This window comes from Thamnophis sirtalis, unplaced genomic scaffold (genome assembly GCF_051295495.1).
Source record: "Thamnophis sirtalis isolate CommonGarterSnake01/CBP01778 unplaced genomic scaffold, rThaSir2_p1.2 scaffold_7, whole genome shotgun sequence".
NCBI classification, from domain to species: Eukaryota; Metazoa; Chordata; class Lepidosauria; order Squamata; family Natricidae; genus Thamnophis; species Thamnophis sirtalis.
In genome coordinates, this window is record NW_028261387.1 from 83,680,908 (window position 1) to 83,802,803 (window position 121,896).

Consider the following 121,896-nt stretch of genomic DNA (forward strand, 5'->3'; position numbering starts at 1 on the left):
ATTGTTCGAACCTACTCTGTGGGTGTGGCCTCCTTTGTGGGAGTGGCTTGCCGCCCATGTGACCGGATATGAAGATGCCGACGACACTTGTCAGAACCACCTTAAATTACCTCACACACAGCACTGACATGCATCAGAATATTATGTAAACTTGTTTTTTAAAAGGCATCTTTGGTTACATTAAAACAACTTCAACACACGCAATGTTCTGATTGCACCACAAACGCAGTAGTCATCCTTGCCTTTCACAGAGGCACTGAGTTTTATAAATATGAGCATGATAGTGTAGAATAATCATATCCAAGGACCAGTGGTGGGTTTCAAAAAAGTTTGGAAGCTCTTCTGTAGGTGTGGCCTGCTTTCCGGGTCCACTGGTGGAACCTCTTCTAACCGGTTTGGTAGATTTGACGAACCGGTTCTACCGAATAGGTGCGAACTGGTAGGAACCCACCTCTGAACACATAATACAAAAGTTAAAAAAAAAGATTAAATAGAATATCCCAAACCCAATTAAAATTGACAAGTAGCATTCCTAATCAGCAACCACAGTTCCGGGGAAGCCTCTCCCAGTCACAACTCTGCCAAGAAACCCATCACAACATTTCACTTCCCAGGTGCTAAGTAAATAAGGCAAACTGGAGGAATCCAGATGTGTGATCGCACAGCATCCCCTGTGCCTACTGATCAAAAGGAGAGGTGGCTTCTATTTATATTGCACAGAGGCGTCACGTAACAACTGTTGGCTGCAAAAAAGATCGGAAGCTTAGTCTCCAACGTGCAATTAAAAGCTTTAGAGGAGTAAGGCGAGTGCAAACAGTACCACTATTGTTCTCTCACAGGCGTGCTTGACATTGTAATTGTGAGGACATTGTGGTTAAAAAGGTAAAGTGTCTCTTGAGTTCCCCCCAACTCCACTGAGATGTCCAGCCTGTTTCCTCTTTTTAGGAAAAATGCAAAACTGTGTGTGTGTGAGGGGGGGGGGTCTCCTTCTTCTTTCTTTTAGAATTGCCTTTTTCCAGAGTATTTTTTCAGTTCTCCAATCTGGTCATGCAAATGTGTCGTCCCTTGTATGCAGTGGCCCACATCTAAGCACATTTGAAGGTCATCCAAGGTCATTAACCAGAGTTGGCTGTAACATAGGACCTGAATCATTGCTAGGATGTTTTCTGTTTTCCAAAAGCAGTGGCTTTTCATAGGCACATGCCAATGAACGTGTGAGTACCAGCACAATTGCCCGCAATGCATTTCGGACATAAAAACATTAGAGAGGGTCCAGAGGTATTTTAGGCCTGGATAACCTTGAAATATGTTCTACGTTCCAACCTGAGCTTAATGCACAAGATAATCTGCCATAGCATCCTACCAGTTAATGACTATCATATTTTTCGGAGTATAAGACGCATCAAGGTTTTGAAGAGGCAAATTAAAAAAAAAAAGTTTTTGCACACTGCAAACCTCCCAAAAACGGTCCGTTTTTTGCAAAAACGGGATTGGTTGTTTCCCCCCTCCCCCAAGAAAAGGCATGAATAGCTTTTAGGGGGCTTGTAGAGTGCTCCTGGGGGTGCCCCACCCAAAACGAGGAAAACGCAGCCCATTTTTCGCAAAAACAGGCCTGTTTTTTGTTTAAAAAATTCCATACATAGCCTTTAGAAGGCTTATAGAGTGCTCTTGGGGGCTGGGGGGAGCAAAATTGAGCCCGTTTTTCACTCATTTCTGCCTTCCCCAGCCCCTGGAGCTCTCTGAAAGTCTTCTACAGGCTTTGCACAGCCATTTTGGCGAAGGGGGCGGGGTTTCAGGAGGCAAAAAATGCTGTATTCAGTGTATAAGACCCACCCAGATTTTCAGCCTTTTTTTTTAGGGAAAAAGGTATGTCTTATACTCTGACAAATACGGTACTTTACTTCAACTGCAATAACACAAGGGCTATCAATAGATTCAAACTAAATGTAATCCGCTCTAATCTTGATTGCAGGAAAAACAATTTCGGCAATAGAGTAGTAAATGTGTGGAAAATCCTACCTGATTCTGTTGTTAGTTCCTCTAACCCCCATACCTTTTACCTTGAACTGTCTACCGTGGGCCTTACACGTTTCTTAAGAGGTCCCTAAGGGGGCGTGCATAAGCGTACCAGCGTGCCTACCATCCCTGTCCTACTGTCCCCATTTATATGTACTCTTTTTTTGTGTTTATGGCTATATTTGCTTATTTATTTGTGCCATTTTTCCATGTGTTTTCATACTTGTTTCCTAGGACTTGTTGACAAATAAATAAATAAATTAAAATTTTAAAATATATAACGTAACTTAGTGCCACAGAAATCAGTGCATTCCTTTTGTTGATGGCATGAAAATGTTCCATAAGCCTATGGCAGGTAGTCCTCAACTTACAACAGTCCATTTAGTGGCCATTCAAAGGTACAACAGCATTGAAAAAAGGGACTTACAACCATTTTTCACACTTGTGATTGTTGCCGCATCCCCACGGTCAGGTGATTTACATTTGGCTGTTACTGACTCAGTTTATGACGCTTGCTGTGTCCCTGGGTTATGTGATCCCCTGTTGAAACCCTCTGACAACCAAAGTCAAAGGGAAAGACAGATTCACTTAACAACCGGGTTATTAAATTCACCACGGCAATGATTCACTTAATAGCAGTGGCGAGAAAAGTCATCAAATGGGGCAAAACTCACTTAGCGAATTTCTCGCTTAGCAATACAAATTATGGGCTCCATTGTGGTCATACGTTGAGGACTACTTTACTTTCAAAACCAGAGAAATAATGTTCCTCTCACTTTCAGTCTTAAAAAGATGTACCTCCCATGACGTAAGGATTGATGTTGGGAGAGAAAAAGGAGAGAAAAACGCAGAAAATTAACATATGCTTCACTTAGCAACGTAAATTTTGGGCTCAATTGTGATCATAAGTCAAGGACTACCTGTATTATGATGATGGTATAAGATGTTCGTTCAGTATGCGTCAAATGCACAACTGCAGGAATGCAGTTTTAAAATAAATAAAAAGTTGTGTATGGATTCCTAACTGCATAAACACAATGCAAAAAAGAGTACAATAACACAAAACAAAAGGTAAACCGAACAACTTTCATTTGTTTTGCTTGCAAACCTTTCCTCCTTTCTGAGGTTGAAGGAGAAAGGCAATGAAAAATCTTGAAAAACGGGTTCTGTGGCTTTAAAATCACATATTCCTATAAGAGGTAGAAGAGCAAAAGACTGGGAAATGCATCACTCAGTTGCACATAGATAGAAACCACAATTCCTGGATGCCAGCTGGGAGAGTGTGGAGTGAGAGAATAGAATCATAAAAATACCCCAGGAAGAAAAATAATCTCATATTGAAAAAGGAATTTTATAGGGAGATCAGTTTGGAGAGAGAAGTTCTTGGTACACAAGCAAACCATAAATAATAATAAACCGTTATTAAAGTAATCTAGAAATAAGGAATAACTTTCTACAGTGAGAACAATCAACCAATGAAACAGCTTGCCATCTTGAAAAACACGTTCTGTGGCTTTAAAACAGTGTTTCTCAACCTTGGCAACTTGAAGATGTCTGGACTTCAACTCCCAGAATTCCCCAGCCAGAGAATGCTGGCTGGGGAATTCTGGGAGTTGAAGTCCGGACATCTTCAAGTTGCCAAGGTTGAGAAACACTGCTTTAAAATCACATATTCCTATAAGAGGTAGAAGAGCAAAAGACTGGGAAATGCATCACTTAGTTGTTCCTCTCATTTTCAGTGGTAAAATGATGCCCCTCCCAAGACGTAAGCCTGGATTGAGGTTGAGAGAGAGAAAATGCAGAAAAATGCAACATCCCCGAAACAGAAAACACTTTTTCCAAAGTATCTACCTTTCTGGATAGATTTTGCCTGCCCAGTTTAGAGGGCAGAGAATTTGGAGGACCAGAGAGCACCTCCTAAAGATCCCCACCTGTCTTGGTGAGGCCTCCCACTTAACCGTACAACTTTCCAGGAAGCTGACACAAGTCCTGATTTTCCACAAAAATAAAAATCCTCTGAGAAGTACCTATGGACCATTGTGACTTACATTCGTTTTATGCCAATGTTAATTAAGTAAATGCATTCTTATTATGCATTTTTGATGTTTCACGTTTTATTACTCTCTGTAAACTGCCAAGAGTTTGGCTGAATAGAGAAGCTGCATCAACTACATAAATCAGTACTGTTAGATAAATCAATTAATTTTCTGGAAAAATCAACCCTTGCCCGCTTTTTAAAAGCGTGACCAAAAAGAGGGGAAATAGGTTCATTTCTGCTTTGATGGAGGAGTATGCTTCAGTTACTGTTAGTTAAACCAGTTTCTGTGTTTAAGGAACAAAGAAAATATTTTCTTTCTTTCTCTTGTATGCTTCCCACCCTTTAAAATGTAGCTTGGGTAGAAATGTGGCATTCTGTTTTGTGCATTTCTTAATAAATTTAACTTTGAACTCAAACCTATTGAATGTATGCTAGCATTGATTGACAGCTGGAATAGAATATACTCTGCATCCGTGAACGGTTATTTGATGAACATTTTTCTTTTTAATGGGATCTTCTGCTACTTAATTAGTTGGTGTTCTTTTAGCATTCTGCATATGCTCAGGAACCCATCCTTTATAAGAGCTGCTGCTGCTGAATCCAAACCTCCAATAACATTACACAGCTTCTTAATAATTTGAGATAAACTGGGACTTCATTTGCATAGTGGTAACTTGCAAAAAGGGAAGACGTATTCATTAGGAACAAAACAATAGTTTTCACAGCACTGTTTTTAAATAATTTTATTAAAGATAATAATTGTGACAGTAAGCCCTTTAGTTTTGTAAAAAATGCAAAAGGGAAAAATGGAGAGAGAGGAGGGGGTGGGAGGACCCCCAATGTTCATCACAAGTACAAACAATTTTAGTAACTTTCCATCCCTTAATTTACACCAATTATCTCTTCGTCAGATATCCCTTATCTTATCCATAAGCAAAATCCTTAAAACATCATCATTTCAGTCTTGGTGTTAGCAAAAGTCATTTAAGATTCAGAAATAACAATGTATCTATTTTAACCTTGATCAAATAAACCAATTTTATATCCCTCCTTTTACTTCTAACACACTTTGGTCCATTCAAGTAATGTCAATAGAATTGGATTACTTTCCTCTTTTTTTTTTTTTGCCTCTTCTCACAAGATTTATACAAACTTTAACAAACCTCTTTTGCAAATCCAATAAGAATTATCCAAGTCACTCTGTTTTTTATTTTTAATTCCTTTTTAAATTTTTAAACATTGACTGGTTTTTTTCATGTGTCCAATGAGACATATTTTTCTATGTCATTCTTGTAGCTTTCATTTGTAGATTCACTTTCAGTTTCAACTCTGGGTCTATCTTGTCAGTTAAAATGTGTTCCTTTTCTTCCAAAACATATTTTGAACATAGTCTACCCATAGAAGCAAACATCACTATTGACATTGATGATCTTAACTTCTCATTCCGTTTTTTAAAAAGTGTCCTTCAGTATTTCCAATGTTACAATATTTTGTATTATTCTGTAGCTGTTAATTGGGTTTATGTATTTTTCTCCTTTAATTAAAATCTTTAGTTTCCTCTAGTGTCCAATTTTTTTTAAATGGATTAGATTATTATATTTTAGAAAAAAATTCAAACCAAGTCCATTTTCCCGTGGGAAGATTTCTTCATAATTAATTCCAAAATCTTATTTTATATTATCTAGATCCTTAATCCATTTATAACTTTCTAAAATATAAGTCTTAATCAGCTTTCTGCTGTTTATATCAATTTTTTAAAAATTCTTAAGCTTGCACATTTTTCTTTTATTAAGGACTGAAATCAGACCCAACTGTTTTTTCCCAGACTTTTTGCTCCAAAGATCTCTAAAAGCTGAAAAGTAGTTAACAAGCAAATTCCTAATCTGATTAGAAAACAAAGCATGTGAATTTAGTGACCTTTTAAGGTTAGGTTAGGTTAGGTTTATTGCTTTTGTATGCCGCCCACTCCCGAAGGACTCCGGGCGGCTCACAATAAACAGGGGAGGGAATAAATAAGACAATACAAACAATTTTAAAATCCACAACAGTCACAATTAAGACAGGGCTGGGTGCTTTAACAGCCCCCAGCCTGCCGGAACAGCCAGGACTTAGTAGCTTTACGGAAGGCCGGGAGGGTAGTAAGGGTCCGGATCTCCACGGGGAGCTCGTTCCAGAGGGCCGGAGCAGCAACAGAGAAGGCTCTCCCCCGGGAGGAGAGATACCAATCCTTGCTCTTGAGCAAGATAGCAATAGCACTAAGACTTATAAACCGCTTTACAATGCTTTATAGCCCTCTCGGTTCACCTACAAATGCGCAAATGACAAAAGCGCGCCTGACTAAACCACGGTGACAAAACCGCGCCGACAAAAGCGCGCCAACGAATGAGTGCTGAAGCGCGCTGACAACAGCGCGCCGACAGAAGCGCGCTATAACCCTAATCCTAAACCTAACCCTAAACCTAACCCTAACCCTAACTCTAAACCTAACCCTAAACCTTACCTTAACTTAAATCACGCTTCTGTCGGGCGCGCTTTTGTCAGCGCGCTGTTGTCGGCGCACTTTTGACATCGCGGTTTTAGTGCCGCGGTTTTGTCGGCGCGCTTTTGTCGTTCGCGCATTTGTCGGGTCACAGCCCTCTCTAAGCAGTTTATAGAGTAAATATATTGCCCCCCAACCATCTGGGTCCTCATTTTACTGACCTCAGAAGGATGGAAGGCTCAGGCAACCTTGAGTCGATGGGAATCGAACTGCCAAACTGCAGCCTACAATACTGCATTCTAACCACTGCACCACCATGGCTCATCCATTATCTCCCAGTGCTCAAAACCCACCGGAAACTGCTGTCTTTTGGTTTCTTTGTGAGAAGCAACTTTCTGGAGCACTTGTGGGTCATCTCCGGCCCTCTCTGCCTGGAGAAATTTGAAGCACCAGTCTAGTCACCTACTCTTTGTTCTTTTCTATGGTTGTTGGCTCCATTTTTAACTGGAACCATCTTCACACTTCGTCATTTCCCCCCCCCCCTCTGAAAGTCCATAGCATTAAGGTGTTAAAACAACAAGAAGACATTCATGACAATATGGGAAGAATTATATTACTTCTTTCTCTCTCCCTCAGAACACTATAACATAAATATCTGGTAAAAGTGTTTGGCGTTGACTCTACAAAAAGGATTTTATGGCAGCAAACTCTAATGATTCATTATCCAGGCCAAAAAAAAAAAAGAGATTTGGACTGGAACCTGTGAGCATCTTCACACAGCAATCCCAAACTCCTAAATTGTATAAGACAGAATGGAATTTACACCCCCCCCCTCATATTTAATCTTCTTAGCTAACATCTTCCATTCAGTGAAGGAAGTGGTGGTCCAAATAAGCAAATTCCTGTCCATTAAGATACTACAACTGGTTTCCTGCTGGGACTGCAGAGCATTATTCCAGCTGCTTCATACTTTCAGAACGAACCCCTTCGATTCCCACCATGGACGAATGGTGGCAGAAGCTGATGGAGTCGGCTGAAATGACAAAATTGACAATTTTTATTACAAGAAAAGGACATAAGTATTTCTGTTTCCACGTGGAGATCGCTTCTGAACTTCGGGCGTGATGTGGAAAAGAATAAAAATTAGACTTTGGGATTTACCAGTTAGACTGATAGATCTCTATAGAAATGGCTTGTTGATATTACGAGAAAGCAAAAGGTTGTGATTTGATGTTATTAAGTTTCCCTGTAACAGAGAGAATCAAGATCAAGTGAGGTACTGATACCACTCTATAAAGCCCTAGTAAGACCACACCTAGAGTACTTCATCCAGTTTTGGTCACCACACTATAAGAAAGATGTTGAGACTCTAGAAAAAGTGCAGAGAAGAGCAACCAAGGGGATTAGGAGACCGGAGTCTAAAACATATGAAGAACGGTTGCAGGAACTGGGCATGGCTAGTCTAGTGAAGAGAAGGACCAGGGGAGACAGGATAGCAGTGTTCCAATATTTGAGGGGCTGCCACAGAGAGGAAGGGGTCAATCTATTTTCCAAAGCACCCAAAGGTCAGACAAGGAATAATGGATGGAAACTTACCAAGGAGAGATTCAACCTAGAAATAAGGAAGAACTTATTGTGAGAACAATCAACCAATGGAACAGAAGTTGCCTTCAGAGGTTGTGGGGGCTTCATCACTTGAGACTTTCAAGAAGAGATTGGACTGCCATTTGTCAGAAATGGTATAGGATCTCCTGCTTGAGCAGGGGGGGTTGGACTAGATGACCTATAAGGTCCCTTCCAACTCTGTCAATCTGATCTGATGAAGGAAGTCAATGCTTTTTTTTCTTATCTTTCCTCACTTCTCCTTTCCTCCCCCCCAGTGCTTTTCTATTTCTTTTGTATTTAATAATACTTTATAATTCAATAAAAAAATGTTGACCAGAATGAACCCCTGTAAAACTTGCTTTTGAAGCAATGAGCAATGAGCAATAATCAGAGCAGCATCTGCATCCTTGCATTTCTCTTATACAGCAATACAAAACCTTCCTCACTTGCAAAAAGCAACAGGGCTTCGTGGACATAAATATTCCTCATCCGCTATAATGCTGAAGAAAAGCAGGTGGTGCTTTGAAGGCCCCCATCCCTACTGCTGGACTCTTAACTTTGCAATCCTTTCAGAAGCTGAAGCTTTCTTCATTTCCAAAGGCTTTTAACGAGTCCACGTGCCCAAGTATTCAAGGAGTTCATCCAAAGTACAAAATGTACTAAATAAAAGGAAAATGAATCAGACTTGCTCTCGCCATCCTTCTGTTTCACTTTGGGAGCTGAAGTTTGCTCCCGAGTTCTTCAAAATCTCTTTCTCCAAAATGCAAACTGCTTTGAAAGAAAAATTGGGTACTTTGGTATTCTTCAGACGGAATGTCATTCAGGCTTTATTCCGATTTAACAAGGCTCTTAAAAGAAAGGCACACAGAGACAATCTAGTTCCCCTAAAGGCAGAAAATATTTGAGTCCTGTTGTAAGTGTCCTTCTTCTGCCTTAATAGTTTATTATTGTGTAGACTGTCTAGAGTTGCTTCCATGAATGAGGCATCTAATGGATTTGACAAACAAGCAAAAACAAACACAATTTACTTTTGAACTTTCTTTCCTTTCAACTACACGTCTGTGCAAAGCTGCATCCGGACACGTTGAATGCTGGATCTGCAGAGATGGGAATGAGGGATGAATCCAATGCTGCATTCTGCCAATACATGAATCCTCTTCACTTGATCTTCCAGATGTGCAGAGAACACAAAGAAAGATGAACAGAACTGGGAAGATGTGCCTAGTGGTGGAATGGGACAACTTGCCATGGCCAACTCACTGTGGGACAACTGATCGAGGGATAATTCAACAATTCAATGTAATTATTTAAAAAAAAAATTCTCATTCCCACTTCATTTCGTCCCTCTACCATTTCTTCAATGTAAGTGTAACTCTTGTCCCACGCAAGTTGGCCATGGCGAGTTGGCTGCAGTGAGTTGACCATGGTAAATTGGCAGTGTTGAGTTGGCCATGGTGAGTTGGCCATGGTGAGTTGGCTGTGTTGAGTTGGCCATAGTGAGTTGGCTGTGTTGAGTTGGCCATGGCGACTTAGCTGTGCCAAGTTGGCTGCGGCAAGTTGTCCTAGACCCCTTGTTGGACAGTTGCACTCATTGCCCAAGGAAGAACATCTGCACCTCAAGAGCCGAGGTAGCACAGTGGTTAAATGCAGCACTGCAGGCTACTTCAGCTGACTGCAGTTTGGCTGTTCAAATCTCACCGGCTCAGGGTTGACTCAGCCTTCCATCCTTCCGAAAGGTGGGTAAAATGAGGACCCGGATTGTTGTTGGGGGCAATATGCTGACTCTGTAAACCGCTTAGAGAGGGCTGAAAGCGCTATGAAGCGGTATATAAGTCTAACTGCTATTGCTATTGCTAAGTCCTTTAGGAAGCTAAAGAGGTCCTCCATTGTAGTCTTTGTAAGAGGAGAGTTGTGTTAGTTTAAAAATCAGAAGTCTCACAGCAATCTTTCTGACAAAGATTATTAAAAAGGCATAAGCTTTTGTGAGTTTGCATCTCATCAAGAAAGCTGCAGCTTACAAAAGCTTATGCCTTTTAATAATATTTATTAGTTGGAAAAGGAGTTAGCAGATTCCTTTGATTTCTACAAAAGTCCAAATGTTTTCATTTACAAATGGTTAGTTTTTCAGTGAGAATTAGCTATGATGCCTTGGTAAAACCACACTTGGAATATTACATTCCGTTTCTGTTGCCATGATATAAAAAAGATGTTGAGGTTCTAGAAAGAGTGTAAAGAAGAACATAAAGATGATTAAGGGACTGTAGGTTAAAACATATAAAGAACAGTTGCAGAAATTGGGTATGCCTAGTTTAATGAAAAGAAGAACTGGGGGGGGGGCATGATAGAAGTGTTCCAATATTTGGGGGGCTGCCACAAGGAAAAGTAGATCAAGCTATTCTCCAAAGCACCAGAGAGCAGAACAAGAAGCAATGGATGGAAACTAATCAAGGAGAGAAGCAACCTAGAAGTAAGGAGACATCTCCTGACAGTTAGAATAATTAATCGGTGGAACGAATTGCATCTGGAAGCTGCAAATGCTCCAACAGTGGAGATTTCAAAGAAGAGATTGGATAACCATTAGTCCGAAATTGTATAGAGTTTCCTGCTTGAGCAAGTGATTGGACCAGCAGACCTCCAAGGTCCCTTCCAACTCTGTTATTCTGATCCTCAGTGGACAAAGCAGTCTATCTTCAAAGACTGAAAACTGATGGCTATTATTGAACTGGCATGCGTGGAGTGAAACTGGCTGTGGTGGACTTAATAGAGCAATTCTTCTTTTGTTTGCTTTCTGGCCCAATTGATTCTAAAAGTTTTGGTTGTAGTTCCAAGAATGGCAACCTTCTTAAGATATTCCATATTTGTCATCTGGAATGTTGCTTTCTGTGATGTACAGCTGTCTTCTTATTTCTATGGGACACTATTTGGGGCAGGAAAATGTGAAGGCCTTCTGCCTTCAGACATCATCATCATCATCATTTATTAAATGTATAAGCCATTCAACTCCCAGCAACACATATGTGCTTTACTTTCAAGTAAAATATCTTACAGTGTGTGTACATAAGTATAGGCAATCCTTAGCATTCATTTAATAATGGTTCGATGTTACAACAGCCTTGGAAACAGTGACTTACAACCAGTTGCAATGTCCTGTAATCACGTGGTCATGATTTCTGGTCTGTTTTGCTGATTTCCAGCAAAAAAAACCCGACCATTGGGAAACCTGGATTTGCTTAATGACTGCAGGATTCACTTAACATCCATGGTGATTTGCTTAACAACCACCATAAAAATTGTCATAAAATTGGGTCCAATTGATCAACTTGTGATTACAATGATTTACAATGGAATTTTGGTCCCGGAGAGGGTCGTAAATCAAGGATTACAGACATATAGTAGCAGAATAGAACAGAACAGATATAAATAGCTTGTGTCTGAGTATTCTGTGTTTTCACCGTACATTAATATTCTTAGGCAAAGAATTCTAGTTAAAGCATATGGTTTTGCAATAAAACACGCATATTACTCAACATTTTCCCCAATGCTCATTCACTCAACATACTTGATCTTCTCACCTTAGATCAGCCAAGTCATCCAAATCCTAAAACTCTGCAACATCTCAGTTCAGGGGCTGGGTTTTGGGGGGTCTTGTAGCTGTGATATATTTGGAAGTTGCAGAAAGTCTGGATAATCCCAGACATAAATGATTGTCAATTATTGAACTGCATAGACTTCCTTTTTCTTTTAAAAACAATTCATATCTCTACAACTTGTCCACTCTTTAGTGTTAAAATGATCGGTACAAATGAATTCTTACAGAAAATAAAATTTAAATGCAAGGCAGAGGCAGGAAAAATTGTGCTGCACCAGGCAAATGACACAATGGAGTACAGAATATATTACTTAAGGAAGAGTCTAGCCCTCAAACGCCATTCTTGCACGCCTCCTGCTGCTCACAATGGGAAGTACCAATTTTTTTAAATATTATTACTGGAATATTCTTATTAGCACAAGCACTTCTTTATCAATCAACTTGCTCCATTCTCCTAACAATGAGGAACATTCAGATGCAAGAACATTGGGAAAGGAGCTGGGCATTATCATGAAAAAATATTACTGGATCAAAAACTCCAAAGACAAATAGAGAAAATACAGGAATAATCTAAGGTGACGTTTCTTACATGTACCCAGAAATGTGCTATCCACTGGCATAGATATGAAAGATAGAGTACAACTCAGGGGAGGAAGATCACACTTTATTTATTTGTTGTGGAGTTCTAGCCTGCAAAGGAAGAAAAATTGGGATTTTATTTTTTTTAAAGAATGATTATAAGAATTTTGAATTGTGGCAGGAAATTCTAGGGCTCTGATTTGCTATCAGGATCTTGGGATCATTTTGGGAAAACCTAAGGAGTCTGATTATGTACTATAGTGAGAGCTGTTTTGCTGTTAATGGCAAAATGTTTTTTAGATGCAGCACTATGCTGGAAATAACCACTGTCCCTTGTTCATGCTGTAAGCCAGTGGTTCCCAAACTTGGCAACTTTAAGACTTGTGGACTTCAACTCCCAGAATTCTCCAGCCAGCTCTGCTGGCTGGAGAATTCTGGGAGTTGAAGTCCCCAAGTCTTAAAGTTGCCAAGTTTGGGAACCACTGCTGTAAGCAATGGGTGTGGATGGGATTTTGCCCTGTCAGCCAATTAATTTTGTTACAATAACCTTATGAAGTCTGCCATAACTTAAAGTTAACTTAACGTTAAAGGCAAGAAAAACCAAATGCACGGTTAAAGAATAGGTGGCACCTGGCTCAATAGTAGTAACTGTGAGAGGGATCTTGGAGTCCTAATGGACAATCACTTAAATATCAGCCAGCAGTGTGCTACAGCTGCGAAAAAAGCCAACACAGTTCTAGGCTGCATAAAAAGAGGGATCGAATCAAGATCATGTGACTACTTTCTAATGCCTTGGTAAGGCCACAATTGGAATATTGCATCCAGTTTTGGTCGCCATAATATTTTTTTAAAAGTTGAGACTCTAGAAAGAGTGCAGAGAAGAGCAACAAAGATGATTAGGGGACTGGAGACTAAAACATATGAAGAACAATTGCAGGAACTGGGTATGTCTAGTTTCATAAAAAGAAGGACTGGGGTGACAAAATAGCAGTGTTCCTATATATGAGGAGCTGCCACACAGAAGACGGGGGTGGGTGGGGGGGGGGGGTGTCAACGTATTCTCCAAACCACCCGAAGACAGAGCAAAAGAAGTAACTCACCAAGGAGAGAACCAACTAAGAAAGAACCAATAGCTGGCAGTCAGCAGAAGTAGCCTGCAGTATTGCATTTTCACCACTGCACCACCATGGCTCATAATGAATGCAGTTTTATTAAGCAAACCCATTGTAATCATTGAGCGATATTTGCCAGATGCTGGAAATAAATGCCGTTTTCCAGCAACAATGTTGTAAATGGCAGTCACATGGCTGCGGGATTCTGCAAGTGGCTTTGCCTTATGGGGAGATGGGCGGTATAAAAATTTAATAAATAAATAAATGAAATTTTTTTTAAAATGGAAGCTAGCTGCCAAGCACCAAAAAATGCAATCTTGTGAGAGGCAGCAATCAGAACTTCGAAACCAGGTCGTAGGCAGCTCTGGAGATGTCTGCAGTAAATTTAAACAGTTGCTAAGCGACCAGTCGCATGTTGAGAATTACCTCTGTTTTTTGGAACAACTAAGGAAAGGCCAAAACTTTGTCTTAAATGAACTTTGGGGTGGAGGTAGCAAAACATGAAATAAATCCTCTATAAATCCTGTGAGTTTACACAGCCTTCTTCTAATCTAAGGCAGTGTTTCTCAACCTTGGCGACTTTAAGTCCTGTGGACTTCAACTCCCAGAATTCCCCAGCCAGCTGTGCTGGCTGGGGGATTCTGGCAGTTGAAGTCCACAGGACTTAAAGTCGCCAAGGTTGAGAAACACTGTTCTAAGGACATCTAATTTTGGAAAATATTAGAATCAAAGTGGTAAATTCTATATTTTTATTATGCATTAGCTCCATCTACTGTCTTTTCAAGCTGCATATAAAAAGAACAAAACAAAAGTTGTAAGATCTTTCAACAGAAAAATCAGATGTGCAATTTTTGGGGGGGACATTTTTTGTGCTTGAGAAGAACATATACCATATTTTTGGAGTATAAGATGCACCAGATTTTGAAGAGGCAATTTAAAAAAAAAAGGTTTTGCAATCTGCAGACCTCCCAAAAACGGCCCATTTTTCAGCGTACCGGTTGCAACGTGAGCCGGAACGCACCACTGGTACATTCCACCCAGCAGCCGAATCCACACAACACACAAGCCCAGCTTTACAAACTGCAATTGCATACCTAAAGTGCTATGCCAAACAAATTATGGATTAAGACGGTGATCTGGCTCCTACAACATGCTAAGACTACGGCTGTATTCTCACAGTTAAATTACTCGGAATAGAGCTGGAAGGGACCTTGGGAGGTCTTCTAGTCCAACCCCCTGCTCAAGCAGGAGACCTTATGCAGTTTGAGACAAGTAGCTGCCCTGTCTCTTCTTAAAGGGCTCTTTCTTTCCTGCGATTTCTGTTAGGAGGATGGGCAGAATGCATGATTAATATTTACAGGGAGACGCGTCAATTAATTTCATAAATGGGGTACCTTATTTTTCAGGCCATTACTTTTAATCAGTGGTTACTTAGATTTAATTAGTTGCCTACGTAAATTAAAATCGATTCTACTTAGCCTAGTCTAGCGAGCTGCGTGAATTCAGCGAGGCTGGCAAAACAAGGAGTTCTGAACCGGTGGTTAATCTTAACTGAAATCTCCCCATCTCAACATTGCTGAGGTTGAGAAATACCCTCCTTACCACTTTCTTCTCCGCCTTTTAACTCCAGCTTCTTCAGGCCACGCACGCAAGAGCACCGAACCTTATCGCGTCGAACGGGAGCCAGCGATAGAGGGTCAGCCCCCAAAGCGCCGCGCCTCTTTGTCCCGCGGTTCCACCTTCTACCTTCTCCGGAACTTTTAGTTTCACGCCTCTTTCGGGGCCAGCCGGGGAAGGATTTGAGCGCCGGACTAGGCGGAAGTGAGCCGAGCCGGGCCGGGCCGTGATTGCAGTCAGGGTGGGCGGGCGGGCGAGCAAGGCTAGGGCGCACACCGGAGGAAGTCAGGGCTGGTTCCCTTCCGTGCCCTGCCAGCGGCGGGGAGGAGGAGGAGGAAGAAGAGCAGCCGCAGCGCCGCCCGCAGGAAACCTTGCAGGGCTCCCCTTGGAGGGGGGGCGGCGTTTGCTCGCAGGGAGACTAACACGGGGAGGCTCCCGGGGGCGTCTGGGTGGGTGGAGGGGCGCGCTTTCCCTTAGGAGGAGGCGCTTCCTTGGAAGGAGCTTCGGCCTCCGGGCAGGCAGGGACTGAAGAACCGCATGGGGAACCCTTGCAGGGAAAGCCCCCGCGGGAAGCCCTTTGCAGCGGCCGTTCCATCATACCGGGCGCCGTTTTAAGAACCGGGTCCCGCCGGGAAGCTGCCCTGGTGGTGGTGGGGGATCCCTTGGGGTTAAGCCTGAGCGGGGCTCCTGCAGGCTCTCAGCGGGGCAGGGAGGGGGGGGGGGTCCTAGAAGGACCTGTAGGAAACTTTCAGGCATGGCCACCCGGCGTTTAACAGACGCGTACTTGTTGTTGCGGAACAACGCCATCCAAAGCCGGCAGCTGCTGGCCGAGCAAGTGAGTAGTTACAGCTCCTCCAGTCCTCTGACTTCACGTAGCATGGCTGCTGCGGTGAGTCTCCCTTCATCCTACTGTATCCCACATGATACCGCTTGTTTGTGTGTGCCAACCCCCTTAAAAGATAGCCAGCATGTCTTTCTTTCTTTCTTTCTGGGTGTCTCCCTCTGCCCCCCCTCCTGAATCCACTCTGCTTTTCTCCCAATCTATGAGATCTGGTTGGCCTAACAGGTTTCTTTCAGATATATTTGCCCGCCTTTTTGCTAGGCAGCCCTTAGTACCCTGTTTCCCTGAAAATAAGACCTCCCCGAATAACAAGCCCAATCGGGCTTTTGAGCGCATGCGCTAAAATAAACCCTCCCCTGAAAATATAACACAGCAGCAGCCATGAGGTGACCACGCTCACCGCATCTCAAAAATAATAAGGCCTCCCCGAAAATAAGGCCAGGCGCTTAGTTCGGGGGGGGGGTGTCAAAAGAAAATAAGTGTCTTATTTTCGGGAAAACACGGTAGAATGGACTTACTATAAGCGCACCTGGTCAACTGTTGTGTGACACGGAATGCTGGATTTAGATGGGTCTGATCCAACAAATCTCTTATTTTCATAGTGCGGGCTACCAGTTTGGCTCAGTCTGATCAAAGGAGGTTGGACTGATTCATGGATGTTACTGGGATCAATGGCTGTGTTATGCCAGCATATTGAAGGCCGTCTACTGGGAGAACAGAGGGTGTCCTTAAGCAGAAGATTGCCCCCCCCCTCCCTGCCACCCTATCAGAAGACTGCTAAATTTACATGGGACGGGGAGCCAATCCAGCAGAACAGTAGTTCACTTTTTATGGTTTAATATTGTACTCTACGATTCCATAATAAAGCTAATGCTAGGCTTTTTTCTAAAGGTGAATCATTCTATACATTTGTTGTAAAAACATGCTCTGTATAGATGTAATCAGTTTTGGTTTTTAACCAGCTAAGGATAATAACAAAGGGACCAGAAATAGATGTCTTTATTGCTCGGGAATTAAATTCCACAATATTTAATTCATTTTGTTGTGTTGGGTGTTTTTTGCTTGTTGGTTTTTTGGATGAGGGGATATTTATTTCTTCTCCATTTTCTAATCAATAGTGCATGTATAATAATTATTTTATAATGCAAAATGATAGATCCTTATTCATCCCATCAACTGAAAGTGCTTGTGGTCAGATATTGATATAGCTTAGAAACTGTAAGAGTTGAAATAGACTTGCCTGGCTGATTGCTTTTTCTTATGATTTCCCAGTCAACCTGGCAAGGACATCTGATATCAATTTTTCTTTTCGCTTGAACAAACTCAGAAAAACTCAGGTTCCCCCCCCCCAAAAAAAAACCCAAAACAAGCATTTTATGCCATAACCTCAAAGCTGCACTAAAAAATAAAACTAGTGAATACTTGTCACTATGATTGGAAATATTTGGGAGGACCTACCTAGACTGTATTTTGTGATGGTTGAAATGCCTTTTATAATGATACAAGTAGACATAAAGGGGACGTTAAAATGAATGTAGCCCTGTACTTTCTCATGCCATTTTTAACCCATTGAGTGCCCTTGAAAAAGCCTCTTGGTGGTACAAAATGGCCTGTTTCAATATCAAAATAGAAAGTGTTGGAAATCAGGAGATTTCTTTTAAAGTTGGAATACCTTGTTATCAACCCCTAAGGTTGCTGGGCACAACTACGTAGAGTCCATAATGGGGAGTTTCAGAGTAGTATTAACACAATATATTTCGAATACCTTCCCAAAAGCTTTTATCTAGTATTAAACACAGAAAGTTGATGGTGCAAAGTTAGCAATAGTTCATATGGTTCTATTGTTATAGTGCTGATAGAACCACATTTTTCCTGAGAGTGGATGTAGGAAAGTAATTTATAGCAGAGGTACAGGCTACAGATTGTTATTACCTAAAATTACCTAATTTATCTTGATGTTTTTGAATTAGACTAAAAAGGGAGTCCTCAAATTCTTCAGTTCATTGACCCCTCCATGAAGTTTCAGATTTATTGACATTCCCCCCAAACATATTTGAAAATTTAATAAATACTATTTTAACCTTTACCTCTTTTTACCTTTACTATGAATAACATCAGCCCCCATCAGCTTTTGAGGTTGATATTGACCACTTTGGAAAACTCTAGAGGAATGTTTCTTCCTCATCCTTTATATACAACGGATCTGCTAATAGAAGCCGTAGCAGCTGAATACAAATGGTTCTCCATTTATGTCCCTAATGAAGCCCAGAATTTCCATCATAACTCACAACAGTCATAAGTTGAGGCACCCATGGCACCAAGCCTGAGTTTACAACTGCAATTTTAATAAAATAACCCACCATTTTCCTCCCCGGCAGTTAACTGGCAGGATATATATCAATTTTTCAATTGACTGTCTTTTAGCTGGCAGTATGAAAATCTGAGAGCTTTAAGTAGATCCATTATCCAGCCCTCCCTCCTTGGGTGGGTGGGAGGCTGATTCCTGCAGTGTGCAGTCAGAATAGTCGTTGCTATTTTGGTCTTGTAGTATTTCCAGAATTATTCCTCAAAGTGATAGAGTGGAAATGACTGAAAAGGCTGTACAAAAGTCACCATGGAGTTCTCAGCAGTTTTGAAATGCTAGAGAAGAGTATAATCAGTTAAAGAAGACTATAAAATAATAATCAGCTTAATGTGAAAGGCATGCCAGTCTGCCTTTTGAGGTGGACTGTGTTCTGTGGGTGTGATCAAAGGAGGCAGTTGAAGCCACCGAGTTGCTAGAAAAAATAGCTGAATAATCCTGATAGGTTACATTTATAGACCTTTGCAGCACTGAAACAAAAGGACTTTAAGCCAACAGGCATATTGGTGTTAAAGAAAGACAGACAGGTATCTCTGCAGAATAGAGCAGCATTCTTGGTAGCTGAAATTATTGGAAAGATCTAAACTCTTAATAGAAAGAAGGATGGACAACAATATAAACCAGGGCCCCCCAAACTTGGCAACTTTAAGACTTGTGGAGTTGAACTCTCAGAATTCTCCAGCCAGCTTAGCTGGCTGAAGAATTTTGGGAGTTCAGCTCCACAAGTTGCCAAGTTTGGACACCTCTAAAATAAACAGTTGTTCCAGCACTAATGAAGAGCAGATTAAGTCTACATAAGAAGTCCTTAGTATGACATCTATTTCCATCTGCATGAAGAAATCATATCTGTCATGTGCTTTCTTTTTACTTTTTAAACTGTCCTAGTTGCCCCCCTCCCCAGTTACATCACCTCTACATATTGTGCCTTATTTCTTTTTTTCCTCTTTTGACCTGCTAGAAAGGATAACTGGAGCTCCATTTGTTTAAAAGGCAAAAAAAATAAAGACTAAATTAGGGATGGAAGTTATGGCTAGACAGCAAGCGCCCTCAAGAATTCATCCAGTCCTGCTAATTGAGAAATCCATTGGTGCAATTCTCTGTGTAGTGACGCCGCCTTCTTAAAAACAGGAACAGTGTTGACTTGAGAATTCTTTTGGCTTCAACTTGGCCACACTTGATTCTGAAACTAATCCAATTTAGAGATTGGTTAATGAATGTTGCCCATACAGACTTTCTGTAATGAATGATCTGCATGTAATCTTTGACTTTTTTCCTGTTTTATTAAAATGTCATACGTACGTAAGCCAATTGATTCTTTTTAAATATTTTATGGTTATATAGTTTAAATCTTAAATTTAAGATCCCCTATTTATTGTTTTAATGTTTATGGTGCATTTTAATTGAATATTTGTAAGCCACCGTAAAGGGACTCAGTGGCTAAGACGCTGAGCCTGTTGATCAGAAAGGTTGCGGCGGTTCAAATCCCTAGCGCCGCATAAGAGTGAGCTCTTGTTACTTGTCCCAGCTTCTGCCAACCCAGCAGTTCGAAAGCATGTAAAATGCAAGTAGAAAAATAGGAACCACCTTTGGTGGGAAGGTAACAGTGTTCCGTGCCCTTTCAGTGTCTAGTCATACCGGCCACATAACCAAGGAGACATCTTTGGACAACGCTGGCTCTTTGGTTTTGAAACGGAGATTAGCACTGCCCCCTAGAGTTGGGAACGACTAGCACATATGTGCAAGGGGAACCTTTACATTTATCTTTAAGCCACCGTAGAATCGCTTTGACATGATGGGCAGCATATCAATTTGGTAAATATATAGTTGTATTATTTTCAGGTGTCGTGTAACTGAATTAAGTTGGAATCAGATCCTCTAAACTAGGATTTCTTTTAATGGCTAGGTTAAGTAGAAAGTTCTGGATCCACTATCATATTAAGCAATTTATACTGTTTGTGCCTTGGTTTTCTTTTTATTTCCTTAACGAACGTTTTAAAAAGTTTGTAATGTAAAGCTCCTAAAACGTGCATTTCTTTACAGATCAAGAACATGGTTAGAAATATATTGAAAGGAAAAATACAATATGCAGCAGGCCGAATGTGAAATCCACTTGAAAACTGATACTGCTTTAAAAGACTGTTTTGTTTTCTGTGATAATCTGCCAATGTTGATCAATAAAATACTTGCATTCCTTCAACTGACTGTACCCTGTGCTCTGTCCTGTTCTTTTTGTTTCCCTCTCTTAAAATTTTTTGCTGTCTCTATATGGATGGGCTGATGTGATCACCAAACCATCTCAGGAGCTGGATGAGGTATTGTGCTGTTTGTCTAATCTATAAAATATCATTCAAAGTTGCCTTGTTCTGGCAAGGCAACTATTGCATTTAACTTAGGGTTATTCCTCCTAGGGGTTTTCCAAAGAGAAACCAGAAGACTGACTTGCAAATAGTCATCTGGATTTTGTCTCTGGTTTACTTCATTCTCTCGCTTACTGTAATATGCATGGATATTGACCAGGATTTAAAATATTACTGTTTAAACCAGGTGTATCCAATCTATGGCCCACAGATCGCATGCAGCCCTGGCGGCTAGTAATGTGGGCCCCACAAAATTTCCCTTTTACATTTGCTTTTAAAGCTCTGGATGTATAGAAACACATTTTATTAGCTTTAGCTTCAGCATAATTGCCATCTCCTTTTTCTAGAAAGGACTAAAAACCTAAGAATACCAAAATGTCTTAACTGGCATGTTTACTTGGAAATGAAAGAAATGTAGAGTTTGATTGTGCAGGTAGGTTTTTAAGCTTAAATGTAGGAAGACACGAGGGCCAGTTTTAAAAACGGAGCTGGCACTGCAGATGAGCCACCCTGTCTAATATGGTGGGTTGCTTTAAGAATTCCTTTAAGTGTAACATTTTCTCAAACCAGGAGCTAACAAGATCTGAACAAAAGAGGTTGTAAACTATAAATAATTTTAATATATCAAGCCTAGCACTTCCTTTAATTATAAAGCCAACCGTAGATTTTTATATAGCTTCCTGAAGAAACAATACCCTTTCATGGGTCCTATTGTGAAAGACAGCCAGCAGCTACTTGCCTGGATGTTAAGTGGAAGAACAGTGCCAATGTAGACCGGGATCCAAGTTTAGCTAAATTCTCAGATCGATAGATTAATTTGGAATGGATCCCCCAAACCAACTCCCTCTGTCCTGTTTTTTTCCCACTGTGCTCTTTGGGTTTCGGTTTCATTCACTCTCTGTGACTTACTCTGCACATCCAACTAAGTTGTTATTTATTAAACCATGACTTGTTAAATAAATTATATTAGGATGGTTTTGCCCAACGTGCTGAAACATAACGGTTTGCTAATTATACTGGCTGGATTCTTTCAACATGCTTTGCCAAACCACAAATTTGGCTTAGTCCAATGCGTAAACCCAGTCTACTAGAAGTGCGCTTTTTAAAACCCCATCATTCCAAAGGCTAAGAATGTTATATCAAATATGGAGTTTGCTCCAAACTCAATCTTGGTTTAAACCAGGATGGAGGTGTTTATACCTACCTTCAAAGATCTTTTTGATGTGTTGAAAATGGATAGACAGCTTACCTGGGACATAAAATGTTCTTTGGTCTTTGAAAAGAAAATAGTAAAATAAAGTTGTTCTTTTAATAGTTACCAGCTTGGCCCAAAATCATTTATCATGCATTAATTTTACTTCAACTGCATAAAAAGCACATGTATATTTGGAAAGTAATATAGAAAATAACAAAAGCTGAAATAATTTCATACTACCTAATTTCTTTTCTTTATAACTTCTTGAAGGGGTCCAGAACTAAATTTTGCTTTATCAAATTGCAGTGAGAGCCTTCTTTCCATTTGACCTAAATTCTTCAAGCCCTTCTTTTTCATTGTGCATCTGCTTTTCTAGCCTAACTAGATTTACTTTTTTCAAACTTGGCTTCTGTTTTAAATAAAACACTGCATTTATATACAGTGTGTTTGAAATGAAGCTTGTCCTGGGAATTTGTTTGTCGAACGGTATGAATGAGTCATAAATTGAAATATTTTAGGTGTTATGTACAGAGCCACAGCCTTTGCCTTAAGCCAATGGCTTAAACCTGAGAGAACTTTGGACATCAGCTTGTATGTGATTTTCTGCCATAAAACCCCTGTATTTTGCAGAGTTCTGAAGAGATAACCCTAGATGTGTGTTTGTTTGCAAGCATGTTGGCCAAGTTTGTGGGTTCTTATAATGGTCTTACATGTTTATCTCAAGAAATACATTCAGCTCTCCTTTGCAAATTTAAATTAAAATGGAGTAATGTAACAATGGTCTCTCATTTGTCTCTCATTACAGTTACAGTGTCAGTTTGGTCTAGTGCAGTGCTGGCGAATCTATGGCACACGGGCAACAGGTGGCATACAGAGCCCTTTCTGTGAGCACGTGCATTGTTGCCCCAGCTCAGCTTCGCTGCGCATGTGTGCGCACCCCCCACCGGCCAGCTGGTCTTCGGGTCTCTCCCGCTCATGGACAGGAGGGATGGGGGCAGTATATGTGTGTTGCATTTTGGGTATGCACGTGCGCACATGCGCTTTGGGCACTCGGTGCCAAAAAGGTTCTCCATCACTGGTCTAGTGGTAAAAGCACCAGACTAGAAACTGGGAGGCTGTGAATTCTAGTCTTTCCTTAGCCCCCTAAGCCAGTTGGGTGACCTTGGGCCAGTCACTCTCTCTCTCTCAGCCACACCCACCACACGGAGTTGTTGGGGGAGAAAATAGGTGGAGGAAGCTGCATTGGATATGTTTGTTTGCCTTGAGTTATGTGTCAAAATAAAAAAGGTGGGATATAAATAAATAAATAACCAGCTGTCACACCAGAGAACCTTGTTTAGTGTCCAAGAAATCTCAAAGAGTTGCAAAGAATCAGAAGACCATGAGCTTTGAGTCCTAAATGTTCAAGTTATTTTCTTCTGAATCTGGAAGCTGTGTCATTTTGATTCACAACAGACAAAACACCTTTCTTCTATTTTTCTCCAGCTTGCAGATGATCGCATGGCACTGGTATCGGGTATCAGTTTAGATCCTGAAGCAGCAATCTGTGTATCTAAGAGGTTGTCTCCCAAGTGGATTGATGGTATAGAAGAAGTAAGTATATAAAGAATGTAACCACATATGCATAAATTCTGGGAAAGCAGTAGTAAAAACTGGCAATATTTTGTTTACTTAATTTTTAATCTTCCGATGTTCAGGGAAGAATGTAAAATTAAAAAGTGGTGTTTAGAGTTACAGGTCTAAAAACATTTAATAGGAATACCTACCTAACCAACTCCATGAAATAGACAAATGTAAATTTGCTTTTTGCAATTTGTACAATTCTTTACAATCTATTTCAATATTTTAAGTTTTAAGAGAGAGGGGGATGGGGGCCTAATATGGGAATATATGGTATTCTCCAATTTGTAAAGGAGGAGAGTTTTGACAGGGGAAACTATTTGATTTGCAAAGGTTCAAGTTACTAGCATTAGCTGGAAGGGGAAATTCATAAGGTTGAAGGAAATAAGATGCCTAAGGAAATAGCTGGATTATATCTTGTTGACGTTATATTCCCCCCCCCCCTTATATGACCTTTCTTGGTAGAGTTGTTAAGTGAATCCCTGCAGTTGTTAAGTTAGTAACATGGTTATTAAATGAATCTGGTTTGCTCATGGATTTTGCCTGTGTCAGATGGTCACAAAAGGTGATCAAATGCTCCTGGGACACTGCAGCCATCATAAATAAATGCCAGTTGCCAGGCGTCCGAATTTTGATCGTGTGACCGTGGGGATGCTGCAATGATAATTAAGTGTGCAAAATGGTGATAAGTAACTTTTTTTAGTGCCAATGTCAGGGTTCCAAGTAACATACCCATAGCAAACAAAATTCTGAGGCAGGCATGTTCCTCAAAGACTAGATTTATTGGATATGTCATATTGGCGCCAGCTGGTGAAAACCGATTCGGAATATATCCCGTGGTTTTCACCTGATTAAAAGTGAAAGTTTGTCACTTTCTCAAAACAATGAGTCACATGGTCCAATCAGGATGCTGTCCAGTTGCTAGGTGTCTCCAATTCCCTCCTTCCGAGCACCTGCAGGAATATCCTTGGTTCCCATGAGAAAGCATTTTGTTGGCTACAACACCCCAACTATCTCTATTTCCTCCTCCCCCTCCCTCTTCCCTGGTGTGACAGCTCTGAAGTCTCAAAATGGCCTTAGTCAGGCCAACTTCAGGGTTGACAACCATTGTAACTTCAAATAGTCACTAAATGAATAGATTCAGATTCAGAAGTTTATTTGTATGCCGCCCTTTTCCCTGGGGGGACTCAGGGCGGCTCACATCCGAAAGGGAAAAGGGGAAACAGACTTTTGCATAAACAACAACATATAATTAAAAGAAAACACAACATTCATACCATTCGGGAGGGTGCAATCTTAGCCCCAGGCCTGGCGGGATAGCCAGATTCTTTTTTTTTTTTTTTTTTTTATGTATATTTTATTATGTTTTCATTCTATACAATCACATATTCACTGTGCTTGATCAGGGCATATAACATTGAATAATAAACACGGCCCTCACTTATATAGAAAATGCCCTCTACAATACAAACCCAGTATACCACCTTGGCCTGCCATACACCCTCTTTCAACCCCCTCCAACTTTCATTCTTCCTTCTCACACACCCCTCTACGCCTACTTCCCCTCCCCTTCTTTCTAACCCTATCACTCCCTCTCCATTCCCTCCCTCCCTTCTCCTCCTCCTCTCTCTCACCCTCTCCACCCTCCTTCTTCTTTCACTCGACTCTTTCCTTCGGTATCTATTACCTTCCAGTATATTCGGTTTGTACTATTTTCGCACTAACATTGAAAAGCCACAGTATACAAATACAATCATGGAATTTAACACATATTGTATTTCCCCCCTCCCCCCTCCCCCTAAATCCCCACCTCCCTTCCCTCCCCCCGACTTCCCAAAGACCATACTTGGTATAATTTTTGAACAATCACAGTCTGAAATATCTCTACATTGAACTCAGCTTCTTACTGTTACCCAAATTTTAAACAATTTAAATTATTACTGATACTAAGCATAAGCTATCTGGAGTTTTTTAGTCCCATATTTACTTTTTATGTAATCAATCCACTTTTTCCAGTCTCTTTTGTATCTCTCGTTTGAATGTTCTTTGAGATATGCTGAGATTTTGGCCATTTCGGCTAAGTTCATAACTTTCAAAGTCCATTCTTGAATTGTGGGTAAATCTTTCTTCTTCCAATACTGCGCCACCAAGAGTCTTGCTGCCGTTATTAAATACAGGATCAAATTAGTCTCTGCTACTGTAAAATCAATGCATATACCCAGTAAAAACAGCTGGGGGGTAAATTTTATCCTTCTTTTAAAGATGTTTTGCAGGATCCACCATATTTTTATCCAAAATGCCTTAACATTACGACATGTCCACCATATATGAAAATATGTAGCATCACAAGAACCACATCTCCAACATTTAGGTTGAACATTTGGATACATAGAGGCAAGCTTTTTAGGATCTAGGTGCCATCTATAAAACATCTTATAAAAATTTTCTCTCAAGTTTTGTGCTTGTGTAAATTTCACATTTCTTACCCAGATTCTTTCCCATGTTTCAAGCATTATTGGTTCCTCGACATTCTGAGCCCATTTTATCATACAATCCTTAATCAGTTCCGTTTCAGAATCCATCTGTACTAATACATTATATATCCTCTTTATATGCATTGAGCTTTGATCTCTTATTTGTTTAAACAAATTATCCTCAACTTTTACAAAGCCAGTTTTTTGATCTGTTTTCCACCTAGCTTGTAGTTGACCATACTGAAACCACGTTTGAACTACCTTCTCTTCTTTAAGTACCTCTAAAGATTTTAGTTCCATCACCCCTCTTTCTGAGATAAGAAGTTGTCTATAGGTGGTTCTATCGTGTTTTTGTTCTACATTCATATTTTCAATTGCATGTCTAGGAATTGCCCACATGGGCACTTTATCATTTAGTTTATGTTGATATTTCTTCCAAACCCGCAATAAAGCATTTCTTAAGATGTGATTTTTAAATTTCTTATCCGTTTTTTTGTTAAATAACAGGTAAGCATGCCAACCATATAACAAATCATATCCCTCGATATTCAAAATTCTGTCATTAGTTAGATGAATCCAATCACTAATTGCAGATAATGCCACTGCGTCATAGTATAATTTTAAGTTAGGTAATTTCAATCCTCCTCTTTCACGTGCATCTTGCATTATTTTCATCTTTACCCTCGGCTTCTTTCCTGCCCACACAAATTTGTTGATACCCTTCTGCCATTCTAAAAGATTCGCATCTCTTTTAAGTATTGGTAACATTTGAAAAAGAAATAAAATTTTTGGTAAAATGTTCATTTTTACTGCCGCTATTCTACCCAGCAAGGACAAATGCAGTTTTTCCCACCTTTTCAACTCCAACTGTGTACTATGCCAAAGTGATTCATAATTATACTTGTATAATTTCCCATTTGAGATTGAGATATTAACTCCAAGATATTTAACTTTTTTAACTACCTCACATCTTAGCGTCGCCCCCAGTTCTTCCTTCTGTTTGATAGTCATATTTATAGCTATTATTTTGGTTTTTCCTAGATTTATTTTAAATCCCGAGACTTGACCATATTGATTGATCGTATTCAATAATACCCTACTAGATTCCTGCGGTTGTTCCAATATTATAACCAGATCATCCGCAAATGCACGAACTTTATATTCTTGCTGTCTAATTTTGATCCCTTTTAGACCGCCCAGGCCCCGTATCTTATTCAACAGTATTTCCAAAGTTATAATAAACAATAATGGGGACAGAGGACAGCCCTGTCTTGTACCTTTTTCAATTTGAAAGGAGTCTGTCAGACTTCCATTGACAATGATCTGGGCTGTTTGCTGCTGATATATTGCACCAATTGACCGTAAAAAGCCATCTCCTATCTGCATTTTTTGCAATGTCTTCAGCAGGAATTGCCAATTAACTCGATCAAAGGCTTTCTCCGCATCCAAAAATATGAATGCGGCCGGGATTTGATTGTTCTTTCCCAGGTATTCTAAAGCATTGATAATTAATCTAACGTTATCCTTCATCTGTCTGCCCTGTATAAAACCAGTTTGATCGGTATGTATCAGTTGCTGAGTTACCCCCATTAGCCTATTTGCTAATATTTTAGTAAAAATTTTATAATCTACATTAAGTAATGAAATAGGTCTGTAATTTTTTGGTTGGGTAAGGTCTTGATCTTCTTTGGGTATCAACGATATGAACGCAGTCTTCCACGAGGGAGGCACTTTCCCTCCCGATTGAATTTTATTGAATAGTTCTCTGAGGGGTTCTACCATTTCTAACTGTAGATATTTATAATAAACAGCTGTTAAACCATCTGTGCCTGGTGCTTTCCCTAACTTTAATTGTTTAATTGCCTGCAAAATTTCCCCAGAGGTTATAGGTTGGTTCAGCTTATGCCTATGTTCTTCTCTGACTAGGGGGATTTTCTCTTTATCTAGGTATTTGTCTATATCTCCGTCCTTAATTTTATCCCCTTTATACAACTCTGTAAAAAATTCCCGAAATACCTTTTGAATCTCTTCCTGTTGAAACACTTCCTTCCCTCTGTGACACAATTTGGATACATTTCGAGCTTTCCTTTTTTTTCTAATCTGATAAGCCAACCACCTACCGGGTTTATTTGCATTGCAGAAAGTATTATGTTTAGCATATAATAAACTAGTAGCTACCTGGTCAGAGATCAGCATATCAAACTGAGATTTTAATATAGCAATTGTTTCCCTAATCTTTGTATCTCCTGGATTCAATGTTAATTCTGACTCTTTCCCTTTAATTTCCTCTTCCAATTCTTTTCGTTTTTGCCCTTGTTTGTATCTATGTATTTTATTTATATTCATTAATAGTCCTCTCATATACGCTTTGCTTGCATCCCATACATATTCCAAAGATGTACCCTTGTTCATATTGAAGACAAAATATTCCGATAGCAATTTTTTACAATCATTAACATACTTTTCATATCTAAATAGGTTTTCATTCAACCTCCAGGACCTTCTTGCCTGGGCTACCCTTCCCAATTCCATCCAGACTGGATTATGGTCTGAAAGAACTCTCGCCATAATCTTTGTCTTCTTCACCCTACAAAGTAAATCATTTGTAATTAGTATAAAATCAATCCTTGAAAGAGATTGGTGTCTATTGGAAAAAAAGGTAAAGTCATATTCTTCTGCATGCCTCTCACGCCAAGCGTCTCGCAATTCAAAGTCGTCCAGCATGTCAAAAAAGGGTTTGGGTAACTTAGCTCGAAATTTGGTGTTCGGGCGAGCTGTCTTCTTATCTCTTTTGGTGTCGATCATGCCATTCCAGTCACCCATTAATATACAAGACTCAAAATCCCACTGTACTAATTTAGCATGGAGATTTCTATAAAATCCATCTTGTTGTTGATTAGGAGCATAAATTCCCAAAAGTAACGTCTTTTTCCCTTCTAAGATTAAATCTAATGCAATATATCTTCCAAAGGGATCTGCTTCAATTAGCTCAGCTTTAATGTCTTTTCTTAAATATATTACTATGCCATTTTTCTTTTCCATGGCTGAGGTCGCAAAATGTTGGCCCAGTTTGGGGTTAAACAAATATTTTTGATCGGTTGATTTGATATGAGTTTCTTGCAAGCAAATTATGTCATTCTTAAACTGTTTAAGATAATGAAATATTTTCTTTCTTTTCTGTGGAGAGTTCAATCCGTTAACATTCCATGTCAAAATCTTAGTTGTCATTTTTGGTTGCCTGAAGCTTTTTTAGAGCCCTCCCGCAAGGCCTGTCTCACCTTTGGTTTGGCTCCTCCCACAGCTTCTGAGCTTGTTGCAGTAGCTCCTTGGTCAGTGGCCAATGATTGTTGAGATTGTTGCATAGTAGCTTGTTTATCCGTTTGTCTGGTGGTCTTGCGGTTGGATCTTTTTTCCTTGACTCCTTGCCCTTCCGGAAGAGGGAGATGATACATTTTATCTGATGGTTGTGTGGTTTGCTGTTTATCTTGTTCGTCTCGTGGTTTTTCACCATATCCCGAAGGTTCAGGGTATCCCATCTTCAGGATCTTATGATAGAAATCGCGAGCTTTCCATACAGAGCTGAGACGATATCTTTGTTTGTCCATTGTAACTATAATACCGAATGGGGCATCCCATCTGTACTGTATCTGGCGCCTTCTGAGCTCTTCCACCAGAAAAGCATAATCTCTTCTGGCTCTTAGCATCTGAGGCGGTATTTCTTTCAGAACAATCAGGTCCTGTCCACCAATTTGAAGCTTAGTATTATAGGACTCTTGTAGTATCATATTTCTAGATTCTCTTGTAACAAAGTATATTACCACGTCTCGGGGAAGTTGCCTTTGTTTTGCCGCCCATGAGTTAACACGAAAAATCCTGTCAATCTGCCAATCAAAATTGGATCCCGGTTTTCCCACCAGACGGTCAAAAGCTTCAGAAAACATTTGCTTTAAGTTCTCCTGCTTTTCTTCACGCAGCCCCCTCACTCTTAATGCAAGCTCCATCTGCTTATACTGTATCATAATAATTTGTTTTTCAGCATTATCAATTTTTTGTTCCACCACTTCAGTTTTGGATATCAGGTTAGTTTTAGCTTCATTGAGAGTTTCTAAATTATCTTCCATTCCAGAAATATATTCTGTTATCACATTTACAATTCCCATCATATTATCATTCATTTTAGTGACCCTGGTATCAAATTTGTCATATAGAACTTCCATCTCATTCCTTATTTCATCTTTGAAATCTTTAATCATTTCTAGATTCTGTTCTCTGAATTCTTTAAACATTTCTAAGTTCTGTTCTCTGGATTCTTTGAACATTTCCAGAAAAAATTCTTTTGTTAGTACATCTCCACTAGGGGGCATAGATGGTGGGGGCTGCAACTTTGTGCCAGGTATGGGAGACGTTTTCGGAGGTAATTTAACAGAGGTTGATTTGGATGCCATTATATTTTGGTTTTAATTATTTATTCTAAATTACTAATCCACTGTGCTATGTGGAGAAAAAGAAATTCCTCCCCCCCCCTTTTTTCCCTTCTTTTTTTTTTCTTTTTTTTTTTTCCAAGGGGTTTTACGGAGGATTTCAAAAGAGAAAGTCCGTTTAGAATGTTTGGAATGTGTCTGAATCAACAAAGAGTCTTGAAAGCTTTAAGGGAGTAGCTCTAATTAAATTATAAGAGATTATTTCTTTACTTCTGTAGCAGGAAGCCGGAGATAACAGATGCAGAAGCTGTAAACGCCATTTTGAAGACAATTAAGCAAAAGAGGTTTTTATAACATTGAAGCTGGTATTTCAGATAGGGAGAGGTTTAAAAGTTCACAAGTTGGTCTTTGCTCGTATTGATTTTTAATAGTCTCTTTTCTAAAGATTGTCCTGAGGGGGAGGGGATCCTGTCTCGTGCTGTGAATAACAGCTGCGAAGTTCAGGTCGGAGTTGAATGACTCAGCTTTGGGTTGACCCTCCCCCTCCGTCCACAGCTCACAAAGAAACAAACTGTGAACTTCAAAGAAGATTCTTACCAGCTGAGATTCCTCACTGCTTTTTTCTTGTCTGAAAAAAGAGTTATCTTCTTGATATTGAGTAGATAACGATCCTGAATTCTGGGGGCAGCTCTGTTAAGCTGCCGACCGGCGACAGGCCACTCCCCGGAAGTCGGGATAGCCAGATTCTAATGGCTGTGCGGAAGGTCTGGAGAGTGGTGAGGGTGCGAATCTCCATGGGGAGATCGTTCCATAGGGTCGGAGCTGCCACCGAGAAGGCCCTCCTCCGCATGGTCGCCAGTCGGCATTGACCCGCAGATGGAACCCGGAGGAGGCCCAATCGGTGAGATCTAATGGGTCGTGTGGAGGTAATTGGCAGTAGGCGGTCTCTCAAGTACCCAGATCCACTACCATGGAGGGCTTTATGAGTGACAAGTAGCAACTTGAAGCGTATCCGGAGATCGACAGGTAGCCAGTGCAGCTCACGGAGGATAGGTGTTATGTGGGTGAAGCGAGGTGCACCCACAATCGCTCGCGTGGCTGAATAGTTGTAAGTTGAGAACAATCTGTATTTCATCAGTCTAGTTTTGACGGAATTCAGTTTCTTGGTCAAGACGGTGAAAGACCAACCGTTTCGGAAGTGATCTGAACTCAAAATATGCTGGCTTCCCCCCCCCCCCCACACACACACACTTGTGTGTATATGGCTGAAATTGAATAGCATTTTTCTATAAAAAGCCAATATGTATTTTTAAAAATATAACCAAGTGGGTTTTTTTAAAAAAAATTACTATTGTCTGGAATGCTTTCTTCACTTAAGTTTCTAATGTTGCCCTTCTTTTTTTCAAATTTTGTTTTAAGATTCAATATGAAATATCCAGAATAAAACAGAAGATGAAAGAACTTGCCAGTCTGCATGACAAGCATTTAAACAGACCAACTTTGGATGATAGCAGCGAGGAAGAGCATGCAATAGAAATAACCACTCAAGAAATCACACAGGTGCCACCGCGCTTCTCTTTTCAAAATAGAATTGGGTTTTACCAAGTGCAGATATGTGAGTAAGTTGCCCGAATGTCCCTTTGGATAAAGGGAAAAATCCAGCCGTCAGAAGTCAATTGATTTCTTAAACAAACAAAAAATTAAAAATGGCAATATTATACTGATATATGAATACTTAAAATAATTTTAAGAAGAAAAATGCAAAGATGTTAAACATCTGCAGTTAAGAATTCCAACCAAAACGCATTTGTGTAGATTGATGGTAATAGAAAAAAAAATATTGTTACCATTTTAAACAATGGACACCTGATTTTAATAAAACAGTACTTAAGATTTTATAGTATAGATTTCATTGTTCAGCTGTTGCAACTGCACATATGGGTAAGTTAAATACCCTGTTTCCCTGAAAATAAGATCTTCCTAGAAAAAATTCAAATGCTCTCTGCCAGCAAAGATAATAGAATTTGGTTAGAAACCCTCTAACACTAAATCTACCTGATTTCTTGGACTCTTTTGTTTGGGCTGGTGTTGGAGATCCCTGGGTCACTTGTCCTTAAGGATTTCAGTTTCCCACCATGTGACAAGGAGTCTGGGATTTCTCAAGCCACGAAGTTCGTCACTCCAAAGCAACCCTGGACTAATTCCAGGCCATTGACAGCCCAGCACAAATTGGAGGGTTGCACATTTACACCTGCATTTTTTTACTTGGGGCAAATGTGGCATGATCTGATTTTAGAGGATATAAGGGGTGGGATTCAGCCAGTTCGCCCCAGTTCAGGTGAACCAGATGCTAATTTGCATCTGTTGCAAGGACCAGCTGGCCCTGCCCATCCCAGGAGTCTCCACACGGCTCATTCATCATGCCAGGTAAGTGTAGGGCCTACGTGGAGGCTCTGGGAGGGCAAAAAACAGGCCTACCGGAAGTTTCCGGAGGTCACGACCCCGATGGCCACACCCACCCAGCAATCGAGCAGACAATCAGTTGCTAAAACTTTTCAATCCCACTCCTGATTACCATCCATCCAGTTGCCCTGATCAAATCACTTTCTTGTTGCTTTTTTGGCTTGCTGGTGTGATTCCCCCACTGATTCAAGATGGCTCATGTTCTACTGGGGGGGTGGGGGTGGGGGATAAGACCTAACAACTTCTATTGAACCCTTATGAAGATTAGTTTTGCTACAGTATCTTCCTGGCAGATAAAGTCCCTCAGATCTCCTCCCAGTTGAAATCCAGTGGGCAGGTCCTTTCAATATAACTGAAGTGGAGTCTTGCAGAGTTATCTGGGGCAAGATTGAGACTGTGGCACAGGAGGAAATGGACAGAATTCTTCAGCTACCTGTTTGCTAGATACAGATCCCTCCTGATTGGTCAGATCTTCCTGGGATTTGATCTTTAACTTTGAAGTTGTTTCCCGGGTTTTGAAAGAGGTATTGGTATACCAGCTCTTCAAGAGACCATTGGTGGACTCAGTGATTCTGGACAATTGTCATCCACTCTCCATTCTTCCCTTTGAGGACAAGATTGTTGAATGGAATCTGCTTCCTGCACTATTTTGAAACTTTCAAAAGAGCCTGACTAACTGTACGTAGGCTCCTTATTATACCTCAGTCTGGATTTCGTTTTTGGTTTCTTTTTTCATAAAGGTCAACAGCTCCTTTTGCTCTTTATCGAGGAAATAAATATTACCAGTAGCTTCAGTTACTGCGATAAGCTATATGTATATTCTCAACTCTGAGATACATATATTCTCCCCTTCTGTTGGCTACAGTTATTCTCCGCACAGTGTAAATCGCCAGAAACTCAGTACAAGAAATTACTGTGAGATTCAATTCAATAAGCTTTTAAGACATAGTTGAATGTAGCTACAGCTCTAGAGGATAGCTTTACTTCAGTTTAAATAAAGAGTTTCTTAGGCATTTGTTGTTGTGGTCCACCAGGGGCCAGCAGAGCTGGCAGTAGATTCGGACAGTGAGGAGGTTGGGGAGGAACATGGGCCAGTCCTGGAGTCTGGGGAAGGCTCTGATGAAGGCTCTGTGTCAGAGGCAGAGAGGGGGCCAGAGCTGTATGCCAATTATCAGCTGCCTTAAGAATCATACATCAGTGAGGCAGACGAACAGGTGGAGCCTGTTCCCCTTGTGCACATGCACAGAGTTGCCAGACGAAGGGAGCAGCTAAAGAACAGGGGTCGACTTGGGAGTAAGGCCACAGGTGGATGATGAATGGCCCTTCCCAGAGGAAATAAAAGAGGAGCGAAAGGGGAGTGGAGTTTGCAGGAGACAATTAGTTCGCTTAATTGGTTTGTGACTCTCTGAGACTCCTTGCCAGGTTTTGCAGATATCGACCTGGCATTTCTCCAAGCCAGATAAGGTCTGTGACTGTAAATCCTCCCTTGAAAGAGTTTGCTGGATGTGAATGAACAGAATTCACAGTAAATTAATAAAAGGGTTTTTTTGTCGGGACAAGGAGTTTGCTTCATGGTCTTGGGAAGCCTCGGTCAGAACAGTTGTTAACTGAACCAGGAATGCTTGCTCCTGTTTCTCTATAAAAATGATTTTGTCTTCTCTCTCTCTCTGTCTCTCTCTCTTCCCCCAGCTATTTCACAGGTGTCACAGAGCAGTCCAGGGTTTGCACAGCAAGTCGCGAAGCTGTACGGGCCAAGAATGCCGGCTTCTGAAGAACGTTGTGTGTTCCTTAGCTCAGTCTCTGCAGGACCTCTCCACAAGCTTTAGACACGGGCAGTCTGACTATCTCAAACGTAAGCCATGGACCATTTGCGACCTTTTAGAACAGGGCACCTTCCCACTGTGGCTGAGAATTCTTAGTGACAATAATCTTCTTGTTCTTGTAGGCATGAAAAATCGAGAAGAAAGATCCAAACATTTCTTTGACACCTCGGTCTCTCTCATGGATGATGGGGAGGATATGACACTGTACGACAGGGTAGGTACCACATTGTCAACTGGATTATTTTTATGTAAAAAATACAAAGCGTCTGGTGTTCATTTGCCTGCTATGAAGAACTTGAAAGTAATGATTGCATGCATCGATTAAAGTTGAGCGAGTCTCTTTTGTATTAAGATGCAAATTTCTCAAAAGAGACAAACTTTTGAAAACTACATGCTATTTGCTGGCATGCCAAAGTACTGCCACACCCACCCACCCCCTTTCTCTCTCTCTCTCTCTCTCGCTCTCGCTCTCTCTCCCTCCCTCCCTCCCTCCCTCCCTCCCTCCCTCTCTCTCTCTCTCTCTCTCTCATTTCCTTTCTGATATTTTTTTTCTCTCTTTCTGATTGCCCAGCAGCCTGCAAGGGAAATGATAAATCTCTCTTGCAGGAGGACTTTAGAATTAAGCTGAGAGTCCCATATTATCCTCTGGCTTAAGGCTGACTACCTGCTGATAAAAAAATTGGTCTCTAGGATATCTGCTAGTTGCTAGGAAAAATTGGGTTACTGCTGGATTTTGTAGATGCTTGGTTATAAACTGATTCATTGAAACTCTCAAAGGGGGCAGCTGGGCTCAGAGTTATGCCACAATTATTGTGCTTATCTTTTTAAAAGAGAACTTTTAAGAGAGAGATTAAAGAGACTGCAGAGGGGGAAAATACAGGAGGATATTATAGTTGAATGGGAAGCTGTTTGGTATGAAAACCTTTTGGGGTTTTTTAATGCATTTTGAATGGTACAATATTTAGTCTGACATTTTTGTTTTCTTTTTGTAAGGGTTTTACAGATGACCAGTTAGTATTAGTGGAACAAAACACTACGTTGGTGGAAGAGCGGGAACGAGAAATTCGACAAATTATACAGTCCATTACTGATCTTAATGAAATTTTCAGGGATTTAGGAGCAATGATAGTTGAACAGGTAAGTGGTTCTTTGGTATCAATGCTATTAGCATCTTATAAGATCTTGATTTAGAACATGATATGTCTTCCTGGAGTTCACCTGAAGAAAAGCGGGATGTAAACATAATTTAAAAAAACAGGTGGATCGGACCTAATCATTTTGAAGTAGCATCATTGGAAAAAAACAGTCTATTAGAGCTAATCATTTTACTTTGGCTTACCAATTGAGGGTGATTCTAAAACAGCTCTAACCTAATTAAAATTAATCATTTTACTTTATATTTCTGTTTGCTTGATTAGGAATGATTCAAACAGGATTGTCAGAAATCCTGCGTTTTGCAAAGTATCTTTTATTTATTTATTTAGTAAATTTATAGGCCGCCCAATCCCAGAGGACTCTTGTCTGTACCTTTGTACCAACTCTGTGAATACACTTGCAAAGCATACTGATGGAAGCCCTATGCATTTAGAGGCTATAGCAAGCACAGAGTGCAGCAGGGTGGACAGTTTTTGGGGCCCCAAGAATGGCCCATGTAACACCATTGTTCCATGAGCTGCACTGGCTGCTGGTTTGCTTCCAGGTGCAGTTCCAGGTGTTGCTAATCACCTTGAATGTCCTTCATGACGTGGATCCAGGCTACTTGCAGGACCACTTCATCCCACTTTGATTGCCAGCCGAAGAGGCATCCTGCAGGCCCCTTTGCCCAGGTACTCTGGCTGATGGGGGTCCCGGAGAAAAGCCTTCTCTGCCATTGCACCTGGCCCCTGGAACATCTTGCCACTTGGACTGAGGTCGGCTCTAACTCTCCTGACCTTCAGCAAGACCTTAAAAGATCTGACTTTGCCAGGTGGCTTAGGGTTCCCATAGGGGGAGTTTCACACTGGCAGACTAATAGCAGATCCCAACTCCCACCACCCACCCTGCTGGTCCTATTCCCTCTCTCCCCATCTTTTGGTTAGGGTTAAGTATTTATCTTTTTATATTATTTGGGTTTTGTACAATTTTATCTTTTTAAATATTGACAACTGCCCAGAGTTGCCTTGTGATAAGATGGGTGACCAATAAATTAGATAGATAGATAGATAGATAGATAGATAGATAGATAGATAGATAGATAGATGATAGATAGATAGATAGATAGATAGATAGATAGATGATAGATAGATAGATAGATAGATAGATAGATAGATAGATAGATAGATGATTGATAGATAGATAGATAGATAGATACATGATATAGATAGATAGATAGATAGATAGATAGATAGATAGATAGATAGATAGATAGATAGATAGATAGATAGATAGATGATAGACAGACAGACAGACAGACAGACATATAGATCCTAGATGGGAGGGAGTTATTTGGATCATCAGAAAGGTTGTGACATAGAACAAAAAATACTTAACAACTATCTCACTTAGCAACAGAAATTTTGGGCATAATTGTGTTTGTTAGTCATATTGTATGTGTACATACCAGAAGAAAGATATCTACCTTTGATTCCTCAATCTGTTTCTATACTGAAATATAGAATATTAAAATATTTCTATATAGGAGAGAGTGTGTGTGTAAATATACATGCACAGACACACACACATTGTTAGAGGTGAAGAGGAAGGGTTCACCAAATATTCCACTTATTTTTATACATGTTTGACTTTCATATGCTGGTTTACCATCATATGCTGGTTTTCCAGCATTAGCCAACCAATTTATATTAATAGAAAACATCCTATAATTTGAGCCTATCTTAATATGTATTGCATTTCCATCAATCAACCTTCATTTTGATCACAGACCAGCACTGCAGCCTACAGAACTGATGCATATTTTTTCTCCAGGGTACCGTACTGGATAGGATTGACTACAATGTTGAACAATCATGCATAAAAACAGATGAAGGATTGAAACAACTACATAAAGTAAGCAGAGAATGTTTTTTTGAGGTCTTATTCTGAATGCCACTATTTCATACTGTTGAGGAGCTTGTTAGTACAATTCCAGACATATGAGACATAACATTTTCTCTTTCCATACCTATTGTTTTAGAACAATAGAAGTTCTATTTTTGGAACTTAAAAGTTCTAAAAGTTTTAGAAGTTAAAAGGACACTGATGGCAGCTAACTAAAATTAAGGAAATTAGACAAATGGCTCCTATCCTAGATATCTTAATATCTAGCATTTAATGATTGTATGGGAATGTGATTACGCTTTCCTGATTATTCCTCTGTGCAGTTCTCCCACAAAATTCTTTGCAGTTGGCACATGGGTAATCTACCCATTTCTTTTTATCCACAGAACCGTAAAATAGTCTTAGGTGTAAAGGTTGAGTTCACCTTTGAGTTGAGTTCTATGAGTATTAAGATAATTCCTTCTCTTATTTGTGAGGTATAAAACAGTTATTAAGACTTACGCCACGTGTACTTTATGCCAGAAAGGGAAACATCACTGATGTATTTAGAATCTGCTCTGTACCAAACTTCCTATGACAGTTTACCTAATGGAAAATAAACGAAAATGATAATCTAGTGTCCACAAAACAAAATCCAGAAAACAACAAGAAGAACAAAAGAGGAAATGTTCAGAAAACGACGGGAAACATTAGAAATAAACTCAAACTGCTTCTGTCCTTACTCCTTGGGATATAAGAGGAGTGAAGAGAAAATGCTAGCAGGCTTTTTTAAAAAGACTTTCAGGCAGGCCATACCAGAAAACCTGACTTCACCAGTTTGATTAGATAGAATATTTACTGATAGAAACTATAGTAACATAACCTCAAAAGCCTAAAGCAGTGATGGCGAACCTTTTAGACACCGAGTGCCCAAACTGAAAGGTGCACATGTGCAGGGATACGCGTGACCCGACAAATGCGCGAACGTCAAAAGCGCGCCGACAAAACCGCGGGGCTAAAACCGCGATGTCAAAAGCGCACCGACAACAGCGCACCGACAAAAGCGCGCCGACAGAAGCGCGATTTAAGGTAAGGTTTAGGGTTAGGGTTACAGCGCGCTGTTGTCGGCGCGCTGTTGTCGGCGCGCTTCAGCGCTCATTCGTCGGCACGGTTTTGTCACCGCGGTTTAGTCAGGCGCGCTTTTGTCGTTCGCGCATTTGTGGTGGAACCGCGGATGCGCAGCAGAGACCCAAAGACCAGCTGTCTGGTGGGAGGCAGGGCATCCCAACCCTGGCAGCATGGCAAGAGGTAAGATCTTTTTCTTTCGTGAGCGTCTGTTTCGTCGTTTGCAGGGAAACAGCAGCTCACGAAAGAAACACCACGGAGATCTGACCTGGGTCAACAGCATGCATGCCAGCAGAGAAAGCTCTGCATGCCACCTCTGGCACCCCTGCCACAGGTTCGCCATCACGGGACTTTTTTCGCTTCTCTCCCTCTTATATAGGAAATGAAGGCAATTCTTTATTTTTTTCTGTCTTTTCCAAGTTAAAAGCACATTTTTGTGCATATTGTAGTCATCATCTCTGCTTAGTTTCTCCCAGGTCATTACTGTGGCTCTCTGCTCATTATTATTCCTTATTTAGAGTAATTTATTTTCTGCTATCTCCGGTGAAGAATCTGTGTTAAAGTCCTCTTTTCTGTATCTGCAGGCCGAGCATTATCAAAAGAAGAATCGGAAGATGCTCATCATTTTAATTTTGTTTGTCATAGTTATTATCCTTATCATTGTCCTTATTGCTGTGAAATTTCGCTAGGCGATGTGCTGGTGATGCTTTCCTTTCTCTCTGTGTTTGTCTGAGAGGTAGCGACAAATTTTTGTGTGTTGTGTTTCTCCCGTTTTTGTTCCTGGCAGGAATGGTTGAGCCTCTGCTCTTGAAAGCTATCTGTTGGATGAATGTATGGGATCTAATGGTGCAAAGTCTGTGCAATGTTCATACAGAAAACTCCTGTTTTACATATTCAGTGAATATGGAAGGCAGTGATTTGTAAAAAATCAGAAATGTGCAGAAATGCCAGAATTTCTGAGAAAAGCTACCAAATCAGGCATTTTGTTTATCCAGGCTATTGGAATGCTAGAAACATTTTTAAAAATGATTTAAACATTTCGGAAAGTGCTTTTACTAAACAGGAATAATAATGTGCTTTCTAACATGACTTAACCTATGGTTAATTTTAGGGTAAACTGTCCAAAGTATGATGTGGACATCATTCCCAAAACTATGAAGTTGGAGATTTTTTTTAAAAAAAATGCCTTAAAGATACAATATTTGCTCTTTACCATCTTCCCCTCCAGAGTTAATATTAGTATGGGTTCACAGAAATAAAAAAAAAGATTTCTATTTCATTCTATTATTCCAAAAGTGGTGGCTGGCGTTATCAATAGTACTCGAACCACAGAGAGTATTACTGTTTTAAGATTATTTTTTAAAAGTTTTAAATAATCAAGAATGTGCTTTGATTATTTCCACCTCTTCCCACTATTGAACTGAAGGAGGGTTTCTCTGATCCCTCTTTCTGAATCTTCCTTCCCAAACTGAATCTGTTAATAATATACAGCAGCAGTTACATATTTCATCTTATTTTTCAGAGCGCGAATGGAAAAGGGCAATGGTACATTCACACACAGTTTAATTTGAACTAATGGCAGCATGAGGAACTTACCTTTAAATAAAATCATATTTGTTCTCAGCTGTGAGATCTCAGGAGAATTTGGAATCCTGTTCAGAGCAAATGTTGCTCTGCGTCTATATTTCTTGTTTCTTTTAACATTGTAGGTGGTTCTGCTGGAAAAGATAATTTTCCTGATTTTAAAAAATCTTATCTTTTAACTGTAACTTAAAATTGCTGAGCTGTTTGGGGCCCTTGGTGTTCGATCCTTTTTTTATTTTTAAGCATTCTGTACTGAAGAATTTAAAAGTTGTACTTTGCATCTCGTTTTGCTGTGATTTAGCAACACCAGTTGCCAACTTTTTTTTTTTAAACTGCCTTGGATTCTTATCCATTTGATCATGGAATAATTGCAATGCTGCCTGTGTAGTTGTTACACCTTGTTTTCTTCCTTTCATCCAGCTCTTTGCATCATTCAGATTTCTTGTATCTGATGACAGAGTATTTAGTATTTTATTAATATTTATAGGCCGCCCTTTTCCCCGCGGGGACTCAGGGCGGCTTACATAAAATAGGGAGGGGGGTATAAACAATAAACATAAAACAATACATAAGAGTTAAAATAGTACTCAACATTCATTCTTCATTCGGGTGGGGACAGATTGTGATCTTATCCCCAGGCCTGACAGGATAGCCAGGTCTTGAGGGCTGTGCGGAAGGTCTGGACGGTGGTGAGGGTACGAATCTCCACGGGGAGAGAAACAGAAATCATAGTCCCACCTGGGGTCATTGGGAGATTCTGCTTGCTAGATAAAGGAAGAATCCGACATCTGTAGTTGAAACCTCTGGCATAAAAGAGGATTGCCACAAGAGAATTGCGTTTAGCTGCTGCTGTGATTCTGTCAGTGAGAAGGTGAAGAAATGCTTTTGGTGAACTCTGCTCAGCTATTTTGATTCATCTCCTATTTACAGAACCTCTGCAGAAGGCTTACTTTATGCCCTTGCGATACAGTGGTCCATTGCTTCTTGGAAGAATGGAATTCAGTCTCTTTATGTTAGCATCTGCAGCAGCTATCAGTTGTACAGGTAGATTTGTGATTTGAACAAGGTCTGGCCCAGCCAAAGAACCGTGAATACCAAACAGCATGAGAAATATGGAAAATAAACATACTGTACTTTATGCACGCGCAAAAATCCATTTGCTCCTTAGGCATGCACAAAATAGACAAAAACGTGCCACGAGTGATGGTTGCCAGAGTCTGGTTTGTATTTTCCAACTGGATAACAAAGGCCACTTATATTTACTGTAAATATTATTCTGTTACCTAAAGTAGAATACCGATTACACACTGGACTTCTTTCAAAACAAGGAGAAGTTGAACATCGGTTTACTTAAGTTTTTTCAAGATTTGCTCGAGATAACAAATTTCAGCAGGCCATGTTTAACCTCCTGCCATTTATGCTGACCATTAGCATCTTTAATCAATTTTATTAGAGAATAAGAAGATATTTATAAACACGTACTTGAAACCAATGGCATGATTTGGAAAAGGCTTTCTTGGCTCCAGACTAAATTGATGCATGTCAATGTGTGTATGTCCTTGAAGCCAAGCTTGATCCTTGACTGCTCTATGGATACTCGGCTGTCACTTCTCTTCAAAAGTATATGGAAATGGTTTATCATTGCCTTTTCTCTGGATGATTTCTGGACTTCCAAGTGTGGCCTACAGCTTAGAGATCCCCCTGATTAGCTCTGAAAATATGTACGCATGTATAATTGTTGCAATCTGTGTATCACGGTGTGTTTAATTAAGACTGGATTAACTGGATGCAGAAACAGTTTTTACTTCGTTCTCCCCCCCCCCTTCCTCTCCAGAAGAGGATCAGGAAATAGGGAATCATGAGAAAAGATTGAGCCAAGAGAGAAATGTGTTCTCTAAAGAGGATGGTGGGTAGAACAAGCTGGATGTTTGGAAGAAAAAGGTATTTTGCTGCTAAAAAAAAAAAAATCACTGCTATAATGCTTTACAGGAAAAAAATGTCACTTGCAAGAGGAAAAGTTGTTCATTTTCATGCCATGTCCCTAACCGTATCTTGGTTAATACCGTATGTTTGGTGGCACATTATTGCCACTAAGGTTATTTGTGAATACCGTTTTGAAGTTTCATTTGTATTTCTGTCCATTGCAATATATTTTTTGGAATTATTCCCAATCCACAGTCTTTTTTAAAAAAATCTTAAATCATGAGAACAGATCAGTGTAAGATATGTACATTCCAAGGGGTGGGTTTTGCGGTTTGGAGATTCCTTGTGGTCATTGGGCATGGTTTGATGTAGCATCACTGTACTTTGGGAAGACTATTTTTTTAAGTTTATTTAAAATTATTTATTTAAAACTCAATAGTTAAATAGGTGGGGGGGGGGTTCTATGCTGAAGATTCTTTGTCTGACTCATTAAGTGAAAAACTAACTGGCTTGTAATTTTAACTGGACCGAAAAAAGGTCAGGCAAGAGATAAGTTAGCAATTTATAAAAGAATGGCCAAAGATTTGATCATTCTTGTCTGCCTGATTTGGTGCTTTCTCTGTTTTGGTAGATTTGTTGCATAAAATTTACTGGGATATTCTCTCTGTATCAACTCCCCCAACCAAGCAGTCCTCTAGCACAGTGGTCTCCAACCTTGGCAACTTTAAGACCTGTGGACTTCAACTCCTAGAGTTCCTCAGCCAGCAAAGCTGGCTGAGGAACTCTGGGAGTTGAAGTCCACAGGTCTTAAAGTTGCTAAGGTTGGAGACCACTGCTCTAGCAGACTCGGTTTCCAGAAAAACTGCTGGATGCTTTGTCTCTCAGGCAATATTATTCTTGGTGAGCCTTTTTATTTCCTAAATAAATTGGCTCTCTACAACCTGCCCTCTTTGCAAAACTGGAACACCAAAGCTGAGAAGTAGTAGCACCATCTTACCCAAAGAACTGGTTGTTACAGCCTGATTTGAACTGAGACTATGGATGGAAAAGCGATGTAACTGGCTTTCTTGTGACCGTTCACTGTTGAATGATGCTTGTGGTGTGTTCCAGAAGGTCTTCCCTTCAGCCTGCTTCAGGGTGAATGTGTTTGGGATTAAACGGGATTTAAAGCTACAAAGGACACCTACAGCCTGCCATAAAGGTTCACCGCTTTCAGCAAAACTCCAAACCTTGGTTGGGCGCAGAATGAAGGCTTTTGATGCACCCAATAAAGGAGAATCATCCTGAATGAGACATCATCAGCTGGATACATCGCGTAGGGACTCAAGTTGGCCAATGGTGGTTTCACGCAGTGATGGATTTACTTTCAAATCAAATGTATTTATGGTGTATGTAACAGAAGGGATCTCTGTTTTTACCCAACAATGTACAGTCTATTTTCATCCATTTCTGTGGACAATTTGTAATGTACAAATAAACTATTCAACTCTAACTAGAAGCTGACTTCTTCTCCCATCTCCCCACATTAAAATCCGTCATTAAAATCTAGTGTTCTATTCGTGGCACGACAAAACCACGGTCCACTAAAGCGCGCCCGATTAAAGCGTGTCGCTGACGTCATCAGCAGCGCGACAACAGCGACCTTGGAGAAAAAAGGGCGCTTTAAAAAGCGCTTTGAAAGCAAGCTGATTCAAGTTAAGGTAAGGGTTAGGGTTAGAGTTAGGTTAAGGGTTAGGTTAAGGGTTAGGGTTAGGTTTAGCATTAGGTTAAGGGTTAGGTTTCGGGGGGGTTAGGTTTAGTGGTTAATTTTAGCTTTAGCGCTCACAGCGTGCTTTTTTCGTTGCGCTGTGATGACGTCAGGTACGCGGTTTCGTCGAGCGCGCTTTAGTCGAACGCGGTTTTGTGGTGGAACCGTTCTATTTTTTTAACAATAATCCAAGGGATTGTAATTTGTTTAGCATAAAAATCCAGTGGAACAGCTTGTGTCCAGAAGTTGTGGGCACTCCCAACACTGGAAGAGACTGGACAATAATTTACCTGAAATGCTATAGGGTTCCCTGCCTGAGCAGGACGTTGGACTAAAAGACCTCCAAGGTCCCTTCCAACTCTGGATGTACTATTGGGCTCATTCCTCCCCTTTCCTTATTTTAACAGAGTTGGAAGGGACCTTGTAGGTCATCTAGTCCAACCCTCTGCCCAAGCAGGAGACCCTACACCATTTCTGAAAAATGGAGTCCGGTCTCTTATTTAGTTCGTTAGTTGCTGATAGTTATTTTGTCACTCACATACAAGATAACAGGAATAGGAATAAACATAAATAAAAACACAGGAAATGGGTACAAATAGGACAAGGACATTAGGCATGATGGTGCACTGACCTCTTAGGAATGGGGTGAGGTCAACAGTAGGTAGTTTAAGATTAAAATTATGTGGGTCTGAAGATGTTACCACAGAGTTAGGTAGAGCATTCCAGGCGTTGACCACTCTGTTGCTGAAGTCCTATCTTCTGCAATCTAGTTTTGAGTTCTTTACCTTGAGTGTGTGGGTGTATTGTGTGCTTGTGCATTAATGCGTTTGAAGCTGAAGTTGTCATTGACAGTAGGATGACACAGGCAGCGTTTTTCTTGAAAGCTTCCAGTGATGGAAGCTCCCACAACTTCTGTTCCATGGGTTGATTGTTGTCACTGAAAATTGGAAAGACTCCAGTTCGGTTTTGTCCTATAACCTGTGCTAGATTTCAATTTGGGATTCAACCTTGGAGCACACATTTTCCCCGTGGACAATGTAAGGAGGGTGAGACGCGTCACAGTTCTGCTGTATAGAATCTGCTTGAGCAGGGGGGCTGGACTAGAAGACCTCCAAGGCCCCATCCAGCTCCATTCTGAAACCTTCCTCTGACGCTTGCCCGAGGCACGTTCCTCTGCCTGCTGCTTCTCCTACCTGGGAATTTTCTAGACTTCAGTTAAATCTAGCTGGGCCTCCCAGGAAACAGCCTCCCGGATCCTCACCATGATCCATTGCAAAGAAAGCCAACGGTGGCATATCGGGACGGCCTCTTTCGACTCGTGGAAACCCGGCTCCTCCCGGCCTCCTCTCCCTCCTCCTCCTTCCGCGCTGTCCTTCTTCTGGCGGCCGCGGGAGGCAAGCGCGGCACCTGCCTGGGAGGAGCCGCCGCGCCGCGGGCAGGAAGATGGCGAGCGTGCGGCTGGAGTTCCAGGCCAGCGCTGGCGAGGCGGACCCGCAAAGCCGCCCGGTGCTGGTGCTGGGCCAGCTGCAGAACCTCCACCGGCTGCCGTGGGCTCACCTGCGGGGCAAGCTGCAGCCCAGGGTCACCGAGGAGGTAAGGCGGAGTCAGGCGGGCATCGCCTCGTCTCCTTCAGCGGGCTCGCCTGCCCGACGCCCCTTCGCCCTTTTGGAAGGGGCGATGCCCCCCTGGCTCCCCCCACCCGCGCGCGTCGTTCTTGCAGCCGCGGCCCTGCTGGCCTCGAGCCGGGTCGCTCTCCCCTCGCCTCTTCTCTTGCTAGACGGGCCTAGGCTGAGCCGCCAACCGCTCCAGCCGCGGCGGTCGGGTTGAATCCCCGGCGCCCCTGCCGGCGCCCTGCTCTGGGCGGAGTTCCTTCGGTGCTGCCCAAGTTGGGTGGTTTGCTTGCAGATGTTTCATTGTCCGAACTAAACTAGAATAGAAAGAACAAGAGTTGGAAGGGACTTTGGAGGTCATCTAGTCCAACCTCCTGCTCAGCAGGAAAGCCTATACCATTTCAGTTTAACAGGAACGGAGTTGGAAGGGACCTTTGAGGTCTTCTAGTCCAACCCCCTCCTCAGGCAGGAAAGCCTATACCATTTCAGTTTAACAGGAACAGAGTTGGAAGGGACCTTTGAGGTCTTCTAGTCCAACCCCCTCCTCAGGCAGGAAAGCCTATACCATTTCAGTTTAACAGGAACAGAGTTGGAAGGGACCTTGGAGGTCTTCTAATCCAACCCCCTCCCCAGACAGGAAAGCATATACCATTTCAGTTTAACAGTAACAGTTGGAAGGGAACTTGGAGGTCATCTAGTCCAACCCCCTCCCCAGACAGGAAAGCATATACCATTTCAGTTTAACAGGAACAGAGCTGGAAGGGACCTTGGAGGTCAGCCTGAGACCTGTAACTAGGGATTTGAACTGCCGACCTTTTTGATTGACAAGCTCAGTGTCTCAGCCACTGAGCCACCTAGTCATTGGCTCTGTTTATTTTGGATAAAGGCTTGTCCAATCTCTTCTTCACATTTCCAGTGTGGATGGCTAGCGAGGATGATGTTACCTAGTCAGGTAATGAAATGTCTGCAAGCCAATCACCAAGCTCGGAGACCATGGAGGACTTCAGATACTCACTTCTGTTGTTAGAACAGCTTTCTGCATGGGGAGAGTTGCAGCCGTCTGCCACCATGGAGAGCTTTGCAAGATGGAGAGCGTGGGAGTGTTGGTGCTCTTGATTCGGGTGGGGAGGATCTGGTCTTCATTGCTGTTAGTGCAGATTCCAAATTAAGTGGATTTTGAAATTGCTAACCTTGTGGCAATCTGCTGCCTGCGCCTTATCCCCCTCCCTCCCCCACCCCATATCACATAGGCTTCCAGATGTTTGCCTGCCTCTTTTTCATATCTTCCTAAGGGAGATATACAATGGCCTTCAGATAGACTTATTGCTTTGGTAATGCTATGTGAAGTCACAGATTTAGGCTGGGCCAAAATGTTGCTTGGTTCTTTGAGGTGTTGTGTAAACCTAATCTTTGTACCTTGTAAAGAGTTGTTTGTGGTTTAAGGTGTTTTGTGAGTTCAGCCGATGGTGTTAGAACCCATATGGTTAAGCAAAATAAATGTAATGTAAGATGTTCTGTGAATGGAGCCTTAGATCACGCTGGCTGGGGAACTTTCTGAGTTGAAGCCCATCCATGTGAAACTGCTCAGAAAGTTAACAACCTGTTCTCCTGAAGTGGGGCGAACTGGCTGAATCCCACTACTGAGAGAGGGGCAGGAAAAAAGGTGGGAATACACCCCTTCCATCCTCCCTTGTGCTATGCAACTTATGGGCTTCTAGGGAGCGTGACCCGTCAAAACTGCGGTCCACAAAAGCGCGCTCGACGAAAGCGCGTACGTGACGTCATCACAGCGTGACGAAAAAAATTAAAAATTGAAATAAAAATAAAATTAAAGCAAGCCGATTCACATAAAGGTAAGGGTTAGGGTTAGGTTAAGGGTTAGGGTTAGGTTTAGAGCGTTAGGGTTACGTTTAGCGTTAGGTTAAAGGTTAGCGTTAGGGTTAGGGTTAGGGTTAGTTTTGGGGGGGTTAGGGTAAGGTTTTCACTTTAATTTTACATTTATCGATCACAGCGCGATGTTTTCGTTGCGCTGTGATGACGTCACGTATGCGCTTTCGTCGAGCGCGCTTTTGTCTACTGCGGTTTTGTGGTGGAACCTCTAGGGAGGGTAGTCAAAAAGCATGTTGGCACTGAAACTTTCCCAATTTTCATCCCCATGGAAATCATGGATCCCAGCATTCTTTAAATTAGCCCATTTAAGTTACCGTAGTTCAATAACTCTTACCCTACTCTTTCGAATTTTGTCTCAAGGTATCAGACACACAGACTTTTAGCATTACATAGGCAGAGAGAGGTGCAGTTTCTCTTTTGATTAATCAGCATGTATTCTCCCAGTTGAGCAATGCTGACAAAGCATTGGGGCCAGCATCTCACACACTTGAGAAGCGTGTTGTGAAGGTGTGTGCCAACAGTTTCGTTAAGGGACACTGTATCCCTTTTAATGACTTTTACCAGCTATTTTTATTTACTTTTCAACAGCTGGACCTCCCCATGATTGGAGGCTTGTTTTGAATCTGGGCTAAAGCCTCTGGGATCCTGGTGGTGTACAAATTTGATTTTAATAATAATAACAGCAACAGCAGCTTTCTATTTGCCTTTTTTGAAACAACCCCCTTCTTGGGGATTCTTTAAATAGGCTCTCAATTCTTATGGGGAGCTATTAATAGCTCAATAGTAGTAACTGTGAGAGGGATCTTGGAGTCCTAGTGGACAACCATTTAAATATGAGCCAGCCGTGTGCAGCAGCTGCCAAAAAAGCCAACACAGTTCTAGGCTGCATCAACAGAGGGATAGAATCAAGATCACGTGAAGTGTTAATACCACTTTATAATGCCTTGGTAAGGCCACACTTGGAATACTGCATTCTGTTCTGGTCGCCATGATGTAAAAAAGATGTGGAGACTCTAGAACAGGGGTAGTCAACCTTTTTATACCTACCGCTCACTTTTGTATTTCTCGTGGTATTAAAATTTTCTAACCGCCTACCAGTTCCACAGTAATGATGATTTATAAAGTAGGGAAGTAATTTTACTTTATAAAATTTATAAAGCAGAGTTACAGCAAACTCCTACCGCCCACCATGAAAGCTGGAACGCCCACTAGTGGGCGGTAGGGACCAGGTTGACTACCACTGCTCTAGAAAGAGTGCAGAGAAGAGCAGCAAAGAGGATTAGGGGACTGGAGGCTAAAACATATGAAGAACGGTTGCAGGAACTGGGTATGTCTAGTTTAATGAAAAGAAGGACTAGGGGAGACATGATAGCAGCGTTCCAATATCTCAGGGATTGCCACAAAGAAGAGGGAGTCAAGCTATTCTCCAAAGCACCTGAGGGTAGAACAAGAAGCAATGGGTGGAAATTAATCAAGGAGAGAAGCAACTTAGAACTGAGGAGAACTTTCCTGACAGAACAATTAATCAGTGGAACAACTTGCCTCCAGAAGTTGTGAATGCCCCCACACTGCAAGTCTTTAAGAAGATATTGGATAGCCGTTTGTCTGAGGTGGTGTAGGGTTTCCTGCCTAGGCAGGGGGTTGGACTAGAAGACCTCCAAGGTCCCTTCCAACTCTGGTATTGTAATTGTAATAATTATATTAATAGGGAGAGAGGGATCCGTGGATTGAAGGTTCTGCTTGAAGAACAGTTGCCTGCAGAAGACCTGACATTTTCCCCCCTCTGTTCTCAGATATGGCAGGCCGCATTAAATACTTTGAACCCCAACCCCACCGACAGCTGCCCCCTCTACCTGAGCCATGCCACAGTAGCTGCTTTGCCTTCCCGGGTGAGTCGACACAACAGCCCCTCTGCTGCTCAGTTCCTGACACGGGTTATCCGGACGTGCTTGCCTGGAGGAACCAAGAGATGCATCCTTGTAAGTGAAGACGGGAGAGGAAACACTCAAAGTGGGAAGGGGGGAACTGGTTTTCCTTAAATGCTGACCTGCAATTTTTTGGGGGGGGGGGCGCCGCGGCCTTGTTTCGTGATTGTTCTCAGTTATGACGGTACTTTAAAAAAGTCACCTTGTGACCAGTCCTAGCATTGATCATCTTTGCAGATCTCTAAAGCAAAGGTATAGGGACGCGGTGGCTCAGTGGCCAAGATGCTGAGCTTGTCGATCAGAAAGGTCGGCAGTTTGGCGATTTGAATCCCTAGCACCGCGTAACAGAGTGAGCTCCCGTTACTTGTCCCAGCTTCTGCCAACCAGCAGTTGGAAAGCATGTAAAAATGCAAGTAGAAAAATGGGGAACATCTTTGGTGGGAAGGTAACAGTGTTCCATGCTCCTTGGGCATTTATCATACCGGCTACATGACCATCTTTGGACATATATGCTAGTTGTTCCTGACTCTAGGGGGCGGTGCTCATCTCTGTTTCAAAGCCGAAGAGCCAGCACTGTCCGTGGTCATATGGCCGGCATGACTAAACGCCGAAGGCGCATGGAACGCTGTTGCTTTCCCATCAAAGTGGTCCCTATTTTTCTACTTGCATTTTTTACATGCTTTTGAACTGCTAAGTTGACAGAAGCTGGGACAAGTAATGGGAGCTCACTCCGTTTACACAGCACTTGGGATTCGAACCGCCAAACTGCCTATCTTTCTCATTGACAAGCTCAGAGTCTTAGCCACAGAGCCACCGCATCCCTACACAACAACAAAACAATTATCATTCTTCCAGGAAATTAGCCACCCGTCATAATGCTTTGCTTATTTTAATCTTTTAACCTGCTTTCTGTGTCTAAAGACACAGAATGGAAATGGAACAAAATAATTGTCTCCAGCATCATTGTAGCCCAAAAGCCATTGATGAAAATTACTCTGAAGGCTGCAATTTTCCAAATATAAGTGTGTAAGATGACAGAAGGGATTTTGATTTTTTTTTCAGGCTACAGAACCATTGATTCTATTTTTTAATCCTCAGAATTGCTGACCAACAGGCAAAGCTCCAGCATAGTGTTTTTCTACCAGAGCAACTTCAAGATATGTGGACTTTAGCTCTAAGAATTCCCTACCCAGATATGTTGGCTGGAGAATTCTGGGAGTTCTCACTTCTTAAATCTGCCCGGGTTAAAAAAAAACATTGCTCTTGTGTTAGAAAACTAATATTTTGGTTTTTCTTTGTCTCCCTCCCAGATCACCGGGTTCTTGTGGGATTCAGGGTTTTTAAGAAAGAAGTTTGAAAAACATGGATTAAACTCCTTTTATCTCTGTAAAAGCTTGTTCAACGTACTTTTTCTTTTTAAAAAAAAGTCAGTGCTGGTTATCTATTTCAGATGGTGTGTGAGCGCTCAGAGGTCTTTGCTTCAGCTTGTGCCATAGCTCGGGCCTTCCCACTCTTCACCCTTCGCTCCAGTTCAACTAGGCGTACAGAGAAGAAGACCGTAGTTGTGGAGTTTTTCTTAATTGGGCAGAACAACGGCCCAGTAGAGGTTGAGATGCTGAAAGTAAGTTGACATTTTCCAGAGAATTCTTCGGATTACAAACAAATTATTTACAGCTAATCCTCACTTAATTACAGTAATTGGAACCAGAATTTCTATCACTAAGCAATGCAGTTGTAAAGCACAACATCAAGGGACTGGGCCACTTGGCGTCAGCAGTTTTGGCACTGCCCGGTTGCCGTTGTAAAGCAAATCACTGTCAGTGAAGTCACATGACTGTAATGTCCGACTTCCTGCCAGCTTCCCCATTGATTTTGCTACTAGGAAGCTGGCAGGGAAAATCTCAAATTGTGATCACATGATTGTAGGACGCAGCAATGGTCAGAAATCTAAGCCAGTTGCCAAGTGACCAGGCTGCAATCACTGTCAGGCCTGCAGCCAGTCACATGACTGGGAAGGCTCTGTGTCGGATGGAACTTTGAGGTTCAGTCATGACCAGTGGTGGGTTGCTGCCAGTACAGCCCGGTATGGTCGTACCGGTAGTGGCCGGGAGCAGCAGAGAGTGTACCAGTACGGTGGCTCGTTTTGCCCTCCCGCCTGCCCGGCTGTTTTTATGCCAAAAGGCACACTGCGCACGCACGCACAGCGTGCGTTCCCTGCACGCGCCCTGACAAGCAGCTGGGTGTCGCCGGGGTGGTGGATTGCGCATGTGCAGCACACATCACGCACATGCACAGCGCACGGCAGTCTCATGCACGGACAGACCGCGATCAGCGTACCGGTAGTGACGGTTAGAGCAACCCACCACTGGCCATGACTACCACTTGTTCAGCATTGTCTCACGTTCAGTATCTGAACTAGTTATCATTAAGTGAGGACCAGCTGTGCTGATCTCTTCCACCAGGGAATAGTCCAACCTACCATTAAACAATGAACAATGAAATTAAAATGTGTACAAAGACTATCAAGCCTATCAGTGGTTGCAAAGATGACCATCAACAAGCTGTTTTGAATATAACATCCTACATCTAGAAGTTCACACTTCCTGAATAGATACCCTGCAGGCACGTTGGATGATAAGACCCATTATCCCCAACTTTTCCTCCTAATGAATGAGAACTGGATATTCTTGTTGATCACATTGAGAGAGGAGCTGGTTGGGAAAGGCTGTAATTGAATTGGGCATAAATATTTGCTGATTGGGGATAATTGGGAATGTTGACAGATTTCTTTGATGGAGTTCCTATGAAGTTACTATAAAATAAGGCCAATGTAATGCATATTTCTTCACACCTTAACTGATTCTTGGTGTTGTTAACACAATTTAACATTGTTTGGTGGCCAGAGTGTTGAGGAATACTAGGTCTTTTTTTAATCATTCCTTTCTAAGTATATATATATACAGGATGACAGAGGCTTGGTCAAACCAGGGGTGGGTTCCGACTGCTGCTACTGCCGGTTCGCTCAGGGACACAGTGCACGCACGCATGCGCAGTACTAAAAAAATTGCTTCTGCCCATGCGCAGAAGCAAAAAACAAGATGGCGGCGCCTATGGTGCCGGTGAGAGAACCGGTTCAGGGGCATGGCAGGCCGAGTTACTATCTACTTGGCTGAACCCGTCTGAACCAGTAGGAACCCGCCTCTGGGCCAAACGTTAAATATTCATGTCCCATTCATGTCCCAAGCATGGGAGACCACAAGGAAGACTCAAATCTACAGCTAGACCAGGAAGTCAGCACACATCCTTGAAGGTAATTGCTGATTGTGCTGCTCCGAACAAAACTAAAGTCTTGCTTTAGTTTAGGTTGAGAGGCTCCACGCCTCCAGCCCCTCTTATGGATCTAATCCTTCATTATTAAGTCTTACATCCACCATCTTTGCTGTGTTAAAATTGGCTAGCCCAAAATCCTTAATGCCTGGTCATTCATGATTCTTGAGTAAACGTAATACATTTTAAAAGTTTATGGGCAGTAAGAATGCACTCTTTGGATGAAACAAAACTCTGCCAACACAGGCACCCTTTGTTATTTATTTTATCCTTTTTCAGTGTCTAGAAAGTGCTACAGAAGGGGTTAGACTGGCAGCTCGAATCGTTGACACCCCTTGCAATGAAATGAACACTGACAAGTTCCTGGAGGTTGGTGATGCCTTCCAAACGTTGCTATTTTTCCAGTGAATTTGAGAAATCCTATCTAGGATTCATTTTTGTTTCTAGCAAAACTCTTTGTTTTTCCAAGGGTTGCTCAAAAGGGGGATGGTTTTTACTTATCGTTTTATCCTGAAATAATGCAGAGTTACAAACAGAGTTTTATGAAGCTGAAGGATTACATTAGTCTCTTCCTTGGCCTGATTGTAGGAGAAGAGCAGGCAGAGTTTAGGGGTGGAGTTAAATGTGTCATTAGCTTAGAATTGTTACATTCCCACAAATGGTCCATTCTCGCCTGAATTTGGTTGACCCTTATCTGGCGCCAATTTGGTGTTGAGCTTTAGTTGACCAGATTTTTCTGTAAAGCCATTCCTGTGGCTTTGCAACAAAATGACATCTAAGAGAGAAATATAGGGAGCAGACGGTAAATGTGATAGAAGGAAAAAGCTTCTCTCAGGTGAGAAAACACTGCCTTTCTTCCAAAGAAGCTCTGTAATAAGGACCCTGGGGAAGTGGATAGGTAAGGCCAGGGAGTTGCAATGACATAGCTTAAATGTTGGATTTTAAGTGTGGTTTTTTGTTTTCAGCATTGTTGAAAGTGATTGGTTAGGGTTAATGATGATCAAGTGATGCCTTCTTTCACTTTATTTTTTTTTTTGGAAGGAAATCAGAAAAGTGGGAAAGGATTTGGGGATTGTGCCAACTATTTTTCAAAATGAAGAACTAAAGGAGAAAGGATTTGGAGGTCAGTCAAAGCAGTGACATTTATTTTTTATTTCTTTCTCCCCTCCTATACCCTAGACAACTGTTTAACTCAGCCTTTCCCAGATGGCACTAGATTTCTTAAAGAGTTTGCTGTGCTGGATGAAAACTGTAGTCCTAGCCTAGTTGGAGAACACCAGATTAGGGAAGAGTGGCATCTATGATTTCAACCCCTTCCTCATTCTGTTGATCAAAGTCATTGATTGAATATGTAACGTCAGGCCAGTCGAGTCCTTGCTTAGTGACCATTCAAAGTTACAATGGACCCCTTAAACACCTGCTTACAACTCGGTCCAGGAACTCCAGTGGATTGATTTGTTCAGTGATCCATTTGTTTGTTTTCTTAACTACCGTGGGATTCTCAAAAGTCTTCAGCACAAAATTTCAAAAGCATCAATGCTGTTTATCCCACTTCTTCAAAATCCTCTTAATGATTTGGATCTTGCAAAAAATAATAATAATAAGACTTCATTGGTCATTGTTCTAGACATAATCCTTAAACTTTGTCGGATGCTGTTCAGAAATTTAAACTTTAGAAGTAGGAAAGTGAGGAGCATGGGAGGACCTCAAAAGATGTTACAGACTTTGTGTAACTGTTTGAGCTCCTGCCATGTGTTTTAGAGGTTCCTCTACCCATCCCTTACATAGGATGACAATATCGTGCTTAAAGTACAGATAGTCCTTGTGTAGTGAGACTGAAATTGCTTTCAGTAAAATGGTTGCAAAATGAACCACGTGACTGATGAAGGAAAGAGAGAGAGAGAATAATTTCTTAGTGTCTTCCTTCTTCTCCAGGCATCTATGGGGTTGGGAAAGCAGCCATTCACCCACCCGCGCTAGCTGTGCTCAGTCATACCCCAGAAGGAGCCACACAGACTATTGCCTGGGTTGGAAAGGGCATTGTCTATGACACTGGAGGACTCAGCATCAAAGGAAAGGTAGGTTCAGAGTCTGTTCCTGGGAGGACCTGGCAGGTTATTCTAATATCCATGAGTTAAATGGACTCCAAGAAATGTTCTCCTTACCCTTACTCACATATATGCCTTGACATCTGAACTGAAGGCATAACTGATGACTAACTGGCATTAATTAGTTGGTCAAATATGCAGCAGCATCACAAATTAGCATTTCTACATACCCTTATGGGGGAGAAATCAACTTACCTTCGCTAGCGGTTTGCAAATGTGAGTGCATGCACCACCTCCGTGCATGCGCAGGACCTGAGATTTCCGACAATCAGCTGTGACACGCAATTTTAATTAGCTAGAAAGCAGGAAATCCAACGATTCTAGCTAATATAAATTGCGCATCACAGCTGATCATCGGAAATACCGATTCGCCCAAACTGGTAGCATTTTTTTACTACTGGTTCAGGCAAACCGGTAGCATTTTTACTGATTTGGGCGAACCAGTGGTGTTTTTACTACCAGTTTGGGCGAACCGGTTGCATTTTTACTACCAGTTCAGGTGGACCGGTAGCATTTTTACTACCAGTTCAGGTGGACCGGTAGCATTTTTACTACTGGTTCGGGCGGATTTTTACTACCAATTCAGGAAAACTGGTAGCATTTTTACTACCTGTTCATGCAAACCGGTAGCATTTTTTACTACCTGTTCGGACAAACTGGTATCATTTTTACTACTGGTTCGGGCGAACTGGTGGCATTTTTACTACCAGTTCAGGCGAACCGGTTGAATTTTTACTACCAGTTCAGGCAAACCAGTAGCATTTTTACTACCGGTTCAGGCAAACCGGTAGCATTTTTACTACTGGTTCGGGCGAACCGGTGGCATTTTTACTACCAGTTCAGGGGAACTGGTAGCATTTTTACTACTGGTCTGGGCGAACCGGTGGCATTTTTGCTACTGGTTCAGGCAAACCGGTCTGAACTGGTAGCATTTCACCCCTGCCCTTCCCATTTCAGACTAAATTTTGACAAGGAAGGAGAGGCAAAGATAAGTATGGGATGAAGAGATGGAAATGTTGTCTTTAGATCACACCTGCTACCTTGAGTTGGAGGAAGTTTCACTGAACTTGTTGCAGTTTGCTTTTGAGAAGAAGAACCTGCAGCTGGATACTTTGCCCTCCGTGGCTTTGAGATAAACGCTTGCGTTTCTGCTTTTATTTCGCTAGACAACAATGCCTGGAATGAAACGAGATTGTGGTGGGGCTGCTGCTATTTTGGGTGCCTTCAAGGCCACTGTGAAACAAGTAAGTGAAATCCTGCAGATCACTGAAGACAGTTTGGTATTAACTATCTATGGTTAAGCTATAGTGAGATTTATTTAGTTATACTTTGGGTTTCTTAATCGCCTATCCGCCTCAGAGAGGGGCTTTTTTTAGGTTATAAATGTACTTTCTGTGAATCTTACCAGACTTTGGGATTTCATGGTTCCGCTCCTACAGGTAGTTCTTAGTGACAATGGAACACACACACCACTCAAAAAAAAGTACTTATGATCTGATTCTGAAGTTGTAATGTGCCCTCCCTCCACCACATGGTCACAAGACCACATTTTGGGCACTCAGCAACTGGCCTGCATTTACAGCTATTTGCAACTTCCTATGATCACATGACCGTGGTTTACAACATTTTTGCCAAAAAGCAATATTTATTTCTATTTTTCAGCAAAACCACCCCATAGCAAACAATGAGTTTTGCTTAATAACTATGATTAAATAGAATAGAGTAGAATAACAGAGTTGGAAGGGACCTTGGAGGTCTTCTAGTCCAACCCCCTGCTTAGTCATGAAACCCTATGTCTGGGATGGTGAACCTATGGCACACGTGCCACAAGTGGCACGCAGAGCCATTTGTCAGCCATTTGGGAATGGACTTCCGGTTTGCTCGGAGGGTCTATTTTTGCCCTCTGGAGGCTTTAGAGAAGCCTCCTGAAGGGCCTCCGGGGGGGGAGGCTTTTTTCGCCCTCCCTAGGCTCTTATAAAGCCTCTGGAGCCTGGGGAGGGCGAAAAAAGGATGCAAAAAATGGGGGGGTCACGCCTGTAGTGCATGCATGCGCACTTGGGGGTTCCGCATTGCATTATGGGTGCAGCACGTCCGAGCACGACCCCCCCTGTGCTCCCCCCACTTATGGCACGCAAGCCAAAAAACGTTCACCATCGCTGCCCTATACCATTTCAGAGTTGGAAGGGACCTTGGAGGTCTTCTAATCCAACCCCCTGCCTAGGCAGGAAACCCTACACCACCTCAGACAAATGGCTATCCAACATCTTCTTAAAAACGTCCAGTGTTGGAGCATTCACAACTTCTGGAGGCAAGTTGTTCCACTGATTAATTGTTCTAACTATCAGGAAATTTCTCCTCAGTTCTAAGGTGTTTCTCTCCTTGATTAGTTTCCACCCATTGCTTCTTGTTCTACCTTCAGGTGCTTTGGAGAATAGTTTGACTCTCTCTTCTTTGTGGCAACCCCTGAGATATTGGAACACTGCTATCATGTCTTCCCTAGTCCTTCTTTTCATTAAACTAGGCATGTTTGCTTAACGACCACCACAAAAAAAGTTAAAGGTCAGGCTCCATTTTGGCTGTAAATTGATGACTGCCTATAATCCCCTTTCCTCAAATTATAAAGGAACTTATTTTGCTAGAGGTAACATGGGTAATCAAGTCCTGTGTATATGAATGCGTGCACACAATTTTTCAAATCAAATTCAAGTCTATAAATATATTCACAGTCCTAAATAAACTTTGCAAGTAGTGTTCCAATATAGGATATCTTTCACATTAACTTTGAAATGCTTGTGATAAAGTTGAGACGTCTTTGGAGCAATCTATATAATTTGAAAAGTTCTGTACACATTTTATTTGATTTTATTAGAATTGTAAATACTATGTGCATGGGTTTTTTTTCCCCCCATACGAGGCATCTGGAACGGTTTACAAAGAAAGTCAGGCTAAAAAATCAAGTGGGATGTACATCAGTACAATACATATACATGTACAGTATATGCACAAATTCAGGCAGATGACAATAACACAGCAATTAAAATAACGTCATCAAAAAGATAGCATCCATTCAGTAACGTATGTGCATACTTGGCAATCAGTAAGTCTATAAAAGAAGAAAAAGGAGATCTTCCAAAGTTCGACATTTCAAAACTTCAACTTTGCAACAGAGAAGCCTTAATTCCCCCCCCCCCTCTAAAAAATGAAAACTTCCTTATCCTCAGCCTGACACTTCCGATTGAGCTGTGACCAGTCTTGTGTGATGCAGTATAGAAGTATGAACTAAAAAGCATATTTGAAGTGCTGAATAAGGAAGTCTAATCTGGTAGATACATCAAATTATGATTTGCTCATTATTTTGGTCTTTCTATTAAGAAGAATCTTTGCTACCCGCTCCATTTCCCCTAGAATTCAAACAGAGGCATGTTCAAGATTTGCAACGGCTGTTTTCATTGTCACTGTGCTCTCAGCTTTGGCTAGGTGTGTGTGTTCTTCGGTTGAAGTCAAATTCAACAAATCACTCTGTTGACTTCTGGCCCTGCCGGGAACTCCTGGGAACAACATACGAAGTTGGAAGGAAGCCACCAGCTGCTCCCTTCTCTTGATCTCATTTTATCTTTAGGACCAAGCTAAAGTCCATCCACCTTTAGGACCAAGCTGAGTCCATCCAGCTTAATTTCGCCTGTCAGTTGTCAGGAGCCGTTCTATCAGATTTAGACAAGATTTTTTTTCTCCAACCCTACATGGAAATCCAAGGGATTGAATTTGGGATTTCAACAAGGCACATGCCTCTCTACTAAGCCCCTTCTCTTCCATAGAGCAGGGGTGTCAAACTCGATTTCATTGAGGGCCGCATCAGGGTTTTGCGTTTGACCTTGGGGGAGGGGCATGGCTGGGGGACGTGGTCAGCTCAACGTCACTCCTTTTCAGAGCCTTTTCAGTAGTAGCTCCGACCCTTTGGAACGATCTCCCCGTGGAGATTCGTACCCTCACCACCGTCCAGACCTTCTGGACAGCCCTTAAGACCTGGCTAGCCCGTCAGGCCTGGGGACAAAGATAACTGTCCCCACCCGAATGATGAATGAATGTTGCTTACTATTTTACTTCTATGTATTGTTTGTGTCTATTGTCTGTATACCCCCCCCCCTCATTTTATGTAAGCCGCCCTGAGTCCCCTCAGGGAAAAGGGCGGCCTATAAGCATTAATAAATACAAATACAATACAAATACTCCTGTCAGGGGTGCCTGTGGTGGCCCGAGCGCTCTGCCGGTGATAATGGGGTCCCAAGCTCCATTTTTGGCTACGACAGCCTCCTGCAATCCTCTGCCAGTGAAAGAGAGTGCGGGCCTTCCAAGCTCTGTTTTCGCTGGCAGAGGGTTACAGGAGGCCCCCCCCCCAGCCAAAAACGGAGCTCGGGATCCCGTTTTTGCTGGCAGAGGCAACGCGGGCCAGTCCTTTGCTCTTTCCAGGGCGGCCCTGTAGGCCAGATCTAAGCACCCTGTGGGCCAGATGTTGCTCTCCGGCTTTGAGTTTGACACCCCTCCCTCAGAGCACCATCTTCTATCTCCTTCATTCTGCCGCAGCTTAGGAATGTATGAAAGTGGGGTTATTCTCTTTGCTAGCTGGGATTTCTGTACAAATGTTGACCTCAGAAATTAAATCCCATGCATCTAAAACCAAACAAGTCACAAAGATGTAGGCCCAAATATTTTACACTTGGTCAGGTTTGACCATTTTAAAGCTGCAAAGCATTTTATTGCCAGTCACTTTCATTTCTTTTTCCTTATTCCCCAGATAGGACTAGAATCAATATTTTTGCATCAAACGATTCAGAATTTTCCAGTTTTCCTATTTGTTGCTGGTCATTGCATAAAATGGAATGTTACGTGTTTTTTACTTATTACCTAGATATGGAAGATAGATCGAATAGACAGCGAAAACACAAACGTTGGAATACTCAAAGTCTTATTGAAGACTTTTTCTTCCAAAAAGAAATACGGAAGAAATTTCACTCCCACTCTAAATCCTATAGCTGTTAAGCTTGCTGGCAACTCTGATGCTCTTTGTCCCTTACCCCAACTATCTGGGGATCCAGATCTGTAAACACATTCTCTGCAGTAATTTAATGAACAGTAGGCCGCCCAAGAAAATTGGTCAGAAGACAACTTAAATGTCAAATTAGCATTTCCCTGTGCAATTGCTTTAAACAGCATCTCTCTTAGAAAAAAGAAGTTGTATCAAAAGCTTTGTTATCAGCCCCAAGTGAACCTCCTCAAGTGAAGGCTAATTATTTAGATTGCTCCAAATCAACCCAAGTGAAAACATAAGAGAGATCCTTTCAGGTTTTTTTAAAAAGGGGGAAGATAAAGGAATGTGTTTCAAAATAACCAAATTCGTAGATTCAGCTTTTTTTAAACAGTGACTTTTTTTGATAACAATTCAGTTTTAACTTTTCTTATCTAAACTCTGCTATATTTAAGTTTTGCTTCTATTAATTTCTACTATTGTTTTGGTAGTAGGTTATTTTTGCCTATAATTTTTAATCTTAACATGAATGTTGTAAGAATAGAATAGAATAGAATAACGTTATTGTCACTTTAACTGTACACCAACCAGCATACATTAAAATGAGATTTAATTGCATACAGCTCTCAAAGGGTAACCACCTACAATGTATGCTACATTAACATGACAAAAAATTGTTCATATACCCACATACTCACACGCATGACCCACAGAAACCACACAGTCCAGTTCGGATGTATACGTATACATGGCGAGAAAAAACAAATCTTGTGAGTTTAGCAGGCAGATGGTATATAGTCGTGATAGCCAACCTTTTTGCCACCGAGTGCCAATAAAGTCACGCGGAATCGTCACGCGCACATGTGCGGGCGCATTCATCGGGGCCACACTCCGAAAAAAATGAACTTTCAGGTTCTAGCGTGCATGCATGCACAACGATCAGCTGGCCGGTGAAATGCACAGGCTGGTTTTTGGCACCGCCGCGCTCACAAAAGGATCGCGCTCCAGAAAAGCTAAACTTCTGGGTTCTGGTCTGTATGCACACTCAGCAATCAGCTGGCCGGCGTGCATGCACATATCAGTTTTTGGCACTGCCGCACATGCAAAGGATAGCTGATTGTTGCACGCACATGCGTGCCAGAAACCCGGAAGACAAGCAGGCAAGGCCACATATGCCAGGCAACATGGCTTCCTGTGCCACTTCGGGCATGCGTGCCATAGGTTCGCCATCACGAGTATATAGTGAACAAAGCTGTTACAGAATCTGGTAGTCCTGTTAGAAATACTTCGAAACCTCCTCCCAGAGGGGAGCAATAGAAACAGATTGTGTAGTTGGTGAAGGATTTGAATGTGTAAGTTGGAGGGCAGTGTATGTGTGCATGCATGTGTGTGACTGTTTGTATAAGGTGTTATCTAGCATTTCTGCATGACTTGGGCTCAAGATACTGTTAAATGCACAGGCTTATATCTATAGTTTAGTTGTGGTACATGGATATTTTACATTTCTTTATTTGTATGCCTTCCGTTCCCAAAAGTTGTTGTGAAGTGGATAAGCAACAAATTTTAAAAAGAGCAAAAATGAAGACCATAGAAACCTAAGAGAGGGAGCTGTGTCTCCTAGAGAGGTGCTGGTTGAACTCACTCATCCATCATTTGAGGTCTCTTTTTTCTTCCTATAACAGGGCTTTAAAGACAATCTTCATGCTGTGTTTTGCTTGGCTGAGAATTCTGTTGGACCAAATGCAACAAGGCCTGATGACATTCACGTTCTTTACTCGGGAAAGTAAGTTTAATCCGCTCACCGTCTCTGCTGCTTCATTAAATAAATTTTCCATCTGCTTGCGATTTTTCATTTTGTGATGATTTAATTTTGTTAGGTTCCTTCCGAATTCACCAGGGTTGAAAAACAGGATAAAGGAAGGAGGGAGGGAGGGAGGATTGGGAATATTTTTTTTTTCACATTAATCTTTAAATTTTTCTTTACTAATTGGCTTCTACTTCGACAAATAATTGAAGGAGCCCACGTCCTCCCTTTAATCAAACAACACCATCAATGCCTCTCAATGGAGGTCCTCAATGAGAGATATTCTCATTGTACCCAAAGAGAGAAATATATTTCTCTACCTAGGATTGAACGTGACCCGTCAAAAGCGCGGAGGACAAAATCGCGATCGAGAAAAGCGCGCATGTGACGTCATCACAGCGCGACGGAAAAAATTAAAAATTGAAATAAAATTAAAATTAAAGCAAGCCGATTCACATAAAGGTAAGGGTTAGGGTTAGGGTTAGGTTAAGGGTTAGGGTCAGGTTTAGAGCATTAGCGTTAGGTTTAGCGTTAGGTTAAGGGTTAGCGTTAGGTTTTTCGTTACGTTAACGGTTAGGTTTAGGGTTAGATTTAGGGTTAGGTTAAGGGTTAGGTTTAGGGTTAGGTTTGGGGGGGTTAGGGGAAGGTTTTAGCTTTATTTTTACATTTTTCGATCACAGCGCGATGTTTTCATCGCGCTGTGATGACGTCAAATGCGCGCTTTCGTCGAGCGCGATTTTCTCCTCCGCGATTTTGTGGTGGAACCGGATTGAACTCACAGCCTCCTGGTTATGAGGCAAGAACTCCACCTTTAAGCCACTGCACCACTTTCTTGCCACCCTAATAATGTTCTGAAAATCTTTAACAACTTCACTGTTCTCCCAAGCTTAGGGTAGGATGTTTGCAAACCCCTATAGATGATGTATTTGTCTGAGGGAATGCCTTTGCCCCAGGTGCATGGGATTTTCTTCTTTTTAATCTGTTTTCTATTTTTAATGTAAAGCTGCCCAGAATAATACTCGGGTCAAATGACCTCTAAATCTCATAAATAAATATTCTGTCGCTACTCTATTAGAAACACTGCTTACTACAAGAAAGGAGGCCTATGAAATTAGTGTAGGAAAGTTAACACTACATTGGGTGATGGTTGTGTATCAATGAACCGTTATCCCCCTTTTGCCTCTTTCCAAGAACTGTGGAAATCAACAATACCGATGCTGAGGGGCGTCTGGTACTTGCCGACGGCGTCTGCTACGCTTGCAAAGACCTTGGGGCTGACATCATTCTTGACATGGCCACTCTCACAGGTGCTCAGGTACAGGTGGTGAACACATAAATAGCCTTGCTCGCCTCCGTTCTGCTTTAGGGTGGGGTGGGGAATCCTTTTGACACCCACCCAAGGGAGATGGCGCGAAGCTCTTCTAAGAGGAAGAAGGATAGAACCAACATCCTGAGAGACTCACCAGAGCTTGAAGCTAAGGTTCTTCCACAAATGCAAAAAAAGAGTTGTCATTGATCAGGTTACCAAGGGTTAATGTCAAGAGAATAATGGTAGAAGGAAGCTGGGGGAAATTGTTAGTAATATATTTTGCACTGTAAGTAATAATTCATATTCTATCATTCAGAATAACATTGTGAGCTTACTAGTAGTCCTCAATTTACAACCACAATTGGGACTGGAAAATTCATCATGAAGCAGTGTGGTCATTAAGTGAGGCACCATGTGACTACGCTCCCAGTTAGATGTAATTTTTGTCTCATTCATTAAGTAAATCCCTGCAGTTGTTACATGAGACATTGTGTGATCGCAATTTGCAATCTTCACTGCTGGCTTCCCCATTGACTTTACTTGTTGGAAGCCAGCTGGGACAGTTGCAAATGACAATCATCTGATCACAGGCACTGCAGCCGTTATAAGTGCAAGGACTGGTCATAAATCATTTCTTGAGCTCCATTCTAGCTTTGAATAATCGCTAAATGAATAGTTGTAAGTTGAGGATCAGAGGGATGTGGTGGCTCAGTGGCTAAGACACTGAGCTTGTCGATCAGAAAGGTCAGCAGTTCGGCAATTCGAATCCCTAGTGGCATGTAACGGAGTGAGCTCCCATTACTTGTCCCAGCTTCTGCCAAACTAGCAGTTCAAAAGCATGTAAAAATGCAAGTAGAAAAATAGGGACCACCTTGGTGGGAAGGTAACAGCGTTCCGTGTGCCTTCGGTGTTTAGTCATGCCAGCCACATGACCACGGAGACGTCTTCGGACAGCACTGGCTCTTCGGCTTTGAAACGGAGATGAGCACCGCCCCCTAGAGTCCGGAATGACTAGCACATATGTGCAAGGGGAACCTTTACCTTTTAAGTTGAGGATTACCTGTACAGTTAGTGAAGAAACAGGAGAGCATCTCTCAACATTAAGAGTAGTTCATTAAATATATATATATTTATGTATCTATGTATTTATATGCTGCTTATTTATTTTAGCTCTTTAACATAGGATATAAAAGCCAGTGGTTAGAAAGCAGTACTTCATGAACTCAATGCTCAGTGTCAGGAGTTTGATTCTCACCACCTCAAGGTTGACTCAGCCTTCCAAGGTCGGTGAAATGAGCACCCAAATTGTTGGGGGCAGTATGTTGACTCTGTAAACTGCTTAGAGAGGCTGTAAGCCACTGTGGAGCAGTATATAAGTCTAGGTGCTATTGCTTGACTCCCAACAACTCCCAGGAAGCAAAGATCTGATCCTATGTTTCCTAAATCCCCAATAGTTTAGGAACACCCTGATTGACCTACAGCATCCGTTCAGTGTAAGAGTCCTTACAGTTTTCAGAAGATTCAGAGATACATTCTGTCTCTCCATCACATTTTCAGCATCAGAAAAAGGAGGAACTCTTAACCCTGGTGGGTGGGGGGCATCTTGCTGAAACACACTCAGATATCTTCTGCTTTTACATTTTGCCCTTATACCCCTTCTAGGGAATCGCCACGGGGAAGTACCACGCAGCTGTCCTCACCAATAACGAAGAGTGGGAACAGGCCTGTATCAAAGCAGGCAGAAACTGTGGTGATCTTGTTCATCCCCTCGTCTATTGCCCAGAGCTCCATTTTAGTGAATTTACCTCAGCTGTAGCCGACATGAAGAACTCAGTGGCAGTAGGTTTGCTTGATTTATAATGATTTATAATTTATTAATTTATAATCCTTGCCTCATGTCAGCTGCCAGGCTGTTTTCTGCTCTCTGGTTTTTTTACAGCATGGTTTTGGGTTTTTTTTTTTCAGATGGTTAGCTTTGCAGATGACTGTTAATCCATCTGTTAGTGTGGGCTAACAGCTCCTCAAAATCAGATTATTTTATGTATAAGGTCAACCAGGAAAAAGGCAGGGAAGTGAGAGATTTGAAAATCTCTTTCTCTTGAAAAAAGATTCCAGATCTCCAACTCCACTTCCTGAAGGATTTTGAAAGGAAACAGACACTGAAAATGGGATTCTTCTGTGCACCTGCACTAGAAACCATAGCAAACTCTCGCATTTTGCAGAGATGGCAAAATGATGTCATCATCCTGCAAATGCTGATATTGCACAATCCTGTTCTCTAATCCCAGTGAGCAGTGAGTGTTAGGTAAGCTCCCCGTTGGGAGAGCAAGTACGTTCAGAGAAGCGTTGTGAGAGTTGTGTTGGAGAACACACAAACCAGCCTACAGAGACACTGCAGTTTAAATAGGCTTTTACTTTCGTGGAGATAGAGGTATCAGAGTCCATCAAACAGTCCAAGTCATACACGGATAAGACAGTCAGTCATCACTGCATTTGCCTGGTAACATCACCCAGTAAATGAATATCATGTATTCATCTCTGCAGACCCCCATGTCTCGGTTTTAAATTTGGTGTTCTAAAGCAGGAGGTCCCCAACCTCCAGGCCACAGCCCACTACTGGACTATGGCCTATTTGCAAACAGGCCACACAAGTGGCAGGCCAGTGCACATGCATGCACAGCTCAACTTGCCTGCCACACTCACGTGGCTTGATCCCCCCCCCCCCGCCATGCCGTAAAGGTTGGGGACTGCTGTTCTAAAGCAGACTGAAATGAACTAAAGGCAATTCCCCTGTGTTGTGTTTTTCTTCAGGATCGAGATAACTCTCCTAGCTCCTGTGCTGGACTTTTTATTGCTTCACACATTGGTTTTGATTGGCCTGGTGTTTGGGTCCACATCGACATTGCAGCTCCCGTCCATGCGGTGAGTAAAGAGGATTTCCTTAATGCTCTGTGTGCTGCATGGCTTTCTCTCTGGAGTTTTGTCCCAGTTATTTATGTCCTTTTTCCTGCTACATAAATGATAATTTATGATAAAACACAGCGGGTTTTTTTCCTCTTAATGTTTTGCCCACTGTAACAGTTTACCCATTTCTTTTTTCTATTCTTTTAAACTAATCAATACATACAATCTCGCTATGTGATTTCATGGTTCTGGGTTAGATTTCTGGAGTAGGTTCAGGCGTGAAATTCAGCAGGTTCTGACAGGTTCTGGAGAACCAGTAGTGGAAATTAATAGTTCGGAGAACTGGTAAATAACACCTCTAGCTGGCCCCAGAGTGGGGAGAGAATGGAGATTTTGCAGTATCCTTCCCCTGCCACGCCCACCAAGCCACGGCTACAGAACAGGTAGTTAAAAATTTTGAATTTCACCACTGAGTAGGTTGCATATATGACTGTCCCCTACGGTTATCTGGAAACTAAAAGCCGTACATTCAAGTCATAACTGGCAGTAATTGTAGGCTTCTCACTTGAATCAAGTGTTGGGAATAGTCCATTGCTTCAAGAAATACTTCTGGAATGTGATAAAGATAATCCTTGATGTACAACCGCAGTTGGGAACCAAATTTCCATTGCTAAGCAAGGTGATAGTCATGTGAGTTCTGCCTAATTTTACAACCTTTTTTTCCCCATGGTTGTTAAACAAGTCACTGAAGTGTTAAATGAATCATGTCATTAAGCAAATCTGGCTTCCCCAATTGACTTTGCTTGTGAGAATCCGGCTGGGAAGGTTGCAAATGGCCCCATGATCCTGGGACACCACAACCGTCATAAATACATTCTGGTTGTCAGATGCCTGAATTATGATCATGTGACTTTGGTCATATTGGTCGTAAGTGCTAAGTCTGGTTGTAAATAACTTTTTAGTGCTGTTAACAATTTCGAATGGTTGCTGAACGAATGCTTTAAGACAAGGACTACCTATATCAATCTTTAAAGCCTTCAGGTTTTCCCTGGGGTTCACATGAATGTCTTTTAAAGGTTCAGCAAACTCACTCATGCCATATTCTTTCAAAATATTGTAAAATATTCTTCCTGGGAGCTATGTGTAGGGTTTCTTTATATTAGTTTTAGGAAGAATTTAAACAACAGTTTGTTCTTCAGTGATGATTCCTAATAATAGTCCAAGTTACAATAAGAAAAAAAAACTACAATGGAATATTGTGGATGTTACAGTTGCTTTCTTCATTTTAATGCTTTTAATAAACAGGTGGTTGATCTTTACATCTTTTCCTTGAACCCTTTTCTTCTGTCTTTTTGTTTGTGATGCAAAACAAGCAAATTTGTATAGGTTGAGCTAGATAGAAAAATTCTACAAACTATTATCTGTCTTATGGTTGATTATATAGTCAGCCAGATGTTTAGACTGGATTTGGCATTTTTATCCATCTATCGAGTCCTTCCCTAGGACCTGGAATAGCAAATGTTGCTTCATGTTGTTAAATGACGTAATCTGTTCCAAGTAAAGCTGCCTTTTGTAAGCTGATGGTATCAATGCCAATGGTGTTCAAGCGATGCTCCAGATGTTTTGAGATTTTATTATTGTTGTTGTTATTATTTTGGTTGTGGTAGTAACGTCAAGTCAGCTTCAATCCCTATTGACTGCCTGAATAAATCCCTTCAATTTACTGGGCAATTTTTGAAAGTGGCACTTGCTATTGTTTCTTCCAATGGCTGAGAGAGTGACTGGCCAAAGGTCATCCAGCTGGTCTTGTGTCTAACGTGGGACTAGAACTTATCATTTCCTAGTTTGGTGCCTTAACACTACACCAAGTTGGCTCTCAACCATCTGATAGTATGAGTTACACTTTTCCTCTTAAAAATATAAAGGACAAAATCTACGTAACCTGAATGTTCTTCAAATTGTAAACCTAAATATCACAAGTTTTTTTTTAAAATGCCTTCTTATGTTCAGTCACGAAAGGGATGCCTACAGATGTGCTTCATTGTATTTTCTTTTTTTTTAAATGTAACTCTAGATTCATGTGTGCAAACTTTATGCTACATTTGGATAACTAGAACTTACTGAATAAACACATGTGGTTTTGGTTCACACAATAGCCAGAGCCAATCCCAAACAAGCCACTTGTGTGAATGGACATTTGGCATCAGCTTTCAGAGCTTCCTCGTAATGTTTGTGTGTGTGTGTGTGTGTGTGTGTGTGTGTGTGTGTGTGTGTGTGTGTGTTTGGGCTCAAAGGCTAGCCATCTGAGATGCCTTTTTGTTTGCCTCTAGGGAGAAAGAGCCACTGGCTACGGTGTGGCTTTGTTGCTGTCACTCTTTGGCCGTGCCTCTGAAGACCCTCTGCTGAATATGGTCTCACCATTGGGCTGCAGCGGTGACCCCTTGGAAGACGGCATGGGGAGAGATTGCAAGAGACGGCGCTTGGTTTAATTCCCCTCCTCCCCCTATTTTGGAGCTGGCATGCCAGAATTACCTCACTTAGCACTGATCAAATTTCCTAAATCCTAAAATAGCATGTGTCAGAAATGGCCATTTAAAGTGTAAAAGAAAATAGACACAAAAGTTGTGGTGGCTTGTATTCTGGTTTTCCCTGACAATGAAAAGTCCAGTCCTACTGGTTTCTAAGAATGGTTTGCATTATTTTCTAGGTTTTTTTTTGCAAATGTGTAACAGCTTTGCAGCTCCCGGCCCTTGTTGTGGAGGGCCTAGAAGTGTTTCTCATCTCTTCCCTTTCAAAAGCTATCTGAGCCTATTAATTACAACTGCTTGACCTCTTACTTCCTATAGAGTTTTTTGAGTTAGTTTCCTGGATTCTCACTCTTGTCAGGGCTTCCTTAGCCCCTTGTCTTTCAAAATGTATACAGTAGAGGGGGAAACACCACATAGTTGTCACCATACAGACTGGACTGGTGTTTCTCAATCTGGGCACCTTTAAAATGTGTAGACTTCAACCTGGCTGGCTGGAGAGTTCTAGGCGTTAAAGTTCACACATCTTAAAGTTGTGACCAAGTCCATACTTCATGGTTAAAGGCACTCTGTTTCCAGCCATTCTGCCTCTGGACTCCATTTCCCTTCTGTCCTGTTCTTGGACAACTGAACCTGCTTTTTGGTCCCTGCAGGTAGGTGAGCAGGAATTAAAGAGGGAAAATTTGGAAGGAACAATGACTCTCTTGCCTTGCATCACACTGGGAAATGGGAAGCCCAACGTCTGCTGAAGTTGTAAAATGGCAGTCTTGGGATAAGAATCACTTTGGGCTCTGCTGTATCCCATGACATTAATGGAGGCCTTAATCTCTTTCTTTAAAGATAGGCTTTAAACAAAATTCTCCCTCACTTGCCTTTCTTGCATGATTATTTTATCAGTGTGACCCAGTGCACATGTCCATGAAGTTCTTAACATGCTTATGCTAATGAATTACATTAATGTTTAGAATTAAAGACCTTGTGGGAGGTAACCACACCAGAATAAAGCTTTTCCTATTTCAACATTGTTTGGGTTTTTAAATCAGATTTACAATGCATTTTTTCTGCTAATCCCTGAAGGTGTTCCAAAGATGTTAGAGAAATTTATGGAAGATACACAGATTGCTATATTGATGGAAGGCAGCTAAATGCAACTGGAGCAGTTAATAACTCATAGGTCATGAGAGCAATTGGGACCATGGTGGTTCCAAGAAGAGCCAGTCCTTTCTGGAAACAAAGGGCTGGGTTGGCTGGATCTAATGCATTTTTACTTTACCTTTTGTGTCAAAGGCCTAAAGTAGGACCATGCTATCTTTTAACCCATTACTAACATTAAAACCTTAGTGTTAATGAGTATCCAATTAGGTATTCACTGCAAGAATCATAGCGCCTATGACAGATATTCAGTTTCTGCTTGAATATATCCAGCATAAGGGAGTTATTATCTTTATAGATAATTGGTTCCATTATTAAAGTGCTGTCACTATTTAGAAAACTTTTTAACCTTCAGGCAGACTCTTGTTTTCCTAGGGCAAAGTCATTATTCTGTGTTCTACCACCATATGGGAATATCTACCACTAAACATGGACGTGACGATCTGGGAATCTTAGTGGGCAAGAGAGAACACAGAAAGTCCCAGGATACAAAACTGTATTTTATTTGTATGCCTATGTAACATTTCATTTTGTTCATGCCACAATTATTTGACAAATTAAAGACGTAATTCCTAATTCATTGCTAATTTTACTGCCCTGTTCAACTGACTGCATACAATCAAAGGAGGGGGGGGGGAATCATAGGAGCATTTTCCACTCACTGAGGATTTTCCCTGGCCTAAATCACCATTCAACATTATAAATTCCAATCTCTGTGCAATATAAAACTGCATATCACACCCTGGATATTAAATCTCACATATAGTTGCACACCTCCCTAATGCAATACATGTACAATAAATATCCAATACACCAAAACAACATTGCCTTGATGTCCTGTGGAGTGATGCCCAACTCCCAAGTACAGGCCCCGTTTTTTGTAGAGTTCCTTAGGGGTAATCTCCCATCCATGTTGCTTTTTTATTTTTCCTTGCGTTCTCTGGTCCATTTGATCATCGTTTCAGGTGATCTGTACAGAAAGATGAGTTTAGCAAAAAGCTGCTCTTCTAGCTCCAATTCTCCAGCCTCTCTGGCCAAGAAGATTTCTGTGCACAGTTTCAGGATGCGGTCCACATTGGGCAGCTCTTCGAACATGATGGAACGTGAGAGGCCATTGAAATACTCTCGGATGAATTTCCCAATAACCAAAACAAATGACATATAGAGACCGGCAATGCTGGTGTTTGGGGAAAAGAAGAGCCAAGGTTATTTTCAGAGTGAGTAGTGTAAGGTTTGAAATGCATTTTCCTGTTTCTGGCACTCTGAATTTATCTTCCAAACTATTTCTCATATGTTCCTGAATTTGTATATTTATATGTGCACCCTGTCTTTGAATTACTGAGCTTCCTTGGTAAGTGAAAACCTTAACCCTGGTAAAGTATCCAAGAGTTGAATCTGCCAGTTAACAACAACCATATCAAAATAATATATGCAGTCCATCTTCCTTAAACTCTCAAAGCGAAAACACACGGATATTACATTAGGTCATGTTCTCATGTTTACATGATTTTAACTTCCCTTTGGAGAAATTTTCTTATTTTTACAAAATGTAGATACTTTAGGATGGCAGGAGGCAATGTCACCTATTTCGTGCTGTATTGGAACTAATCAGAAGTCTCACATGACATAATGTAACAGCCATATCTGCTCAGAAGCTCAAGGGATCATGGATTTTATATACCATTCTGACAGACTGCATCTCTTCCTGCAATGTTGGATGGTTGCTGTATAAAGTATTAAAGTGGAATAGTCCATGAGTTCAATTCCTGGTAGAGTATTAAAACCTCACAGAATAAAATCTGGCTGGTTATGTCTGATGAGTTCCAGTATAGGATGAAACCACTCGTGTAGTGCTTCCTATTAGTGAATATAAGTAAAATCTATGTTCAGTAAATTGCTAAACAGGATTTTCCCAGAAAAATTTATTCTGGAGCAAAGCTATTTTAAGGCTTTTAAATATTTTTTATTATTTAAGGTTAACTCTTGTTTTTTAATCACAGGATAGCTAGCAGTTTGGTGTAAAATACAGTATAAAAATAACAATACTAATTAAAAAGCCTGACCACTCCTGCTTCCTTTCTTGAAATTGTACATAGTGGAAAATTTAGGTCAGTTCTAAGGTTTGCATGCTGCAGCTTGTGAATGAATGAAACATGGAGATAAGATTGGTGGCATAATAAGATTTGTTTTTGATGTTCTCACTAGTTTCTGAGAAAGTTGCTAAATCCTTTTGCATGTTTGCATCAACCATCAATAGAACTACCTCAAAAACATTGTAAAATGTGGGCTATAACAACTACCAAGGAAACTCTAAATTTCTAGGACAACTTCCACAACTTAGTGGCCTTCAGGTTCATTTAACTCCAATTCTGTCAATGGCTGACTAGGGAGCCAGAGCAGGAAATAGTTGCTATACTATCCTTACCCATATGCAGTGACGAATCCCAGACCAGAAGGACTAACTTTATCGTTACAAATTATAATCTCCATATTCTTGCTGCATCTGTTATCCAAACAGAGAGGCTTCTGCTCTTTAACAATCCACCATTCAGAAACATGACTTGAAGACTCCTTGTCTGGCAAACGCTGCAGCTTTATGGTTATATTTCTGAAGAAGGCCATCGCATCAATGTCTTCTAACTTCTGGGAATGAACTGTTGAAAACAAGTTAGTCTCTGCTTCCCGCACTTTCTTCCTCATAACAAAACACATGCCTGTGCTGATATTAATTCTATTTACGTCTTGTAATACAGGGAGCAAAGACCTGGGTTCTGACTGGGGAATTCTGGGAGTTAAAATCAAAATATCTTAGTTGCCAAGTTTGAAAAACACTGATTTAGGCTGTGTGTAATGCTAAGCTATAATCGAGTCTACTTTGTTTTGTTTTCATATGAATATGTGAAACCATTTATTAGGGTTTTTAGGGCATAATAACTTATTTGACTGAAAATGAAGATTTACTATTACGTATGAACAGTCAAAAGTGGTTTGCACGCTCACATCTTCTATCTTTTGATTCTACAGTCAAAACTGTACAGCATTCTGGCATTCCCCTATTTGTGTGCAATTATTTCCAAATGCTTCAAAACACAGGAAAAAATGTAGTCCACTGCAACTGGGCTCATCCATCCTATTAAATTATAATTTGTTTTAACCATGGTTTGTTAATTAAACCAGAGTGATCTAGTTCACGTGAGATGTTAAACATAGACTATGATTTTCATGCATTGTAATAATCTCTATCCAATCCAAGCAAACTATTATAGCTCGTGATGTGAAATAGCAGCAAAACAAGGTTAAAAATCCACTTTAAAAGAGAATATTTTTTTCAAGACATAGGAACTAGCTAGCCATCATGGGTGTGTATATGTATTTGATTTTAAATACAAAAAAGGCTTTGTATCTCCTCCCAGCAGAAAACTCAGCCAAGCAATAGTCATAAAATTTGTCTGTTGCATAACAGCGCTTTAGAAATAGGATTATAGGCAATGCTTCAAAGTAGACAGCACATTTTAACCTGCCAACCATCAAACTTACCAACTTTCAAGCTGTTTGCTGTTTTAGCATCTGCCCCATTAGTTGCTCTAAGATATTTTGGTAGAACACCAGGAAGTACACTTGAGAGGGGAGAAAAAGAATTGTTATTTTTACAAGCTTCCAAACCAATGTTAATTTTTTTAATGCATTCATCCAGCCTACATATTTTACTGCCTAAAATGGAACAAAAATATCATATCTCCTCCATCCAGATCAATAAATATTGTGCCTAGAGTCAGAAAAACAATTGCAAACTTGAATTTGAAACCATTTCTCCCTAGCCTTAGCAATGGAAATACCAAAATAGTCTTTCCCCAAAAGTCAAACAATGACATTGCATTATTTAATCATGCAATTGCATCACCACCTCTACTTGTTGCAGACATTACTGGTTATTGACCAAAGTAGACTTGTAAATAGAGACTAAAAGAAAAAATGCTACCTACATTGGTTCAGTCCGAGTCCCAGAGAGCATGTGAACGATTTGGTCCCTTATTTCCTTCTCTCCATATCGCACAGTACGTACACCAGATGCTTCAGTATTCGTCACAAGAGAAGCATTCCTGATTTTATAAGGAAAGGAGCAAAAATCTTAAATTGACATCACAGAAGCCACTTGGGGAAGGTACAATGCATCTTTGTAATGTTTTCTGGACTGTACATATTTGTGAAAGCCCAACAAATAGGGATTTAAGAAGGGTGCCTCTTTTTGGAAAGGAATATTTGCCTTAGAGGAGGGTGACAAGTCTGATTTACACCTAATGGTCCATCAAAATATGATTGCTTTGGCCTCAGTGAAATTTGGGAAACCACCTCAAGATGTTTGAAGCTAAGGTCAAGAGCAGACAAATGATGGAAGCAGCATTAAATGAATATAATGCAAGGCCCATCTCTTCTACATAGGTCACCACATTGCACACACAATGTTCACAAAGAGGCAGATCTTAAGTTGCAATAGCAAAGTTTCATCCTTTTTAGAAAAGTGCAGAGATGCTTCTGAATCTGCTTGACATTGTTTAGTGTTATGGGGGAACCATCTATGGTTTTAAAAGGACCTAATAGAATATGGGAACCAGACCACAATGTAAGGAAATTAATGCAATAACTAGGGACTAGCTGGCTTCAATATATGCATATAACACATTTCTTTGTTTTTCTTTTACCTGGTAAGAGTCCAGTGAAAGTTGACATACACTGCAGAGGAATTGGAGAGCTCTGTGATCATAGCTTTTCGATTCCCTGGACTGATGCTCCAAAGCAGGCTGGCATTGCCTTTTATTTTAGCAATTACAATGTCCTCTGGGCTATAGCGATCTATAAAGTATGAGGCAGACTAGGGAACATAAAATAAATTGGAAAACAGTTTTAAAAGTACAATAGAAAAATCACACTTCACAATAAAGTCATTTCCAACCTAAGATCTTCCAAAGATGTTGGAATCACAAAGCTTAGAGTTTCTAGCTAACTCAAAATTTGCAATTCCAACATATGGTAGAGTACCAAACTTGCTTTAAAAGACTCTCCCTCCCTCCCTCTCCTATTTATCTATTTATCATCTATCTATCATCTATTTATCTAATTTAGGTATCACTCATCTCACTCTCAGCTATTTTTATGGTTGGTTGCACAGTCAATCAGATGCTTAACCTGAACTTTGCATTTTATCCATCTCTTGAGTCCTTCCCAAGGACCTGAGATAGGCAAATGTTTGATGATATTTTAAAGTTATTATCACAGGATGTAAGCTGATTACTATATATAAAACAATGTGAAATAACAGTTGTCAGTTTTTAGCTGGTAAAGCCTTCATTAAGCATCGAATTCCCAAGAACCTAAGATGTCATAGAGTATTGGTGTAATATATATGCAGATCCAAGCAGTAATTATCTTTTGTAATTGTCAGATGGAAATTTTATCAATGTGTAGATTTTCAAAGTACCATCCAATATTTTTTCGACTGGTGCCAATAACCACCAGTACCACCACAACTGGTATATACCATAATCTTTGAATCCCAGTGTTGAGATCTTACTGTGATTATACCATTTCATTGGAGAAACATGATCCCTGTGGTTCACATTGTGAGAGCGTCCTTGTGTATGTATACAGAAGTACATGTATTGTGTATATACAAAGGTGCATATATACTTACAGGATAGAGAGCATATTGAGCAGTGAATTGATTATATACTGCATGAGTGAAAGGAACCAGATTTTGTTGCTGAGCACTCATAGTGAACAAGGACTAGAAAAAAAAGAAAAAAGCAAAGACTATATTACAAACTTGCTGCGCTAGAAATGTAACTCACTGTATTAACTCTTGTAGGTTGGCTTATATTAGCCCTGTGATAATACAGCAATGCAACTGTTTGGATTCATCTCTAAACAATGCATTAGGGGGGAGGAGGGGGTGTCCCACAGCATCGTTTTCCAAATTACACAACTTGTGTTATTTATGCAATGATATCATGACACCTGTGATGTCATCATGGCTTCTATCAGACATCTAAAGTCTTCAGCTTACCACCCATCCAGCTGACCACCTCATCCACCCATTCTTAACCTATACTTTTCAGATGTGCTGAATTGCAGTTTCCAGGATGGGTTCACAAATTTGGAGGGCAGCAAGTTGGGAAAAGATGATCTATTCTGATCAGGAAGAAAAACCTACCACATTACTAACTGTGTAATTCTTTCTAATAGAGATAACAAAGACTGAATGAGGTCTTATTAATGTAATAAATAAAAATCTTTTGCAGGCAAGAATCTGCTTAACCACAGACGCGTAGCTCCCTTCTCCTTTTAATTGATTTAAATTGAGCAATGGAAATGGAGCTACTTGTAAAAGGCTTAAATATTCTCTTGTCGAGTGTCCTCTCTGTTACCTCATAACCACTGATGGTAATTTTGACAGAAACATCCAGAGGCTGGTTGGTGACACCTGCCACAGATTTCAATGACATAAGAAGAAGTGGAAACCATACAATGAAGACAAGTAAGAAGATAGTGAAGCCACCCATCCCATATTTCATAATTGGTTTCTTCTTCTGCCCAGGAGGTTGGGGATATTTCTGGAGGGGAAAGAGGAGTTAATTGACAAAGAGTTTGGTTACTCCATATACATACTGAAATAATAGCAATAGCAATTAGGCTTCTATACCACTTCATAGTGATTTACAGCATTCTCTAAGTCAGGGCTGTCAAACATGCAGCGCACGGGCCAGATGGGTGATGCACTGGCCATGCCCATGCCTGGTTTAGCGAAGGAGGAAAAAGTCCACATGGCAGACATGTTAATGATATGTATCAAGCAGCAACCAAGGAAAGCATATTTTTGTAGGTACAGTACAATTTTCCCAGTACCAAATATTTCAAAATCCCTTTATGATTTGTCTGACAAATGTACAATCATCTCAGTGTTTTCATATCAGTGTTTCCCAAAACTACATGTTGTGGCCATATTTCCATTTGTGAATATTCAGATATGAGCAAAAGGTGGTCATCACAGAGGTTGGAAATCTTAAACACAATGTTTATTGTAATATGGCTAATAAAAATCAACCATTTCAGAGGTCGACTAGACCATCCCAGACTCCCCTGCCCACTCAACCTGCCACATTGTAGAAGTTTTACACTACAATTTCCAAAGTTCCCAGCAGGTTTATCCTGTGTCACCTGCATGAAGAGAGTTAGCAAGATCCAGAAAAAATACCACTCACTTTTTCACACTCTCTCTGACATTTTAGAATGAAAATATTTGCATAAATATCCTCTAGGCAGATCCAACTGGACAAGCTGAGTGTAGAATCAGTCCAGACCCAGTCCATAGTAGCCTTCAGCTCAATCAAGAAAGGTAGTATGCGGAATCTATCCATGAGAGAATAAAAAAGGCAAATTGATATTGGTGAATGGCATTTTGTAATAAACATTTCAAACATAAACATTTGATAAATTAATTTTTAGAATTTTATTCAAAGTCTTTCCTTTGAATAAAGAAAAATATACAGAGAACTATCAATCTTTAATCTGGATACCAATAATATACTGATACAGATATTTGTAATTCTTCTTTCAAATAATTACAAATAAAAAAATAGAATAGTTTGAGCCAAAGAAAAATCTTTTTGCTGCTGAAGTTACTTTATTAGTATGAGAGTCCAAAACCTTCCAGTTACTTCCAATCTCCCTTCGGCCACCTTCTAGGTGTGGACATGTTTATGTCTTGTCATGAAATTACTACTTACCCTTGAAATAAATGGAGGTTTATATAGTTGTAATTCTTGGTTAAAAAGTGGCCCGTGGTCCGATTTGGGTAGCCACATTTGATCTGATATGCGGACAAACCAAAATAAATGCACTTGACCAAATACCACAGCTGAGCCAATCTATTCCTGTTAAATCTCCTGCAAAGGAACAGAAAATCATTCTGATCTCCCACTTTTTCTAACTACATATACCATAAAATTTTCTTAGTTCTTGGCTGTTACTCAATTTAGTGTTTACCTTGTAAAGGGGAACAGATAGAATTGTCATTAATTACATAAGAGTTGCATTATGTATTCACAGGGGAAGAGTTCAAAATCTGCAGGATGGCAGGCACAACATCAAAATGAAGCTCTGCCACTTTTGTACAGGTGAGTTAAATAGATGTATGGACCAAGAGGGCAGGGCTATTATTGCCACACTGTGCTTGCCATCTTGCAAATTTTGATACCAGTTGTGGATGCATAGAAGAGAGAAACTAGGAGAAGAATTAAATCCTTTTCTTTATTCCCTTAATAACAACCGAAGGCTATATAAAGTAAATGGTTACAGCTTGATTAGGGACATGAACTACATCCAGATAATTCTTATATTCACCAGTTAATTAATGAATTGAGGGCAGATTCTATGAAGCATTAGAATGGCTATGAATATAAGACTTTTTTCCTCCTGGAGAATTGTTCATGGATATACTAATGTAAGCATGCACAATAAATAAATAAACAAGCAAGCAAACAAACGTAACAATCCCCAAGTACAAATATTTAGTTCAACTGCTTGGATCTGGGTATACTTTCTGCAGCACAAGTACCATAAACTCAAGTTCCATGTATACATGGCTATCAAAAATTTTAGGTGCATCCCCCAAATGTCACAAACAAGTTCACCAATTTGCATTAATTTAATGTAGTAGAAGAAGAAACCTATTAAATACACACTTGGAATGTAATCTTACTAGTTACCTATGTACTACTAAAACTGTCTTTTTTTCATTTCAAATGAAATAATATTTATACTTTATGCCTGAAAGGAACTAAAGATACTAAACTGAATCATTGATATCTAAAATAGTATTTAACACTCTCACTCTAAAGAACAATATATTCTTCAATCTTTAAAATCATAATGAAAGCAATAAATTATGAAAAGCCAAATTACCCTCAACTGAAGAAACATTCCACAATGTGGGTGCAACCACCAACATGGATCTAGAATAGTAGGTAAACCATAGGCCATGTACAGTACCTAAATAATTTTGAGTAATCTCCAGAATTCCTTCTTTCGTTGCTTCGGAAATTTGGTAGCACCTTTTGGGTATTTTTTTAATTTCTTAATAATTTGAAACCATTATATCTGCTAAGTTTCATGTTCCTATAAGGAACATGTTCCTATAACATAATTCAGCTTTGTAAAGGGTCTTTTTCCTACCTGTTACTTTTTGTACAACCCACCACATCAAATTAACACAAAATATGGTACTCAACCTGAGAAGACTTGGTTATCCTTGAGGACTTGAAGTAATACCTCAAAGCACATAGAAAAGACACATATAGAATAAAGGTCATTTAACCCACTGAATATACATCTCCCTTTTGAATTGAGCCCCAAAGGAACTTTTCAGGAAGCAACTCCCAGTTCCCTCCCGGATGTTGCCATACCTTTGTGTTACTTGTGGCAAAATGAAACACATCCAAATATGAACGCCAAAGACCAAGATCATTTGGAAAACACACTTCCCAAACGTGTTCTTTCTTAAGTAGAGTGCCCTATCAATTATTATGGTGCCAAACTGTATCAAGAGTATCACAAGCCAAGGTCCAGGGACTTCATCTTCCAAAAGGGATTCTGCTATATCATCCTCTGAATGCCTCTAAAATATGTTAGAAAAAATTAATAATAGCACAGTGACAAAAGAAAGCAAACAACAATAGCAATAGACAAAATATGTGAAAGACCACTTGAATACCATTGGCACTGATAAAAACCCTTAACATCAATAACAACAATCTCTGCCTATCCCAGGTCCTTTGGTATTTGGAAAAATACCAAATTGAGTCTAAACATTTAGCTAAACATATATGACTAAACATCATCATAATAATGCCAAATAAAACTACATTAAGTTAAATTTCCTCTTCTTTTTTCTGAACTCCTGTTTCTTTTGCCTATAACTTTTTATATAGTTTTTCCTCACTTTGTTTAGTGCTGTTTATTCCAAAGGAATAGTATGACATATGTATTAGTATCAATAACCATAAAAATAATAGATCAAAATATTCACACTTATAATGGTCCCACACTTTAGACTGACATTTAAAATCATTTAAAGTTTTAAAAGCAAAGACTTGCATTTTATTTTTAAATCTAGCTTCATAAGTTTATTTAACCAGTATTTTCTCTAATTTTCATTGTATCATATAGAAGCCACATTGATCCTATGTTCCATAGACTCAGTTCCAAATATACCTCATCATCTTCAGGTTTGCCTTTTGCTTTAAAGCATCTGATTCCAATCCTCTTCAGTCTGTATTCTCTTCTAGTATTGTCCTTCTCTCCTCTCTTCTCCCCTCCCCTCCCCTTCTCTCCTCTCCTGTCCTCTCCTCTCTTCTATTAAGGTCACAATGACTCCATGAGCTAACAGATCTTAGCTCAAGGTCACCTACTGAACTCGACAATTAAGTGGGGATTTAAATCTAGGTCCAATAATCGAAAACTCAAATTACTACCCAACTTGGGTCTTTATCATTCATACATTCACAAGAAGTCACATATTCTTGCAGCAAAAATATCTAAAGATACTTTTATTAGAGCATTGATTTCATTGAACTTGAAATTGTTCTGAACTGAACAACTTGAAATTGAAATGCATTCATGGATTTGGAATTTTTGAAGTAATAGCAAAATAGTAATAGCTTTTGAGCACATCATAAGCACATGAGTATTTCTTCTTCATCATTGAGAGAAGCATTAGCAGATATGTTTGAAATTCTGAAAAAAAAAAAAAACTTTCCATACCACCAAAACATACTCTACAAACCCTTTCTGTTAAAATTTCAGCAACACATTGTTACTTACCCCAAATGCCCCATATCCAAAGATGGTAATAATAAAATTAATCACATCAGCAATGAAGATGAAAACATAGATATCACGGACTGGGCTGCTCTCAGGATAAATGATGTCATAGAAGAACTGCTTGATAGGCCGATAAATCCAAAGCACGCTGGGGGTAAGAGTTTATCTAGATCCGTCAAAGTGCAAAGTAGAGTCATATTTATTAAGATAAAGTCCTTGCTTAAAGTTCAAGAAAAAAAGTGATAGCAGACACTGCAGAAAACACACAAGCTAGCTAGTTGAGATGAGTTTGTAGACCCAAAGAGTGGTGTAAATGTGGACATCCTTTTCAGGCCCTCCTATTTCTAGAGTTGGATACCCCCTTCTCTGTCTGTTCTTTCCCACATACAGTAGTCTGATGCACATTATTCACTGGTTGGGTCAGATATCAAGCTGAAATATCTGATTTCATTCTAGAACTTCTCAACTCAGATAACCATGAAAAGACAGTTATTGTAATCATAAATGAAAGCAAACCACAGGATGTTATTCTATTTTACATCATCTATCTTTATGACAAAGACATCACCCAGACTTAGTATAGCTAACTTGGAGGGCAGGGTGTGTGAGGTTGAGGTCGAGTCTGGTTCTCAGCAATTGACTGATATGTCTATTGATATAGCCAAGATCTCAGAGGCATGACAAAATGAGCATCACACTGTTGTGATTAAGCTCTGCTCCTTTTGTCCATGCATTGTATTGTGACACATATATACAAAACATGTATATATGTTTTGTATACTTAAGTACAACAGCGCAGTACTCCTTGCATCATTCTGACCCCGGATCTTCTCTCAGAGCTATGTTTTTTGCATCATCAACTCAGCTAAACAAAATCTCAAAGATCTTGACCATTTTATAGTCAAAAGCAAATGTAGCATGTTTCTTCCTTGTAGAATTCTATGTAGCAGCATCATTTTTCAGGCATGATCATCAAGCAATTTAAGTTTTGTGTCTATTCTTCCTGCCATCCCCTTCCCTACTTACAACTCAGCTCAGGTTGCAACACCTTACTTTCTTTAGGTTGGTGTTTCTCAACTTTAAGATGGGCGGATTTCAACTCCTAGAATTCCCCAGCCGAGGGAAGTTGAAGTCTACCCATCTTAAAATTGTGAAGGTCAGGAAATACTGTTTTAGAGGTTCTTAAAAAAATAAAAGGAAACCCTCCATTTACATTTTAAGCAATAACTTTTTTGACTTAAGTATCTTCTGGTCTATTGTTTCTTTAGAATGTCTCTTCTTGCCAGAGGGAGGTTTTCTGAAAAAGCTGCATGTCTTCTGGGCTTCTTTCAGAGATTTGTCTGTCAAAAGGAAAGGAAAACAGTCATGCTATCTAAGAAGCTTTCATATGACAGGATAATTTTTTAAAATGCTCCCTGACTTTTGATCAGGTTCCATTCCTAAGCATGTAACAATGGATCTTCAGTCCAATCATGTCTTCTGAAACATTAAAATAAGTGCCCCTGTGTAAATTCCTGTGTTGGAGAATCCCCCCTTCCAAATGGCAACAAAAGAATCTAATGAACACAGAGGGATCAAGCTTTCACCTTTTGATTGCAAAAGAGGTTTAAAGAAATGTGAAACGTCTCAACATAAACCAAACCACAGCAATAACAGTGAAAGTGAGCAGGTTTTAGGACAGAGGGAGGCCATTTGGGGGAGGTTGAGGAACACAGTGGACAGAGTGATTAAAAAAGAGGCAATCCTATTTTTATTTCTATTTCTAAGATAGGGGGTACTTTTGTTTCTCAAATAGATTGAGTTTATGTTATAGTTTATGCTATATTTGTCATCTCAAAATGATGGGAAATCACATTGCCCATTTTCAGGAATGGCACTAGTTTAGTTGGAGAAGTTTCTAGAATCACAAAAGGGGATTCCAAGTCTATTGTTACTCACCCTAAGATAGGATAACAACAAATGCAAATTAAATTTGAAAAGATCACTTCAAATTATTTCCTTCCTCAAAGCCAGGGGGACATTTCTTTAATGGGCCATCTTCCTTTGAGAGGCATATTAGGATCATCAATGGGTTTTATGATCCTCACAGAACAGAAGAGCAGAGATCACAGGCAGGAGACTACCGAGGTGAATGCACGCTATTACTTTATATTTCTGTCAGAACTTAGAGTGAATTTAAATCAAGGACATATATAAGGTGCTAAAATATAACTAGGCTTTTGATTATAGAATTATATTCATTTTGACTGAGTAGGAAGCTGCTGTTAGCTTCTTCCACTCCAGCAATGAAATGTTCAATTTTCCAGCTCTTGTTTTATTAGTATATTTTTGACTTTTATTCTTCCGGCTGATCAGGAGGGACAGAATTATCCTTTTCTCTTCCTCTCCTCTTCTCATAGTAAAAATATTTTGTCCACATATTTGCATTTATCTACCTCTTTTAGCCCTCTTAAAAATGTTCCTAGAGAGATGCCATCCTTCTGAGCTAGACTGATGCTCCTTCGAATGACCTTTGCAACCTTTCTTCTTAGATTTCTTGGCCATGTCCTTTTGTTTAGGATCTAGTATTTTAGAATCCCAGAGACCTTGACACTGTGGGACAAAGCAAAGTGAAAGTTATTATATGTGCGAATCTTAAAACCACATTTAAAAGAAGTGAAAGAGAATGCTGGGTCTGTACATGCATAATTCCCATATATGTCAAAGCCCAGAGCAGGAAAAATAATTGGACCTTTCATGAAGAAAGTTGCCTGTCAAGTAACCACCCAAATTTCGGTATTTGATACTTTAGGAGAGAAAAACATTTGAAGAGATGTTCTTTCAAATATTATGACCATAACATTGACTGCTTCATTTGCTCTAGGACAAGTCTATTGTAGAATTAGGGAAACTTCAGTCAGAGTTTTGTATTAAAAATTACGGCTTGGGAGATTTTAGTTGAAAAAAGAAAATAATTGGGAAAAGAAAGAAAGGTGTAAAGAATTATACCCAGTATGAATAATCTCCAGAGCAAGGGACATTTATCTTTCTCAATGATACTACAAAATGACTGGCTACTCAGGAGAGACTAAAAGAAATGTTCTGTTACAAAATGTTTGGCCAAACTATAGAATTATTTGTTTCCAGAAGCTGGGAAGTTAAAGAAATTAATGGAGCATAAGGCTGCCAATGGGTGTGATAGTTCTATATTAGCTGCAAAGGTAATATATTTGCAATGACATTTTCATCTGCTAGAAAACATGAGTGTCACTCTCTATTGCATCAATGTTCTTCTGGTGGGACATGGTTGATCACTACAGAAAAGTGACCAGACACCAACGGTGATCAAAATCACTGTAGGGACAAGTTACTGGACTAGATAGGTTTAGGATTTATAGGACTCTTCTGATGTTATCATAGACATCCACTGTATGACATGTTAACAAATCCATGCTTGAAAGGGCAGATTAAGGTCTTTTTTCCTTATTAAGGATAGTTTGCAGTACCTTCAAGATGTACCTGTGCAAGAACAAGGCTAGGAGCTGCACCAGATCATACTGTGCATATCCATCTTTCTTCTCAATCCCAATTATATTTGGCAAAGCAAATGGTGCTTCTGCACTGATACTGCAATATAGCTTAGAAGACCAAGGAAAGAATCCAAATTGGGAAATACATTTGATCACAATCATTATCTGGCAGAAGAAGGAAACATATGTAGATGTATTATTATTATAAAATGATAATTCTTCAAGATTTCTAAAACAGTGAGCAATGCTAAAGTGGGGTAGTGGTCTGTTCTACGACACAGGCTTCATATTTTTCTCCTGCTTATTTAATGATCATCTTTTCAAAGGAGAAAGTCAATAAAAACTGTGAGACAATATTAAAATTTATCTTGTAGGATTCAGCTGAAATCAGTGTTTTTCACTCTTATCCATGTGTTTTCCCAGGATAATTAGCAGGAGGACATATATTCCAGATACAAATCACCATTTATTCAAAGGCCTGTGTTTGAAGATGCTAACAAAAAGTTTTGTTTTCCTCCTTTTTGCTTGAGACCTTGCACTATGTTCTGTTATAGTTTTCTTTCTTTCCAATGCGGCCAGTAGTTGCTTCCAAGTCAGAGACTAAGATTCCCAGGTAGGCTTCCCAGTTTTTTTATTTCAGTGAAGCTCAAAGGGGAATGAAAATGATATACAGAGAAGAGTACAGCAACTAAATGCAGCAAGACTTACCTCAGTGTAAATGATTGCCGTCATCCAGAAGAATTTGGTAGGCCTTGGAAAGGACAACATAGGCCACAGGAATATCAAGATGGAGAGAACCAAAGTAAGAATGGAAGCAGAAACCATGTGGTTGACAATGATAACAAAATAACAAAGCATTTCTGATGAAGAGATCATAACATGGTACAAAGCAACTCCCAGCTTCAAGAGGCAAGGAAGGCACTGGTAAAATGTATCTGACTGTTCCAGTTCATTGTCATGAAGAATGCTAGACCATATTTAAGGAAAAAGCACAAAAGAAATGTCATTAACTACGGTAACTTATTTCCCCTTCTTAGCATTTTCCCTTAGATGCAGGGTTCTATTTTTGGAACAAGTAAATATTAATCCATTGGTTGTGACAAGAATTAACCAACTATTTTGTTGCATGAGGCTGACATTATGGGCTTAGAAAGAGTCATCCAGACAGCTTTCATGGCTAAGACAGGACAACTCACCGTCTCCTGTTTCTAGTTGATTCCTTAACCACTAAAACAAACTACTGTAGCTCACAATTAATAATTGTAACTAAAATAATATATGCCATCATAAATATATTATAGAATAAGTGATATCTTGAACTTTTGATACAGTTCATCATGAACATCTCTTTCATTTTCCCCATACTGGGGATTGTTAAGGTACTAGGTCAGCCTTTCACAGCTGAAGTCATCCAAATGTGGAATTGTGAATCTTGGCATTTCACCCTGTATGTTGGAGAACAAAATGGAACTTTGAGATGTCTGCTCTGGGTTATGTCAGAACAGTGAACAAGAGGCACTCACTGAAATATTGTGGACCTAAGGATTTTGCAATCTTGAATTCATGCTATTAAAAAGCAAAGTGAGGTCAGAAGGCAGTTTTAATAAAAGCATAAGGAGATATGCCTTGCCTGTTAAGCACCAGCTCAGTGGTTGTCATCATAGGAGATATTTCATCTAATGGCTTGTTGGCTTTTGGACTTCTAGTGAACAAGGAATCTGCACACTCTTGAATTTCTGATGGAGAGATGGAAAGAACGGCAGGTTCTGCCCAGGAAGTGATCAGAGTGAATCTTTGGGAGAGGGCTTCTTTTTCATTTCCCACTTCTATCTTCTCATTCCCCATTACATCTTTGTCAGTTTCACTGGATTTCCTGATTTCCAAAGACATAAAACATTGCCCAGAAATCTTTTAGTAGCTCCAAGACTGAGAGGCATTTTCACAATGGCTCTTCTTCCAAAGAGCTGTTAAAAACAATTCATTATCCTTCACTTCTGAAGGATTTTAACCATCAAGGATTTGTGCAAACAAAAATCAGGGGAAACAAGCTTCTTGATAACTTCGGACATTTGAGTCCTCTTTTAGAATGATGGCAGACAATATTTCTTTGCTGAGAAATTCCATATTTGGTCTCCAAAGTAAAGATCTCACCATTAAAAAGTTCTGTTTTACTACCCAGTATAGTTAGACTGGGAGAGACCACATATTTGGTGACTTAACCTTTGTTCAAAGCCAAGTTGAAAAATCTAAAAAAGCAAAGTACCAAAAAATGGGAAAATGGGTCCTTTTCGGTGTAGGTTCTGTGTGGGAATCACATCAAAAAATTATAGCTTTGTAAGGGATATTTGAGATCATCTAGTCAACCTCACACTGTCCAATGCGTTTGGAAATCATCTAGTTGTGACCTGCCCAGTGTAGAAATCCTCAAACTCTTGTGGCTGCCCATTCTAAAAGCACAGTTCTGAACCATTATATAAGGGGGGGGGACAATAAAAGCAAAAACAAACAAATAATTAAACATAACGAAAAACCTGGCATCAAAACCACTTCTATTATGCAGCCAAGGCTGCTACCTTCCAAATCTGACTTCTCCCTATCCTAGTGCTTGGTGGAAGAGCCAAGAAAAATCTCTGTGATGAAACACAGTGTCATATTGCAATGTTTCTGCTTGTATCAACATGTACAAAGGTTGTAAATATGCAATGGATGGAAGTGCACCATGACATCACAGTGCATTTCATCATTTTGATGTAATTTTTGTGCACCACAGCTGTCTGTGTCTGCATGCTCCTTTTCTATCAAAAGGATTTTCTTGCATACACCTTTTATATGTTGGTAGAAGCAATATGCACCTGCAGTGTGAAGACTGCCAGCACTCTTTGCTTTAAAGACAGCATTCCTAAACCTTGGCAACTTTAAGATGTGTGAACTTAACTCCCAGAATTGTCAAGTAGCATGCTGTTTATGGAATTCTGGCAGTTGAAAGTCCACACATCTTAAAGTTGCTGAGGTTGACAAATACTGCTTTAAAGGATGAAAGATAAAAGCCGAGATAATGTCTTTGTGGTTATGTTCCATTGATTTTTAATGGCCAAAAGAGATACTACAGATTCAAATATATATATATATATACATTATCTGTTTCCCAACATTACAATCTATTTCCTAATATATAGGAACATTACAAAAACCTGAAGAAAAAATACTAGAGGTTTCCACCTTATGACAAGCAATTACTTCTTACCTGAGTTGCACAGATAAAGGCTCAGTATTCTCAGTCGGTGAAGATTCAGATACCTTGCCTTGGCTTTCCTCAGTTCCTATTACTTTGGCTTTATATTCGCTGTAAACTGGCTGATTATTCTCAAATCTGTAATGCTGTAGAACCATATCTGCTGAAACCTCATTTCCCTTTAGAAAATAATCCAGAGCACAGTTAATTGGGTAGAAGGAGAGCAGTAAAGGATAATTAAATGGGATTGCTTTGATCCATGAAAGCGCAAAAGAAAATAGAATTATCTGGAATTGACATGTTACATGAAATGCAGAACGTCACAGTGAAGAGAAAAGCTCCTCAACACATTCCACTGTCTTTACTACAAAATAGTAGTTAGTCAATGCTAACTAGCATTGCCTACAATATACATTGAGAAATGCATACAGCTGCCTATCTTATTCCTGATAGTAAAAACATAATAAATTGCACAACACCATATATTCCAACCATAGTACCACAATGTCCCATGAATTCTACATTTATACTTGCTGAATTCACTCTAGCAGTCTGAAAGCAGTCACTCCAGCAATGATTGGCCATCTGACTGGACACCAAATGCAATTCAGGACAACTATCTTCAAAGTAACCATGAATTGATATCAACCAGCAACAATACAACTAAGCCCAGTAAAAATAATAAAATTCAATTCCAGTTTCTTAAATTAAAATTGCAACTAAAACACAAAGCCTCTATAAACAGAATGTAAGCTACACTATTTCAAAATCCAGAAATCTTACCTTGTTCATCTGTTGCCAAAGAATATATTTTTCGAATCTCAATGCATCAGCAATGTCCAAATTATCTTTAACGAGGGAATTAAGGGCTTCTATAATACCATCCATCAATGCACGCATCAAGATGGAGATAAGCTTAATAATGTTGATTATTCTTTGCACAATACTTTCTGTTGTGAAGAGAACAAGCATCTTACTATGAGAAAAACTGAGAGCCCAACATCATTCCAATTCTGAAGACCCTTTAGGAATCTGCAAAGCTTGGAGTGTAAGTAACCCTCATATTATAGTTATAAAAACTGCTTCACTAATTTGCTCTCAGGAATACTCATATACATATAGAGAATTGTTTCAATCTCTAACAGTGACAGCATCTGTCTGCATTTTATTCTGTATTTTGTATATTCATGTTATAATCTGATTTATTTGTCCTCTAACACAGTGGTCTCCAACCTTGGCAACTTTAAGACCTGTGGACTTCAACTCCCAGAGTTCCTCAGCCAGCTTTGCTGGCTGAGGAACTCTGGAAGTTGAAGTCCACAGGTCTTAAAGTTGCCAAGGTTGGAGACCACTGCTCTAACAGATACCATACATTTATTAGCATTGGTATTCTTTCAGTTTATAGCTATTTCAAAGTTACTTTAGAAGTGATATCAAATGTATCTTTCTCTTCAAAATGCAAATAGTATTAATTAATCTGGTGGAGCTACAGAGAGAGAAAAAATTATCTGTGTATCCTGCTACATTCCCTAAGAAAACCTTTTCTCTGAAGTTGATACTTACTTTGGGGGGAAATACTCTCAAACTGTAACTGTGATTTCACCAGGAGAAGAAAGAGTTAAATTCCTCCCTTGCTTATGCTTTTAATAATTGCTATCAATTATTAAAGATTGATAGTGAAAAGATGAAAGTGAAAAAATGCACTTAATGTGATATCCATGGATATCTCCATATCTCCTTGGACAATTTTATTGCACCTGCTTGATCACAGTTAAAATTCCAAAACCATTATATCTGCAATATAATATTAACAAGATAATAAAGTTGGAGCTACATGGAATAATAATGAAATAGAAAATCATGATTATTCTTGGTAGATATGGTAAGCTGGAGCCTATTGACTCAAAATTGAATGTAGAATCTGCCCCTTTAAAGCATCATAGACATGTCACCACCATCACTATTATGAAATTAAACCCATTAAAATTTAATTTGCAGGACATTTGTACACTGTAGCAAATTGGCTGCTTGCCTCCCATGCATAAACTAGAAATGAAAACATCTTAAGAAATCCCAAATTATATAGAATAATGGCCAGGTGTCCTGTCTCAACTGCAATTAGCAGTTGGTGGAGTCCCCTGCTTTATGCCCCGTCACCTTTGATGGCATGGCCTTCTTGCCACCATTCCAAGACTGGAAATCTGAATTAGCCCTGATGGTTACTCACCTGTGACCTACATGAGAGATAGATGATTGACTCATTAATTTGTATGCTAATGATTTCTGTACAATGGAATTAATTACCTGAGTTATCCAAGTCCTCTTCAGAAGCCAGTATCTCTATATTTTCATCAGAGGATTCCAAACTGACATTAGCTAAACACACAAAACAAAACAAAATCAGAACAGCGTCCTAGAATTATGTTTCAGGCCAATGCCCTTGATGAAGTTGTATATTGAGGTTTTCACCTTTCCATCAACAAGAATAAAAATTTATTTTTGTGAAATGTTGTAAATATATATATTAATAAGTTGTGGGGGATGATTTAAAATATAGTATTTTTCACTTCTAACCAATCATGGTATAATCTAGTGAAAATTACAGCATGTGTAAAAGGACTCCTACCTCTTTCAACCCCTTGTAATTGCTCATTTTTCCGTTCCTCCTTCTTTTTATTTCTTTGACTTCTAATTTCATCTTGCTCTCTCATATTTAGAGCTGATTTTGCATTGCTCATCCAGGCTTCATATGCAAGCTACAAAGAGGACAGAATCTTATTGAGCAATGGCTAACCTGGGGTAAAATATATTAAATTATCTCCTACTGAATTTCTAGCTGCCTTTAAACAAAATGGTGGGTTTTGTAAAACAGTCAAAACATAGAATAAAATTGATGTACTGAAAGAAAATACATCTAGTTCGTCTCCTCAGTTTAACCACTGCTGAAGCCATTAGGAGAGGTCAGCCATTAACATGAGGCAATTGTTAAATGAATCGCTGCAGTTGTTAAGATTCACAGTTAAGTGAATCTGACTTCCCCATTAACTTTGCTCGTCAGAAGTCAGCTGGAAGTTTACAATACAATACAATAGCAGAATTGGAAGGGACCTTTGGAGGTCTTCTAGTCCAACCTCCTGCCTAGGCAGGAAACCCTATACCATTTCAGACAAATGGCTATCCAACATCTTCTTAAAGACTTCCAGTGTTGGTGCAATAACAACTTCTGGAGGCAAGCTGTTCCACTGATTAATTGTTCTAACTGTCAGGAAATTTCTCCTCAGTTCTAAGTTGCTTCTCTCCTTCATTAGTTTCCACCCATTGCTTCTTGTTCTACCCTCAGGTGCCTTGGAGAATAGTTTGACTCCCTCTTCTTTGTGGCAACCCCTGAGATATTGAAACACTGCTATCATGACTCCCCTAGTCCTTCTTTCTCTTAAACTTAAACTAGAACTAGTTTGCAAATGGCCATCATATGACATTGCAATACTGTAATTTGGGTTGCAGTGCACCAGAGGTGGGTTGTTCCTGGTTCAGCCCAGATTGGGTGAACCTGTAGTAGTGGTGGCGGGAGGCTCTGCCCACTCATCTGGACGCTTCTGTGCACAGAAGCATTGTTTATATGTGCGAGCACACGCAAACACGCTCAAACCAGTAGTAAAAAAAATTGGCAACCCACCATTGCAGTGCACCCAAATTTTGATTCCATGACCGTTGGAATGCTGCAATGGTTGTAAATGCGAGGATCAGATGTAAGTCATGTTTTCAGTGCCATTGTAACTTTGATTGGTTGATAAAGGAATGGTTATAAGTCAAGGGTACAGAACTGTATTCCCACAAAGCCTGAATGAATAGTTTTTGCCTACAATTTAAAAATAACTAGATGCCTATATGCCATTTCCACTAGCTCTCAGTCACTTCCCCAGCACAGTTTTTTCCCCTTCAAAAATTGGACACACCTGCCATGCTGTTTTCTTTTTAAATAATTCTTTTTTGCTCTTTTCAGAGTGTTCATGTTCTTCTTCTTCATCTTCACTATCTGTATCAAAAAGGTAATAGCTCCCACTTCGAACCACTGAAATTGACAGGAAATCCAGATATTCAAAAGCTCTTATGGAATTATGTGCCACACGGCTAAAACTAGGATTTTTCAGTCAAGTTTTCTGCTCCTCAAAGATTGCAGTTCCTTTGCCACATTGCTTACTTACAAATAGTGAAACCAATTAAAACAGCTTTTTATCTAACCTAGTGTCCTGCAGATGGAATTAATTTCAACTCCCCTCTATTCAAGCCAATTGTAGCTCAATCCATCAGAAGAAAATTAGGTAGAAAAGGGAAAACTGTAATTGTTTAGCCAAACATTTCACTGTTAAGCTACTGTACTTGCATAAGAGAGCTAAATGCAGTACCTGAAGATGACACACATATTTTTTGTAAGTCCTTTGCATTACAATTTTTTGAAAGTTGGACTATTGAATCAAATACATCTTTCTGATGCACCAAAATGTTTTAAGCAACTGATTTAATTCATTGTTCATGCTTTTCAAGTCTAGCAATAATCATTTTATAGCATAAACATCAAACAAACCAAGAAGGACAAGTTGAAAAGAAGAAACATTCTCTTCAAAGGGGACACCTGATAAATAGACTTTTTATTAGTAAACACAGGTAATGTACCTGAATTATGTGTCACCCACGGCTGCCACCAATTCTTTTTATTCCCTTTTTCCATCTTGCTGATATCATCTCCTGTAGAAAAGACAAAAAGAATTACTCATTAAAAAGTGCCTTAAGAAAAAATAGAGAAACTTTACCCAACCTGTGACTCTCCAGATATGTTGAAGTTGGAGTTCCCAGAATCCCCAGACTTCATGACCAAGCATGGGCATCCATAGGGTCATCGGGTAAGTGATGATGTGCAAATGACATTGTCACACAAACATTGTGGCTAATACAGTCATAGCAGCAACAACAGAATTTGAGAGTGCCATCATTACCAAAATAGCCATGTAATTTTAGTGTCATTTCTTTTCAAGATAAACAGAAATTTAGGAAAGAAAGATAAAATATCTATCCAATACTTCTAGTCACAAAGAACAATCTGATTGAAAGTTTTCCAGCCTACATGGGTGACATTAAAGATATTTTCCTTTATGTTGCTAAGTGAGACATTTGTTAAGTGAGTTTTGCCTCATTTTAAGATTTTTCTTGCTATGATTGTTAAATGAATCAACACATTTGTTAAGTTAATAACTCGGTTAAGTGGATCTGATTTCCCCATTGACTTTACTTGTTAGAAGGTTGCAAAAGGTTTGGGATATTCAAAATTTTCTAAGCAATAAGGCTTAGATGTTTTGTGAAAAAAAATGAGAGTTTTTACCTGCATCCTCCTCATCCAATTTCTGATCAGACTCTGTTTCTAATACTATGCAGGAGCTTTGGTTTTTAAATTTTGGTTTAATCAGGTCCATCCTAAAAAAAAACCCACAAAAGAACAGGTGATTTCCTACCTCCAAAGAAAGTCAAGTCTGCTTTTATACCAATATAACTGAGATTTTTATGCTAATTATGCTAGTATTACGTTTCTCTCCTTTCTTTCTTTTGTGGGCTTCTCTTGCTTGCCTGTGCAGGACTGAGCATGTATTCTTCCAATGAAGCCTAAAGTACAAGATGTCTGAAATTTAAGCTTATTTCTTTTACCAATAATATAGACCATACTTCCATATTTGCAGGTGAGTGCTATCAAGGACCATAATTTCCATTTAGCATCTTTACATATATCAAAATCCTTTCACTGAGAAGACTGGGGGGGGGATATTAACTCACACTAGCTATAAGTATTTATTATTGTTATGATATGGATTTAAACTTGCAGACTTCTTTGGACTACCGAAGACAATAATAAATATGTATTTTTATTTGTAAATTGTCTCAAATTTCACAAACTTTATCTCATGAATATATTGTATATGATAACTACAGTATATGCTACAGCTGAACAAAAAGCTGTCACAAAAACAAAATTTAGGAAAGAAAGACAAAATATCTATCCAATACGTCTGGTCATAAAGAACAATCTGATTGAAAGCTATCCAGCCTAAATAGGTAACATTAAAGATATTGACATACTAAACTGAAACTTTTTGCCTTTAAGCTGAAGATCCATCTTTACCATCTTTCCCAACTGAGCACCTCAGAAGAAAATAGATTTGTCATATTTCCTAGGTATTTTTTTTTTGATAGTGCAACTGAATGAAGAAACTTACTGCTTTTTCATGATTTCCATTGATTTTCTATTTTCTTCCATCCGAGAAGTCACCCTTTTTTTCAGCTTCAACTCAAACATCTCAGCCGTCCTGTTTTGAAAAACAAGTTGGAACAATATTTCCAAAATTTTGCCTTAGTAGATCAAGGATCTAATTTATCCACCATTACTTTTTTTTCTGCATTAGAATGGTAGCCAGCAAGCTGCCTTTGTAGGAAACCCATGAAGCTCATAGACTTGATTATCAATATTGATAATATTCAGATAGATGTATAAGCAAAGGAACCAGGTAATTAATATAGCTAAAAGCAGAGGAATCTGCAACAAAATTTTAAAGCATCAAATGCACCTATTCCTTTCTATTGTCTGTACCATGTGACTTTTTTTCCGCTTCCAACAATAATCAACAATAGCCAATAAACATGCTCAGTCTTTGCTGTTTGGGAATCAACTCCCTTTCATTTTGGCAGAACTCTTATGTTCTTAGGCTGGATCCTTCAAATATGTGGGGTTGAAATTCCCAGAATTTTCAGGCAGCATAAACTGAAATTCCCTACAATTAATTATTTGTATAATATTAAGATTTTTAAAGATAACATAAAAACTAACACAAACTATGAAAATCCCTGCAATTACTGAGAATTTTAAGACATTGTCATTCCAGTAAATGTAAAAATCATTAGGTTGAAAAAGAAATTTTAAAATTTAATTAAGTATACTTCAAGCAGAAAAAAATTATAAATCAAGCCATTTATGTACATATATATGCCAACCAATTAAAAAAATCAGAATCCATTAATAATAAACAATTTATTAGACAACTGCATTTATAAAAATTTAAATTCTCCAAAACATCAGAATATTATTTTCTAAGGATCATAAAGGAGATAGTTCCTTTTATGCATGTGATGTGTCATGTGATTAGAATGACATAGTCACCAGTTTCTCTAGTAAGTTCAAGAAAAGCTTAAACTGGGAAATGGATAATAACTCTTAAGGAAATGTTAAAATTTTCAGGGCACTAGATATGCTAATCTCTCACTTTGTTCATGTCAGTTATCTGCTTAGATGTTAGTTACATCAGTTAATCATCCATTCTTAGCCTTGTTTCCATCTCCACTTCCAATAACCAAATGCAATATTGTTGTAAATTCAAATAATGTTGATAAATACCTGGAGGCTAAGAAATCTGTAGTCTTGAGATCAGTCACAATATAGAGATAATAGTAGCTCATAAAAACTCTTCTCTGAATCAGTAAGACTGTGAAACATACTGCATCCCACAGGATTCCTGCTTCATCCTTGGGCAATTCACATATCTCATCATTAGGTGGATCTGTGCAGAATAGAAGATTTCAGGACTGAAACTGGCAGAAAGGTTTTTAATTATTATTATTTTCTTTCTCTAATCTTCCCATTTGTATGTGTATATGTCACTAGAGGCATCCGTATGTATGTATGTATGTATGTATGTATGTATGTATGTATGTATGTATGTATGTATGTATGTATATGGAAGAATGGTTGATTTCCATGCAAAAGAGCTTAGACTCAATTGTTCCTGAGTTTTGGGGGAAAAGGCAGTGGCCAGTCACATTAGGTAGCTAGACAAGAACTCTTATCTGGCATAAAACAGATAATTATTCTGAAAGTAGTTGCCTGTACTCATTCATCTGTTGTGCTTGTTCAAGAGTTGCAGGTCGATACAGATGGCTAGAAACTTCTCCACTGGTACATTAAATTATGACAGCCTTCATAAATAGTAATGTATATCAGCTATACAAGATTCAACTGATTTTTATAAATATGTTGTATAGATTCAGGAGATTCATGTTGCCTAAGCAAAAAAGCAAGGTTCTTGAACAGGTTCTGTAGCTAATCTTGAAAGGCTAATGAAAGCTGGGAACATACCAAGGATGAATAAGAGACTACCAAGAACTCCCAAGACTTTAGACTAGATTGGAAATTGAAAAATATATCCTGAAAGAAAACAATGGTAAATCTTTTCTGTATCATTACCAAGAAAATAGCAACTTTATTTTCACCAGTAATAAAGCTTAACTAAAAGGACACTGTCGCTTGAATCAAATGTATGGAAGATGATAGCTTGGATTATTTCTGTGAAAAATATCTTCTCTGTTGAGGGTTAGAGTTACTTAACAATAGGACATATTTTAAGTTTTGTGAAATTTTATCCATAGAATGTGATAGAGAAGACATAATGGATTTATTTGGATTTATGGATTTATGAGGACCCAGACTGTGGGGGCGATATGCTGACTCTGTAAACCGCTTAGAGAGGGCTGAAAGCCCTATGAAGCGGTATATAAGTCTAACTGCTATTGCTATTGCTATTATTTGTTTTATTTTGTGGATTAAAAAAAATGAAAGAGTAAACATAATTTCTGACTTGTTTTCTTTTTGAGAGCTAAATTTATCCTCGCTATCTCTGAAAAACAAAGTTTCATTTATGATCTCCACAATATTCACATTACATTGCACAAAATGCAAATTGTATAAATCTGATAATATTAACAACAACAACATGATTCTTCCTGTACGACAGGACTGTCAAACTCATGGTCCTCAGGCAGGATGTGTCACATGCTGGCCATGCCCACATCCCGTTTAGTGAAGGGAAAAAAGTTCCGATAAGTCACATGACTTCGCCATGATGACACAGGTTTGACATCCTGCTGTAGGGAAACTGGTTGATTTACAAGTTACCACCTAAAAAACAAGTTTGTATATATTGTTTTTCATGGCAAGAGTCATAATCATTATCGTACCGGTATTAAGTGTTCATGCTAAGGGAACCCAAAAGTGCTTTTTCAAAAGGCTTCTGGGCTTTTGTTGTTTTTCCTTGAAGATGTTTTGCTTCTCATCCAAGAAGCTTCTTTAGTTCCGACTGAATGGTGGAGAATGGAAGGATTTATATTCCTTGCAGTCATCTGGTCTTTAGCACTCTCTCTGAGAGTCATTGAGGCCACTTGGAGTTTTATATGTGCCTTCACCTGAACAATGCAAATGGGTGTGGAACCTTCTTGGAACTGCTGAAAGGACTGTGTTATAAACATGTAAATAGGTGGTGTCGTATTCCTCCTTCTCTTCTGAGAAAGGGCTGTTCAATTTTAATGTAGATGGCCTCTTTGACCCCTTTTTAAAACCAATGGTCCTCTCTGTCCAGAATGTGGACTTCGCTGTCTTCAAAAGAGTGGCCATTGTCTTTCAAATGCAGAAGGACTGCTGAATTCTGTCATGATAGGTTTTTTCTCCTAAGTTGTGCCATGCATTCGGGAAGTGGTTGCTTTGGATTAAGATCACTACACTGAAGGACTATAATCTACCATCCAGGTCCAGTGCAGGTCAGTAAATAGATTATTTTGACTTTCTAGTCAGGGATTGATTTCTGCCAGCATTACTGCTGGTTCCATGCACATGCACAGTTGGCTATAAATAGGTCTGCGCATGCGCAGAACATTTAAAATGTCAAAAAAAGATGTAGCGGCAACCGGGGAACCACTTCAGGGGCGTGGCAAGCATGCCATCCCTATTGGTTCAGCGACCCAGTTGCCATTTCCATTACTGGTTCCACCGGACCAGTGTGAACCATAGGAACCCACCTCTGTTTTTAGTCCCAGGCTGAGGGAAATGTCCCAAAGTCACTCATTTGGCTTTTGTGCCCAAAGGAGGACAAGAATTTGAATCTCTCCACTCCTAGTCTTACAATTTAACACACACATACTCAGGAAGTAAAGATCCATAATTTTCTTTAAGGAACATTTGGGATTCCTTATAATATAAAGACTCTCTTCCCACTTACCTACTTCATATCCTGGTATTGTGCAATACATAGCAAAGATCTGAATTAGCCAACAATAATTTATTTGTAATTTATTAAGGTATGCACATGCTCCAACCTGTAGAAAAAGAGAAGGGAGGAAATGTAATAATTTAGCAGGGATTAGGGCTCCAGATGTTTTATCAGTTATCATGAATAACCACCTATCATGTATTTCTCCTTTAGATTTTGAAAAAGCATGTTGGAAGCCGCATAATTCCAACCTCTGCAAGCAGTTGTACTGCATCCCTTTAAGAATTATAAGAATTATAATTATATTAAGAATTATGACGTCTTTTCCAATGAAAATTACAATGTATTGCATTTAAATTGCCTCTGCCTCAACAGTGATTCCAAACTATACTTCTTAAGTGGCTGCCAATATATTGACATTTCTCACACTACCCCTAAAAAGAGACTTAAACTTCTCCTTTTCTACCTTAGAATGCTTCAGAATTTCCTTTAATTTTCTCTTCTTGGTATTTTGAAGCCTAGTTAATTTTGGAATTTCTATCTCTGTTGTTTTCTACTGCATAACTTTCCATCATTCTCAAGCTTCCTTAGCCATCCTAACTTCTCAATTTCAAAGATGCCCAATGGGAGAAATTTCTTAAGAAAATGTCCTTGGGATCAAATCAAATTCCTTTAAGATTTAAATATAAGAAGCTATGGAGGTTGCAGATCTCTGAAAATCAATTTATATGCCAAAAAACAGGACTTCCATATCTACTTCATATCTAAAAAGAGCAAAACCATGAGAAATTCACCAGCACTCTTTTTTCTTTTGAAAGACCATTTCAAAACAAATAAACAAATATTCTTCCATCAAATTAAAGAACTGTTAGAAAGAAATGTAGTTTAGCTCTTTTTCTGAGGCAGTTTACAATCAATAGTTTTGCCCAGCCTCACCCAGCTGATCACAAACATTAACCCACTACATACAGCAAGAAGATTCTTTACTGTTATAACCAAAGTAGTGTAGGCAATCAAGTAGTCCCATGGTCTAAGAATGTCGCTGCGGGGCTTCAGATGAAGGCTTTGTCCAAAGTGCATAAAGTAGAAGCAGGCAACCAAGTAGCCTACACAGAAGATGTTGATCCTGGCTGTTGCAGTCATAAAAATTAGGCAAAGGGCAATCCAGAAGAGGTATTTGAATATAAACACTTTGATCAGATCCAAATAAGATCTGTTCAGAAGAAAATCATGAGAATAGAATTAATAGAAACTAGATTGTATAGTAACAAGGGAATCAAAGACAGAATTGGCTATAGGTTCTACAGAATGTGCTGGTTGAATTCACCCACTGTATAAAGCCATTTTGTTTATAACTATGGCCTTTTGGGTAGAGTCAGGTTAAGGCCAAGTAGACATTGACATAAGGTCTCAAAATTTAGGAGCCACCAATGCTGCCACTTCTTCAAAATTATTCAAAAAATGAAAACCTGTGCATTAGCAGGTGGTGGCACCATCATTTAATGTGTGGCACCATATACCTTGACATGGCACTGCCATTGGGGGTGGAGAATTTGGAAAGCACAACTGCTATCAGTACCTGAAAAAATCCCACATTATATTAAGAAGCAGTCCCAAATTTCTATAGTTGTACCAGCTAGGAATTATGAAGGTTCTAATCTTACATATCTAAAGGACGGTATATTGTGAAGTTGGTCTGCTTCCTAGAGAAAACCCAAACATGTTTTCCTTTATTTCTTACCTGCAATAGATAAAGTTTGGTACCCGACTGAATTCACTGAGCCCTGCTGGGCCCAAATCTTGATTAATCTCTGAGTTATCTCCAGCTTGCAGCCTGACTACAGGTTGATCCTCATCTTCAAAAACTTGCCATTGGAAAGAAGCAAAAAGCAGAAGGAGGAAATCATCTATCGTAAGGAAGGAAAGACATTTTTTTTAAAAAATCTGGAAGATGGTTTCAATTTTGCCTTCTTACCATAACATGTTTCTCCAAGGCACCTTTTAGCATCTGTATGTTTAAATAAACAGCCATACAAAAATATCATTTTGCTATCAATTACAAAAAGGGCCATGCTCCACAACACTAAAAAACAATGCAGCAATGCAGCAAAACTGCAACAATGAATCTTAGAGGCAGCTCTGCTGTTTTCACTGCTACCAGCTGCTTGAGTGCTACAAGTTAGCCAGAAGAAACAAAACTAATTTTACAAAGATTCACTAGCTGAAAAGATATAAACAAACTGACGCACTAAAAAGCTAGAAGATGTGTTCTGCATGGAATTCAATATACAGTGATCTTTGTAGGGTAACTCATTATCAAATACCTTTTCCTATTTTTTGCCACAATAGTGTGGAATTTTGTTAAGGTGAAATTTGTTTGAACTGTAGGGTGGGCAATCTTTTGGAAACAGATTATTTTTTTAAAAAAAATGAAAAGAATTTAGCAAAGAATTGTAACTTCGGAGTAGTATCTCCAGAGTGGGCACATTCGGTTGGAAGTGGGAAAATTCCTTTATCGGGGTGTTTGCCAAGTCTTTAAAAAAATTAAATATTATTTTTAATGCAAGATACATATATTTGATTTCATTTGTGACTATTTTTATTTTATTTTTAATAGTAAGAAATTGCACTGCTGTTTCTTGGCAGATTGCAGTCAGGAGTAACCAGATAGAAGTAAGATGAAGGCTTTACAGGAATCTGCAAGAGCTGCAGAACATGAAGAGCAAGTCCACAGCCATATATGCAGTCTAAATTAAAAGGACAAAAGTCATTGCTTGCTGGAAAAGAAGAGGATCTTCATACAGACTGGACAAGAAAAAATCCATGTCTGAAATCTTAAAGAATTATGGGCATATAAATCAGGAATAGATATTTAGTGCTTCACAAATACTTTGGATCAGTGGTGGGTTTCAAATCCTGTTCCAACTGGTACAGTTGAAACGGGACCAGCAGCATCCTCATGGACACATGCAGTGCGCTCATGCATCTTAGTGCCTCTGAGACGCTCTGCAACGCTCCAGCTGCTCCATGGAGCATCACGCAGGGGCTGTACGCGCCATGCACCTGCGCGGAAGCACAGAAGCCTTTAAAAACCAGTAAAGAGCTCGGGCGGGTGGGCGGACCCTCCAGAGCACCGTACCGGAACAGTATCCAGTGCTCCAGGCTAGCTCCAGTATGCCCGTACTGGGACGTACCGTCTGCAACCTACCACTGCTTTGGACTGAGATACCCATATTCCTTGGATTCTCAATATAGTAATCTTTCCGATATGAGTGTACCTTACTACCTATTCTACATATAATACTGAGCTAGATAACATTGCCCATTTTGTCCACATTTCCCAAGTGCAATGTATATAGAGTATTTAGCTGTAATTTATTTATTAATTTTCTATTGCCATCCATCTCATCAAGCAATTCTGGGAGAACCTTAGGTCTGTCATGTCATTATCACTGTTACCTGCAAGAATTATATTGGCCTAAAAATAAGTTACATTTCCACATTGAGCAAATATTACCCTTCCCAAATTATACTTACACAAGAGAAAATTAGTATTGGGTCTTTCAGCAAAATCAGGCAAATAAAGCCACTTAATCAGATTTGAAGGGAACAACCAGTGGGAACTTCTCCACGGATAATCTGCCAGCAAAAAGATCAACTGTATTACACAAAACGTCTTAAACTAATTTACAAATTTGCTGTCCAGACAAGTTTGATGCAAAGGGAAATGCTGAACACAAGTGGCAAAACCAGTCCTCTGCTCAATTATTGCTATTACCCTCCACATGACATATCTCTGCTTCCCCACACAATGCTGCATTCACCTTGGCACAAAGCAGGTGGGAGACCAATACAAAGCAAATACTGAAAGGCCACAATGCTGGCAAGGAAGAAACAGTATTTGGGCCAGATTTGGGCTATTGCTTTCCTCTCACGATAGCTCAACAGGTAAGTCAGCCAACTGGCATGGATAAGTGCATAGAGGTCCATGCGTTTCCCAATCAAATTAACTGCCGCCACAAAGCATATCTGAAAAAAGGAGAAGAGGGAGCTGAGGTAACATCACAATGGCTCCAGGTTGAAGGGACTTAACACTGAGCTCAAGAACTGAATCTGCAATCACATACAGGTAATTCTCAACATATAATGAGTCTGCCCATTGTGATCATATATTGTAATTATTATATAATTGGTATGTCACAATGTTTCTTGTGATGGTTAAGCAAACGTGGTTGTTAAACAAACCAATGTTTCACTATGGGCATTTATGGCTATTAATTTGTGTTTTGCCCTTTATAGTCAGACAAATGTACAGTACTTCATTAAATGTATATTATTATATACAAGCAGGGGAAAGTACAACATTGATATACCAATGACAGCAATTTGCCATCTGTACAATCCAATATAGGTGACTCCAGTATTTCTCAATCCAGTAACTTTGAGGTCTGTTACGACTACAACTTCCAGATTCCCCAATTAACATGCTCACAGGAGAATTTTTTGTAATCTAATATGGCTGAAGAATTATGGATATCAGTCTCAAAACATTTGAAAACATTGGACAGAAAGAATATGATCTCTTAGCTACATGTTTGTAGGAAAAACAGATGGATTTATATTGGAATTCCCAAAACTATAAAGTGAAGTGATCAACAATGTGAACCAGGTGTCAGAAAGCATCACCCTTGCCACAACACTTGGCTCTCTAGTGCCACATCAGATTTTTTCCTACTTGAAACCAAACATATTTTGTCTTCTAAGCTGCCTGTCTCATTCCCCAATACCAAGAAGCTATGGTCCTTTCTTACCAACATTATCTCACCTCCAGTCCAAATTTGTAAAAACTATAGTTGAGAAAGTATTTGATGCAGTTGAGTAGCCCTTCATCCAAGTTCTGCCGGGCAATATTATTAAAAAGGCTACCTGTGACAGGTGGTAATAGTTGGTTCTGAGTCCAGTAAAAATATTGGTGGCGATACACTGTTGCTTCAAAAGCCATTAGAATCAGGATGGTAAGATGGTTCTAAGAAATATAGGAAAATACATCCTTCATAAGAAAGTTCAGTTCCCCAAGTACCCTACCTAAAGCATCTATGTTTTTCCTCTTTAATAGCTCACCCTACTGAGACAACTACCGGTATATATTTATTTATGATGGCCATTATTCATGAATCATTCTCTTTTGATGGAAGACATAATTATCTTTCCTATGATCCTCCTGATGGTGAATGAATGGAAATCAAGTACTAGTACTAAAGTATGATTTAGGTCTGCTTCTGAACATCTAACAGACCATCGCTTTTAAATAGCCTAATGTCTTAAATCAGTTTTGTTCCTAATTTTAAAGTGATATTACAAAGTTTATCTGATATTATTATTAGACAAACATCAGTTTTCCCATTAGAAGAACTAATCTCACAGTCTCTGTCTTATATGCAAAAGGATACATTTTGTAATATTCTTTTGCTTGCCATAATATTAGTGGCTAAATAGAGTTCTACCTTTAGAGCAAGAAGAATATTGTCACTGCACTTCATCAGTCCTCCAATCCAGAGTGCTGGGTCAATTGGTGCCACGTACAAAGATGATTTCTCCAAAAACTCATCAACATTGATAGAATGGTAAGTCATATTCAAATACAGTTCCTAAAGAGATGGACACTTTATTAACTCACTCATTCATTCTTCATTCATTCAATTTATATGGCATCCTATTCGCCAAACATTTCTGTTTTCAAAAGTATATTATTTCATGTTTAATTTATATGGTAGCCTATTGGCCAAATGACTCTACAGTATACAATTGTACTTCTTGTTTTCATTTTTACAGAAAAAAAGCCCTCAAAGGGAAAAAAAGTGGGGATTTTATTTCAGAAAAATACACTCATTTATTTATTCTCTTCACACCTCCCCACTTCTAATCCATACTATCTGTAAGTCATACCACTTGGAAATTTTGGGGTTGCAATTCCAAAATATCTTGAAGCTACCAAATTGCAGAATGTTAAGTTAATCATCAGCAATGTGCAAAACATTTTGTATCTGATTAAGGGAGCTGGAACATCTTCAAGGAAGTACAAAAAATGGTTGAGGAATTTGGATCCTCAGCCCATTAGCACACTGACCTGAGTGCAGTTTGAGGAATAATTCCAGGGCTTGATAAATTTCAGCTGGTATAACATTTTACAGATGACCATCACACAAGACCAAAATGTACAGATTCTTGAGGCATAGGGACGAAATTTAGAATAAGGAATAGCAAATGTCCACACAATAAAGAAAATGTAGTTCATCAAACACACCTACAAAAAATTGGAGACAAGCAAAGAAAGGAAAAAGCAACAGGAATCATATTTGCAAACAAATTGTTTTCAGTCTTGTGCTTCAGTCTTGATCAAATGAAGCAGATGATCTAATCCAGGTTGGAAAGTTTACCCCCAATCTTAGCCATAGTAATAGTTTGGTTTTTGATGCATCTGTAACTAGGCACAATATACAATTTAAAAATCAAGATGTTAATGAAGAAGCACACAATATTTATAATCACAACTAAACTTTAGAGCCTTTGTAACTTGAAGAACCCATAACATACATAAATAACATTCTGGATTATTAATTTATTAATAATACAATTTTGTACTAAATATTAACAAATCAACTTCATGAAGAAAAAGAGTATTCTTTTCAATATTTATATCAAGATTTATTTTGTTTTGTTTTCTTGACTGAATTCCTACCTTAATTCCTGGGTTTTTCTTTAGACTATTTCCCAGATGAGATAGTTATTTACTAACCTCTTGAAGTGTAATCCAGATAGTGCAAGTAGACACAATCTTAAGGATGTGCAGCTCCAGAAATCTCCATGCAAACACCTGCATATCCTGAGCTATTGCTACGATCTTCAGAAGGCAAACTGCCAAATTTTCCAACTCCTCTGCCCATTTATTCCTCTTTACCACTAGAAGGAAAAATAATTGATTAAAAAAGTAAAATAAGCAAAATTTTAAAAGGACTTGGAATTTTTCCAAAGGTTTGCATTTTAAAAGTTTCTCAATAAAGGGATAAACAAATAACATGGCAGAGAGAAATATGATAGAACTACTGCTGTGACCACAAAAAAATATATTAGTTTGGTGAAAATACTAGTAATTCTTTTTGAAAATTTGCAATTATGTGAATAGAAGTATAACTGTTAAACTGGGTTGAATTTGCATATAAATTTATTCAACATTGGCTTGTTAAGGAATTCTGGGAATTGAAATCCACATACCTTAAAGTTGCCAAATTTGAAAAACATTGATTCAAAGTGTGATGTTGTAATCTGCACCTACTGCCAAGAATATCTGTCAGAAATTCATCAGTGGGAAGATTCATCCCACAGATGAATTTTGTTCCTCAAACCTAAAAATAGCAAACCCCTTTGTTGTTTAGTACTGGGATTGGGAGACAAAATATTACTTTTGCAAAGTGAATGCCAAATTTATTAGAATAAAGCAAGCCACTACTTTCTATATTTTCAATAGAAGAGTTCACTTTTCTGCCTTACCATTTTCTGTAGTATTCTCAGAATTGTCCAGTCCATCTGGAAAAGACTGTTGTAATGGCTCAGGAGCCAGTCTGTTTAAAATACATTAGAAAGAATAGCTAACCAGTCTAGCCATTGCATGGCTAATGAAGCAAGATACATGTTTGGTTATTCAGGTAATTTTTAAACGTTATTTTTCTTTATTGTTTATTTTTTAAATCAAATTTACATGCTGCTCATCTAGTGATGTTTTACAGATAATGAGAGAGACAATAAACTCTGACAAATAAATATTTTCCAGGAATATTTTAAGAAAAGCAAAAGAAAAGGAATGTTAGCCTGTTACATGGCACTGCACTAAAAAACCACCCAGAATCTTTAACTATCAGTAGTTCAGAATGCTGCAGCACAGGCAGTGATGGGCATGCTGGTCACTACCTATAAAGCCCTTCATGGCATAGAGCCAAGATGCTTGAGGAACCACCTGTCTCCCATTATATCTGCCCAGCTGATCCAATCTGGCAGAGCTGGCATGCTCTAGAATCTACTGATTAAATAACATAACTTTCAGGACATTGGATTTCTCTGTTGCAGCCTCAGCTCTCTGTAAATAAGATTCCCCCTTAGATTCAAATGGCCTTGGCTCTTCTGGTATTTAGAAAGGCCTTGAGGACATGGCTTTTCACTCAGCCCTCTGTGAATCCTTTTCCTTTTTCTTCTTCCCATTTTTTTCTTGCAGTTTCTTATATTTTTGTCTATTTTAAAATATTTTTTTAAAAATGTTAAAATACCCAGAGTTTCTGGAAGTCAGGCTACATATCATTTTTATAAACTCATTCTCCATAGGACTGTCTTAAAGACCAACCAAAAACTTAGTTGGTCTAAACTGAAATGACCCATATGCTTCCTGGTCAGTCTTGATACTGTGTTACTCTGTTGCTACAGGAACTGCACCTGCATACTTTTAAAGTATACTTAATTGCATACTTTGAAGCAAAATTCAAGGTGCTACTTTTATAGTATTGGATGGTTCAGAGTCTAGGTAACTTTTTTCTAATAAAATCTGTCCACCTGACCTGCATAGGCTTCAAAGGTTAAGCAGATTCAAACATTTAATATTCTATGCACTTCAATCTCACCTACTTTGCAGTTTTTGGAGTGTTTCTTTAACCCTGAAAAGATTTAAAAAAAACAAGTGACATTGCCAGTTCAGAAATTTCCAAAATTTGAACTTTAGACAAAATCTTTCCCAATTGCTACCAGAAACATCTAACTGGAATGCCAGTTAAGAGCATCAGTGACATTTCAATGAGCCACAATTGCTTTAGCAGGAACTTATAGTGCAAGTATTTAAGTAAGGGTGTTTGAATTCAAGCTAATTTACTCCAAGGAAATCTATTTATGGTTGCAACACTCAGTACCCTAACAATATTCAGACATGCATCATTTCCTGGACTGGGACATTCCCATGAGCAATAATTATTGCCTGTGATTTCATACTCATAGCAATATTTCATTTTATCTGGGTTATAAAGGTACTTTAACTCTACAAATTAATAATCTCTTAACTTTTGCTTTCTTTCTTTATAGCTTTCTGGTTGATCAATAACTGGCAAGGGTGTGCCAATCCTTCAACAAAAGTATTTCACAGCATAAAGGACTGCATGTAAAAAGCACCTCTTCAAAGCATTAAAGTAGCTGCATCTTTTTTCAGTCTTACACAGCTGCCTCAAAGGCTGCTTCAGGCTGACTCTTCACACATATGTATGTACATCCTTGTGGAATTTTTTTAAAAAAAGATTTGTATGGCTAATATATGTTAAGCATGCATGGCAAAAGTAGAAGTCTGCCTATGGGGGTCAGAGACACAAATGACAATGCAAACAAGAGTTAATATCACAAACTCAGATCTATCTGGGAACATTTATTTTCTTATGTATTTATTAACCATTTTTACACTGTCTTACTGAACACTTCAAGATAGTTTACAAGAAGTTGCATATGGAACATAAAAACATGCTACATGAAATTGCACTTTTTTTTCTAGACAATGTCATTTGCAAGAGAAAGTTTCAAGAAATAAAGCCAACTCACTTATTAGCCAGAAGACACACAAGCATTTCCATTTGCTTATCACTGGGGAGAAACAGAACATAAATCTCAGCACCTATTCAATTCCAATTACTGAAAGCCAGTATCATAATACCAAACATATTTGATCCGTTAAGGAGAAAATTCTCCTGGTTTCACTTTCCATATTATACAGTCATCCCATATTTGATAATCTGCCTCAACAGACAGCAGGATCTGATAAACCTTGATTGATCTAGGAAGCTAATTTGTGGATGGAAACTCAAAATGGGAGACCTTCCAAGTCTGTGAGCCAGATTGCAAGTTTTAAAAAATCCAGAAGACGCTAGTAAACCATTTCATTATCATACCAAGAAAATTGCAGGCATATGTTCATATAAATCATGCGGACCAGCTAGGTTTGGAGGAGACCCAACTTGACTCTTAACTTCCCAGGTAGATCAATGAATAATTTGGCTAAAAAATCTCATCATGAAATTTGTAGGAAATGAAGCACAACAGGCCCAGAGAAAGAAGCAGGCTGAAGAAAAGCTGATGTAATAAAAACCAAAAACCAGTACTTCACACAGGAGTTCTAACAACCAATTAGAAATGAAGAATAATAAAAAATTAAGATAGTTGCATTGCAAATGCTGCTTGTCTTCACACTCTTGGACTCTAAAAAAGCCAAACTTATGGTGGGACAGAAAATTGTGATAACTTTTTGCTGAATGTGAGTAGAACTTTATATTCCAGAGAATGAATGATATGAGAAGACACTGAGGTTGGAGACAGCGTGCATGGCCCTAACACCTTTCATTTTCAAGCAATTATACATTTAAGCAAAACCCTAAATAGGATCAGGAGAATAAAAACCAGGTGGGGGAATGTGTTGAAGCCAGACAAATAACCAAGGAGGAGCCATATCAAAAAGAGGAAGAGATAGATGAGAATTATTTAGTATTTTTATTTTACAAGTACTTGTTTTCCCATAACAACCACCACCTATGAGTTAGGTTGGATTGAGATAAAATGAATGGCCTAAAGTTATGACCTGAATGTCCATGGGGGTGGAGTAGAATCTGGGTTTCCCCATTCCAAATGTAACACTTTAACTACCACTACTGACTCTGTAAACCGCTTAGAGAGTGATGTAAAACACTATGAAGCAGCATATAAATCTAAGTGCTATTGCTATTTCTATTGCTATCTAATGAGCACTTGTTCTGAGGGCCAACTCTAGAAAGAGTGCAGAGAAGAGCAACAAAGATGATTAGGGGACTGGAGACTAAAACATATGAAGAACGGTTGCAGGAATTGGGTTTGTCTAGTTTAATAGAAAGGACTAGGGGAGACATGATAGCAGTGTTCCAATATCTCAGGAGTTGCCACAAAGAAGAGGGAGTCAAACTATTTTCCAAGGCACCTGAGGGTAGAACAAGAAGTAATGGATGGAAACTAATCAAGAAGAGAAGCAACTTAGAACTGAGGAGAAATTTCCTGACAGTTAGAACAATTAATCAGTGGAACAGCTTGCCTCCAGAAACTGTGAATGCCCCAACACTGCAAGTCTTTAAGAAGATGTTGGATAGCCATTTGTCTGAAACGGTATAGGGTTTCCTGCCTAGGCAGGGGGTTGGACTAGAAGACCTCCAAGGTCTCTTCCAACTCTGCTATTGTATTATTGTATTACTATTTATTTGCAAGAAATTCTGTCCCTAAGAAATTAACTTTCCATATAAAATACAGGAAATATGAAGCCAAAATCATCTACCTTGCCATCTCTGTAGAATAAAAGAATAGTTACTAGCTCGATGACCCAACAAGCCATTCAAAATGGAAGTTTTGTGTATACAATAGATTCATTACTAAGAACACATATACTTAAAACATATTTATTTCTAAATAGGAGTTTCTCTCTGTCTCTTTATCTTTTTTTTTCTTTTTCCTTTCTCTTTCTCTTTTCCTTTCTCCGTTTCTTTCTTTTTCTTTTCCTTTCTCTTCTTCTCTCTCTCCCTCCTTTTCTCTCTCTCTCTCTCTCTCTCTCTCTCTCTCACATACACACACACACACACACACATCAATGTCTTTTCTATTATGGAGTATACATTAAATACAGTAGTCTGCACATAATACCTGCCAGATGAAGGAGATGGATTCACAGAAATATTGGTCAGATCTGTGATATTCAGGAAATCTTTATGGAAATAGTGCAGTTGAACGATACAAACCAGAAGAAAGGCACAGGGTAATATAATTTTTGTAAAAAGTTCCTTTGTGCTGAACCGCTCAAGGCCCAAATCTTTTAATCTGCCAAATAAAAAGACAAAAATATATGCAGAGTCAGCTGATGAAAAGGAGGAAAAGAATTCTTTCATGTTACAGGTATTTAAACATGCCAATATATGTATAATTATTAATTTAAAAGAATGATGAACCTAGTCAGTTATTCGGAGAAAGGGGGCATTCTCTATCCTTTCCTCAGATAAACATATTTCAGCACAATAGGAGTGTGAATTTGCACACCTGTAGCCACCTTGACTACCCATCAGGCCTCAATCATTTTTAAATATTCCTATCTACAGCTCTGTACTTAACAGGTAAATAGGGTGAATGTAGAAAGTTATTTCTGTAAATAATATTCTAAATGAGTAGCTCATAGGTCTTTGAAGGGAAAAACTTTGAGAGAATTTATATGTAATAATCTGATACAGCCCTCTATAGAACACTTTTCCCTAAAGAAGAAGAAATGTCATCTCATGGGACAATGGGTTGAACCTAACAACTGGGCTAAGTAATTTGCCTAACTATTTAACCCTATTATGAAAAGACATCAAGATTGGCTTAGCCAGCTGGAGGCAGAATGTTTCCTATTACAGAAAGTTAAATTCCTTCAGATACCCTTCTCTGGGCAAAGAAGCTAAGCAGTGATGGGCCTGGTTAATCCTCCATTTAAAAAATCCAAGGAATATTAGAGGCATTTTTCAACCTCATTGATTTAAAAAGCAATAGATATTTTTACAAGATCTAAAAAACAAGCCAATATGCCAAAAACAACGTGCATATAGTGAGGTAAACAAAAAAGAGGAAATTGTCCCATTATACTTTGCCAAAAAGATTAGTTTTCCTCCAACTGAAACAAAAGTAATTTTTCTGATACATTCCAACACCTCCCATCTTCTAAATGTCAGTTTTTCCATTACTGACATTTCCCCATATTTTTTCATACCAGATGTCTAGTAATGGAGCTTCTGGGTTTTTCCAATGTTGTGATATAGCCAGCCTTGCTGTAACAATCATAAATTGAGCAGTTACTTTATTTTTAGCTCTTTGAATTGCCTCACTAAATAATAGCAAAAAACATATTGGGACTGTAGCTGAAATTTCCCACAGTCATATTATTAATCTCAGTAAGCAATTCTTACCTGACACTGTGTAACCTAACAGGGCCCACCATACATGCATATATCTATGAAATCCAGTTTGGTGTAGTGATTAAGGTGCTAACCTAGAAACCAGAAGACCATGAGTTCTAGTTCTGCCTTAGGCATGAAAGCGAATTAAGTGATCTTGGTCAGTGATTCTGTCTCACCTCACCTCACCTCACAGTTATTGTTGTGGGGAAAATAGGGGGAGATATGTTCACCAGCATGAGTATTTATAAAGTAATAAAGGTGGGATTAAAAAAACCCAATCTAATAATAAATATATCTGTGCTTTGCTTCAGCTCATTTCTATCGTTAATATGGCCGTTTCCCAGTAATTTATTACACCTTAAATCTAACTCCCACAAGTCATACCAAAGCTGCATATCAGACAGAGAAATTGACAAAACAAACCCTCCACTTCTATATCACTATAAGATGGGAATTGGGACTGGAATTTCAAATTCTAGCACTTCCAGTTCCTTCAGTTAAGCAACTCCCATGACATTTTAAGCATGATGGCCATTGCCTTTGGTTGTGTAGGTTGCAAATGGTGAGGTGCTGCAACCTTGAAATTGAAGACTAAACACCTGTATCACAATCATGTGATGCAAATTCATTTCACTGGAACTTTGTGGGCTCCTTGTAAGTCACTGTCATTGAGGGCCATTTGAATTATCACTGAACAAGTGCTTATTAAACAAAACAATTTGCACTAACATCTATATGTGTGTGCCATGAAGTGCTCACAGTTGAATTAGATTTGGAGAAGATTTGAGAGATGTAGTTGAGTTAGAATAGAATAACAGAGTTGGAAGGGACCTTGGAGGTCTTCTAGTCCACCCCCTGCCTAGGCAGGAAACCCTACACCACTTCAGACAAATGGTTATCAGAAATCTTCTTAAAAACTTCCAGTGTTGGAGCATTCAGAACCTCTGGAGGCAAGTTAATTGTTTAATTGTTCTAACTATCAGGAAATTTCTCCTCAGTTCTAAGTTGCTTCTCTCCTTGATTAGTTTCCACCCATTGCTTCTTGTTCTACCTTCAGGTGCTTTGGAGAATAATTTGAATCCCTCTTCTTTGTAGCAACCCCTGAGATATTGGAACACTGCTATCATGTCTCCTCTAGTCGTTCTTTTCATTAAACTAGACATACCCAGTTCCTGCAACTGTTCTTCATATGTTTTAGCATCCAGACCCCTAATCATCTTTGTTGCTCTTCTCTGCACTCTTTCTAGAGTCTCCACATCTTTTTTTTTTACATGGTAGCGATCAAAACTGAATGCAGTATTCCAAATGTGGCCTTACCAAGGCATTATAAAGTGGTATTAACACTTCATGTGATCTTGATTCTATCATCATCTTCATCTAGTATTGGTATCTATATTTTGATACCAACAGCAAATTCTTTATTTGCTTCTATACAACAGAATTTGGGGGTGGGGGGAATCTCAAGAAACAATAGCAATATAGAATCTTAAATTAAAGTTCTTACGTTTCCTCTGATATTTCCAAAGTTTTTAGGAAAAATGCAGAAATCATCTCAAACTGGTAAGTATATAAAGCAATGAGGACTATCATCGAATAGGAGACACTTAGCAGCCAAAATCCTTTCAGGACTCGTCGCCATCCTTCATAATGAATCTAGAACCAACAAGTTTAATTTTGTAGCCTTAGTATTGAATATAATCAAATACTCTACTAGAAGGCTTATAGTAGAAAGAGTCACAACAAATAAAACTGAGCTACAAAGTTTTCAAAATCCATTTGTCTTTATATTTATATCAAAATGTATCTATGATAAATGTAGTGTGTCTGCAATTATTTTCTTTATTGAAAAAAATTCAACTTCTTGTGCAATCCTCAGAAATTAAAAAAAGAAGAAAATTCTCAGTAACCATAGCTGCTTTTAAAGGCATAGACAGTTTCTCCCATATGTGAATTAAAATAACATGACTAGGCTATAAGGAATAAGGGGTTTATTTATTGTAATTTAATGTGAATCTATCAGATGCATGCATTTTTGAAACCAAGTAATGAACTAATTTGAAAATATCTTTAATGTGGGCCCTTTGGAATTTCTAAGGCACTTTTGCAAACACAATAGCATCTGGAATGTGACATAAGGTTATTGACTGTTATAAGCCTTTGGGAAAAATATACAAGTACATGGAAATGTATTTTTCTGCAAATGTTTACACTAATTACAAATTAATGTAGAAATAGAAAAAGATTAACATTTCAAAGATAAAGCATCAAAAGAACTGCAAACTAACAGATTTGATTTGCCAGTGCTTTCTTTTCCTTTCAGAAATTAGAAATCAAGCAGAAGTCTCAAATTCCAGATCTGCTTACCTGATATAAAGCCACACAAAACAGAAAAAGGATAATGTAAATAATTTTATACAGGACCACTTTGCCATTGAAGCTGACAATAAAGAACATGATGGAACAGAAGTAAATCCAGTATTTTACTAGGATCCTCTTAAATATTTCCACAAACAGATTTTGTGCTGTGTCCAATTCTGCAACAGGAGTGTACATTCAATCAGGAGCATCATCAATATTTAATGGACCAGAATGTTTTTGTAGTATAAATGCTATTACATTTGACTAACTAGTTATGGTACAATATTATAATCCAGAGTATGCTTATTTAGTAGCAAGTCTCATTGGATTCCACAGGATTTCCTACTGAACAGCTCTAGATAATACTGAGCTTGGAATAAGCACAGAATATCCACTTCCCCCCCCCACATCTATTGTAATGCTACCTATATATGCATATATGTCACCTCTTTTTTTTAAAGAATGTAATAGTCTACATCTAATGCCTATGCTTCATTGAACATTTCTATGTATACAAAGCATAATGTATGTAGCATCAATCTCCTCCCCTACAATGCATATTATCATTGTTCATTCTAATAGAATCATGCATTCTCAGTGTACAATTTTCACTCCCTTTCCAACCAGTTTGAATACAGCATTAATCATCCCTATGCGGAGTGGTTCCAAACCATATACATCAACTTGTTTTCCCTCTCACTCACCAATAGTAGAGTACAAAAAAATGAGACTGAAACACAGCCACCCCGAGCCCTGAGTGTCCCTGGCTTCCATAATAATAAAAATAATTTTGACCTCAGTCAATAGAAAGAAAAATGGTTAGCATGCATCCATAGGCACACACACATATGTTTTCAGTGGAAGGAGATGATGGAGAGAATAATGGATTTCTTGAACCCAGAAATTGGGAGCAGGTGGGGTGGAGCAGAGTCTGGTGCTCAACTCACTTAGATTTAAACATGGAAATCAATCCTTTTTTTAAAATGAAGGCTGTGAAATAGAGTAGAAAGATTAGGATTAAGTTCACAAGTAGGGTTCCCTTTATTTCTTTTCTGAGATAGTGAAGCTGTAGTAGAGACTGAAGTACACTACCCACCACAAGTTGTGGTGAAGCAAGACCAAAGTCAATAGAAAAACCTAGTTTATGAGCCTTAGAACAGTGTTTCTCAACTTTGGCAACTGAGAGTGGACGAACTCTCAGAATTCTACAGCCAGACCAAAAAAAAAAAAATCAAATTAAAGAATTCATTAGTTATGGCTACTTAGATTCAACCTGAACAGAAAATCCCTAAATAGGTTAGGTTAGAAAATCCCTAAATAGGTTCAAACTGCTCCTACAATGAAGTAGGTTTTTTTCCCCTAACCATTAGATAGAATCTTTCTTTGTGTAATTTAGGACTATTTCCTAAATTAGCTTCTCTGCCACCATTCCTAGACTGAATGAAGACTTTTAAAATCCATTTTAAAGAAAGGGGCAAAGGATCAGAGTAATTGTACCCAATATTAAATGTTCTTACCAGTTTGATGTACTATAACTTCTTTGAGAAATTCCTCCTCTTTTTGCTTCTGTTTTTGCATCACATACTGCTTCAACAATAACCAGAAAGTTAACTGATATAAAATCTGCAATAGAATCACATAGGTATTTTAATGAGGAATATGTATATGAGAATTAGCCAGCCCTGGAAGTGTGGCTTCAATTTTACTATCTCTTCAGAACCCTGAAACTCCTACTGATCACAAGGGCAATAGCAATTTATTTATGGCTTATTTGTTTGCTTATATCCTGTCTTTATTATTTTTTATAAACAACTCAAAGTAGTGAAAATATATAACAGTCCTTCCATCTCCTATTTTCCCCACAGCAACAATCTGTGAGGCATGTTGGGCTGAGTGAAAGTTACTAGCCCAAGTTCACCCAACTGGTTTTCATGCCTAAGGGCAAGACTGGAACCCACACTCTCCCAGCTTCTAGCGTGATGCCTTAACCACTAGACCAAAGTAGCTGTTCATTTTAGCAAGTATATGCTTACCTTGGCTCCCAGATGGACACAGGGAACAGAATAAGGTTTCAAATCTAAGTCAATAAGTAATGAAGTTGCAACTCCTGGAAATAATTCCTCTTGTGAAAGATTCAGACCCACAATAAAATTAAGAATCACCAATACATTTCCATAGGTGACAAGAAATGGTAAACTGCGCAAGGCATAGAGATGACGGTCATGTACCATCCAAATTAAACAGGACCAAATTAGCAGAACAAAAGTTAGCCAGCTATTGTAGGTGATACTCCAAACCTATGAAGGAATACATAGCAATTATGTATTTTAAGCACACAGATTTGATAAGGTTGTAGCTTCATAGACCAATATGGATAATAGGACCGTAAAAATATAGCCAGCATATAACAAGGCACATTTCTTATATTCATTTCATTCTGCAACATTCAATTATGTCTGACTTCTGGCAACTTTATAGGCAAATGTTCTCCATGTTACCCTATCAAGCACAGCTTCCTTTAGTTGTTGAACATTCATCTTTGTATCAGTTTTGATGGTATCAAGCCATCGGGTTTTTTGATTGCCTCTTCTTTTTCATCCACTAACCATTTCCTAGCATCATTGACTTCTCCAATGAATTTGCACGCATGATTTGACCAAAGTAAATCAGGCATAGCCTTGTGATTTTGGCTTCTAGTTTCTAGTTTTATACTATTCATCATCTCTCTATTGGTTGTCCCATCTGTCCGTGGAATATGCAAATAATCTTAATTGACTATATTCACAGAACACTCCTAACCATTCCTGTAAAGATCTACCAGATGCACTTGTAAAATATACTTCCCTAATGTTCACCTTTTGTAGTTTAACATGTGTAAACTTACCGCGTTTGGTTAGTTTATGTTTAATATATTGTGGAAATCTTGAATGTGGATGAATTCAATAGTTAATTAACCCTATTTTATGAATTAAGTCATAAATTTAATCTTAACAACTTTATACAAAAATATACCTAAATATAATTTCAGAATGATCACACAAATACCATTATGGGTATAATTTTGATTTAAGACATGAGCCTTAAAATGGAGAAGTAGAAAGCACAACATCATAAGACTGTGAACAGGGTGAGCAGAATCAAGTTCAAAGTAGATAATTTCAAAATGCTTCCCCAACTTGGTGCCATCCAGATATGCAAATTTATAATTCCCCAAATCCCTGTTCAGATGACTTAGAAATTTTGATTTAATAGGAAGGCACACAGCCAACTTGGAAATGCTCCTGGTCATTTGGAAGGCAATAGGTTCTATAAAACAACAGTGCAGGGATTCCTAGTTGCTGATGCTGAACAGCTATTTGATAACAGCTCTTAAAAGACCACAAAAGGAAGTTCTTACCATCATAGTAATCAATGCAATGACATAGCTCTGATTTGTAATGAATTGTGCCAATGCTAAGAATGTACTAGATTTTTTTTCCATGTTACATTTTTCATTAACTTCTTGGGAGGTTTCAGAATATATTGTGTGCTCTGCAAAAAAATATTAAATTTGGAAAAATGACAGATTACAAGTAATATCCAAGTTTCTTGAAGTCTGTTTTTAATTTATTTTATTTCATGAAAACAACCCAGTGTCCTTGAAACCTTTGAAAAATTCAAACAAAAAAGAGGGAGGGGCCGGAGGGAGGAAGGAAGGAAGGAAATGAGCAACAAGCATTAATTATATATGAGCATTTTCTTACTTCTGTGTTCATTCCTCCAATTCTGACTTCTATTTCCAGCAAACTATTGTTACATTGAAACTGAGTAACAAATGCTTAAAAGAAGTCTTAGGAGTAGGTATTTGAAAGGTAAAATCAACTGACTCGCAAGGGTAAAGGCCCTCTTACTTATTTCCTTATAAATCTTCCTTATAAATGACCCATATTGATCACTATGGATGGTTTGATGAAACATGACATGCAGAGTTTGATTGAAATTATGGTGCAACACTCCTGCAGGGCATAAACTTGAATAAAAATATGTGGTAATTCTCCACGTTTTCTGATAATAACAAAGAGTTACAGCCTCCTTCAAGAATAATAGATTTAATGTAATTTACTCTCAGGAGATTAAGAAGTTGTCTTATGTTGAATCATACCATATGATTCAGGATTAAAGACATTGATTAGAAGCAGCATGTAGGCTAGACAGACTTTCTTATAGACTTATTTGGACACACCTGGGATTATCCCTGGCCCTTTTGTCATGAATCTGACATGGTCTAACACCTAAGCACACTTATTTATGGATTCAAGTTCATGTCACCAAATGCAAGAAGTATTATCATTAATTGGCAGTGATACATTAGCATTTTGTTCAAAACATTAATACACAGACATTGAGAAGATAATAGCATGCAGGAAAAAAATTGCAATATTTTTTGCAATAATTATATGCAAAACTAATGATAGTTGAGTGGAAAAACTGACAGAAAAATAATCTGACCATGCTTTCTGCATTTTACATTTTGCATTTGGTTCTGCTTTAAAATTACATGCATCCTGAAGTTCATGCAACAATGTTAGATTAAAAAAAAATCTTTCATATTAAATGTAATATTACAACATGCTTATTTATTTATTTACTATGAAATAAATTTCCAATTATTTAAATGTTAAATATTTAATAAAAAATAAAATCTTTTAAATATTTAAATGTTAGCTTTTAAAGAATGGTTGCAGGAATTGGGTATGTCTAGTCTAGTGAAAAGGTTTAGGGGTGACATGATAGCAGTATTCCAATATTACAGGAACTGACACAAAATAGAGAAGTCAACCTATTTTCCAAAGCATCTTGACAGTGGGAATGACCAGTGGAACCGTTTGCCTTCAGAAGTTGTGGGTGCTCCATCACTGGAAGCTTTTAAACAGAGACTGGACAACCACTTGTCTGGAATGGTATAGGGTCTCCTGCTTGAGCAGGAGATTCGACTAGAAGACCTCCAAGGTCCCTTCCAACTCTGTTATTTTGCTATTCTGTTAAAATGATAGGCATTTCTCTATTGTTAGTGCAGATCCTCTATGCATCAGTATAGTAACTATTTCTCTGTACAGTTTTCCTTAGGGCAAACAGAATGATCTGGCACTCAATATGCAACATGCAATGTGCTATATATAGCATACCTGATAGAGAAATACTGTGATTTATATAGCCATCCATACTGCAACTGTTATGATTCTGATATTGCAAAAGGAGGCATTCCTGTGGAATTTCACTTGAAAGAGAAACCACCTACACAAACAATAGAAGTGTTTTTATTTATACAAAGAGGCAGGGTTTACAGAAGTATCATACTCAAGGTAAAAACACTGCTACACCTTTTCTTTTGTCCAAGGGCACTATTAATTTTGATTCCCCCCACGGCATTTTTGTTAGGTCCCAAAAGTTTCATAGGTTCTTACCACTGTGCCTCTTATGCCTAATCTATGCTACAAGCATGCTACAGTAAGACCTTTAATGGGCTATCTTGGGAAGATAGACTAGAGATTTGTGGTTATTGAAAAGAACAAGATATATGTACAACTTGAGCATAAGTGGAAACAAATAGCAAACCATCCACACAAACACTATTCCCAACACATAATAACAAATCAAAATCCGGTGGACCATTTTTTTCATTTTGTCAGTCTTCACTTCAAATTGTATTTTTTTTCTTATGCACACCTGAAGATTTATCGTTAGAAGACAGCAATAAAGGGACAGGCAATGGTGGCAGTAGTAGCAGCAGTGTAGGTGAGTGGCCAAAAGACAAATGGAGGGAGGCATCTCTGTCTTGCAAGAACAATGGTTTGTCCTCATCTAATGACCACGTGGGATTCACTTAATAACAGCAACAAGATCCGTTGAAGCTGGCATCATTAGGCGGAGCTGTCAAATGATGTTTTACTTAACAACCGCTTTCCTTAGAAATGGAATTGCCAGTCCCAATCAGGATCCTTAAAAAGTGAGGATTATTTGTATTGTTCCTAATCATCAATCTTGCTGCTTAGTGCAAATGTGCTTGAGAGTTGAAACAGGGAATTGTATTGATCTTATCATTTTCAGGAAAAAAAATTGGCTGCTATGATTCAGATTCTTAATTTTTGAGGATCAGCTCATGGTAGTTTATCCTGTCTTGAGATCAACCCAGAAAAATCCGAAATCTTGACAAAGTTCTACTAATAATACATTCCTTAGAACAACCCTATATATTTATAGGATGAAGTTACATATCTTTCAAATCAGTTCAACAGACACATTAACAGTTAACCTTATTTAAAGGGTCTCATCCAAATCTCACGAAATACAAGCATACACATATACATAGTGGCTAGTTGGACTTTTTCTCAAATGGTACACAGTAATGGAGGATTTAATACTATTGAAAAGGAGACTTATAAAAATACGAGCAGTCAAATACAAGTAGAACAGGAATATAAGCCAAATTAGATCATTCTATGTTCCTGAGGGGAAATCTCAAAGGTTTCACTTATTCATACTCTGTTTTAATATACACCATACCTTAGCCGGCAATGCCCACTGCTGCAACATTCGGACCAATAAATAATACAGGGAAAGAAGGAAAAAAGGATTCAAAGCCATTGGCCAGTTTAGGTGAGGATGAATGTGTAGTTTCCAAGGTGCTGTAATGTTTGTCTTAATAAGGGGCGCTATGCCCAAGACCCTAGAGAAAAAGATAGTAGAAGATAATATGCAGAGATTTATTTTTTTTATAAAAATGAAATAGAATAGTGCCACAATGTCCACTAACATAAAATCATTACATAATAGCAGCAGCAGCAACTCAGTTTTCTTAATAGGTCAACGCAATAGTACAACAATAAGTCATAACACAGAATTTTTTACTACCATTTCATACAAGCCAAGCTATAGGGCTTGTTTACTTCCAACATAGTTAAAACATATTGGCTTTCTAATATGCATAATGCACAGATTAAAAGATTGCAGTTCTGGATAGTAGCAAAAGGAGAAAGTCACAAAATGTTCTTTGGAACGGGTATGCAATATATTATCTCTTTTTTTCTTTTTGATGGTCCAATTTATTTTTTACAAAGATTTAAAATAAAACAGAATAAAAAAACTCAAATTCATACATGTTGGAGGAGTGGATATAAGGGAACTAATTCCTCAACACCTAATTTAATCCTAACCAGCTGATCACACATATCATGCTGATAGGGGGTTAAGGATTTTTTTCGTGTCTTCTTTGCTCATCATTCTATATGGTCTTTTTTTCAGAGATTATTAATCTGACTCAATTTGTTCTATCTTTCTTCCCAGGCATACAAAAATAGAACACAAGCCCTTGGACTCTCTTCCTGGTAGGTTATAGCAATGTAGATGTTAGGCTTTGACCCATGTATACAGTATGTAGAAAAAGAACAGAGATGTCCTTGAACAAGTGATTGAAAAGGTGTTGCATAAACAAGAGCTTAGCCTGAGAAGGGAAGAGGGAGTCAGAAGAAACTCAAAATTGCCTATCTTTGATTCTCTTGCATAAAAGAGGGTATGTAAAGGAAATAGTGTCAGGGTGCCAGATTTCTCTTATTATATCTTGCAATAAAAAATAGAGTTCTGATAGACTTGAAAAGAATAGCTTTAATTTTGAAAACCTGGCAGGTTGTCTCTCCCTCCCCCTCTTCCAAGTGATGCCCAAGAAAATAAAAACAGGGCAATCTTGAGTTTCTTTCTCACTTCCTCCTCCCTACCCAGGCTAAGCTGGTGTTACCATAATGGTTGCCAAATACTATTTTCAGAGTCATCTTCAAACTTTAACATTCTACGATATTTTCTGTTATAATTATAGAACTAAACTTTATATTATAATTACTACACCTGCCTAGCTAATCATTGCTCAGATTAGATTCCTGCTCTCAGGAATAAATGTATACATCAGCCCCAAATAAAACACAATTTTAAAAAGGAAACTTCCCCAAATCTGCAAATTATACTGCCTCAATCTATTTCAGGCTTCTGCTTTTGGGTGTATCTGGTGGACTTAATTTTCCAAATTTCCCTGTCAAGTATATTTTGAACACATCTGAAGAGTGCAAGCAAGTTGGTAATATCTGTTCTGTTTCATAATTCAGTGAAATATGTATAATATTTTTGTCTGAGTAGAACCACTTCAAATAATAATTTGCAAATACATAAATGTGAATGAGCAAAGCTATAATCTTAACTATTACAGTACTTAGAATGATTCTGCAAGTGATTTAGATGCACATGTACATAGGAAGCATTGAGAACTGGTAGCTTTTCCTAGGATAAGGATCTCAAAGCACCTGACTTTATTTTTCTTCTCATTTTAATTTTCCTAACTCTAAATATAAACAGAAATAATGATAAAATAAACAAAATAAAAATTTCAGAATTATTATGAAGTGCTCTGTAGTTCTTCAACTCAAGTCATTTTTTCCCAGAGGCAAACTACAACTAGGACTTGAAGTGAGTGATATGGAGAATACAAGGTATTATCACCTTCTGTCAAAAGTAATACCCAAAATGACTGAGATAATCAAACGTAAATAAAATAACCACAGTCAATTGTGGTTTCATCTTCATGTTTTCTCATCTGTGAGATTTGTTTTTACCTGACATAAATGAGTTCTGAAGGAATAAGGTCTTGGAAGTATGGCAGTTGGTACAAGTAAAGCACAATGATGTGTCCCACGGAAAATATTGCAAGAAAAACACACAAACTATTGAAGAGAACTGGGCTGATTGGACAATTGCAGGACCACCAGGTGCACAAAGCCAGGAAGGTAAAGAAATAAACTGCTGAGCATGCAGAAGGTAGAATTATACCTAGGGATAAGGAAATATGATTTTCTTGGTTATAAGGTTCAATTTATATCATTGGAGAACCATCACAAAATTAAGAACACCTCCATAGAAATAAAAGCTCTTTGAATGTAATAAGTAAAATAAAATTTAAAAAAAATAATAAAATAAAATAAAATGGAATACAGGTAATCCTCATATACCAATAGTCTCATTTAATGACCATTCAAAGTTACGATGATGTTAAAAAAACAACTTTATGATCAATTCTCACATTTACATCCATTGTCAATGGAGATTCTCAATCAGGTCATGGTTGTCCCAGTGTTTTCCAAGAGGCAATTGGAATTTCTTGGGTTTTTTTCCTTTGAAAACATTTCACTTCTCATCCAAGAAATATCTGAAGAACTGAAAAAGCTTCTTAGATGAGAAGCTAAATGTTGTT

The 121,896-nt window shown here is 39.1% G+C and overlaps 3 protein-coding genes across 5 annotated transcripts; 2 read left to right on the forward strand and 1 right to left on the reverse strand.

The window, feature by feature from the left end:
- Positions 1-15,329: 15,329 nt before the first annotated feature.
- Positions 15,330-40,771, forward strand: STX16 (syntaxin 16). 3 transcript variants are annotated; one of them, XM_087720507.1, is made up of 9 exons: positions 15,330-15,924; positions 20,539-20,550; positions 23,276-23,383; positions 31,725-31,865; positions 34,458-34,620; positions 34,714-34,805; positions 35,585-35,728; positions 37,556-37,636; positions 39,316-40,771. In XM_087720507.1, the coding sequence occupies exons 1-9, from the start codon at positions 15,790-15,792 to the stop codon at positions 39,418-39,420; spliced, it is 981 nt and encodes a 326-aa protein (XP_087576633.1). In that variant the 5' UTR covers positions 15,330-15,789; the 3' UTR covers positions 39,421-40,771. The 3 variants fall into 3 exon arrangements, with proteins under 3 accessions (XP_087576633.1, XP_087576634.1, XP_087576635.1); XM_087720508.1 differs by lacking the exon at positions 20,539-20,550 and having other exon boundaries at positions 15,331-15,924; XM_087720509.1 differs by lacking the exon at positions 20,539-20,550 and having other exon boundaries at positions 15,333-15,870.
- A 4,620-nt stretch (positions 40,772-45,391) lies between these two features.
- On the forward strand, positions 45,392-70,138 carry NPEPL1 (aminopeptidase like 1). The gene is made up of 12 exons (XM_014065852.2): positions 45,392-45,578; positions 49,279-49,464; positions 50,861-51,031; positions 53,017-53,106; positions 53,779-53,860; positions 54,673-54,815; positions 56,012-56,089; positions 61,551-61,651; positions 62,864-62,987; positions 64,644-64,820; positions 65,793-65,903; positions 68,216-70,138. The coding sequence occupies exons 1-12, from the start codon at positions 45,429-45,431 to the stop codon at positions 68,372-68,374; spliced, it is 1,572 nt and encodes a 523-aa protein (XP_013921327.2). The 5' UTR covers positions 45,392-45,428; the 3' UTR covers positions 68,375-70,138.
- A 12-nt stretch (positions 70,139-70,150) lies between these two features.
- On the reverse strand, positions 70,151-116,806 carry LOC106548471 (piezo-type mechanosensitive ion channel component 2). Its single transcript, XM_087720865.1, has 43 exons — positions 116,767-116,806; positions 116,023-116,156; positions 114,659-114,922; positions 114,143-114,248; positions 112,632-112,801; positions 111,772-111,920; positions 108,988-109,161; positions 106,876-106,917; positions 105,925-105,953; positions 104,051-104,214; positions 103,382-103,558; positions 102,759-102,902; positions 102,080-102,280; positions 101,079-101,283; positions 100,792-100,893; positions 98,996-99,161; positions 98,224-98,467; positions 97,264-97,360; positions 94,614-94,776; positions 93,442-93,531; positions 92,556-92,647; positions 91,853-91,924; positions 91,135-91,250; positions 89,805-89,934; positions 89,483-89,554; positions 87,962-88,128; positions 87,191-87,357; positions 85,577-85,819; positions 84,655-84,913; positions 83,923-84,111; positions 82,873-83,029; positions 81,651-81,777; positions 80,438-80,585; positions 79,021-79,232; positions 77,344-77,502; positions 76,819-76,966; positions 75,985-76,170; positions 75,252-75,344; positions 74,263-74,432; positions 73,546-73,662; positions 73,100-73,179; positions 71,988-72,216; positions 70,151-70,739 (listed from the first exon to the last, which is right to left on the reverse strand). The coding sequence occupies exons 1-43, from the start codon at positions 116,804-116,806 to the stop codon at positions 70,484-70,486; spliced, it is 6,450 nt and encodes a 2,149-aa protein (XP_087576991.1). The 3' UTR covers positions 70,151-70,483.
- Between the last annotated feature and the right edge of the window lie 5,090 nt (positions 116,807-121,896).

Coding starts and splice junctions, on each gene's coding strand:
- NPEPL1 (XM_014065852.2), top strand. CDS start 45,429: ATGGCGAGCGTGCGGCTGGAGTTCCAGGCCAGCGCTGGCGAGGCGGAC. Junction 45,579..49,278: donor AGCCCAGGGTCACCGAGGAG/GTAAGGCGGAGT, acceptor CTCTGTTCTCAG/ATATGGCAGGCCGCATTAAA. Junction 53,107..53,778: donor ACACTGACAAGTTCCTGGAG/GTTGGTGATGCC, acceptor TTTTTTTGGAAG/GAAATCAGAAAAGTGGGAAA.
- STX16 (XM_087720507.1), top strand. CDS start 15,790: ATGGCCACCCGGCGTTTAACAGACGCGTACTTGTTGTTGCGGAACAAC. Junction 23,384..31,724: donor GGATTGATGGTATAGAAGAA/GTAAGTATATAA, acceptor TTTTGTTTTAAG/ATTCAATATGAAATATCCAG. Junction 31,866..34,457: donor CCACTCAAGAAATCACACAG/GTGCCACCGCGC, acceptor CTCTTCCCCCAG/CTATTTCACAGGTGTCACAG.
- LOC106548471 (XM_087720865.1), bottom strand. CDS start 116,806: ATGCTGCTTCTAATCAATGTCTTTAATCCTGAATCATATG. Junction 97,361..98,223: donor CAGTAAAGAATCTTCTTGCT/GTATGTAGTGGG, acceptor CTTTTTCTACAG/GTTGGAGCATGTGCATACCT. Junction 88,129..89,482: donor AGAGGACTTGGATAACTCAG/GTAATTAATTCC, acceptor TCTTCACAACAG/AAAGTATTGTGCAAAGAATA.